Source organism: Cricetulus griseus (assembly GCF_003668045.3).
Source record: "Cricetulus griseus strain 17A/GY chromosome 1 unlocalized genomic scaffold, alternate assembly CriGri-PICRH-1.0 chr1_1, whole genome shotgun sequence".
NCBI lineage: Eukaryota > Metazoa > Chordata > Mammalia > Rodentia > Cricetidae > Cricetulus > Cricetulus griseus.
Genome location: NW_023276807.1, coordinates 56,650,887 through 56,772,782, shown reverse-complemented (window position 1 = coordinate 56,772,782; position 121,896 = coordinate 56,650,887). Strand labels below are relative to the sequence as shown.

The window sequence follows — 121,896 nt, the reverse complement described above, 5'->3', positions numbered from 1 at the left end:
TGATGAGCCTCACATACCCAAGCTTTAGTCCCATTCTGCTCTCTCATCGTTTTGTTTTATTTATTTATTTACTACTATCGCGTGTAAATGTGTGCAAGTGTGTGGTGTGTGTGAGTGTGCTATGGAACACATATGGAGGTCAGAAAATAACCTCCCCAGTCTCTGCTTCCTCTGTGGGTTCCAAGGAGGGAACTCACATGTCAAGCTTATACAGCAAGCACTTTTACCCACTGAGCCATTTTGCCAGCCCCTTCACGTCTTTTCATGTTTTTTAAAACTTGATACTATTTATGAGAGAAAGCATGCTATGTTTGTCTTTCTAAGCCAGACTTACTTTGCGTTATATGACATCCTCTAATCCCTTCTATTTTTCTGATTCTTTATGATTAAATATGTATATGTGTACCACGTTTTCTTTTAGTTTTTAAATTTTTGAGATTATAATATAATCACAACATTTCCCCTTTCCTCTCTCCAAGCCCTTCCATATGTCACCATCCCTTGTTCTCTTTCAAATTCAGTGTCCTCTTTCTTTAATTGTTGTTAGATGAATGTGTGTGTGTGTGTGTGTGTGCGTGAATGTGTGCACACATGTGTGTTTCTAAATACATGAATAAACTTGCTCCGTATGTATAATAGTACACACATGTGTGTTTTCAAGTCTGACCATGAGGTGTTAGATAACCTGTTGCTGTGCTCTTCCCTGAGGAAGACCATTTTGACTGTTTCTCCTTCTCTCAGCATTCCTTAGCTGCCTGCAATCTTTGTCTAGTGTTGAGACTTCATGGGCTTCCTCCTTCCATGTTAGCATGTCTACTGGTGTTAACCTTGTTCGGGTCAAGTTCAAGCAGCCATGTTGGTGAGATTTCATGGGTGTAGCTTCTGACTTTTCTACGAGACACAGTCTCACATCGAACTCCCTGTTCCTCTGGCTCTTACAATCTTTTTACCTTCTACCACGTTTTCTTTATCCACTGTTCTATTGGTACTCACCTAGCCTGGTCCATGGCATGGTTATTGTGACTAGTGCTGCTATAAGCCTAGGTGGACAGATAGTGTTAGTCTTGCTGCCTTGAATTGGTTTGCTGTGTATCCAGAGTGGCTTAGCTGTACTAATGCTGGTTCTGGTTTTACTTTTTTTTTTTTTGAAACTCCATACTGACTTGCACCAGTCTAATTCTCATAAATGGTGCTTGGGTTTCCCTGCCCTATCCTCACCTACACCCTCTCTCCCTGAATCTCCCTCTCTCCCTTCCCTCCTCCTTCCCTCCCTCCCTCTCTCCTCTCTCCATCCCTTCCTCCCTCCCCCACATTCCCTCTTCTTTTTCTCTCTCTGCAGGGTCTTACTATGTACCTCTAGCTGGCCTGGAACTCATATAGACAGGTCTGGTCTCACATTCATAGAGATCCACTTGCCTCTGCCTCTCTAGTGCTACAGGCAATAGCATGCACCACTCCTCTCTCTCTTTCCTTTATAAAACAAGGTAGTCCAGACACCTGCAAATTCTCTGTGTAGCCAAGGATGACTTTGAACTCTTGATCCCTAATCCTCCTACCTCAGCTTCCAGAGTACTGGGACTGCAGGTGTATACCACCATGCTTGCATTATGGGGTGCTAGGAATTGAGCACAGGGTCTCATGCATGCTAGGCTAGCAGTCTATCAACTGGGCTACATCCCTTGGCCTGCTGATGGTACAATCTTTTCACCTCTTTCTTGATCATAGTCATTCTGACTGAAGTGGGGATGGGGCGATCTCAATATAATGGGTTTTTCTTCTTGTTTTTGTTTTTGAAATGCAGTCTTTAAAAAAACTAGATTACTTAATTTTATTTTATGTACATTAGTGTGAACGTGTCAGATCTCTTGGAACTAGAGTTACAGATAATTGTGAGCTGTCATGTGGGTGCTGGGAATTGAATCCGGGTCCTCTGGAAGAGCAGCCAGTGAGAGCAGCAGCTCTCAACCAATGAGCCATCTCTCCAGCCCCTCAAAATGCAGTCTTTACTATATAGCCCAGGCTGGTCTCAGGCAACCCAGGATGCCTCAACTTCCCAAATTGCAATGGAGAAGTGTTCCCCTTTCTCCACATCCTCTCCAGCACACACTGTCATTGGTGTTTTTTGTTTGTTTGTTTGTGCTTGTTTTTGTTCTTTCGAGACATGGTTTCTCTGTGGCTTTGGAGGCTGTCCTGGAACTAGCTCTTGTAGACCAGGCTGGTCTCGAACTCACAGAGATCCGCCTGCCTCTGCCTCCCAAGTGCTGGGATTAAAGTTGTGCGCCACCACTGCCCAGCATCATTGGTGTTTTTGATTGTAGCCATTCTGGCCAGCGTAAGATAGTATCTCAGAGTTGTTTTGATTTGCATTTCCCTGATGGCTAAAGGAAATGTTGAACACTTTAAGTGTTTTTCAGCCATTTTAGATTCCTCTATTGAGATTTCTCTATTTAGTTCTGAACTCCACTTTTTAATTGAATTGTTTGGTGTTTTGGTGACTAGCTTCTTGAGTTCTTTGTATATTTTGGAAATCAGCCTTCTGTCAGATGTGGGATTGGTGAAGATCTTTTCCCATTCTGTGGGCTGCTGTTTTGTCTTGTTGACTATGTCCTTTGCCTTACAGAAACTTCTCAGTTTCAGGACATCCCATTTATTAATTCTCGATCTTAGTATCTGTGCTACTGGAGTTATATTAATGAAGTGATCTCCTGTACCAATTTGTTCAAGGGTACCTCCTACTTTTTCTTCTAAGAGGTTTTCTTCTAAGTGTAGCTGGATTTATGTTGAGGTCTTTGATCCATTTGCCCTTAAAGTTTTGTGCATGATGATAGCTATGGACCTATCTGCAATCTTCTACATGTCCGCATGCAGTTATGCCAGCACCATTTGTTGAATATGCTTTCTTTTTTCCATTGTATAGTTTTCTTTGTCAAAAATCAGGCATTCATATATGTGTGGGTTAATATCAGGATCTTCAATTCCATTCCATTGGTCTACCCGTCTGTTTTTGTGCCAATAACAAGCTGTTTTCATTACCATAACTCTATAGTAGAGTTTGAAGTCAGGGATGGTGATGCCTCCAGAAGTTCATTTATTGTACAGGGTTATTTTGGGTATCCTGGGTTTTTGTTTTTCCATATAAAGTTGAGTGTTGTTCTTTCAAGGTCTGTGAAGAATTGTGCCTGTATTCTGGTGGGGATTACATTGAATATGTAAGTTGCTTTTGGCAAGATTGCCATTTTTACTATGTTGATCCTACCTATCCAAAAGCATGGGAGATTCTGGTATCTTCTTTAATTTCATTCTTTAAAGACTCAAAGTTCTCGCTATACAGGTCTTTCACTTGTTTGTTTAGTATTACCCCAAGATATTTATGTTGTTTGTGGCTATTGTAAAGGGTGATGTTTCTAAATGGGAAAAAAATCCATGACAGACTGCTATGGTAGGATAGGCACTTGATCAACAAGCATCTCTTGCTGTTTATTTTTCTTTGAACTCCCATGCAAACTTTCATTTTAGAGCCAAAGACATGGAAAAACAACAACAAATGAAGACCTGGTTAGAATTTTTGTTGTTGTTGTTTTTCTTTTTGTTTTTTGAGACAGGGTTTCCCTGTGTACCTTTGGAGGCTGTCCTGGAACTAGCTCTTGTAGACTAGGGTGGTCTCAAACTCACAGAGATCCGCCTGCCTCTGCCTCCCAAGTGCTGGGATTAAAGGGTGCGCCACCACTGCCCAGCTAGAATATTTTTCTGATTAACTAGAAAATGTATTTCAAGGCAAAGTATAAACTAATTCTTAGAGTACTTTTGACATTAATTTCTCAGGTAATGTATTTATTTTCTTCTTTGCCTGACATTATTTTCCATTTAGGGAAAGTAGAATAAATGGTTTTTTCTTTTCTTCTCTGTATGTCTGATTTTATCCCAGATCACAGATCCTAATCCTAGAAAGGAGATATCATAATAGAGGGAGACATTTTTGGTTTACAGAGAAACCAAGCAGTAGAGAAATGTCTGGAGATCTACAAAGATGACACCAGCTAACTATCTCAGCAACAGAGGAGAGGCTACCTTAAATGACCTCCCCTGACTATGAGATTGATGACTGACTTATATACCTTCAGCTAGTAGAAGTAGAAGCAGACACCCATAACTAATCACCGATCTGAACAACCCAGATGTAGAGAAGGAAGAGTGAAGAGCACAGAGGTCCAGACCAGGCTGGTGAAACCCACAGAAACAACTGACCTGAACATCGAGGAACTCTTGCTCCCCAGACTGATAGCTGGAATACCAGCATGGGACTGATCCAGACCCCAGGAACATGGGTTTCTGTGAGGAAACCTCAGAAATCTATGGGACTTCCAGTATTTATCACTAGCATAGGTGTGGACTTTGGGAGCCCATTCCACATAGAGGAATATTCCCTGAGCCAAGACACACGGCGGGGTGGGCCTAGGCCCTATCCCAAAGGACACGAAAGACTCTGATGACACCCTATGGAAGGCCTCACCATCCAGGGGGAGCATAAAAGATATGTGACAGATAAGGTCTTAGTTGGGGGGGTTAGGGGAGGACGGGTGGGAGAAGGGAACTAGGATTGTCATGTAAAACAATCCTGTTTCTAATTCAAATAAAAAAAAGAAAGGAATCTATGACCAAAAAAAGGGTGATGCTTCTCTGATTTCTTTCTCAGTCCATTTATCATCTGTATATAGTAGGGCTACTGATTTTTTTTGAGTTAATCTTGTATCCTGCCACTTAGCTGAAGGTGTTTATCAGCTGTAGGAGTTCCCTGGTACACTTATGTAAACTATCTTATCATCTGCAAATAGTGAAGTTTTGACTTCTTCCTTTCCAATTTGTATCCCCTTGATCTCATTTTGTTGTTTTATTGCTCTAGCTAGAACTTCAAGTACAATGTTGAGATATAGAGAGAGTGGACAGCCTTGTCTTGTTCCTGGTTTTAGAGGAATCGTGTTGAGTTTCTCTCCATTTATTTTCATGTTGGCTGTTGGTTTGCTATATATTGCTTTTATCATATTTATATATGTTCCTGTTATCCCTGATCTCTCCAGGACCTTTATCATGAAAGGGTGTTGGATTTTGTCAAAGGCTTTTTCAGCATCTACTGAGATGGTCATGTGATTTTTCTTTTGCATTTTGTTTATATGGTGGATTACATTGATGGATTTTCATATGTTGAACCATCCCTGAATCCCTGGGATGAAGCCTACTTGATCATGGTGGATGATTTTTCTGATGTGTTCTTGGATTTGATTTGCCAGTACTTTTTTTTCAGATTTTTTATTTGAATTAGAAACAAGATTGTTTTACATGACAATCCCAGTTCCCTTCTCCCTCCCGTCCTCCACTACCACCACCACCCCAATTAAAACCCTACCTATCACATAGCCTTTCTACTCCCCCGGATGGTGAGGCCTTCCATACGGTGTCATCAGAGTCTATCATAACCTTTGTGATAGGGCCTAGGCCCACCCTGCCGTGTGTCTTGGCTCAGGGAGTATTCCTCTATGTGGAATGGGCTCCCAAAGTCCACACCTATGCTAGGGATAAGTACTGAACTACTACAGGAGGTCCTGTAGATTTCTGAGGTTTCCTCAATGAAATCCATGTTCCTGGGGTCTGTATCAGTCCCATGCTGGTGTCCCAGCTATCAGTCTGGGGAGCAAGAGTTCCTCGATGTTCAGGTCAGTTGTTTCTGTGGGTTTCACCAGCCTGGTCTGGACCCCTTTGCTCTTCACTCGTCCTTCTCTGCATCTGGATTCCAGTTCATTTCAGTGATAAGTTGTGGGTGTCGGCTTCTACTTCCACCAGCTACTGGATGAGGGCTATCAGGTGGCATATAAGTCAGTCATCAATCTCATTATCAGGGGAGGGCATTTAAGGTAGCCTCTCCTCTGTTGCTTAGATTGTTAGCTGGTGTCATCTTTGTAGATCTCCAGACATTTCCCTAGTGCCTGATTTCTCTGTAAACCTAAAATGTCTCCCTCTATTATGGTATCTCCATTCTTGCTATCTTCTATTCTTCCCCTGACTCAACCTTTCTGCTCCCTAATGTCCTCTGCATCCCTCCTCTTCTTCCCTTCTCATTCTCGTAGCTCCCTCCTCCCTTTTCCCGTGCTCTCAATTTGCTCAGTGGATCTTGACCGTTTCCCCTTCTCCAGGGGACCATGTATGTCTCTATTAGGGTCCTCCTTCTCTGGTCCTAGCTTCTCTGGCAGTGTGGATTGTAGGCTAGTAATACTTTACTCTATGTCTAAAATCCACAAAAAAGTGAGTACATATCATGTTTGTCTTTTTGTGATTGGGTTACCTCAGTCAGAATGGTTTCTTCTAGTTCCATTCATTTTCCTGCAAATTTCATGATTCCATTGTTTTTTTTTTTCCCCCACTGAGTAGTACTCCATTGTGTAAATGTACCACATTTTCTCTGTCCATTCTTCGGTTGAGGGACATCTAGGCTGCTTCCAGTTTCTGGCTATTACAAATAGTGCTGCTATGAACATCGTTGAACAGATGTCCTTGTTGTAGGAATGTGCTTCTTTTGGGTATATGCCTAAGAGTGGAATTGCTGGATCTTGTGGTAGACTGATTCCCATTTTCTTGAGGAGTCACCATATTGATTTCCAAAGTGGCTGTACAAGAGTTGGCACTCCCACCAGCAGTGGAGAAGTGTTCCCCTTTCTCCACATCCTGTCCAGCATAAACTGTCATTGGTGTTTTTGATTTTGTCGATTTGCCAGTATTTTATTGAGTATTTTTGCATCAATGTTCATGAGGGATATTGGTCTGTAGTTCTCTTTCTTAGTTGTGTCTTTGTGTGGCTTACGTACCAAGGTGATTGTAGCCTTTTAAAAAGAGTTTGGCAATAAACCTTCTGCTTCTATTGAGGAGTATTGATATTAGCTCTTCTTTGAATTTCTGGTAGAATTCTGCACTGAAACCATCTGGCCCTAGCTTTTTGGTTGGGAGACTTTTGATGACTGCTCCTATTTCATTAGGGTCTATTTAAATTGCTTATCTGCTCTTGATTTAATTTTGGTAAGTGATATCTATCCATAAAATTGTCCATTTCCTTTAGATTTTCAAATTTTGTGGAATACATGTTTTCAAAGTATGGCATGAAGAGTCTCTGGATTTCGTCAGTATCCATTATTATGTCCCCTTTTCATTTCTGATTTTGTTAATTTGCATGTTTTCTCTTTGCCTTTTGGTTAGTTTGGATAAAGGTTTGTCTATATTGTTGATTTGCTGGAAGAACCAACTGTTTGTTACATTGATTCTTTGTATTGTTTTCTTTGTTTCTACTTTATTGATTTCAGCCCTCAATTTGATTATTTCTTGACATCTACTCTGGGGTGAGTTTGCTTCTTTTTGTTCTAGAGCTTTCAGTTGTGCTGTTAATTCTCTAATGTGACTATTCTCCAGTTTCTTCATATGAGCACTTAGTGCTATGAACTGTCCTCTTAGCACTGCTTTCAAAGTGTCCCATAACTCTGGGTATGTTGTGTCTTTATTCTCATTGGATTCTAGGAAGTTTTTAATTTCTTTTTTTATTTCTTCCTCAAACCAGGAATGGTGCAATTGCGCATTGTTCAATTTCCATGAGTTTGTAGGGTTTCTGCAATCTGTGTTGTTGTTGAATTTTAAAGCAAGGTGGTCTGATAAGATACAGGGGATTATTCCTATTTTTTGTGTCTGTTGAGGTTTGCTATGTTTCCAAGTATGTGGTTGATTTTAGACAAGGTTCCATGTGGCGCTGAGAAGAAGGTATATTATTTTGTGTTTGGGGATAGAATGTTCTATAAATGTCTGTTAAATCCAATTGGGCCATAACTTCTGTTAGATCCTTTGTTTCTTTGTTAAGTTTCTGTCTGGTGGTCCTGTTTAGTGGTGAGAGTGGGGTGTTGAAGTGTGTGGGGTTTTATGTGTGATGTAAGTTTTAGTAATGTTTCTTTTACCTTTGTATTTGGGGCATAGATGTTCAGAATTGAGACTTCATTTTGATGGACTTTTCCTGTGATGTATATGAAATGACTTTTTCATCTCTTTTGATTGATTTTAGTTTGAAGTTTAATTTATTAGATATTAGGATTGCTACACCAGCTTGTTTCTTGGGTCCATTTGATTGGAAAATCTTTTCCCAACACTTTACTCTGAGGTAACATCTGTCTTTGAATTTGAGGTGTTTCTTGTATGCAGCAGAAGGATGGATTCTGTCTTCATATCCATTTTGTTAGCCTGTGTCTTTTTTATAGGCAAGTTAAGACCATTGGTATTGAGGATATTAATGACCATTGATTGTTGATTCTTGTTTGTTTTGGATTTGTTGTTGGTGGTGGTATTGTGTGTGGATTCCCTGCCCCCACCTTTTTTTCTTTTGGTGTTTGGTAAAGAGAGATTATCTACTGCCTATGTTTTTGTGAGTGTATTCAGCTTCCTGGGGTTGGAGTTTCCTTCAAGTACTTTCTGTAGGACTGGATTCGTGGATATGTATTGTTTAAATCTGGTTTTGTCATGGAATATCTTGTTTTCTCCATCTATAGTGATTAAAAGCTTTATTGGGTATTGTAGTCAGAGCTGGCATCTGTGCTCTCTTAGTATTGGTAGAATATCTATCCAGGACCTTCTGGCTTTCAGAGTTTCCATGGAGAAGTCAGGTGTAATTCTGATAGGTCTGCCTTTATATGTTACTTGGCCTTTTTCCTTTGCTGCTCTTATATTTTTTCTTTATTCTGTAAGTTTGGTGTTTTGATTATTACATGGTAGGGGGACGTTTTTTGTAGTCCACTCTATTTGGTGTTCTGTAAGCTTCTTGTACTTTCATAGGCAGGTCCTTCATTAGGTTGGGAAAGTTTTCTTCTATGATTTTGTTGAATATGTTTTCTGTACATTTGAGCTGTATTTCATTGCCTTCCTCTATACCTATTATTCTTAGGTGTGGCCTTTTCACGGTGTCCCATATTTCCTGGATTTTTTTGTGTTAGGGATTTGTTGGACTTAAGATTTTCTTTAAGTCCAACTAGAAGACTTACTTCTTCTAGTAAGTCTTCAACATCTGAGATTCACTCTTCCATCTCTTGTATTCATTAGTTATACTTACATCTGTAGTTCTTGATTGTTTACCCAGCTTTTCTATTTCCAGCATTCCCTCATTCTGTGTTTTCTTTATTGTTTCTATTTCAGCTTTCAAGCCTTGAACTATTTGAATTGTTTCCTTCACTTATTTGGTTGTTGTTTTTTTGTTTGTTTGTTTTTTCTTGGCTTCTCTTGCTTTCTTTAAAAGATTTGCTTATTTCTTGAATTTTTGGGTTTGTCTTTTCCTCCATTTCCTGTATTTTTTTGTTTGTTTTTTTTCATTTCTTTAAGGGATTTTTCTCATTTCCTCTTTGAGGGTCTCTAATATCTTCATAAAGTTGTTTTTAAGGTCCTTCTCTTCTGCTTCATCTGCGTTGGGATGTCCGTGTCTTGCTGGTGTGGAGTCCTAGATTCTGGTGGTGTTATATTGGTCTTTCTGTTGCTGAGTGTGTTCTTATACTGTTGTCTTCCCATCCCTTCTTCCTGTGGGTGCAGGTGGGGTCTCTCCCTCTCCTTTTGTCTCCCGGTGAGTGTAGGTGGGCCAAGACTTTGGTGTCAGCAACTCTGGATGGTCCCTCCTCTCCTGGTGTTCTCCTCATGCAGAGGGCGTAAGGGGGCTGAGACTCAAGCTCAAGCTTAAGCAGAGAGTGTAGGGGGCGTCCAAGACTCCGGATCACCATTTGCACTTTTTAAGATCACTGCCCATTTCTTTGACTCTTTGTTAATTGGATTATTTGATCTTTTGATATGTGTGTTTAAATTTGTTGAGTTCTTCATATATACTGGATATTTATCCCTTATCAGATAGAGAGCAGAGATTTCCCTCCAGTCTGTATGCTGTCTCTTCATTCTGTTAATTGTGTCCTTTGCTGTGCAGAGCTTTATATCTTTCTTATTGTTTAGAGTTGGGATTAGAAGGAGGTGTTCAAGTTAGGCACCCTTTCCACATGACTTTAGGGCTTAGCTGGAATAGACATAGTTAGGATATGCAATAGCAGATTATTGTATCTTCTTGTATTTCACCTTTATGATTGTTAATTTTGGATGTTTTACACTATTAAATTTTAATCCTCTTTTAGACTAAAAGGGGAATTGTAGAGAGACACTGTAGCCCCGCCTCCTAGTAGCCCCTACAGGTATGCCTGGCCACGCCCGCCCGTGAGGTCGAAGATGATTCAGGGACAATTCTTAAGAGGCAGCAAACACTTGGCAGCAAACAGCTCCTTCTCTCTGGTCACGCCAGCTTGCGGCCTCTGGGCACACTCTGGCTTGCATTTGGGCTGGTGTTTATCTGAATAAAGAAATCTTAGCATTATGGCCTACGGATCATCATTGAGTGCACGCAATACTATGATGCAGTTCTATCCGTCAATTTTTATGATCTCCTGACTTAGAGTCTCACTCAGAAATCCCTTACTCATGCTTAGAACTTTTTAAAAAGAGTTATTGTTAGCCAGACAGTGGTGGTACACACCTTTAATCCCAAAACTCAGGTGGCAGAAGCAGATGATCTCTATGAGTTCTGTGAGGCCAGCCTGGTCTACAGAATGAGTTCCGGGACAGCCAGGGCTACAGAGAGAAACCCTGTATCGAAAAACCAGAAGAAAAAAAGATTTATTGTTATAAGGTGTGTGTGTGTGTGTGTGTGTTTATGAGTGTGTGCGTGTGTGCACACCATAGAAAGCCAGAAAAGGATGTCACTTTCCTTGGAGTGGGCATTGCAGGTGGTTATGAGCTGCCCAGCATGAGTGCTGAGAACCAACCTCTAATTCTGCAAGAGTCAGTAAGACCCCTGAGCCATCTTTCTAGATCGTCATGCTTATCTCTTGAAGTGTTTCCTCCTAAAAGTGTCAAAGTTTTGCATCTTCTATTTGGGTCTTTGTATCAGAACGTCCTTTGCTCCATTTTGACTTTATTTTTGTATAGGGTGAGAGACAGAATCTAGTTCCATTTCTCTGCACACAGTATCCAGTTTTCCTAGTACCATTCTTAAAGCTTTGTCTTTCTCCCAATGTTTATACTTGGCTCCTTTGGCTCAACTCAAACGAGTGTTGGTACACCGATTTGTTTCTGGGTTTTGTTGTTTTGTTCTAATTGATTAGTCTATATGTTCGTTTTGTGTCAAGAAAAATAACTTTGAAACCACCAATCACTTCTCTTTCCTGCTTCTGCTTCCCTCAGTTCTTTTTTTTTTTTTTTTTTTTTTTTTTTTTGGTTTGTAAAATCAGACCTCTACTTGGCTCTCTGGCACACTCATTTTACAGAATGAAGTATTGCCTGGTTCAAGCACAATAAACACACATTAAAGAGAACAGAAATAAAAAAAAAATAGAAGGACAAACAAAAGTCAAATCAGCTCCTTAAATTAAATGTGTTGTAATCATGTTTCTTTTTTCAACTGTTTGTTTTGAGACAGCATATACCAGGATGACCATCTATCCAAGGGTGACCTTGAACTCCTGATCCTCTGGCCTCTGCCTCTGCCGTATTGGAATTAGAGTTTACAAAGTGTTTTTGAAGATCCACCCCCAAGGCTTTGTGCATGCTACGCAAGCACTCTACCATCTAATCTGCAGCCCCAGTCTTTTGACATTTTATCTTCATTCACAGAGGAGAAAGTACAACAAAGAAGCAAGACTAGAATCCAGCTTCAATGTCAGCTTGTGTGTGTGGCGGGGGGAGTGTGTGTGTGGGGGGAGGTGTGTCCATCCTTTCCTTCTACTCGTGCTACTTTGCTACTTTCGAGTGAGTTCGACTTGAGTAGAGGCAGAGAGTAAGCTTTCCCTGGTAAAGGTGTGAATTACAAGTGGGTGTTTCTTGTGTGGCAGAATTTGAATGTCAATGAGAAGCACTCACTGGCCGGTAACTACCTGGGTAGCTCCCAACAGTCTGGGTTCAGATCTTCTAGTGAAGTTATAAGCCATAATACAAACTCTCAATATGAGTGTTCTAACAAGACAGGCAGGTACAGAGCAGTGTAGTGGGCTCAGACAATTGCCCTCTCGAGCAGCGGTTCTCAATAAACCATGGGTCATGCATGACCCCTTTGGGGGTCAAAATGACCGTTTCACAGGGTTGCCTAAGACCATCTGCATATCAGATATTTACACTACAATCATCACAGTAGCAAAATTACAATTATGAAGTAGCAATGCAACTTAATTTTATGGTTGGGGTCACCATAACATGAGGAATTGTATTAAGGGGTCACAGCCTTAGGAAACTTAAGAGCCAATGCTCTAAAGCCTTCTGGAAATAGGTCTGGGCAGCATCAGCCCTGTGCCTCACAGTGACTCAGGGGCTAATGGGAAGCAATGGTCCAATGCCACATTACAAACCAAGTCAATGACCTGTCATTAACTCCCCTTTGGTGTTGCTAGGATCCTGCCTCTGAAAGATGACAAAACATTGAAGGGGTCTTGAAAACCCTACAGAGAAAATGTGATAAAGGTATTCTCTCTCTCTCTCTCTCTCTCTCTCTCTCTCTCTCTCTCTCTCTCCCTCCTCCCTCCCTCCCTCCTCCCTCCCTCCCTCCCTCCCCCTAGCTGTCCTGGAACTTGCTCTGTAGGCCAAGCTGATCTTAAATTCAAGAGATCCTCCTGCCTCTGTCTCTAAGTGCTGGGATTAAAGGCATGTGCCACTTTGCCTGGCTGAAGGTGTTTTCTCAATTGAAGTTTCTCTTCCCAGACGAGTCTAGTTTGTGTCAAGTTGACAAACTAACCAGGACAATGTACAACACCCTCTTCTGGGCCCTACAGGCATACACACACACACACACACACACACACACACACACACACACAGAGACAGACAGACAGACAGACAGACAGACAGACAGACAGACCGACCTCTGCTGTGAGAACTAAAGAACCAAATCTTATTTTCCTCTTCTTCCTTCAAGACAAGATCCCATGGTCCTCCTGCCTGGGTCGTCTAAGTGCTGGGGTTGCAGTCATGTTCCACAATACTACACTCAGAACTTTTTAGATACAGTGTTTGTACATGGGTATGCAGAACAGTGCAACAATGTAGTTTATATATTCAATATGTAATTGTCATATTAGTATAATAAGCAGTTCCCAAGCTGGGTATGATGCATGTCTATAATCTCAGCACATAGAGGATGGAGGCAGGAGGATCGGGCATTTGAGGTTATTTGAGGCCAGCCTGAGCTACATAGGATCCTGTTTCAGAAAACTAAAAGTACTTCTGTATACATTAATATTAATTATTCCTATGTACTGGTACTTTTACAGCTATTCTGAAATATGTCATAGAGTCTGAGCATGTAGCTCAATGGAAGTGTTCTGGCCCACCATATACAGGCCTTGGGTTTGATCCCAAGCACCTCAAAGAAAGAAAAGATAGAACTATACCATAAATTATTATAAACTGCAGTTATTCTGCTGAGCTACAGAAAACCAGAACCAAGGTGCCTATCAATGGATAAATGTGATATATATACATATATATATATATGCATATGAATATTAATTGGTCCTAAAAAAACCAAAATTATACCACTTGCAGCAGCATGGTCATTATGTTAGTGAAGCAAGCCAGTGATGGAAGTTAGTTAGGTGCCACCAACTTCTTTTAAGAGTAAGACATGGGGGCTGGAGAGATGGCTCAGAGGTTAAGAGCACTGGCTGCTCTTTCAGAGGACCTGAGTTTAATTCCCAGCAACCACATGGTTCACAACCATCTATAACGAGATCTGGTGCCCTCTTCTGCCCTGCAGATACCATGCAGACAGAACACTGTATACATAATAAATAAATAAACCTTTTTTTAAAAAAAAAGAGTAAGACTGAAGGTGAGGCATGGTGACACACGCCTGTAATACAAGCCCTCAAGATATGGAGATGGAAGGATTTTGAGTTTCAAGGCCAGCCTAGGCTACATATAGAGTATACCTGTCTAGCTGGGGCTACACAACAAGAGACTATCAAAAAGAATGAAGAGGAGGAAGAAGAACTAGATGGGGAGGAGCGAGATAGTGTTTGTGAACTCCCAGACATTTGTGGAATTCACTTCTGCTCTTGGTAATCCTCTCTACTCTATTATCTTGTACTTAATCCTAACTTTCTCTTCTTCTTCTTCTTCTTCTTCTTCTTCTTCTTCTTCTTCTTCTTCCTCTCTCTCTCTCTCTCTCTCTCTCTCTCTCTCTCTCTCGTTTTTCGAGACAGGATTTCTCTGTGGCTTTGGAGGCTGTCCTGGAACTCACTCTGTAGACCAGGCTGGCCTCAAACTCACAGAGATCTGCCTGCCTCTGCCACCCGAGTGCTGGGATTAAAGGCATGCACCACCAACGCCCGGCCATTAATCCTAACTTTCACTGAAAGGTCTGTTAAGTATAGTTAAGGAGCGATGTATGATTCTGTGGTAGAGCACTTGTATAGCATCTGTGAGGCCCTGGGTTCAACCGTAGTGTGTGTGTGTGTGTGTGTGTGTGTGTGTGTGTGTGTGTGTAAATGCAGACGAAGTTTGTGGAGGAGGAAGTCCACAAAACATCTGAGGCTGACTAGAATATAAATAGTATTGGCACGTTGTTGAGAGGAAATGCACCATGGTTGGCATTTAGCATATATATATATATATATATAAAATTACATACACTGAATACATACATACATGCATACATACATACATACACATAGATATATACCGATTATATATATTTAATTTTATTATATATAATTATATATGTGTAATTTTTATTTATTTATTTATTTTATTTCCATTCCTTGAGACCGGAGTTCATGTATCCCAGGCTGGTCTCAAACTTGATTTGTAGCTAAGGACAGTCAAGGCTAAGTCTCGATCTTCCTGTCAATAACATATATTTAATAGGTCAAGCTCCTTAACTAGATTGCCTGAGAATGGGAATAAAATTTGAGTTTCCCTTCTCTCTCAAGAAAGATGGCTCAGCGATTAATAGCAGTGGCTGTTTTTCCAGAGAACCTGGGTTCAAGTACCAGCATCCATATGGTGACTTACAATTATGTGTATATCCAGTTCCAGGGGATCTGACACCTTCATACCAATGCACATAAAATGAAGTTAAATAATTTTTTAAAAGCCTCAAAACAATACTTTTGAGGGTGTGTATGACTCAGTTGATACAGTGCTTGCTTGCCTCATATGCACAAAGCTCTGGGTACTGTCTATCCCTAGAACTGCATAACTGGGCAAGGAAGCATCCTTCTGTGATCCTAGCACCTGGGAGACATTGCTAGGAAGACCAGGAGTTCAAAATCGTCCTTGGCTATGTAGTGAGTTACAGGCCAGCCTCGGATGCATGAGCCCCTGGTTGTGTTGTGTTGTTTTCCTTTTAAGACACAGTCCCATCATGTTGGCCATCAACTCCTGGGTTCAAGTGAATATCATGCCTCAGCCTCCCAAGTAGTGGGGACTACAGGTGAGTATCAGGTAGCAGCCCTCTAACACACACACACACACACACACACACACACACACACACACACACCATACCTGTACCTGAGTACAGGCAGGAGAGTGCAACCTGTGTGGGAAAGCATTGAGTGGGCATTTAGAAAGAATTTCAAAAGGAAGTGCCCATCCCTGCTCTTCAAGACTTGGGTGTACTCCACACTCTGCACGTTGTGCAGAGGTCAAAATGATTGGGAGTGCTGTATAAATGTCCCCACGAGGCACCTCATGTCTACCGAGGTGTACCTCCCCTCCTTATCCTGCCAATGTCATCTGTAATTTGTGAGTCTTGGAGGGTTCATGGGACAAGAGGCTTCCTCCTGAGACTTTGTCTTTTAGCAAAGAGAAGTCACTGACAAGCTGTGACGTGGTCAGAGGCTCTTCTCCGTGTTTCTCTGACTGGCGTGGGTTAGACAGGCAGCTTGGTCTACGTGCCTGGTCTCTGTCCATCTCTGGCCAGTTTCCTCAAGAATGCAGTCTCCATTAGGCCTGCCTGAGGCTCCTGCTGGGATGTCCATTCCCCTTCTCATTTCCTCCATTTGCAATCACTATTTATTTATCTTTGGAAGTTTAAGGAAACAGAGCCTGCCACAGGGGTTGACCAGGGAATCTAGTGAGGGAATGCTGGGAAAGAAAACTAGTGTCTGCTGCCATCAGGCCAAGGAGAAAGCTGCTTCCCAGCAATGGAGATAGGAGACTTAGCTCACGTACCACAGTGGCAGAAAAGGCACTGGGCACCCCAGCAGGTCCAAAGTGGGGTCACTACCCTGGTGGGGAGCAGTTCTGCCCCAGCCCTGAAGCTGGCCTGCTACCTAACAGTGGGGGCTCTGTTAAGAGACAAAAAGGTCATCTTTTGTGGGGAAACTGGGAAGGTGGCACCAGGTCCTCTGACGACAGCTGGCGTCACAGTACGTCTGTCACCAGCTGTTGATTGATTGATGTTACCGTTGCTTTTTGATGTGGTGTCCACAGGCTCTTTCATTCTCCTCCCCAGTTGTCAACGTCAGATCCTACCCACGACTGGATTGTCTTCTTCCTTCTCATGCCACAGTGTGTATTCATATACAACGGGACAAGCAGGACCCAATACATTATGCATCCTTAGGTGTCACGTGCTGTGTCCAAAGTCAAACAGCTAATAAAAGGCATCAATCGCATCGCTGGGCCTGGAAACCTACACTGGGATGTCCTGACTTGTGGCACAGGGCTCTGCTCACACCCTGTTATAGATCCCTGAGCCTTCTCTTACTTACCCTCTTTTCATTTAGTGTTTCCCACCCCCCAAATACACACACACACACACACACACACACACACACACACACACACACACCACAAACGTGCGTGCACGTTAACAGGAGGCTAACTCTGGCAGTGTCTGCCTTAGCCTTTGACCTCTCCTTGGTCTAATGACATGCACCTCCCGCTGGGCAAGGTCACTGCTCACAGGGTAAGGTCTATGGCCTCCTTGTCTCAGGCTTGTGTCCTCCTGCTGTGGCCTCAATCGAAATTTGGGGGTGGGAATAGTACTGTGAAAGTCAACTTTAGATGGGCCCATTGTATCAGGGGCCAAGAAAAACCTTAGATCCTGAGCAAAGCTCAACCCTTAACATGGAGGACCAGACATCCCAGGTCAAGCCTGAACTTCAACAAACGTCCTAGCAACAAGGGAGTAGGCTGATGAGAGGGTTTTGTGAAAAGTGATGGTTGGCTTAGAGATCTGAGCTGGGTTGTGGAGAGAAAGGGCCCTAACCAGTAGAAAGAGTAGAGATGGAAACATAGTCTTGGTGCAGGGAGAATGGGAGTGGGTGGCTGTTCAAGTTGGCTTCTAGACTTGGACTTGGAGGAGGGCAGCCGCCTAGCTGCGCATCTGGCGGCGCTAGGGCCTCGCAGAGTGACGAGGCGGTAAGGGAGCGGGCGGGGGCTGGTGGCTGGAGCGGCTCGGCGCCGAGCTGCCCCCATCCATGGCACGGAGCTGCGGCGGCGGCGGCGGCGGCGGCATCAGCAGCAGCAGAAGCCCGGCGCGATCCGCTAGGTCTCAGCGCGCGCAGAGCGAGCCGGCGACGCTCAGGGGCCAGGCTCCTATCAACTCGGAGCGCTGCGCTGAGACTCGGGCCGCGCCGCCGGGGGCCACCCGCGCTGCGCTGTCAGTGGCGCCCGCGTCCCGCCGGGCCCCGGTGCTCGCAAGCCATGCCCCCGGGGCGCCGCAGCGGGGACCCCGAGGCTTGCCTCCGCCCAGGGCCCCCCGCCCCGCCCTCGGGAGCCCGGGGCTCCCGCTGAGCACGCCTCCCTCACGCCCGGGTCCCTCCGGCCGGCGCGCCGTCTGGCCCCTGCGCTGTAGGTCCCCGCGGGGCGATGGGTTGATGGGCGCCGGGGGACGCAGGATGCCGGTGCCGCCCGTGCGCCTGCTGCTGCTGCTGCCGCTGCTGCTGTGTCTTCTGCTCCTGGCTCCCGGAACTCGGGGTGCGCCTGGCTGCCCGGTCCCCATCCGCGGCTGCAAGTGCTCTGGGGAGCGGCCCAAGGGACTAAGTGGCGGCACCCACAACTCGGCTCGAAGGAGGGTGGTGTGCGGCGGCGGGGACCTCCCCGAACCTCCGGATCCCGGCCTTCTGCCAAACGGCACCATCACCTTGTGAGTACCCTACCCTGTGGCGGGCCAGGACAGCGAGTGGGACCTAAAAGTAGGAGGGCGAGCTTGCCACTTGAGAGACTGGAGAAAGTCTGAGTCCAGGCATCAGCCGGGAAACTTGGAAGTAGGAGAAGGGGAGAAGGGGAGAAGGATAGGAGCTTCGGGAGCCAGGGTGTGCCCTAGAGAGACACCGCGGAAGTCCGCTCACCTGCACAGGTGAGGGAGGTGTAAGTGGACGCTGAAGGGACATCCGTGTTCCTTGTGGGCTAGCATTGCAGTCTTAAGTGTCCTTAAGTGTCCTAGGCTGACTGGGGCCAGGGGTCCTGTAGATGGCTGTCGTTCTTACTGAGGCTTTGGAACTCGCATTAAGGAGGATCCTCCTGAACTCAGCTGGTGAGCCTGGACTCTAACTAGGATAACTGAGTCTGTGGTGCCCCGCCCCGGGCCTGCAGAGCTCTGCTCCCGGCGGGGCTTCCTTGGGCAGGAGGAGAGTGAGCTCCCCTAACTAAGCCTGTCTTTGGAATTCGGGCGCTTCTGGTCAGAATGAACAACACCCCCACACCCGGCGTCCCAATTCCCTCTTGGGCTCTCTCCCCTGTGCACATTTGGGAAGTGAACTTGGGTTGAGTAACGGGTCCCGGCCTATTCCTTTATTGCCCCTGGAAATAATACAGGGCTTGACTCTTTTAATATCGGTTGACTCAATTGCTCAAAGATTTGGTACAAAAACCTAGCTGAAGGGAGACACGTGCCTCCCGGCCTCCTTCCATGGCTCTCCTTTCATCTGGGGCCGATTCAGCCCTTGCTTTACTGGCCACGAGCGCCTGTGCTCCTTAACTCGAGTCTCAAGTTCCGGCAACCGCACGAGGACAGCCTCCCGCACCCCAGCGGTTTCCTGTGCCGGCCATGTGCTCCAAGCTCCACGCACGACGTGGAGCTGAGGGTCGCGCCCTAGCGGTGGCTCCTTGCTTTCCTGTTCAGGCTCCCGCCTAAAACCCGCCTCCCCTTCCCTGTGATCCCGATCCCGGAGGCAACTGTTTCTCCAACCACCCCTCGCCCAGAGCTGAGGCTGGCTTCATCTATTCGATTGTCCCCAGAACAATACAGTAAGTCCTCTGGTGGGTTCAGAGGCTGCCGGCTTCCTGACAGGACACAACTGGTCAGCCTGTGATGTTAGCCAGCTGGCCTGCATTTTCTCCAGCTGGGGTGTGTGCATGCACACGCCTGTGTGCCTTGTAGCGGAGGCGGCGTTTCTCCTCTCTCTGCTCCATGCAAGCTGGCAGGGAGGGAGTGGGGGGCGAGGGGGTGGCAGTGGCTGCTAAGGTTTTCCCTAGTGGGTCTGAGTGTCCAATAACGCTTAAGAGTACTAGAAGGCTTGGGTATTCCCAGCCTACTTAGTTCTGGAGGAGAAAAAGGTTTTGCTGTAAGGAATAGCTGGTTCGACGTTTGTGTCACACAGCTGCACAGCGATGGTTCAGCTGGGGGTGGAGATGATTTGTGTAATCGCACATGCTCCCGAGTCTCTGCACACTCACGTGTGTGGGAGCTGTCTCTTGTATGTCTGCTGGTGGGGATTAGGGAATCCTAACATGGTCAAGGCAGAAGGAAGGTGGTGGTGGGGGGTTAAGAAAAGTGGTTTTGCAGTACATCTTAGAATGATTTGGCAACTAATGCTTTCCAGCCATGGCTAATTCCCATCGACGCCACTCAAAGGAGTGAGACCAGTTCTTGGTGAGAATATATTATGACAAAGTAGCAGCAGACTCAACTTACTCTCCTGCCCCAGCCTCAAGCCCTCCCTTAAGAAAAGGCTCCCCTCTCTTCTCAGGTCATTCACCTAGCTGGCTTACAATACCTTCCAAAGAGACTGGTCCCCACCCGACCGAACAATGCTAAGGACAGATCAGGGAAGCCCACTCATCCATCAGTCTGGAGTGGGATGGAATCTGAATCTCCCTCCAGATGTTTTTCTTAGCTTTCCACATTTATGATCTTGATGATCCCTCACTCCAGGCCAGCAGCCTCTGAAGGGAAAAGACCCAGAGCCTTCTCTGTAGAAGGTAGGCAAGCATTCCTTGAGAGTCAGTCCAAGCATACTGTCACACCCCAAAATGCATTTTGAGATGAGATATAAGGGCTGGCAATGGGTGCTGCTTCCCCCTTTCCAAGAGTGTGGAAACCCCCTTGTAAGTGGGGAGTCATGCTAGGTGGGGGGCGATGATTGTGATCCCAGAGGATGGTAAGTTCCAAGCCATCCTGGGCTACATAGGGAGACCCCGTCTCAAACAATACAGTGTTCATTTCACCCTAACTTCTCTGTTCTTCCCCCCTTCCCCCGCACAGATTTTCCGTGTTTTATTTATTTATTTTTTAGCTTGCACTGGGTTGAGCAGCAGGACTTGAGCCAGCTGTTTTCGCATTGTGGCTGTGTCCTCCCTCCCAGACATTTTGCTACATTCCCACTGAGGACCTTCTCCCCTCCAGAATGGGTCCCCAGCTTCCAGTCACAGGAACCTTCGAGATAGAAGCCTGGTAGACACTTAAGGTTAGGACTCCAAGTGCCAGATAAGGTCCCTGTCTGCTGGGGGTGGGGGGGCTCCCTTGAACAGTCCTGTTACCTCATTGAAAAACCCTTCCTCCACCCTGTTATCGCAACTCCTGCCTTCTGTTTTTGTAGACTGCAGGTCCCCTCTCCCCCTCCCTTTGCTTTGTTTCCCCCATGGTGGACTTTCATTTGCAGTTTTCCAGGAAAGCAGAGCTCTTGGCTTCCTTCCTGATCCATTTCTCACCCCACCCCCAGCCTCACAGCCCAGTCTGCTGGGCAGCTGTGGGCACAAATGCCCAGAGCAGGCGGGGGGGGGGGTTGGGGGGCCTTTCTGAACCCTCTCTCTGAGGGGAGAGGTCCTAGGGTAGGTGCTTGTAGTGGGGAGGATTTTGCTGTGAGTGGGAACCTTTTCAACCTGGGCAGTGGCTAAAGGCCTGCTTTCTGGTCCTTAGCTCTGAGAGTTAGAGGGGGAGGAGGCTTGAGAATAAGGGATTCCAGGAAGGACTGATAAAAGATAACTGCAAAAGGAAATCTTCCCCAGGAGGACCTCAGAGGACACAAGCCAGTGCCATAAATTCCTACTTCATCTGCACTGAAAAGGGTCTTAGAGATCAGCAAGCCAGGGCTTACATCTTAAGGCTTTGTAGCTGATGCTGGAGAGATTAGAGGGATCGCTAGGTGGATCATTGTGGGATTAACTAGTAGAGTCTCAATGTTTCTACCAGATGAGGGTCTTGGTATTTGGGATCCAGTAGACACAGACTCTACATTTAAAAATCCATTTTTTTTTCCTCCAGCAGGACCAAAGCCCCTTTAACCTGGAAACATTTCAGGCTGAGTGAGGAGGGAACAGGCATGGGTTATGTCACTGCTCATTCCCTCAGAATAGCAACCTGCTCAGCCTACCACAGATGCTCCTGTGCAGGGCAGAAGGGATTGTCTGCACAGATGTGCCCAGCACTAGCTGGGTGATCATGCCCGGAGTCTGCTGGTCCAAGGGGTAGGGGGAGGAAGGGGGAGCCCCTTAAGGATAGACCCTGTCAATGCTCCTGCTTCAGGGAGGTGGCTCTTGTGCAAACACCGCCCTTGGGACTCTCAGCTCTGGCCCAGGATTCAGGCAGTGCAAGCACCAGGACCTAGTTAGGAGAGTGTGGGGCAAAGTGTGCCAACCACCAAGCACACAGCCTGAGGGCAGTGGAAAGATGCTGGCTAGAGGGGCGGGCCCAGCCTGCCTCCCCACCCCCTTCTCTTCTACCCTCTTTCCCCCATATGGTTCTCATAAGGTCTGGGCTCTGAGACAGCGGCCAGAGGAAGTGGCTGTGTACAGAGAGCTTTTGTGAGCAGGGGAGGGGGAGGGGGAGAGTGGAGAGAAAGAAGGAAAGAAAGGAGGGAAGAGGCCAGAGATGATGAGATGAAGGAGGTTTGAGTCTAACACACTCCCAAGACCTCCAGGGTGAAGGTCTTATTCTCACCTCATAAGCCCCTGGACCCTTTGCCCATCCCAAGTGAGGAGCCAGGAGGAATCCCAGGGCCTCCCCTGACTCCTCCCATCCATAATCATGAGGGGCTGTAGGTGGCCAGCCCAGGTGCTAGAGATTTTGACTGCTGCTCTCTGTGGCCTTGAGAACCCCTATTTTTCAGACTCCTGGTTCCAGGTATTAGGGTGCAATGCATGGACCTGTTTCAGGGGAGCCCTGTGAAGAGAGCAGAACCCCCAGGATTTGGATTGCATTATTTACTGCATTGAAGCGATTGGGACCCCTTAGGCTGGGTCCCAAAGACATGCATATACTTCAGGCCCAAATGGTATCAGGACATGTTTAGGGGAGTCACTAGAATAGGTCATTTGCCTGGATTAATCAAGACATGTGTATGGACTCTCTCTGAGCTCTTGTGGAATTGGTGAAGGGTGTGACAACCTAGTCCTTGAGGTCGAGTCTGAGAATCTCCCCCCAAAGTGCAGGCAAACTATTTTTAAAAGTGTCTCTAAGTGTATCCCACACTTGTGTCATTGGGATAAGACCCTCTTCTGCTTTTAAGCTGATCCAGGTCTTTCCACCCAATTTAGCCTCTGTCTGCTTCCTCACCAAAGCCCAGAGAGGGTAGGGGAGCTCCCCATTGTCACACAGCTTGCCCAGAAGCAGTAAGTCTCCCATCACCCCTTAGGGTGAGGCCGCATAGGGAGGAGAAGGGAAAAAAGAGAAGGGAAATGGCTGAGCTGAGAGACCATCAGGAAGGGCCTCTGAGAGGGGCTGTTTATTTTCATTCCCCTAGCCTGGCTGCTCTGTTCTATTTAGGGCTCAGACACTGACAGGACCGAGTTGCCTCCTCCCCTTCCTCCCTCCTCTGAGGGGCCCCCATCCTTCCCAAACTCCAGAACATTCCTTTGCTTTCAGGACTGGACCATGGAGGGGGAGGGCAAAGTGGGGAGAGAAACTGGAGTGAGCTGACACTGAGGTCCTACTCCCCCAGCCCTGCCCTCCATCTTCCTCTGGGAGTCAAGGAAGACAGGATGGGGGCACGACGGGGTATGCAAGATGGATGGGCCCAGGTGAGGGCAAGCTATAGAGTGACCTGAGGAGGGAGTTGTAGCCCAGCCCAGTAGAGAAGCCAGACATCTCCCAGCTGGAAAAGAAAGGGGAGGAATGGGCGCCCTTCTTCCTCCAGCCCCCACAGCTGCCAGGATCCTGCCTTGCTGGGAACTGTATGGGGAGGTCCAATCGTACACTTCAGACTGGGGGAAACTCCAGCCCCAGGGTGGGAAAGGCTGATAAGGGCTAGGGTCCCCTGTACAGAACTCTGCCCCTCCCCAGCTCACAAAGTGCTCCTCCCTAGAGCTCCCTGTCATCTCTGTAGGTGACTTCAGAGCAATCACGACAGAGAGACTGGGAACTGTGAAGCTTCCCAAGCCTCTGAGAGACTTCCTGCTCTCTAGGGTCCCAGGTAGCATGAAGAAGCATGGAACACTACAGTTTGAATGATTGAAGATGCTCCAAAACATAGCTCTCCCTTTCTGCACTTGAGTTGGCTTGTTGAGATAGAAAAAGTTAGTAGACAGAAGGAAATTTAAAAAACAACTTTTGTTTTGTTTTGTTTTGTTTTTTGAGACAGGGGCTCACTATGTAGCACTGGCTAGCATAGCCTGGTCTGGCCTAAACTGGCTATGTAGATCGGGCTGGCCTCAAACTCACAGAAATCCACTTGCCTCTGCTTCTGCTTCTACCTCTCCAGTATTGAGATTAAATCTGTGAGCCACCACACCCAGTGGAAATGTCTTATCACTGCCAAAAGCTATGGTAGTATCTGGATGCGGTGTGCCACACTTGAACTCCCAGCACCCCAGAGGCTGAGGTAGGAAGATTGCCAGTTCAAGGCCAGCCTGAACTATAGCTACAGAGTGAGACCTTATCTCAAAAAAAAAAAAAAAAAATCAAAGCAAAGAGATGGGGACCTGGCTGGAGGTAAAGAGCGCTTGCTGCTTTGGCAAGCTGCCCAGTGCTGGGCAGATGTGGGCTCCAAATTAACAGTAGGGAGGAGAGATTGAGGGACTAACTTCCATGTAAGTATGAGCGACCTATCAGCCAGTGTGGTGCTGCTCCCTCTGAGACAGGAGGACTGAGTTTGGTTTCCAGCACCCACATCTTGCAGCTTACAAAGGCCTGTAACTCCCACTCCAGGGGACAGCACTCTCTTCTGGCTTCCAAGGGTATCAGGTCTGGTGCATAGACCAACTTGGCTTCGAACTCCCTCTGTCTCTAGAGTGCTGGAATTAAAGGTGTATGCCTTTAAAAACAAAAACAAAAACAAACAACAACAAAAAACAACAATGAAAAATCTCAAACCAAACTAGAACAAGTGCAAGTGCAAGTGAGTTAGGGGACCACTGTGTAAAATACCCCACAGAACACTTGAAGACACCCTGGTCCAGGAAGTGTAAAACCTTTGGTCTGTAAATCAACTCTCCAGGTCTTCTGTCACCTTTCCTGAACCATCTACCAACAGCCTGCTGCACTTATGGGTAGGGGAGCAGAGGCTCCATGTACCTGAGGGATGGATGCTCTATCCTGGAGATAGGGCGGGGTAGCATAGTAGGATAGGAATGGGAGGGAGAAGGAATTTGCTCCTGACTTGGGACAACTGGCTTTATGTTGAGCTCCTTCCCGGAGAGTCCCCTTCCTACTGAGAGTCCCCTTCCTGGGAGCTCCTCTTGTCCCCTATTCACTCAGCCAGTGTCTATTCCCAGCTAGTCCCCTGAAGGAGGTGAGAGACATGCTCTTTTTCCCAGGGTCCTTACATCCTTGGATACTGAGAGGTTTCAGCTGCCCAGTGCTGGGCAGATGTGGGCTCCAAATTAACAGTAGGGAGGAGAGATTGAGGGACTAACTTCCATGTAAGTATGAGCGACCTATCAGCCAGTGTGGTGCTGCTCCCTCTGAGACAGGAGGATCAAATACAGCCTGGGCTGCACAGTGAAACCCTGTCTCAGAAATCAATGAAAAGGTAATGGCAAATTAACCCTTTGGGATTTATGTATGTGTTGACTGTTTGAGTATCAAATCCAAGACCCTTTATATCCCCAGATCTGTTTACGTTTTGGAAGGAGGAGAACTTTCTACCTCCACAAGCTTGGATCTCACTGATAGGATTTTATATCATGGTGGTAGTTCATAGTCCTTAAAGTAGATTAAAAGTCCCTCCCAAACCAGGTGATGGTGGAGCACGCTTTTGATCCCAGCACTGCAGAAGCAGGTGGATCTCAGTGAGAAACAGAGAAACCCTGTCTTGAAAAAAGGAAGGAAGGAAGGAAGGAAGGAAGGAAGGAAGGAAGGAAGGAAGGAAGGAGGGAAGGAAGGAAGGAAGGAAGCCCTTCCCTTCTTCTCTCCCTCCCTTCACCACCACCTCTCCATCCCCACCTCTTCCCCTGTAGAATGCTTCTCTGAAAGTCTAGGTGTGGATAGTTATAACAGACACCGTTTCTTGTGTTCCAGCAAGAGTTCTGGAACCACAAAATCCCCACCAAGTCCCCCTTATCACCTTCCACTAACACCTGTAGAACTTTTTCTGAGGTTTCTGCCTGTAGATTCCGTTTTAAAGTTCAAATCCATTCCTTTCCTTTCTAAGCCCAAACACCTTGGTTTTGCCCACTCCTTACCAAGTCGTGTGTCTTGAAGAGATAATTAGAGGAAGGAGTCAAGACCTACAAGAAAAGTTTACTTAGAGGAAAGCCAATAGGCAGGAGTCAGGATGAGACAGTGTCTCTTTGGCCTTGACCCATGGCTGTCTTTGGCTTGCTCTGTGTCTAGGTTGGGGTTAAGGGCAGTGTCTCAACAGGGCTGGAAAAAGAGGATCCACCTGGCTCTTCTGTGGCCTGAGGTCATTTAGGAAGCCTGAACAGGCTTCCAGCCAAGCATAGCAGTGGTAAAGCAGCTCAGGAACAGGCAGGGCACCTTGCCTGTCTTAGAGAAAGACAGAGGAAGCCGTGGAAGGGCAGGCATTGGCCTATAGCCTTAATTAAAAAAATTTTGTTGTTGTTGTTGTTGTTGTTTTTGATACAGGGTTTCCCTGTGGCTTTGGAGGCTGTCCTGGAACTAGCTCTTGTAGACCAGGCTGGTCTCAAACTCACAGAGATCCACCTGCCTCTGCCTCCCGAGTACTGGGACTAAAGGCATGCGCCACCACCGCCCGGCTAAATAAATAATTTATTTAACTTTATTTTATGTGCTTTGGTGTGAAGGTGTCAGATCCCCTGGAACTGGAGTTACACACAGTTGTGAGCTGCCATGTGGGTCCTGGGAATTGAACCTTCGGCCTCTGGCAGAGCAGCCAGTGCGCCCAACTGCTAAGCCATCTCTCCAGTCCCTTGTCTATATCCTTCTGTAAACACAATACTTATTACTCATTAATAAAGTATGATATTTGGTAGTCATGCAAATTAAGCATTTGTTAATGTCCAATCCATAGCATTTACTTATTTATTGATTTATGCTGGGGAATCAAATGCAGGACTGCGCACATACTAGACAGCTGCTTTATCACCCAGTTACACACACACCCAGCATAGCATTTGTGTCCTAGAGGCGCTGGTTATAATTTAGGTTTCAGGTACTTTATTAGGTCCCTGAGCTCCATCCTATAGGACAATCTGGGCGCTCAGGTTTGGCCCAGATGGTGCAGCATAGTTTATTGGCAGGAAAACAAACTCCTAGCTAACCTACCACACATCAGCAGCAGGTGTTGGTGCCAGGGTTTTCCCACACTCTACAAAGCCAGTGGAGGTCTAAACCACTGAGTCTCTGGACCCTAGGGAGCATGGGTCATCACTATCCAGTTTGTTGGACCTGAGAAGGGAGGCTGACACAAACATTGACTTTCTTGGGCACGTGAGAACCTTTTGGTGCCCGTACATGTTGGTTCCACGCCCCATAGAGCAGGGCCCACATGAGTCCTTTAGGGTCACTTTTGATGTGGGAGTGGTATCTGGTGAGTTCCTGTGGCTACCCAGAGGCCACAAGGGCTCTCTGGGACGCCAGCCACTTGCTCCATTGGTCTCCTCATTGGCAGTTCCTCTGTTCACTGCCTCCCTAAAATAGGACCCCAACCCAGAGAGATTTCTGAAATGGCCTTGGTGTACCCTATATTTGGCCAGATTTCAAACCCTGGAGTAGAGAAGAGGGGACCCCAGAGACTGGTGGTCTTTCCTGTTGAAAGTATGAGCTGAGGGCAGGAGGGGTGGGTGGGGCCAGAAGTTAAAGATGCTTAGCCAGGTCTCTGTGGGGCCTGTAGGGTTAGTGCGGTTGGAAGGGATTCGCCAGGCTGGCTCCCTGCAAGGCAGTAGTGTGAGAGAAGTCTAGCCTGAGGAGCGATCTGACTGGAGAGTTTAAAGAAAGCCAAGGCTGGCACTGTATCTAGAACAGCTGGATGGAGCTATGGGGGACATAGCTCCCTCCTCCACCGGGGCTGCCTCCCGGTTTTCTTCCCACGACACAATCAACAATGGTGGGAACATTTTTCTTCCCACTGGATGGAGCTGTGTGTGTGTCTGTGTTAATTCACCCACTATCAGCTTTGTGACTTCCAGTTTTTCACCTGCCTATAATATCCCCAGACTTGAGAGTATAGTATACACAAGACCCTAGGTTCCATCCCCTGCACCAGCAAAAAAATAAATTCCTAGATCCACACACTTGAGAGAGAAAAAACAAAACAAACCCACAAATACTCTCTGGATGATGCAGGTTTAAACTAAAATTCCTTGGCCTGCTCAGGGGAGTTAAAGCAAAAAGTCCAATTCTGGGTATTTGAGGGCTCAAACCTTATAGGCATCTGCTGGAGTCTGTCAAAAGTGGGTACTGCCACGGAGGTGGTGGGGCATTGGAAAGGATAAAGAGCTGTTTGCCTGATGCCTGCCTTTGTGTGCCTGGAGATCGGGATCATGCTGTCTGCATCAAAAAAAAAAAAAAAAAAAAAGAAAGAAAGAAAGAAAATGTGAGTTTTACAACTTTAGGGGAGGACATTTGTGCTGGTCAAGCCAGAATCTGGATCACAGCTGTCCCCAGCACAGAGGCATATAGAGGAGCGGCCAACTGCAGGAAGTCTCTGCAGAATAGGTGGGATGAGGTCGGGAGCTGGCCAGGCTAAGAGATGTGCTATTTTGGTCCTGAGTTTTACCCTGGACGGTTTCACTGGCTGGTCCCCATCTTTTGCAATGCTCCTGAACCCCAAAATGTTAGTCACATACATTTGGAGTGTGGTTGGTCTGAATTGAGATACACTGGTGGAGTAAAATACACTCCAGATTATCCAGATTACAAAGCTTTGTTACACACAAAGAAATAAAATACCTCATTAATTATTGAAATGGAAAAGGTCTGGGTATGTTGGAGTAAATCAGATTCTATTAAAGTTAGCTTTAAGCTTTAAAAATGTGACTGATAGAAAATTTAAATTTACACATGTGGTTCACATTGTATTTCTATGGGCCGGCTCTAAGTTAAAGGTTTGGGATATATGAGAGAGGTTAGGAATGATGGCTGAAGGGCCTGGAAATGTGAGAACCCCATTATCACTAATGAGCCCCTCTGAACAGGACTCTTTCCTTGGGAACTCAGGTGCTCATTTTGAAAATTTGGGAGTATGAATATATATCTGGGAGTATGTAAAATAATTATTTATTGTAAAGTATTTTTAGCCTGGTAAGGTGTCTCATGCCCATAATCCTAACACGGGTGTGACAGAGTCACAAAGATCATGAGTTCCAGGACAGCTTAGACTATGAAGCAAGACCCTGCCTGTCTCAAAAGAGAAGAAAACACAGAGACTGGAGGGATTCTCCACAGTTTAAGAGCATGCACTGCTCTTCCAGAGGACCAGAGTTCAATTCCTGGCATCCATACCAGGTGGCTTACAATTCCTGTAAGTAATTCCTGTAATTCCCAAGTCCAGGAGATAGATCTCACTCCTCTGGCCTGCACACACCTGTGCACACCCACACAACAGATATACATACATATAATTAAGAATAATAAAATAAGAAAAGAGCAGGAAACAAGGCTGGCAAGATGGCCCAAAGGGTAAGGGCACTTACCACCATGCCTGGTCCCAGAACCCACGTGGTAGAAGGAGAAAACCAACTTCTGCAAGTTGACCTCTGACATGAGCACTGTGATGTGTTCCTTGTGCACACACAATACTTTTTTTTTAGAGGAGAATACAAGGAGAGGAGGGAAGAAGAGGGAGAGAGAGGAAAAGGAGGAAAAACAGGAAAAGGGAGAGAGAGACCATTTTGTTTGTCCAGGACTTCCCCCTACATTTATTTATGTGGGTGTGGTGTACATGTGAGGTCAGAGGACAACTTGCAGGAGTCGTCCTCTCCCCGACCTAGGTTCATACTGGGGATCAAAATCAGGTCATCTGGCTTGGCAGCAAGTGCCTCTAGCTACTGAACAATCTTATTGGTCCCAGGTGAGGGCTAAGAAAATCAATTTGTTTTTCAGATTTATTTATTTACTTACTTATTTTGAGGTAGTCTTAGTAGTAACCCTGGATGGCTTGGAATTCTGAGATTCACCTGACTCTGCCTCCCAAGTGCCTCCAAGATCTACTTCTACTCATCTGTTCGTCTGTCTATATATCATATCATATCATATCATATCATATCATATCATATCATATCATATCATATCATATCTATCATCTATCAATCTATCTATCTACCTATCATCTATCTGTCATCTGTTTATCAATCTATCCTTTATCAATCAATCATCTACCTATCTATCTATCTATCTATCTATCTATCTATCTATCTATCTATCTATCTTGAGAGAGTACCCCACTATGTATGCCTTCAGTGGCCCAAGGCCTGGAATTCACAGAGATCTGCCTGCCTTTGCCTCTGCCTAAGTGCTGGGATTAAAGGCATAAGCCACCATGCTGCCTAGTGTAGGATTTTTAATGTCAGTGTTTTTCCAACTGGAATCCTCAATCCTCAGACATTCTCCAGAACTCAAACCTGTTTCCCACTCCAAAATAACATCCATTTTCCAAGCTTGAACCTTGCTGTTCTCTGTGAATAGGAGTCCTGTGCTGGCATCCTTATCCATAGAATAAAGAAAGGGAGTTTGCTAAGAAGCTCTGAATTTTTCCTGTTTGAGGTGCCTTTTAGGTTTTTGTTTTGTTTTTGCTGTGTATGTTAGGATGTGCTCGAGCATATTGAATACATGCTTTCTCTATGTTCTTCCTCAGAGCTGCTGCTGAGTTCTTGAGCCTCCTGTCTCAGCTTCCTAGATGCTAGTTACAACTCTGCAGCACACTGATGGTATCTGTGATGTGCTTTCTGAAATGTAAAGTTGGAGTGTGTGTATGTGTGTAGCATGTTGGAAACTCAGTAATTTCACCTAAGTCATTCCTCTGCTGGAAAACATCTCCTTGTTACCTTTGGAAGGACTATTAGACTGTACTGGAAGCTGGGAGCACTCCATCTGGAGGGAGAAGAAAGAGATGAGGTGTCTACCCTTTTCCATTGATCTGGAGATGCCCCTCCCACTCTTGTCTCTATCCTCACCAGTGTAAGGTCTGCACTGTAGCCCAGTGGTGGAATACTTACCTAGAATTCCAAAGGCTCTGGACAGTCAAGACCTGGGGGTCCTTCACTGCTTTGCTGAGTTATTCACTCTCTCCCTCTCTCCCTCCCTCACTCCTATGAGGCTTGTGGGGTGGCAGGTCTCCTTGACAACTCTTCTACATTTGGTTCCTGGCCTCTTTCCTCTGTATACCATAGAGCTCCCCAGACATCTTAAGGTTTGTACTTGGGCCTTCCAGTGAGTTTTCCATTAGTAAGAGTAGAGCAAAGAAGGGGAAACCCTTTGCTTCAGCCGAGCGATGCCAGGAGTTCAGGTTGAGAGGCCTCATTAAAACTTTCTAATAAGCAATTAACTGGAGGGTTGAGACTTTTAGCCGGTCTGGAACTCCCTCCCCTAATAAGAAGTCTGGGAGAGAGAGGCTGAGTGGGTGGGCAAAGATGAGACTGGGGCCTCCCCCAGAACAGAAACTAAACAAAAAGTCAGAGCAGGCACTACAAAGGGGAGGCCTAACCTTCTGTCTGACCCAGGGCTCCGTCAGTCTTTCTACAGGTTGGGGAGGCAAGGACACAGTGACAGTACACACCTCTGAACTGGAGACCTTGATGGCCCAGAATGGTCACCTTCTTGTAGACCTTGACCCCAAGAAGAGTGTTGGAAAGTTCTCTTCCACCAGGGCCTTCTCCTCCTCCCCTTCCTCCTCTTCTGTGTTTTTTTTTTTTTTTTTTTTTTTTTTGTTTTTCAAGACAGGGTTTCTCTGTAGCTTTGGAGCCTGTCTTGGAATTCACTCTGTAGACCAGGCTGACCTTGAACTCACAGAGATCTGCCCATCTCTGCCTCCTAAGTGCTGGGATTAAAAGTGTGCTCCACCACCACTCAACCTCTTCTGTGTTTTGTTTTTGAGACCGTGTCCCAGGTAGCCCAGGCTGGCCTCAAACTCATTATGTAGCCGAGGATGACCTTAAGCTCTTGCTGTTTTTGCCTCTACTTCCCAAGCATTGGGATTAAAGGAGTGTGTCTCCAGGCAGGGCTTCAGGGCTCCTCTTCCATACCTGACCCAGATGAGGCCAGTCTTCTCCATCACTCTCTCTGGATTTTGAACTGAGGGAGGGCCTCTGCAAGGACAGAGCTGTGGTGGGCACGGCACTGAGGCTCCAGAGTAGAAAGAGGCCATCACAAGTTGACATCTACCCAGCCCCATCTCGCATCAGATCCAGTCTGTGTCCTTCACTGCGTCTTTGGTTGAAACACAGGCCTCGAGGCTTTCTCTATGGCTGGACTGTTCATCAGCTTCTCCCTACCACCTCCTAGAGTGGCAGGTGGGATGCCTGCTGTGTAACTGCAGATGGTGGCATTTACACAGTGCAGCATGACTATCTTGGGAACCTGGAGCCTACTCCATCAGCCCTTTAAATAGTCTACCTTCTAACATCATGTATCTGTGTTCTTCCTGTCTCTTCAGGCTCTTGAGCAACAACAAGATTACTGGGCTCCGAAATGGATCCTTCTTGGGACTCTACCTGCTGGAGAAGTTGTAAGTACCCAGAAGTGTGTGGGCATGGTTGGGTGGTGGTGCCACATGACAGCAAAGGGTGGGAGTGTCACTCTGGGAAGGACCAGGCACTCTGAGGCTAGAACCTGCAGAGCCAGGTCTAGTGTAGAACCTGGTAGAAGATGGAGCCTGCTGGTCTACTAGAGCCTGCTGGTCTGGGAGAGGGAGCATCTGGCTTTTCAGTAGGGACTGCCTGGTGAACTAGGCAAAGTAAAGACTCTTCACTGTTCTAGGCAGAGGTGGGGCAAAGGGAAGCTCATTAATGCTCTTTAATGAGCAATTAGCTGAGAGAGCCCTTTAGCCAGCCTCCTCCTCCCAGCTGGGGGCCCAGCGTGAAATGACTGAGGGAGACTTAATGTGATTGAGCCCTCTTTCCTTCTTCCAGAAAAACAAATCAACAAACAAAGCCTGGAGGGGTCAGAGTCCTGGACTGAGGACAGGAGCTCAGTCATTTCTGACTCTTCTTCCCAACCCCTGCCAGTTTAAAGCTATGTTTGGGGCAGTGTCCTTACTCTCTCCATGCCGATGACCCTGGGGGCAATTTGCTGAGCAGGAGCTAGGGGCCACAGGCATTAGGAAAGTGAGAATACAGAAGGGTGAGGGCTCAGCTATGTTAGAGGGGAGTGGAGGAGAGAAGGCCTGGATAGGACACCTGACTCAGGGACTCACTAAGTCACTTAACTTGCCAGATGAGGGCTTGCATCAACCTACTGGCATGCTTCCAGAACCCAGCCTGTGCCATCAACTTGGGTTCTTGCCCTGGGCTGTCTTCTCTTCTGGGGACTGATTCTTGCTTTCTTTTCCACCCACACCCACCCCCACAACATCTAGTCTCCCCCTCCGGGGCAACCCTAATTCATACAATAGGACTCTTGCCCCCTCTTGCACCATTGTGTTCCCAAGCCTTGGTTCAGTGTGATGGAAAATATAAACGAAGGAGGTGTGACTTCAGTGTAATGGAGACCACAGATGCCTTTGTACATGTGACCATAAAGGAGTTTGGGGACTTCTTTCAGACATGTGCAAAAGGAGGCGTCATCAAGACTAGAGGTCAAGGGCAGCAGAGATGAAATGGCCACTTAACGGTGTTCAGCTTTCTTATAAGGCATCCTCCCTCCACCCCCTTCACAGTGGAAGTGAAAGAGTTTGTCAAATCCACCAAGGTGAAGAGGGAGATGTAGTGGCCTTGGTGGGAGACAAAGGTGGCCAAGTCTTCATGGGGTCCAAAAACTCTAGTCTGGGGCAAGCTGGGGACAGGAGAGGGTCCTGGGAGGAAGATGAGGGCGGTGGGTCCTCTGACTCTGCAGGTCATCCTTGTGAACATGACAAAGGCCGTCAGCAAGCACATGCCTGAGGCTCAAATTCTCTCCCGACATGTTGCATTTATATAGAACACACAGTGTCCTAGAGGGAACCCGGGTCCTCCTTCCATCTGCAGCCTACACATTTGGGCTTCTAATAGCATCTTCTATAGGGATTTCTTCTTCCTTCCTCCCTTCTTTCTTTCTTTCTTTCCTTCCTTCCTTCCTTTCTTTTCTTTTCTTTTTTTTAAAGAGAGTCTTATGACCAGGTATAGTGGGACACACCTTTAGTCCCAGCACTTGGGAGGCAGAGGCAGGCAGATCTCTAGTTTGAGGCCAGCCTGGTCTACAGAGTGAGTTCCGATACATCCGGGTCTATACTGAGAAACTTTGTCTCAAAAAAATCAAACAGAGAGGTGTGTGTGTGTGTGTGTGTGTGTGTGTGTGTGTGTGTGTGTTGTTATGTAGCCCAGGCTGGCCTCAGGATGTCATGTCTCCAGTTTCACTAAGTGATGGGATTTCAAGTGAAGAAACATGTTCATTCTTCCACAAGTGATTGAGCATTTGGGAATAGAATTTTTTTAAAAAGATTTATTTTATTTTTTAAGTGCATTGGTGTTTTGCCTGCATGTTAGTCTATGTGAGGGTGTCAGGTCTCCTGAAACTGGAGTTAACAGGCAGTTGTGAGTTGCCATGTGGGTGTTGGGAATTGAACCCGGGAGCTATTGTGTCTTGATTTTTGTTTGTTTTTTGAGACAGGGTTTTGATTTTGTTTTTGTTTTGTTTTTCGAGACAGGGTTTCTCTATGTAGCTTTGAGCATATCCTGCCACTCGTTCTGGAGACCAGGCTGGCCTTGATCTCACAGAGATCTGCCTGCCTCTGCCTCCCAAGTGCTGGGATTAAAGGCCTGTGCCACTACTACCTGGCTTTATGTCTTGATCTTAAGAGGACAGGAAACCAAACATTTCTTTAGGAGTCTTTTGGGAGAAAGGCAAACCTGCATGTTTTCCTTCCTGGCACCCGTAGTTGAGCACTTCTCTGAATCTCAAGTGGCCCTTCTGGCATCTTCTATCTGTCTTCTTGCTTCATTTTGCTTCCTTTTCCTTCAGAGGTACAAGAACTACTCTTCCTCTTACCCATACAAAGTACCAAACGGGGCTCCTCTCCCCAGCACCACAGACAGGGAACTTGCATAGTGGGTCTTTCAAAGCCTGGGGAAGGACGTCTTCATTGCCAACCTGTTGGGGATTGGAGGAGTGTGCCATGAGAAAGGATCTAAAAGTGAGAATTCCCAGCTCTGAAGCCTCAAATAGGGCCAGTTGGTCGAGAAGAATACACACAGCTGGGCATTGGTGGCGCACACCTTTAGTCCTAGCACTGCCTCCTCAGGAGGCAGAGGCAGGCAGACTTCTGTGAGTTCGAGGCCAGCCTGGTTTACAAGAGCTAATTCCAGGACAGCCTCCAAAGCCACAGAGAAACCCTGTCTGGAAAAAACCAAAAAACCCATAAACCCTTAAAACCTAAATTCAGTCCTCAGCACCTGTGAACTGGGTGTGGTGATAAATGCCTATAAGTGAATTTGAGGCCATTCTGGATTGTATGGATTATATGAAAACTTATCTTTAAAAAAATGCTGTGCCTGGTGGCACATGCCTTTAATTCTCAGGAGAACTAAATCTCTGTGAGTTCAAGGCCAGCCTGGTGTACATAGTGAACTCTGGGCCAGGGAGGACAAATAGTGAAGCCCTGTTTAAAAACTAATAAAAATAAAAAATTAAATAAAATTCCAAGTCCGAGCTGGGACCTCTGCTGGTATGAATCACTCTATTCATGTGACAGTTATTTATAGAGCCCCTCCATATGTTGGGCCCTGATCCAAGTGATGGGATTATAACCAGCAGACCTAGTGCCTGCCTTCATGTCATTTACCTTCTCTATCCTGACTGGACCCAGGAAATAGCAAATGGATGTGTTATGTATTGGGAGACATGTATGCAAAGAAATTCTTGGAGGGCAGAAGTTCCAGGCCAGGATGAGCAACTCAGTAAGCCCTCATTTCATGACACACACACACACACACACACACACACACACACACACACACACACACACACACGTGTGCGCGCGCACGTAGTTGGTAGGTTGCTTGCCTAGCCCAGCATGCAGGAAACACTGGGATCTCCAGTGCCTCATAAAACTGGCATGATAGTGTATACAACAATATCTCACCCTGGGGAGGTGGGAGCAGGAGGATCAGAAGTTCTGGCTTTCTGGGGATATATACTGCCTTCATGGCCAGTCTAGGATATACTCAACTCTGTCTCAAAAAAGGAAGTAAAAAAAAATGCCACTAGAACAGTGGTTCTCAGCTTTTGGGTTGAGACCTTATGGGGATTAAATAACCTTTTCAAGGGTCACCTAAGCAAAGCACAGATATTTACATTACAATTTCTAATGATATCAAAATTACAGTTATGAAGTAGCAATGAAACAATTTTATAGTTGGGGTCACCACAAGATGAAGAGCTGTGTTAAAGGGTTGTAGCTTTAGGAAGGTTGAGAACCACTGCCCTAGAAGGTTGTGATGCTTGGTTGCATCACTTCAAATGAAAAGAGGCAAATGACTACAGAGTAGTTAGAGAACAGGGGGTGTAATTGTGTGTGTGTGTGTGTGTGTGTGTGTGTGTGTGTGTGTGTGTGTGTGTGTGTGTAGGTGTGTAGACTGAAGTGACTAATAATGGCCGCCAAGTGTGGGGTGGTACCCATTGTAAAACTAGGGAGGGGATAGAGTGAGGCAAGTCATGGATTTAACATCCTGTTCTCCTGGGATCTGTGAAGTGCCTGCAGTGTTGGCCAGAGATATCAGAACTTCAATGAAGTGGAGGAAGGGCCTTGGGGGCAAAGGGCTGTACTATGCACAGCAGGGTAGGGAGGGCACCTCGCAGGGCTGGGGACTTCAGGCTTTCTGGCCTGCTGATCACTACTTGCTGGTAGATGAGTACATATTCTAAGAAATCAGGTTTACATGATCATGGGGACTGTCAAGTCCAAACTCCCAGGCAGACTGGGAAGTCAGACAGGAAAAGATGCTGCTATCTTGAGACAGAATTTCCTCTCCACAATTTGTTTTTCCTCCTGAGCCTTCAGCTGGTAACAGGATATCCAACTGCATTGTTGAAGATATCTCCTTAAGGTCAGCTGATTATATTATCACATACTCAGAATGCCTCCACATCTGCAGAACACCTCCACATCTGCAGAACACCTCCACATCTGCAGAGCACCTCCATCCACATCTGCAGAGCACCTCCCCCCACATCTGCAGAACACCTCCACATCTGCAGAGCACCTCCACATCTGCAGAACACCTCCATCCACATCTGCAGAACACCTCCATCCACATCTGCAGAGCACCTCCATCCACATCTGCAGAACACCTCCACATCTGCAGAACACCTCCATCCACATCTGCAGAACACCTCCACATCTGCAGAACACCTCCACATCTGCAGAACACCTCCCCATCTGCAGAGCACCTCCATCCACATCTGCAGAGCACCTCCACATCTGCAGAACACCTCCCCATCTGCAGAACACCTCCCCATCTGCAGAGCACCTCCACATCTGCAGAACACCTCCACATCTGCAGAACACCTCCACATCTGCAGAACACCTCCCCATCTGCAGAGCACCTCCCCATCTGCAGAGCACCTCCACATCTGCAGAGCACCTCCACAGAAGACTCTAACATGAGTGGTTTGCTTGTTGTTCTGATATGGGTGTCTTGGTGTGTGGCCCAGGATGGCCTTGAAATGCCAAGCTCAAATGAGTCTCACTGTAAGTAGATAGGCCTGGAAGTGCATGCCATGACATCCAGCTGAATGAAGGGATGACTAACCATTGTGCTAGGGCAGAGAGAGGGCTCAAAAGGAATGTAAGCCCTGTGTCCCATTCCTGGAGATGGTAAGTCATTGGGTCAGATAGAGCCTGGGAATTGTACCCAGTAGGAAGGCAATTCTCATGCTCATCTGAGGTTGGGAGCCCACATACCAGATGACCCCTAGACTGTGGGCCTATTCATCACAACTGTGACATTGTAGCCTGGTGTGTAGCTGGTGCCCAGGAAACACTAGTCTCTCTGTCCAGTGGGACTGGGATGTCTAGGCATGGGCAGCTGAGGCCATGTCAGTTCCATATCCCACAGTCTGTAGTCAGCAAGTCCTATGGGATCTGGTCTAGTAACTGCAGTGGTAAGGCAGGGCCCCCGGTGCTGAGAGCAGTAGATATGCATGCCATCTGCTTTGGAATTCAGGGCCCTGACTGAGTGGAGCTGGCATGGGTACAAGCAGGTGGACAGGGATGTCTGTGTGAATGTGAGGGGGAGGGGCAGAGGAAAGGAAGCAGAATGGATGGAGAAGCACTAGTGTTACAGAGGACCTTAGTGGTGGACCTAGGATCTAGGGGGACCCGTCTCTATCAGCTGGGTATGATGAACCAGAAATCCAGTCTACCACAGGTAGTTCATGGCCAGCCCAGGGAGTGTACAGAAAGCCCAGACATGCCTAAAAGTGCTCTTTCCCTAAGGCCCCCCAGCCTTACCAAGCCTGTTTGTGACCCAAAGGAGAAAGAAAGTCATTTGAGGCGGGGTAGGTGAGTGAGAGAAACTGACAATAGTGTAAGCCAGGGCCAGGTGTGGTATCAAGACGTGGTGGAACCCTTGTAATCCCAGCATTGGGGAGGCAAAGGCAGGAGTACTGTTGCAAGTTCAAGACAGGACTAGAGTTCACCATGTGGACCTGGCTAACTGGGGCTACCGAGCTCTACACCAGACCCTCTCGAAACAAACAGAAACAAAGCATGACCTTACTGTGGTATAAAGAGGCCTAGGATCGAATCCTCTATCTTTCATTTGTTTCTGGTGCTTCCACAGGTCTTGCATGTGAAGAATGGGCTTAGGAATATCTTCTCTGAGAAGTTGTTATGGGGATAGTCGTGATCATCTATAGATGACTATAGAGCATAGGCCTTCTGGCAAAGACAGCGCCGTGCCCTTCCCTTCTGGAGATTCTATATAAGGTGTTAGCGTGGCCTCCTGTTATTTGTAGCTGTCCAGACTTTACAGCCTTACTCAGTCCATTATGTACTTGAAGTGTATGATGTGTCTTTTTTGTCTTAATTTTTTTACATTTATGTCATTGTACATGTATAAAGATCAGAGGCCATCTTACTAGCGTCTACCCTTTCTTTCCATCACACAAGTTTTGAGAGTAAAATGCAAGTTGGCAAGCTTAATGGTGGCGAGTACCTTCACCTGCAGAGCCATTCTGCTGGCCTGGTTTGGTTTTGTTTGTTTTATGAGAGCCTAGAACTCCATGTGTGCCTTGCTTTGTCCTCAGGAGGGCTGAGATTACAGACACAATCAGCTGCATGTCACTAGGCCCAGCTCTTGTTGTTTGTGGTGCCAGTGATGATACCTAGGGCCCAGTGCATGTGAGACAAGCCGTGCACCACAGAGCTACCCCCACCCCTGGGTGGGGGACTCATTCCTCGGGTGCCTTGTTTGTTTGCCCAGATCCCCTACCAATCACATGCCATGAGGAACAAGCTGGTAGAAAATTCTTCAGGGCTCTATGAGATGCCTCCATGCCCACCCATGAGAGCACGGGACAGACGTCCCCCAGAAGAGGTCAAGGGAGAGGGACTTAGTAGGCATGGGGGTGTGAGGCTCCATGTGGATGTGGGCCCTCCATGGCTTGTGTGAAGCTGGAGCAGAGGGCCCAAGGAGGGGAGCTTGCTCGGCCTGGGATGATTTGTCATTGCCTAATGAGATTAATGAGCCCTGGGGCTGGTATGCAGCGGGTGTGGAGCACTCATTAGAAGCAGATGCTCATGGGAATGGGCTGTTTGCTGGCCAGGTGGTTTCTATTCATCTGTGGGCGGGGCCAAGGGTGAGTGGAGGGGGGCTCTGTATCTCCTCTCCAATTCTTGTTCCCACTAACACTGGGGAGGAATGACACTTAAAAGCTGTCCTGGACTCCAAACAGCTGAAGCCCTGGGGGGTGGCTTACAAGCCCTCTGTTTGCCTTGGTTAGCATAAGTGCCTGGCACAGTGTATGTGCTCAATAAATATCTGCAGAATGGTGTCAGGGACAGAAGGCCTAGGAGGTGGGAAGGTGAGATTCTGGGACCATGATGGATTTCCTTGGCCACAGGACCCCTTTTACCCTTCCCCCAGCAGCTTCTATACCTGCAGGGGTGTTCTGGCCAGTTTTGCAGCCAGCCTGCACTTTCTAGGTGAACTCTGGAGACCTTGCAGGGCTGAGGGCAAGTTGCTGTGTGGCCAGCAAACCTATAATTTGGTGTTCAAACCTACAAGCAGGGAGGTCTGTGGGGGCTAGGAGGAGCCAATTCTGTGCAACCCTACCCTGCCTGAATGTGTGTGAGCACTTGCACACACAGTCATGTCAACTCATACTCTTAACAACTCTAGCATGATGTAATTTATGTCACCCATTTGAAGGGCCGTGATACATTTCAGAAAGTTGTGTAGTCATCACTTTAATTTTAGAACATTTTCATGGCCCACAAAAGAAACCTTGAATCATTAGCTGTCACTCCCCATTCCTCTACCGGTCCTAAGCAACCACTAATCTGCTCCCTGACTTTATGGATTTGCCTGTTATGAACATTTCATATAAGTAGAATATCATATGTAATCTTTTATAACTAGATTCTTTCAGCCAGCATAACATTTTTCCAGGTTCATGCATGTTTTCACATGTATTAGCACTTCATTCCTCTTTGTAGGCAAATAGTAAATAGCTCAATGACACACCATATTTTAAGTCTTTTATTTATGTGTACATAGATGGATATTTAGATACTTTTTTTCTCTTTTAAACTACTGTGATTGGATTCTTTTGGGAAGCTTCATCTAGTGGGTTTTTTGTTTTGTTTTGCTTTGGCTTCTGCTTGTTTCTTTGAGATGGGTTCTGGATCTATAACCTAGGCTGGCTTCAAACTCCAATCCCCCTGCTTCAGCCTCCTCAGTGCATCACTGCCACAGCCAGTTTAGTCTTTTCTTCCTGCCACACTCATGCCCTCAGTTCTGTGTTCCCCAGAAGGGCGTGGGGTGTGACTGCCCTAGGAAGTCTCCTCTACTTCGACCCTCAGGCATCCCTTCCTGCATTCTGACACCCATAATGGGAGAGGAGAGTGCCTAGAGTCAAGGGAATTGGAGTAGGAGCAAGGTTGGGCAAAAGGCAATGTGTAGATACTCCATCAACATAGGACCTCTTTTCCAGGTTCCATACACAGAAAAGCTTTGTGGAAGCAAAGGGAGTCAGAGAACCCATATTCTAGAAATAGCTTTGTGACCTCTGCTAATTAATGGAGAACCATTTTAGATTAATTTGGAACAAGAGTCTTTTCCTTTTTTTTTTTTTTTTTTGTTTGTTTTTTGAGACAGTATTTCTCTGTAGCTCTGGACCCTGCCCTGGAACTTGCTCTGTAGACTAGACCAGGCTGGTGGAACTCACAGAGATCCACCTGTCTCTGCCTCTGGAGTTCTGGGATTCCTTCCTTCCTTCCTTTCTTCCTTCCTTCTTTTCTTTTTTAAACAGGGTCTCCCTATGTAGACCAGGCTAGCCTTGAACTCACTTGTCTCTACCTCCTCAGTGCTGGGATTAAAGGTATGCACCACCATACCTAGAGTGGTCCATCTGTGTCCCATTCTCCTCCTCCCCATTGTGGAATGGAACTCTGGGCTTGTACACATGAGGCAAGTGCTCTCCCACTAAAGCTCCAGCCCCAACTCTTTGGAGCAAGAGTTCTCAGCTTGGATTACACAGCCCACCAAGACTGTGTGCCCAATGTTAGGTGTCAAACAATCTTCTAGGGTGGGAGTCCAGGCTTCGTCAGTTTTTCCCAGGAATATGCTAAACAAGAAGGGTTCAAAACAGTTAATTGACAAAAACCTTGGATTTCTAAAATATGCAGGTCCTAGGGTGGCATTTCCTCTTGTCCCTGAGGAGGTCCAGCCCTGAGCCACTTCCCTTACTCAGGGACCAGGGGACATGCGCTGTCCACAGGCACACTGGGCTGTCAGGGTTCAGCCCTGAGAGCAGCCCTTGACCTGTGCCCCCAAGACCTGGTATCCCAGGGCTGGCCAACCCCCTAGAAAACTTACTCCACGAGACCATCTTGGTCACCCCTGAGCCATACTCGAGGAAAGGGGGAAGAACGCCCTTCCCCGTGGAAGCTGCCCTGTAGAGAAGACCTCAGTGGCTCAGCTACAGGAAACAGGGCAGAGAGAGGGACTGGGCCCCAGGGCTGCCTTGCTCCCATCTGCAGAGCATCAGTGGGGCAGGCGGGTGGGGTTCGAGGAGGGGGGGTGGGGAGGAAATGAGAATAAACACAAGTGAGCAGAGAGGGAGGGGTGGGGGGCTGCTGCCTCAGCCCCTTGGCAGCCCATGAAGGGAAATGACACAATGAGGAATGTGTTTCCCTCTGCCCGCCCCAGTGCATGGGGGTGGGAGGCAGAGCCCTGAGAATGGCCAGACCCCAGCAGAGGCCAGGGGGCACATGCTGGATCAACAGAGGAGGGTGGGATGAAAAGGGGATGCACAGGAAGGGCAGTCCTGGGCAGGGGGCTTACTCTGTCTTCTTGACTTGGCATGCAGGGAATCCAGGGCTAGGCTAGGCCCGTCCACATTCTCTGCATGTGCCCAGCATTGGGGCACCTTCCCAGGACTCTAGCTTTCTCTAAGAAGCTGAGCGCTGATGCTGACTTTCCTCTCTTCCTCAAAGGACTCACCATCATCCGAGTCTGGTGTGAGATACAGCCTGGCTAAAGAAGTTTCATCTCTGCCTCTTGTCTCTGTTTCTGTCCCCAACAGGGACTGCACAAACAGGCCCCCTGGTGGGATAGGACAGCACCTCCCCATCCTGGACACCCATTTCCTCTTAACCAGCACAGTTAACCCTCTACTGTCCATAATTCAGAGCTATCTCCAAGGCTTTTAGTGACAGTAGAGCATTGGAAACCAGTTTGACCCCAGAGACCTTTGTTAGAGTTCTGCCTTCTTCCCCAGGGGTGGTTCTCCTTCACTCCCTGCTTCCTCCTCAGAGCTCTTTTAAGTAGGACCAGACAAGATGACTCAGGGTTTGACAAAACCTTGGTTCTAATCTGTGTTGATTTATAAAAGACAGGGTTTGATGGAGCCTTGGGTAGGTGGGTCAGGATCTGTAGCCCTCCCTAGCCATGCACAGCATAGAGGATAATGCCGAAAATGAGTGGGCCAGTATCCAGTTTGGCCCTTAGAGCAGAGGCCTATATGGTTGGTATTGGGCTTTGCAAATAGATAAGCACCAGCATATCCCCTTGGTTGGGGGTGGAAGACACCTGCAGTCTCTGGGGAGAAGAGGGAGGGCCAAGAATTGAACTCCTGCCTCAGTGGTGTTTGAGCTACTGAGGGGGGCGGGGTCAGACGCTGCTGTGAGACTCACCAGTGGCGTGCTCCTCCATGTGGAGTAGGATGGCCCCCAGGAGCCATCGTCTATCCTGCTGTCACCTGTTCAGCCTGGAGGCAGCTTCCTTGCCACCTCCTGACAGCAATGGGTAGATCAGATATCCTCTTGGGGAGGCAGGGCTAAATATGTTGCACAGGTTTTATTGGCCCTGGGCCTCATCTGTACCCATGATTGGCACCTTAACTTGGAGCTGTATAACACCACAGTGCATGTTCTCCCACTAGCTTCCCTGCCGGTTTTCTCACAGGCTCCAGAGAGAGAGACCTGTAGGACGATGATAACAGTAAAATTCCCTCTGATGGCTAGGTACAGCTACTTTCAAGGCCTCCCTGAACAGTCCTGTAAGGTCCTAGAGTGGCTCCGGTGAAGGAATGTGGGGAACCAAGTCTCCTAACTCCTAATGGGAAACTTTCTCCACTTCTTGTCCCTGTTTCAACATCCAAAGCCCATCCTATCACATGTCTTGCTTCCTGTACCATCTTAGATAAGTTGACATAAAACACAACTCTTGTCCCAAAGGGGAGGTAGTTCATTCTGAACCACAGATGAGTGACTATGATCTAGGAATAGATTCAGCTTGTACCGAATTACATGTTCCACCATGGAAGAGGCGGCATAAACTTTATAGTCTCAGAACAAAGAAATCCACAAATCAGTGCATTTGCCAAATTAGTGAAAAGAGTAGGTAGGTATTACAGCAATGTGGAGAAATCAGCTGTTCTGTCTCTGAGGCTATCTGATGACATCCTTAGTGTTGGGTTTGGGGAAGCTGGTTATCTGCTAAGTTACAAAGGTCTTAGCTGATAATCAAGAGGATGTTAGGCTAGATACAAAGGTAGGGGCCAAGTGGCTAAACTAAAGATAGCCCAAGATAATTGTGGCTTTTCATTTGGAACACAACAACTCTCCATTGTCATTAGCCAAGTGAATCATGAGTTAGTCCACAGGCTCTTCAATCCCAGATTTGTTCTTTTTCACGGGACTTTACACATATTTCTCCAACCAGGACTCCTTCCTAGTGGCCAGAGAAGCTAAAGAGACCTGTTGGGTGGGTGTGTAGGAAAGCTGACTTAGGGGAAAAATCAAGCTCCACAGAAAGCCAGCACCTGTGGTGACAGGATGCCCCACCCAAAGAGCGGGGTGGCCCTCAGACTGGAGTGTGAAGGTCTTCCCACTGCTTCCCACAGGGACCTGAGGAACAATGTCATCAGCACTGTGCAGCCTGGAGCCTTCCTGGGTCTGGGAGAGTTGAAACGCTTGTGAGTGGCATGTCCTGCCCACCCCATCCCCAGCCCTCTCTTTATCCACCCCCCAAATTTCCTAGATACCGTGAACAACTACCTCTAGAACCCATCCTGCCCTGTCCCTTCTCAGACACCAAGTCTCTACCCAGTATGCCGGCTGGGGACAATTATGGGGGTGTTTCCAGCCTGCTGTGGCATTGGGCCCAAGCCTACTGCCCACATAATCTCCAGCTGAATGTCTCTCTTGGAAGTGAATCTTCCTCCTGTTCTATAGTGGAGTTGCTGAGTGTGTCTCTCTCTCTAGAGATCTCTCCAACAACCGGATTGGCTGTCTCACCTCTGAGACATTTCAAGGTCTCCCCAGACTTCTGAGACTGTGAGTGATAGGTCTCTGAGAGAGAAAGAGAAGTGGGAAGGGGGCAGGGAGGGCTTGGGAGGAAGATGGCTGGGCCAGACCCTTTCAGTACCTGCATTTTCTCCTTCCAGGGCTCTCCTGTCCTGGCCCTGGGAGACCCTAAGATCTCATCTCACTCTTCCTTCCTTGCCCTCTGCAGAAATATATCTGGGAATATCTTCTCCAGTCTGCAACCTGGGGTCTTTGATGAGCTGCCAGCCCTTAAGGTTGTGTGAGTATCTTCCCAGCACAGGAGCAGTCCCCTGGTCCCTTCCTCTGCGCAGGAGAGAGACATCTGGACCGGGGCGGGGGGGGGGGAGGGGGGAGACTCTGAAGCTCAAACCTCAGTCCTCCCCTCACCCCTAAAGCAACTCCCAGATCCTATGAGCCACCACCTTACCTACCTGCCAGCCCACCCTGTCCCTGCTCAAACTCCTATTCTCCACTCAGTGCATTGACTGGGGCCAAATGTGTGGCCATTTCTAGAGCTGAGGGCATTCATCACGCCTGCTGAGTAGGCAGACTATCAGAAATGCCCCCAAATTAGTCATGTCCCGAGTAGCAGGGCACACATGTACCTGAGGTTGTCTTATCCACCCCCTTTCCTACTTAGTTTCACCCCACCCCATGAGCCCACACTGTTCCTTGTACCTACCCTGCAGGGACTTTGGCACCGAGTTTCTGACCTGTGACTGTCACCTGCGCTGGCTGCTGCCCTGGGCCCGGAACCACTCCCTGCAGCTATCAGAACGCACACTCTGTGCCTACCCCAGTGCCCTGCACGCCCAGGCCCTTAGCAGCCTCCAGGAACCCCAGCTCCGCTGTGGTGAGAAACCTGTCCCAGGTCCCAGTGAGCCAGCCCCTCACCCACACTTGCCAAGTCAAATCTCTCTGGGCCCCATGTGTTGTATGATGACATGTTTTCCAAGCCCACCTCTTTCCCCGAGTTCTGTGGGATAGCCCTCCACCAGCATGCTTAAACCTCTTGTAGGACTGCTTGCTTGTTTATATTTTCATCTGATCTCCCCTTGTGTATATTCCTCTGTTTTCTTCTTATCTGGGAGGATTCTTTCTGACCCCTTTCATTCCCAAGCTGAGATCACTGGAGACAAGAGGGCCTGGACCTACCTTGTGGGATTCCACTCTCATCACATGCTACCCTTTAAGTACAACGAGCTAAGGGATTACACTACTGGCATCACTCTCAGACACAGGCTCACACGTGCATGCACTCAGGTCTCACCACTCATGTCTTATCCACAGAAGGGGCTCTGGAACTTCATACGCACTACCTCATCCCATCCCTGCGCCAAGTGGTGTTCCAGGGTGACCGTCTGCCCTTCCAGTGCTCTGCCAGCTACTTGGGCAATGATACCCGCATCCACTGGTACCACAATGGGGCCCCAATGGAGAGTGATGAGCAAGCAGGCATCGTCCTTGCAGAAAACCTCATCCATGACTGCACCTTCATCACCAGGTACAGGCTCTGATGTCCCTTTATAATCTGGGGCATGGAGCGGGGTAGCTATGGTTCTCATTCCCCTCCAGACATGATCCTGGGAGATGGGAGGGTGGGGAGTGGAGAGAGAGAGAGAGATTATAGAGAGCTAAGATACAATCATAAATGGCTTGAATAGAGGTTAGAATTAATGCCCCCCAAAAAAGATAGTAAATGCTTGTTAAAATGAGGCTAGGTAGTTTGACATTTGTTAGTGCTTCTACAATGCCTGCAGTGCCTCTCCAATCAGAAGGAAAAGAGTACATATGCTCATGTGTCTCTTACCAGAACAGGGCATAGGTAGATGGGCTAAAGGGAAGGGGCATGGAGAAGAGGCGGGGCCTGAGAGCTCACTGCTTAGTTTGCTTCCTATTGCTGTGATAAACACCATGTCCAAAAGCAACTTGGGCGTGGGGAAGGAAGGGAAGTCAGGGCAGGACTCAAGAAGGGTAGAAACCTGGAGGCAGGAACTGAAGCAGAGAGGACCACGGTTTCCTGATGAGCATCCCCTGGGACCACTTGCCCCGCCCACAGTGGGCCGGTCTCTCTCACACCAAACGTAAATCAAGACAATGCTCCCACAGACTTGTCTACAGGCCACTGTGATGGAGGGATTTTCTCAGTTGACCCTAGCTTGTGTCAAGGTGACCAGAAAACTAACCAACCAGCTCACCAAGCCAGTTCCCCCACCCCCCTCCCCTGCAGTGAGCTGACCCTGTCTCACATCGGCGTGTGGGCCTCAGGTGAGTGGGAGTGCTCCGTGTCCACGGTCCAAGGCAACACCAGCAAGAAGGTGGAGATAGTAGTGCTGGAGACCTCTGCATCCTACTGCCCTGCTGAGCGTGTGACCAACAACCGCGGGGACTTCAGGTTGGCTGCTTATAAATGGCTGTCCCCGCCCCCACCCGGGCATCTGCACCCTCTCAAGCGACTAGGCCCTCCCATTTGCCTTCTTCCTCCAGTCCCAAGGACTTCCTTTGTCATTTAGCCCACAATCTTGCTATCACACCTCTTTTAATTGCCTCCTCCCACTTTAGTATGCAGAAGCTTTCTACAAACAGTGCCACATATTATTGTTCCAGAGACCCTCTCTGTATGAAGAGCAGGTATTATTCCCCATACTGGAGAGCTGAGAATACCAAAGCCCAGAAAAGAGCAGCAACTCTTCCAATAAATGGCAGAGCTTGTGAACCCAGATCCCTGCATAGCACTCCCATATATTGCCTGCAATAGCTTTGTCAGAACAAGCAGAGAAAGCAGAATTTGGGAACCCTTGATGGCTGCCAGGACAGTCTTTACTGAACCCTTCACCAAGCCCCAGGGGTCTGGCGTCATAGTCCTGGGTTGGGGTTGGGAGGGAAGGGCATTTGTCTCAGGGAGTCTTGGTCATGGCAGATTCGTACATCTACCTCTAGGTGGCCACGAACCCTGGCTGGCATCACGGCTTACCAGTCCTGCTTACAGTACCCCTTCACCTCTGTGCCCTTGAGTGGGGGAGCCCCAGGCACCCGAGCCTCACGCCGGTGTGACCGAGCTGGCCGCTGGGAGCCAGGGGACTACTCCCACTGTCTGTACACCAATGACATCACTCGGGTGCTCTACACCTTTGTGCTGGTGAGGCTGGGGCACCCCCCAACTTTGATTCATGCAATTGGCTGGGATGGAGCCTAACGGCTCATGGGGGAGGCTGCACCTCGGTGTGACCGAGCTGGCCGCTGGGAGCCAGGGGACTACTCCCACTGTCTGTGCATTGAAAGTGGGTACAGCTTCCAGGCATGGTGCTGCATGCCTTTAATGCCAGTCCTCAGGAAGCAGAGGCAGGTGGGTCTCTGTGAGTTCAAGGCCAGTCTGGTCTATGTAGTGAGTTCCAGGACAGCCAGAGCTACACAATGAGACCCCGCCTCAAAAAAAAAAACAAAAACAAAAACTAAAACAAAAAACAACAACAAAATGGGGCCGGGCGTTGGTGGCACACACCTTTAATCCCAACACTGGGGAGGCAGAGGCAGGCAGATCTCTGTGAGTTCAAGGCCAGCCTGGTCTACAGATCGAGAGCCAGGATAGGCTCCAAAGCTACACAGAAACCCTGTCTCGAAAAACCAAAAAGAAAAAAAAAAAATGGGTACAGCAAGAGCCATGGGCTGACAGCCTTTCCACTGGCGCTGTAATCCAGTTTATCTTTTCCAGGAGCCAGGCCTGTACCATACTCTTATCTGCTGTATCCACCATCACCATCAGTGATTGAAACCTTCATTATCCTTAGGATAGTGATGCTTAGCTTGAGTAGCCTGGAGCTGTGGTGATAGGGACTGATGTGCACTTCTGATCATGATGGTCCCAGTAGGTGGTCTTGGCTCCTCTCCTGGCCTGTGGCCCTAGGTTCTGGGACAGAAAGAAGAAGCCATCCTGACCTTCTTTCCTCCCAATATCCCCAGATGCCCATCAATGCCTCCAATGCATTGACCTTGGCCCACCAGCTTCGAGTGTACACTGCTGAGGCTGCCAGCTTTTCAGACATGATGGACGTAGTCTATGTGGCTCAGATGATCCAGAAATTTTTGGGTTATGTTGACCAGATCAAAGAGGTGAGATTCAACGTATCTTCTGGGCCCCCTGGAAGCCATCCTCCCATCATCTCAGGCCTCACACACACCAGCTCTGGGTCCCAAATATCACTCCTGCCCTCAGTGACTGTCCTGCCTCCCTTCCTCAGCTGGTGGAGGTAATGGTGGACATGGCCAGCAACCTGATGCTAGTGGATGAGCACCTTTTGTGGCTGGCACAGCGAGAAGACAAAGCCTGCAGCGGCATTGTGGGTGCCCTGGAGCGCATTGCAGGAGCTGCCCTCAGCCCCCATGCCCAGCACATCTCTGTGGTACTGTAGCTTGGTGTGGGAGGGACTTTTCAGGGGCTAATGCTGGGGGTTGGGACGGCTGAGTGTGGACTGGGGCCGGTTTTGTGAGTCTTAGACAGGGAATGTTTACCTCTCTCCTGGACACATATCAGGCTCTGGTAACATGGTGGCAAGCACAGCTCCACTATGAACTGTCAGGGAGGTGCAAAGGCTGCTGTGATGGTAACACTGTGGTGTGAGCCTTTCTAGTTGGGAACAGAGTTGGGGGTTTAGCAGGTAGAAGTAAATGGGGGCATGCTGGGAATGGGTGCAGGGAAAAGGGAGTCTTTGTCTCAGGGTGGACAGCACTTCCAGTGGAATGGGGAGTGCTGGAAAGTTCAACGAGAGGATGGTGACATTTTTAAACTGGTAGAATGTACAACCACAGTATAATTGTGCTAGATAATCAGGGACATATGGTGGGGGGAAGGCATGGATCCTGCTTGACAGCTGGGGTGGGGCAACAGAATCAGCCGGTGGAAGATGGGGGTGTATGAGGACACCCCTAAGGGCAGGGGAAGGCCTGTGTCTGGGAGGTGTGTTGGGGGTGGGGGTCCATGTGGGTGATTCCATGGCATATGTAAGACTGTCCACGCTTTGAAAAGACAGTGAGCAGTCAAGGGTAAGGGGCGTGGCTGAAGCATATCTGAAAGAGGACATGTGTGGTCTTGGGCAGAGGACCACTATATCTCAAATATTGGGTGACAAGGTCTCTGTCCCCAGAATTCAAGGAATGTGGCATTGGAGGCCTACCTCATCAAGCCTCACAGCTATGTGGGCCTGACCTGCACAGCCTTCCAGAGGAGGGAGGTAGGAGCGTTGGCTGCACAGCCAGGTGGCCCTGGCCAGAATGTCCCACTCGAGCTGGAGCCCCTTGCTGATCAGCAGCTCCGCTTCCGCTGCACCACTGGGAGGCCCAACGTTTCTCTGTCATCATTCCACATCAAGGTGGGCACCAGGGGAAGCCAGGGTGTAGGGGTAGGGACCATAAGCTGAGGAGGGTGGTGCCGAGAAACAAGTGTCTCGTGGTGGAGGTGGGTGTGGGTGTGGGTGTGGGAGGAAGTAAAAGGTGGGAGGAAGGACACGGCAGGAAGACAGGAAGGGGCTGGGAGACATCAAAGGCCAGAGATGCTGAGTATCTCTGAGGACCTCCTATGTCCCCTCAGAATAGCGTGGCCCTGGCCTCCATCCAGCTGCCCCCCAGCCTGTTCTCAACCCTTCCGGCTGCCCTGGCTCCCCCAGTCCCTCCAGATTGCACCCTGCAACTGCTGGTCTTCAGAAATGGCCGTCTTTTCCGCAGCCACGGCAACACTTCCCGTCCTGGAGCAGCTGGGCCTGGCAAGAGGCGTGGTGTGGCCACCCCAGTCATATTTGCAGGAACCAGTAAGGGACTAACTTCCTGCATGTCGGTCTTGCCCCTTGCACATTCATGGCTCCCTACTGCCCTGGCACAGTTGGCAGAGGATAGCAGAAACCTTAGAGTTTCTCAACGAGGGTGGGAGTGGAGATGGTCTGTAAAGGAAGGGATTGGTGCTGAAAAGGATTAGGGGGACTGTGGTTTTATATCCCAGACATAGGACAATTTTATATCCTAAGTATATGACTTATCAGAAAGTTGTAAGCAAAGCGTCAGTTCCTTCCCTCCACACCAAATCCCAGACTTCTTGCACTGCCACTCATGAGCCCCAGGCAGGTGGGGCTCATGAACACATCCTGGCAGCTTAGCACTGTCTTTAGTGTTATAAGGAGAAAAACACAAGAGCCATGGGTTGCCCCACAATGGCTACTGCCTCCCAAGTAGTGGAATACTTGACTAACACCCCAGTGCTATGCCTACCAGAGGCTCCTCAGACTTCTAGACCAGCAGCCCTGGTGTGTCCTAAAAGGCAAGACAGTTGTGACCTTGTGGTTAGAGGTGGGACTGATGCAGTAAATCCCAAGAGGTAGTCAGAACTTCCAGGCACAGCATATAAGGTAGAGACCAGAGCAGGAGGGATAACTGGTGGGGAAGAATACACTGCTTTGTTTTTGGTCTGGTTCCCAGGAACTGTGTGGATTATTGTAACCCGTCCTTACATCAGGAGCAGTTCTTCCCCCACCACCTGCCTACATGTGTCCTTCTAAGTCCCTCTTTCCTTCCACTTTCCAAACTCTTGGCTTGCTCACCCAGCAATCTCCATCTACAATGGGACCCACACTGTGTATGCCAGACTCGGGGCATCAGTTTTGCCTTCTGCAAACACCACTTGCACATCAGAGCACCTTCAAGCATCATTGGCTTATCTACCTTCTTTTACATGCCATGCAGGGTCCTGTGTGCCATGAAGGTGTTGCTGTTACTACCCTGGCATCCCTTCCTGTTCCTAAAACAGGCTCTTTCCAGGCTGGGTGGGAACGCTTGTTAGGTACCTAGCATGTGCCAACTTCTGCTGGGCTGAGAGATGCTTGAGCACAGACAGTTGGGTCCTTACCCTTAAGTGTGCACACTGTGGCCGGCAGGCCCTGAATGAGTCATTAGAAGTGAGTGGCAATGCAAGGTGCCTGGACTATGGAGTTACGATGTTCATCTGAACCTAGCTAGGGGCCAGGGAGGCCTTCTTGAAAACTCAAGTTTCTCTGAGACCTGAATGATAGGTCATCAGAGGAAGGGTCACTCAATGTTGTCAACCACATGAGTTAATAGCTGTATTAGTGGAGAGCTGTGGAGGTAGGGTGGGGGCTGTATGCTCCACGTCACAGGTACTGTCTCCCATATAGCTCTGCTTAATTCCTTTCTCAGGTTTCTCTCCTGTCCCACCCATCTCTCTTTTCAGATGCCAACTGTTCCTTCCAGGGATTCCTCCACACTTGGCTTGTCCCTCCCTCTGAGTTAGCACAGCAACCAATGTCACTTTTTACTGGACACCTTGGGTGGGGAGGCCTTCCATGGTTTCACCTGTCTCTTCCCCACTCCCTGGCTGAGTCTCCCCCGGTAGACTGACACTTGCAGGTGGGCAGGACCCCTGCATGCTCTGACCACTGCAACAGTCGCTCTGCTTTGCCACTCAGCAGTCTTCCTCATAGCCTTGAGTGTCTATATGGACTTCCCTGTCCCTGCAGGTGGCTGCGGTGTGGGAAACTTGACTGAGCCAGTGGCTGTTTCACTGCGGCACTGGGCGGAAGGAGCAGATCCCATGGCAGCTTGGTGGAACCAGGAGGGGCCCGGGGGCTGGAGTTCCGAAGGCTGCAAGCTCCGTTTCAGCCAGCCCAATGTCAGCTCCCTGTACTGTCAGCACTTGGGCAATGTGGCTGTGCTCATGGTGTGTATAGTGTGTGTGGGGGTGTGTGTGTGCAGAGATGCAAGGAGGCGAGGGAACATGTGGGAGATAGGGACTGTAGTACTTTGATCACTTGGAACCAGAAGAAAACACAGAAAGGACAGCAGCCTTGTGCTTTGTTGATGTCAAAGTTCATGGGAAATGACCCTCTAGTCTCTTCCACGCCTCTCCATCTTTCATCTTTCAAGATGGATCTGGAATCATCTAGCATGGCCTTCAGGTCCTATGTTTTTGTTTGGATGGTTGGTTTGGCTTTTGAAATAAAATTTCTTGTAGCCCAGCCCATTATATAGTCGAGAATGACCTTGAATTGCTTATCTTCTTGCTTCCACCATGCAAGTGTTGGGATAATAGGCATGTATCACCATGCCTATTTTGACCTGAATTCTTCTAATTAAAAAGCAACCTGGGGCCCAGAGATAATGACACATGCCTTTAATCTCAGCACTCAGGAGGCAGAGGCAAGCAGATTTCTGTGAGTTTGAGGCCAGCCTGGTCTACAAATTGAGTTTCAGGACAGCCAGGGCTATACAGAGAAACCTTGTCTTTAAAACACCCTCCAAAAAATAAAAGCAACCTGGGAATATGTGTAGTAATTCATTCCCTATCCCATTCCTCACCCAGCTTCTGCTGATACAGACAGACACACAGCCCATCACAGACAGCCTTCTTCCTTGCAGCTCACCTGAATTTTTAAAAAGTGATTTTTTAAAAAGTGATTTTTCTTTTTATTTTATGTGCATTGGTGTGAGGGTGTCATATCCTCTGGAACTGTAGTTACAGGCAGTTGTGAGCTGCCATGTGGATGCTAGGAACCTGGGTCTTCTGGAAGAGCAGCCAGAGTTAACATTTTTTTTTTTTTTTTGAGATAAGGTTTCTCTGTGTAGCTTTGGAGTCTGTCCTGGAACTTGCTCTGTAGACCAGGCTGGCCTCGAACTCACAGAAATCTGCCTGCCTCAGCCTCCCGAGTGCTGGGATTAAAGGTGTGAGTCACCACCACCCAGCACAGCCAGTGTTCTTAACCACTGAGCCATCTCTTCACCCCTATCTCTGAGTTTTCAACTGGCCATCTAAGAAGTCAGTCCCCTGAAAAGCAGAACACTAGAAGGGGTGAGGCAGGTGAGAAGCTATCAGTGTTTTCTGAGGCCAGCCTCTTGAGTGGCTGGCCTCACACTTGCATTTTACCTAGCAAATAAGCTAAAGCATAAAGGTGTTCAGCTCCAAGGCTGCATGGGTCAAGACAAGGGAAAGTGGCTTAGGGAAAGACAGGGTCTGCTCAGTCCTCTCACCTGTCCCTCCTTCACAGGAGCTGAGTGCATTCCCTCGGGAGGTAGGAGGTCCTGGAGCTGGTTTGCATCCTGTTGTGTACCCCTGCACAGCTCTGCTGCTACTCTGTCTTTTCTCCACCATCATCACCTACATCCTCAACCACAGGTGAGCAGTGCTCCAGGGAGGAGGGAGTGGGGGGTGGCTCATCACAGGCTGGTAGATGCTGCTTCTTGAGTGGGGTTGGAGAACACATTGTGAAGGTTGGGGTAGGGAGATTATGGACTTCTTTCCTGTCGCATGGAGCACATTTATACACAGATAGGTTGTCTTCCTCTTTTTGGCTCTCCCAGTGGCCTTGAGACCCTGCAGAGCAGTGGTTCTCAACCTCCCTAAAGCTGCCACTCTTTACTACAGTTCCTCATGTTGTGGTGATTCCCCCCACCACCATAAAATTATTTCATTGCTACTTCATAACTGTAATTTTACAACTGTTATGAATCGTAATGTAAAATACCTGATATGCCAGGTATCTGATAGGTGACCCTGTGACAGTGTCATTCAATCCCCCAAGGGGGTCTTGACCCACAAGTTGAGAACCACTGCTGTAGTGGGTTGGACAGCTCATTAATAAAAGACTCTTTCTCTTTCTCATTAATAAAAGCTCCATCCATGTGTCCCGGAAGGGTTGGCACATGCTGTTGAACCTGTGTTTCCACATGGCCATGACCTCTGCTGTCTTTGTGGGGGGCATCACTCTAACCAACTACCAGATGGTTTGCCAAGCGGTAAGAAGGGGATGGGGGCTCTAAAACCAGTGACTTCAGGGTTAGAGGGGGCATAGCAAGAAAGAGAAGGTTTTTGGAAATAGCCCTCAGTTCCTCTGTTGTCTGTGCTAGCCTTGTAGGGTTGGGAAGGGGCGATGTGTAGAGTAACAGGGATGGTCAGACTAGCTCCAAGATCACTGGAGATAGGGCTTCAAAGTGGAGAGGGGGATCACAGTGGAGGAGAGGTCATGTATCAGCCAAACTGCTGTGCCTGGGTCCTGGAGACTCCCCGGGGTGAAAGAAGGGGGGGAGAAAGGGAGGGAGGGAGGGAGACAGAGAGACAGAGACAGAGAGAGCGCTTGAGCATGAGCATGAGCTCTGGCTGGAAGCAGAGAGGACACCGGTGAGGACCAATATTAATGAGTACCTGGGTGGGATGCTGGAAACATGGGAATAGTGGGAACATACACGGCCATTGACGTTCCAGGGTATAGCCCAGTCAGCAGCTCAGGTCCCAAGCCTCAGTGCCTTGACCTTGTAGGTGGGCATCACTCTGCACTACTCTTCCTTGTCCACGCTGCTCTGGATGGGGGTAAAGGCTCGAGTCCTCCACAAGGAGCTCACTTGGAGGGCGCCCCCTCCAGAAGAAGGGGATGCAACACCACCTGGTCCTCGCCCCATGCTCCGGTAAGTGCTTTCTGCTCTCAGCTATGGGAAGCCTCAAGACCCAAGACAGGTGTAGCAAAGCTGGGGTGGATGGGGGTGAGTACAAGATCCCTCTCCAAAGGCAAGAGGCAGGGGATAGGGAAGGAGGTGACATCAAAGGACATTGGGTAGGGACCCTAAAAACCTTCATAACATCCCTCACTCAGATTGCTTAGGGCTGGAGAGAACAATTTTGGCCCTTGCCCCTTAGAACAGTTCTTGGCCAAGTTCTAGACCCTTAGGGGGCCTTACATCCCTGCCCTCCCCTATCTCCCCAAATCACACAGATTTTAAGGAGACAGAGGAAAAGACAGAGATATCAGTTTGAGGGTTCCAAGCACCTGGTTCCCTTCGAGTGCTCCATCTCTCTGACCTTCAAACCCTGTCCCCCAGGTTCTATTTGATTGCTGGAGGGATCCCCCTCATAATCTGCGGCATCACCGCTGCGGTCAACATCCACAACTACCGGGACCACAGTCCCTAGTGAGCACCACTCCCTCCTGCCTCATCATCACCATCTGTCTACCCCAACCTTCACACCAGCCCCATGCCTGCCGTTCCACCCAGCCAGAGAGCCCCTGCATGCTGACTAAGCCAGGTCCTGCCTCACCTCTCTACTTCCCACATCCTACCTCATCAACCACCCAACCTGTGCCCCAGCACCGGGGTTCTCCAAACTCTTCTTCATCCACTACCTCTGTCTCCCCCTAGTTGCTGGCTGGTGTGGCGTCCAAGCCTTGGCGCCTTCTACATACCGGTGGCGTTGATTCTGCCCATCACCTGGATCTACTTCTTGTGTGCGGGCCTGCACTTACGGGGTCATGTGGCCCAGAATTCAAAGCAGGGTAACAGCAGGCTCTCTCTGGAACCAGGGGAAGACCTGAGGGGTTCCGCCAGGCTCAGGAGTAGTGGCGTCCTCCTGAGTGACTCTGGTTCCCTTTTGGCTACCGTTAGCGCAGGGGTAGGGACACCTGCGCCCCCAGAGGATGGTGATGGCGTATATTCTCCGGGAGTCCAGCTGGGGGCATTGATGACCACACATTTCCTGTACCTGGCTATGTGGGCCTGTGGCGCCTTGGCGGTGTCTCAGCGCTGGCTGCCGGGAGTGGTGTGTAGCTGTCTCTATGGTGTGGCAGCTTCAGCCCTGGGCCTCTTTGTCTTCACACACCACTGTGCCAGGCGTAGGGATGTTCGGGCTTCCTGGCGCGCCTGCTGTCCTCCTGCTTCATCATCGGCCTCCCACGCCCCACCCCGGGCCCTGCCTGCTGTTGCGGAGGATGGGTCCCCAGTGTTGGGGGAGGGGCCAGCCTCCCTCAAGTCCTCCCCAAGTGGCAGCAGTGGCCGCGCGCCGCCGCCTCCTTGCAAACTCACCAATCTGCAGGTGGCCCAGAGTCAGGTGTGCGAGGCTGGCGTGGCTGCCCGCGGGGATGGAGAGCCAGAGCCCACGGGCTCCCGTGGCAGCCTAGCTCCCCGGCACCATAACAACCTCCATCACGGGCGCCGAGTACACAAGAGTCGAGCCAAGGGGCACCGAGCCGGAGAGACTAGCGGCAAGAGCCGGCTCAAGGCGCTGCGCTCGAGCGCGTCCCCAGGAGCTCCTGAGCTGCTATCTAGTGAGAGCGGCAGCTTGCACAACAGCCCTACCGACAGCTACCCCGGCAGCAGCCGCAATAGCCCCGGAGACGGCCTTCCACTCGAGGGCGAGCCCATGCTCACGCCGTCGGAGGGCAGTGACACTAGCGTAGCGCAGATCCCTGAGACGGGGCGCCCCGGGCAGCGCCGCTGCGCCAGCCGTGACAACCTCAAGGGCAGCGGCAGTGCACTGGAGAGGGAGAGCAAGCGCCGCTCATACCCGCTCAACACCAGTCTTAACGGCGCCCCCAAAGGGGGCAAGTATGAGGATGCCAGTGTGACTGGTGCAGAGGCCATAGCAGGAGGCTGCATGAAGACCGGCCTCTGGAAAAGCGAGACCACTGTCTAGGGCAGAGGTGGGCCAGATTTAGGATGGGCTGGCCATACCGGCTTGTTACTTCTAGATCTTCCTGGGCTGTCCAAGCTGTCTACCGATATGTAGGTTTGAGGTGGCTGTCCCTGGGCTCACCACCTTTAGTTACCCAGGCTGGGGAAGGGAGAGGCAGAAGCTTGCCATTTGTCTGGTGGATTAGCCCTCAGCAGTAGCCACAGACAATCACAGGCATCAGTTTAGACCAGTTTTGATGGTCAAGTTCTTGGCTTGCCTTTCCAGGTAGGGGGTAAAAGTTCCGTCGGCCTATGGGGTGACCCATAAACCGAGTGGAAGAGCCCAGCCCAGGTAGGCTCAGGAAACCTGGGAACTGCCTTTTCCTCACAAGGCACCACCGAGGCCCATTGCTTGGGAAACTATCCTAGCAGGTGAGCCAGGTGCCCTGCCAGGGGAGTAACAGGTGCTGCCTTTTCAGATAACTATGCAAAGGGGGGAGGGGGCAGTGTGTAGGCAACTCGAGCTCAGCTAGTCCCACGGGAGAGGGACAGGTGGGGGAGGGGCACAATTAGGGGGACATAATCCCTAGGGAGTGGTACACTATTCTTCCAGCAGAGTTCAGAGCAAAACCTGAACCCTGCTCACCTGAGAGAGAGATGCTGCCAGGTGCCTAAAGACTCAAGGGGAGGGAGCTGATGTTTGGATCTGGGCACCACCTGTACAATGGTCTAAAGAGCGGGCGCTTAGCTGCTCAGTTACAATACCTACTGCCTGCTCTCAGCTGTCCACCTCCAAGGGACTGAGGGAAAATGCCTCCATGAGGCTTCTGTGGCAAAGCCATAGCAGTAATCCAATTCCTAACTCCAGTTAGAAACCTAAAATGCCAAACCATCTCCCACCTCTGAAACCCAACTAGACTCTGAGGCCATACCTGGGTCCAGGGTGCTCAAGAGTCTGTGCTTTCACGACTTGCTAAAATCTCCAGCCACCGTTTTTCTGAACTTAAAATGCCTTTTACTCCCGAACCACATGGAAGTGTCGGAATCCCTGGGTCTTGTGAAGCAGCAGGGAACCCAGGTCTGGTCAGCTGAGAGAATAGAGTGGGGAGAATCCATACTCCTTAAGATGGGTCCTGTTATTTATGCTTGCTGCACAGTCGATATTAGAGGAAAAAGCTTTGTATTACTCTTCCACATATGCTGGCTGCTGTTTACATACCCTGCCAACGCCTTAGCACTGGAGAGCTTTTTGCAATATGCCGGGGAAAGGGGAGGGAGGGAATGAAGTGCCAAAGAAAACATGTCTCAAAGTTCTGGTTTTATACAATAGAATGTTTTCTAGCAGATGCCTCTTTGTTTTAATATATTAAAATCTTGCAAAGCCCTTTGAGCAACAACGGTAGTTCACCTCTGGTCTGTTTGTTGGTGATGTAAAGAAGCTTATGAAAGTGTAAGACTCCTAGAGCTTAGACCAAACACAAGCCAGGGACTCTGCTCCTGCTCATGTAATGGTCGACACCATGAGGAATGCATTTACTTCACATCAGTGCAGAAGAGAGCTGGGTGGATCTTCAGCAGTCTTAGGAGGACTCCATCCCACACTCTAGACAGCCAACTTGCTGACCTGCACCAAGGGACAGGACTTTGCAACTCACAGACATTCCACACACCCCCAAACATCTCTAGGACACTGGGTTCAATTAACCGCAACTCATGGTTCCTTTAAATAAGAAAGGAATATCCAAGGGTCCTATACATCTACTTCTTGCAACACGACAGGAGCCTATGAACAAACTGTAGTTAGAATTACTGAATATACTTTGAAGAATGTGCATCAGGGAGGGTTAGGGACACTCATGGCTGCCTGGCTAGCAGCTTGGGCTCTCTGAAAGTCCCTAACTTCCTGAGGGGTGCGCAAATATTGCTCAATTTCACTATCAGAAATGTCCTCATCCCCAGTCACTGTAGAAATGGAGGGTGTGGGATGGGTTCGTTTGGAAGGCTTCAACATGCAGGGTGGGAGGAGAGGTGCAGGACTAGAAGGGCGTTTCCTCTTGGACAAATTGAAGGTCCTGTCCTCCGCCTCCTCTTGCTGTCCTTGCTCTCCCTGCTCTTGCTCCTGGGTCTCCGCTTCTGCTGTTCCATCTCGAAAAGCCATGCGGACCAGCATGTGGCGGTGCTGGAGGAGGTCACCAATGTGTTTCACCACAGTCCGCTTATCAAGCTTTAGGACTCGTAGCCAGGCCAGCTGGCTGGCCATCTGAAGCAGCACAGCCAGGAGCTCCTGCAGACGAGAGGCAGCCGGGTAGGGCAGGTCCACATTGGCCAATTTACAAAACTGGGCAAGAGAGCATGTCAGTCGGGCTGAAGGCCGCAGAGACTGCCATGCCAGGAAGGTGGCTGCAGTGATGACAGGCAAGGGATGCCTCCCAGTCACTAGCCATGTCTCATTTGCCAGCTCCACAAGCAGCAATGTTCGGGACAGCATCTTGTCTTTGTCTTCCACATATTTGGCTGGTATGGGTGAGGAAGCTTGGAACAGTCTGAAGCTGAAACAACCCAAATGAAGGTCAAGTGAATGATGATAAAAAGAGTGTTCTTCCAGGGTGAGAAGGTAGTCTACCCAAGATGGATGGGGAAGCTGTTTTGTCCGAGAGACACTCAAGATCATTGGGAAGCAAGGTGCTGAGAAAAGGGGGCAGGCACGTGCCAGGTGAAGGCACTAACATAGTTGAGCACCTTCCTATTGACACAATTCCAATGTCCTCATTTACTCTACAGAGAGTGTACCATTATGTGTGTTTACTTAGGATATGACCAAGTTTCTTTTCTCAAAGATTTATTTATTTATTAATTATGTGTATAGTATTCTGCCTCTATGTATCCCCGCACACCAGAAGAGGACACCAGATCTCATTATAGATGGCTGGGAGCCACCATGTGGTTGCTGGGACTTGAACTCAGGACCTCTGGAAGAGCAGGCAGTGCTCTTAACCTCTGAGCCACCTCTCCAGCCCAGGATACTACCAAGTTTCAACATTACTGTTTGGGTTTTTGGGTTTTGTTTTCTTTTTTTGCTTCTTTTATCATAGGGTCTCATCATGAAGTCCAGGCTAGTCTAGAACTCCAGATGCTTTTGCTTCAGCCTCCCAGGTGCTGGGATTAAAGGTGTGTGCTACCAAACCTAATCAGCCATTTTGTGGTCTGGTTTTGTTTTAAAGTATACTTGTCAGAAAAAAAAAAAAAAAAAAAAAAAAAAAAAAAAAAAAAAAAAAAGGAAGCAAGCCAAGGACACCTGTAATTCTGGCAGTAAGAAGATGGAGGTAAGATGATCAGAAGTGCAAACACAGCCTGGGCTGTATGAGACTGTCTAAGACCAAACAACTAAAAAATCTCACTAAAACCTTAGCTTCGAACCTAGTTCTACTACTAACTAGTTATCTTTGGACTCCATAGAGAGGTGATCCTGCTGGAGCAGGGCCACTGAATACAGTGACCCATGGCCCCTGCCACATAATCCAATGATCGACATTCATAAAGCAGGAGTGGGGCAACTCAGTAGCCTTATGCCAAGGCTGGCTAGGGATTTTTTTTTTTTTTTTTTTTTTTTTTTTTTGTAAACATTATCGCAGTCCTGTGATGGAAAGGGGATTTGAAGATTACAGTGCTCTGGAAATGGTATCAACCTCAGTGGTAAACACGGGATGGGAAGGAAAAACCCTCACACCCTTTGAGACAGGCTCTGGTAACAGCATGCATCTGCCAGGACACCTCCCCACCCTGGGCTTCCTCCTACACAAGTACCTGCTGCAGTAAGACTTCACCAGTTCTTCCAGGCACAGAGCTGGCACATCCAGCCCCAGAAGCTTCACTAGCTGCATGTAGGTGCCTGAAAACACATCCAGATCGGCATACAACAGGGTGCAGATGGTTCCCATGGTCAGGGGCCAGTTGTGCTGCCGGCAGGTGATTAGAACACAGCATCCAACTAACACCTCCTTCTTCTGTAGCCTAGCATCTCGGATGCCAGGCAGCTGATAGGCCCTTTGATAGTAGGAGATTGCTGTATCCTCGAACGTGGGGGGCAACTTCAGAATTCGACACAGGTCTCTCACTCGACGGAGATCTAGGGAAACACATCACAAGCAGAGAGGTCAAAGGAAGTTATGTATACCTACTAGCAAGTTCGTCTAGGGCTTAGTTTAGTTCTGTTAAACTTGCCATATATAGCATATGTGCAAATAATATGCCCTTCTGTCCTAATGGGACACTTGATGTGTTTTGTAGTGCTGCAGCTAGACCCCAGATCCTCAAGCATGCTGGGCAAACTCTTTATCGATGAGTTGTAGTCTTAGCCCCTTAGAACTGTAGTCCTTCCAAAGGTACAGAAAATTTGTGGGAAGGTCACATTCAATCCACTACCTTTATATGAGCTATTGCAACTTATAGCCAGGGCAAAGTTTATTTATTTTTTGGTACGAGGGATTGAACCCGAAGCCTTACACATGATAGGTGCATACTCTGTCACTAACCTACCCCCTAGCTCCAAAACCAAGCTTTTACTCAGGTTTCTTGAGGCTACTTTAAGCCCCGTGCAGACCCAAACCTTCACCTACCTCTATTCCTTTTGGTTTTAAGACACACACACTGTGAAAACTGGGTTGACCTCAAAGTCTATCATCCTGCTTCACCTCCTGAGTTCTGGGACTGTAGGCATGCACCCCATCAGTAACTGTTTTCTTCTAGCCTATATCTTTTATTGGTGATGCTGACAACAAGGACACACACAGATAGACTAGGATATCAAGACAATTTTCTTTAAAGCCACTGTATCATAAAAAGTTGATTCTCGGAGCTGGAGAGATGGCTCAGAGGTTAAGAGCACTGACTGCTCTTCCCGAGGTCCTGAGTTCAATTCCCAGCAACCACATGGTGGCTCACAACCATCCGTTATGAGATCTGGTGCCCTCTTCTGGTGTGCAGATATACATGGAAGCAGAATGTTGTATACATAATAAATAAATAAAATCTTTAAAAAAAAAAAAGTTGATTCTCTGGGCTGGAGGGATGGCTCAGCAGTTAAAAGCTCTTGCTGCTCTAGCAGGGGACCTGAGGTTCAGTTCCCAGCACCCAATGGCAGCTCACAACCACCTATAACTCCAGTTCCACTGGTGCACATACATACATACATACATACATACATACATACATACATGCATGCAATTCCAACACGCATACAAATATTAAAACAAAACATTAAAGAGTCACATAAATAAAGCAAAGCTGAAATTTCAGGGCAAGAGGTTGATTCTCACCTCGTTGCTGGCTGCGACTAACTTGTTCATTTTCCCCGGTGCTTCGAGAATAGGTCACTTCTGTAAAATAATAAACAACAAATAGCACATTTAGCCTCTGTTCATTAATCATCTCCTTGCCCCCTGACCACATAAGACCAGGGAGATTGCAAATTATTGTTTGTCTACTTCCCATCTCAGAGAAGATACCCATCCATGCAAAAGTAAAGGTTCACCAGGCCTTTTTTTTTTTTTTTTTTAAGACAGGGTTTCTATGTGGCTTTGGAGGCTGTCCTAGAACTCACTCTGTAGACCAGGCTGTCCTCGAACTCAGAGATCCACCTGCCTCAGCGTCCCGAGTGCTGGGATTAAAGGCGTGCGCCACCAACGCCCAGCCTCACCAGGCTTTTTAAGTAGTCAAATGGCACTGAAGACAGATAGTATAGAACTATATGAAGCAGCGCTGGTGATTCCACTTTTCCAGTTAGTTCTCTGTTACATTCCATTTTGAGGGCTGCACTAGTCAAGGACTAGCACAGAGATTCTCAATCTTCTAATGCTGTAAAACCCCCCCCAGCCATAAAAATTAGTTCCGCTGCTACCTCATAACTGTAATTTTGCTAGTGTTATGAATTAGAATGTAAATAGCTGATATGCAGGATAGTCTTAGGCGACTCTGGCGAAAGGGTTACTCGATCTCCCAAAAGGGCCAAAGAGAACCGGTGGACTAAACAACAGAGTGGAAGGAGGGGAGGAGCATTTTGCCAATTAATGCTAAAAACTACTATGGGATAATGGTTCGTGCTGTATTCCCAAATAATTTAGCGACAAGCCTTCGACACTGACCAGGTCTAACGCGATGGGTGAAACCTTTTCCGTTTCATTCATTCACCATTCAGTATACCCACTAAATGCCAGACACCATATGAGGTATTGGAGAAAATAGATGACTAGCACCCTCCTCCAGCTAATTTACTTTAAACGAGCTTCTCCCACATTTAACTGTGCGCATGACCAAGAAAAGGGGGGAGCTAGGAATCTGGGTTTAAGCATCCCACCGCCCCAGGCTATCCCCAGGGCCCGAGGACAGGTCCCAGTACCTCTGAGGTTGCCCTCGTCGTTGAAGGTGGTAGTAAGGACCCCTTCTGTGACCACACAGCCGCAGTCGGAGCACACCAGCTGGCTCTGAGAATAATGCGAATCTTCTACGAGCTCAGAGGAGCCGCAGTCCGGGCAGCGGCTTCCGCTCGGCATCTCACCATTTGTCAGTGCTGCAGTACCATCGGGACAACCCCTACTACGAGCGTATAGCAACTGTCCGGCGGCAGTGAAGTGGAGGGGACCTTATTCTGGCTGCACCTTTCTCTTCCGGTCGACTGGACAACGGGCTACTGGTTTGCTCCGCCCCGTAGCCGCTTTCTGCTTCCGATCTCGTCTATGGACTCGGGTGGAAACATGAGCTAGAAAGAAAGGTTCCTGGGCTTAATTGTGTAGCAGGTTCTTTGGTGTCTTGAAATTGGGATACGTTGGGAATTGACACATGGCAGAGATAAGGAATTGTTGTCTACGGAACACTATTTAAAATTATTTATGTATTATTTGTTTATTTATTATGTATACAGTGTTCTGTCTGCATGTATCCCTGCAGACAAGGAAGGGGCACCGGATCTCATTACAAATGGTTGTGAGCCATCATGTGGTTGCTGGGATTGAACTCAGGATCTCTGTAAGTCCAGCTAGTGTTCTTAAGCTCTGTGCCATCTCTCCAGCCCCCCAAAACACTGTTTTTTAAATATCATATAATATATTATTTGTTTTAAGACTGTCTTGCTTATGTAGGCCAGGCTGACCTAGAATACTAGGACTTCTGCCTGATTCCCCCAACCACCCCATTATTGTGTGTTTTTCGAGACAGGGTTTGTCTGTGTAGCTTTGGAGCCTGTCCTGGAACTCAGTAGACCAGGATGGTCTTGAACTCACAGAGATCCTGCCTCCCAAAGGTTGCGATTAAAGGCCTGCGCTGCCACCAACACCGGGCCAACCTGATTCCTTTTTGAAAGTCAAATGGAATCAGTTTGTCCCTTCCTCTATAGTAAGGAATGTTAAATTTGACCATAGTAGAAAACACATTACTCTGCACCGAGGAAGCAATAATTGTGCTCTGTTTTAAGGAACTGCCTCCCCAAATGACTTGCTTTCCCTCACTCAAAGTCTATTTTGTTTTTGTTTGTTTTCAACTATAAAATAAGGGAATCGAACCTGACAGGATGGTACACACCTATAATCCTTGGGAGATGGAAGCAAGAGGATCAGAAATTCAAGGTCATTTTCTTCTATATAACTAGTTGGAGGCCAGATGGGGCTACATCAGATCTTGTCACAAATAAATCAAAATAACTGGGTATGATGGCATACTCCTTTAATCCTACCCTTTGAGAGACAAAGAGTTTGAGGCCAGCTTGGTCTACTTGTCAGTTCAGGCCCAGCCAGAGCAACACAGTGAGAACCTGTCTCTAACTAACCAACTAACTAACTAACTAACTAACTAAATAAATAAATAAAACTGTTGAATTAACATCTTGAGTGGTAGACTTAGCTGTCTTCAGAGAGTAACATCCCCCCCCAAAAAAATACCCCATAGTTCTTACCTCAAAGAAGTAAGCTAGAGCCAAAAAGGACTAGCACTCAGGAACAGATTCAAGTTTCTCCAACAACAGTATACCATTAAAGTGCTTGAATGAGACTGTATTAGTTATAGGCCAAAAAAGCTATATATCAAAATATTCAGCAAATACAACGGTGGGGACCACAGGCAGGCATGCTAAATGCTAGACAATAGTGGGTAGACCTTTCCTGTGGGTTTCAGATGCTGTCTGATGACATTTTAGCTTCTGGATTGGTAGGCGCTAGCAGTTGGCTAAGAATACGTCTCAAGTTACTGGTTTTTTTGTTTTTGTTTGGGTTATTTTTGTTTGTTGAGACAGAGCTCACTATTTATCTCTGGCTTTCCTGGAACTTACTATATAGGCTAGGGTGGCCTCAAACCCACAGAAATCTGCTTACCTTTCTCTACCTCCTGAGTGTTAGGATTGAAGGCATGTGCCATACATTTGTTCTACATTTTTTTTTTTTTAAAGAAAATACATTCTCTGCTAGGCATGTTTTCTCTCTTCCTCTCCCCTGATCCCCTCTTCTTTCAACTTCAATGCACATCAGGCATTTTTGTATGAGGTTATATGGAGTAGTGAGGCTTTTGGCAAACTGGAGGATACAGGCAGGTTTAGAGCTGTTTAAACCCTTGAACTTTGGGGGCTGTAGAGATGACTCAGTGGTTGAGATACTAGTTGGTACTCCCGAGGCCCTGAGTTCAATTCCCAGCTACCACACGATGGCTCACAACCATCTGTATTGAGATCTGGTGCCCTCTTCTGGCCTGCAGGCATACATGCAGACAGAACACTGTACATAATAAATAAGTAAATATTAAAACCAACCAAACAAACAAACAGAAAACCTTGAACTTTGAGCTGTCCTGGTGGCACACAGCTTCAATCTAGCATCCAGGAGTCAAAGGCAGGCAGACCTCTGTAAGTTCAAGAGCAACTTGATTTGATGTACATAGTGAGTTCCAGGCCAGCTATTACATATACCCTCTCTAAATTTTTTTTAAAGAAAGAAAAACAATCTTGCATTTTAAGCTAAGAGAGGCACATGCCTGTATTCTCAGCACTTAGGAAATAGAGACAGGAGGATCCAGGGTTAAAAACAAGCCTGGCCTACATGAAAACTTGTCTTAAAAAAAAATAAACAAGTAAAAATATAAACAAAATGAAACCTTGAGCTTTAAGATCCCCTAAGATTCTGACTCCAGACTTCTTAGTTTCATATAGATCAAAGAATTCTGAGTAAGATATTGCTTCCAGTGATACCGTTATAGAAACTGAATTACAAATTAGATGTACTTAATGTGTTGGTGCCATTGTTCCAAACACCTTGTTGTAATATAAAAAGCAATTCCATGCGACAGTTCAAGTGGAGGGTTTTGTTTTGTTTTGTTTTGTTTTTAATGGGAAAGGGATTGTAAAAAAGCAGGGTGGGGGTGGGGGGTAGACAGGCCTCTGGGGACAGGAGCAACAGGAGAGACAGAGGGGGAGGGGAAGGGGGAGGGGAGGGGTAAGGAAAGAGGGAGAGGGAGAGAAAAAGGGAGGGAGGGAGGGAGAGAGAGGGGGGAGTGAGTGAGTTAGGAGGTGGGCAGGGTCCTTTTTGAAAGGGAACATCATACATATGCACAGGTGGTGCTCTTAGTGGCTGCAGCTGAGGGCAGATCATGTCAGAACTCCAAGGACAGGCCATTACAAATGCCTAAATCCTGGGAACTTAGTCCCCATTGAAACAGTATTGGGGGGTTGTTTTTTTTTTTAAGACAGAGTTTCTCTGTGTAACCCTGGCTGTCCTGGAACTCACTCTGTAGACCAGGCTGGCCTCAAATTCAGAGATCCACCTGCCTCCTCCTCCTCCTGAGTGCTGGGATTAAAGGTGTGTGCCACCACCACCTGGCAAAAGAATGGTTTCCAGATTTTTAATGATTTACTTATTTTTTATCTCATGTACATTGGTTTGCCTGTATGAGGGTGTTGGATCCCTTGGAACTGGAGTTATAGACAGTTGTGAGCTGCCATGTGGGTGCTGGGAATTGAACCTGGGTCCTCTGGAAGAGTATCCAGGGCTCTTAACCACTGAGCCATCTCTTCATCCCCCAGTTTTAAAATTCTGAGACAGGGCCTTATTGTGTAGCCCAGGTTGACTTCCAACTCTTAATCCTCCTGCCTCAGTTTCCAGAGTGCTGGGTTATAGGCTTGTACCACCGCTTCTGCTAAGATGTCGTTCTTCCATTCCTGTACAGAACCCTATCAGATTGCTGTGTCCTTTAGTGTATGCAGTTCAGTGCACTTAAAGAGAAAAGAGAGCTTTACCGCACCAGGATGTTCCAATTTGGATGTTCCACTTTCTCCACCATGCAAAGAGGAAGAAGCACAGTGTTATATTGAAGCCTCTCACCTACAACTGTAGAGTCAAAAGAATGGACACAGATAAAGGACACCTATGTGACAGGACAGACTTCTCAGATAGACCAAGGTCATATTCTGCCGAGTGGAGTATGCCTAGTGGTTCTCCATAATGTATTTGGAATATTTGCATCCTAAGAGCTCAGGGCACACCATTCCCAACCCTTTCTCTCACATCCTCTCCTGAGAGCTTCTTGGTCCCCCACTGCCATGACTGTTTTATCTGAGGCACTCCTGAGACAAATGCTAGAATGCCTGGTTTAGCGCTACAGAGGAGGGAGATGCTGAGAGGCAGCTGCACACACAGCCCAGAGACAGCACTGAAAAGACAGTCCAGGCATGGTCCACGTGTGCAATGCCAATTTTGATGTTGGGCTTTTTCTAGAACAGAGATGGAAATGGAAACTGCTCAAGGAGAGGCTGGTCTGGAGACAAGGAATCCCCTGCAACCCACCCCACGCCACGCCCACCCCCACCTCAGGCTAGACACATCCATTCTTGCACATTGTTAGTCTTGCTGACCTCTCCTTGGTGGCAAATTTCCGAGACTCAATCATCTAGGGAAAGGCTAACACTGGGTATGAAGGGTCAGGTGCTGTGAATAGCTGTCCTGGGTGGGCCTGGGAGAAGCACTAAATAGATGGAATTCCTCAGATTATATCATTTTTAGACCCTTCTAAGCTAATGTGAGTCACCGGAGAGGTTTGTTAGTCAACCCCAGGCGGGCTCCTCTTAGCTCTCTTGACTGCAACTTGGTGACTGGGCCACTTTCACTCTGAGGACTCTCATTGTCACCCCAAGCCTGGCTGCTCCATCAGGTCTTGGAGCCATTCTGACTGGATTTCTTTTTGGTCACTTGAGCTGTTTAATGAACATTCACTTCCCAATTCTCACTGAGAAGGCACACACACACACACACACACACACACACACACACACACACACCCCTTTGGCTGAAGAATATGCCCACCTTCTTGAACATCCAAGACCAAAAGACATGTTAACTTTTTTTTTAAATTGGGGGTGGGGGTTCAAGACAGGGTTTTTCTGTGGCTTTGGAGGCTGTCCTGGAACTAGCTTTTGTAGACCAGGTTGGTCTCAAACTCACAGAGATCTGCCTGCCTCTGCCTCCCAACTGCTGGGACTAAAGGCATGCACCACCACTGCCCAGCTTTTTTTTGTTTGTTTTTTAATTTTTATTTTGAGAGGAACTCTTATAGCCCAGCATACATCGAACTCACCATCCTTCTGGATGGATTTATCCAGGTTGGAATTAATCAGTGTGCCACCACTCCCAGCTGACATGTGATAGATAAGAAGTGGTCATGGGACTCACTTTGCTGCTCTCAGTAGGAATACTAGTTATGCCTCAGGATCTTCACTTCTAAGAAACTATAGATTATCTGCTTTTATGCAATCTCTAGGGGACTGAATTATATGGACTCCATCCCCAGTCTGAGCTATTTTCATAATTCTACTAGAATCAAAGAACATTATCTCCTTGCCCCATAGTGATTCTAGAGTGAGGGTGACAAACGTTTTCTGTAAAAGGCCAGGGAGCACTTATTTTGGTTTTCAAAGACAATCTGGACTGTGCTCAAACTACCAGATCCCTGCTATTGCGTCGAAAATACCAAAAGAGGTAGGTGCCTGTATACTTAGATAAATTTGGCTCTGCCTAATGAATCTCCATCTATAAAGACTAAAGTTTCAATTTCATGTAACTTCTGTATTGTATAATACTATCATTTTGATTTTTCTTTAATTCATCATTTAAATGTACAAGTCTCTCTTGGCTTAAAAGCTGTATAAACATGGGTAACAAGCCATAGTTTGCTGACTCCCTTTTGAATCCACAAAGTCAGATAGTTTAGGAGGTCTCAGAACAGAATTCCTGGACTCATCCTGAGTAGCTGCGATTACAGGTACATGCCACCCCACCCAGCTGACACGCCGATGTGACTCAGGCAGCTAAAGGTCTAAGTTTGTCTCATATGTCTAGTAGAGTTAGTTTCTCTGCCTTACCAAAATTAGTAGTAGTACCTCAGCACCACACTTTTGCAGTGAAGGTGCAGCCTGAACCAAACACTCATTCACATGCAAGAACAAATGCAGCTTTCTCTCCTGAGCTCTGTGGAGGCCGCAACTCTGTCACCAACGTGACCCTATCCAGGGCTCAGGATACATATTTCTTGGTGAAAAGAACAGAGAATTAAAATGCTGAGAACATTTGCCCTTGAGTTTTTGGTTGTGGGAGATGCTGGGCCAACTAAGCCAGTTTCAGGTCAGAGCTGGATAGTCAAGATGCACCACGAGGTGAGATGGCAGGAACCCAGAAGATAACGCCAAAAAGGAAGCCCCAAACAAGATCCATTTGTCTGGTTATTCAGCTCAAGGCTGTGGAAGGCTGTGTGCTGACACTTTGGGTTTGGTGAAGGATGGGCATCATACCGCTAATGTCATTTTCCATGAGTAGGCTGAGGCCAGGGGCTCCTCATCCAGCATGTCCCCTTTTGGCCCATAGGTGGCAGTCATAAGCTGTATCAGAAAGGACCTGGCTCTTGGTGAGTGGTTGTTAGCTGGGGGTCAATGGGGTGTGTCTCTAAATCCTTATCAGTCCATGTTGCAAAGTGTAGATTGTTGCAAATTACGGTCACAGAACAGGTACTGTGTGGTTGTGTTAGCTTCTCACCATATGAGCAAAGAACCTGGGGTGACCAACAAAAGGCAGGTTTATTTGGGTTTTCCATTTCAGGTTTTCTTGCAAAGCTGGTTGGCTCTTCTGTTCTGGGTTGTGTCACAGCAGCATAACATGGCTGAGACACATGTTAGAGCCTTGCTGAATCTTCATGGTGGCCAGGAAAGAGACATGAGAGGCAGAGTTCCCGACATCCCCAGTGACCTACATTATTTTCACTACATCTCCCTCCTGGCACTTCAACCACCTCCCAATAATAGTGCCATTTGTTTACAAATTATTTCTTAGTGTCTGTACATACAGGCAGGCATGAGCCATAGTAGTACATATTCGGAGACCAGAGAACAATGTACAGGGGCTAGTTCTCTTCTTCCGAGGTGGGTTCCTAGGATCCAACTCAGGTCCCCAGGCTTGTGTGGCAAGCACCTCTAGTACAAAGCCATCATGCTGGTCACCCAGCATATTAATGAGGCACTGGAAAAGAGTTGAGACTGGAAACAAAACAGTGATCTTTCTGCTAAAAGGCATCTGCTGTGTAAAAGGAACAACCCTGGCACAGGTCACAGTAACAGCACAGGGGACTTCTCAAGGCTACCTTGCTGTCATAGCAGACACTTGCTGAGCCCTTGGGCCCTGGGGGTCAACTTCTTCCAGCTCAGAAGTCCAGAATTGGGAGTTTCCTTTTTATGCTCTTCATCTACTCTATTGTCATTTCCTTCGTTTTAGATCTATCTATCTATCTATCTATCTATCTATCTATCTATCTATCTATCTATCCATTTATCTATCTGTCAATAACAAGCTTTCTGTTAATAACAGTCAAGTTAAGGACAAACGTCCTTCCCTGAAGTGGAATTTGAAAACACTAGGCTGACTGACTGTAAGCACTGAGCTGGGTAGCAGTAGCAGGAACCAAACTGAAAGAATCCCAAATGAAGGGTCCAGAGAATCAAATCTCACAACGCTAGTCATTTATGAAAACTTTAGAAAAATAAACAAAACTTTCTAGTACCATAAAAAAAAAACCAAAATGAGAATACAAATGAATATGAATCTGTTTTCAAATTCCTTAATGCAGATACTCAGTGTCCTATGGAAGCCCCTGGCCCCAACCTAGAATATCATGGGCTCTGCAATGTGATCTCATCTCTGAGAGGAACAGTATCTGCTCCTCTCCACGGGAGAGGCCTATTAACCACTTTCCACACCTGAGGCCAGCAGAGGCTCTCCTTGCTAACAGACAGACTTAGCCTGGATGGAAAGGCAAGCTGAGGAAGTTAAGTCTGGGAGGAGACACCTTCATCTGCCCTAACAGCTTCTATCGGGTCATCCAAGCTGACTAACCACAGATGGGCCTCTCAGATACTTCTGAAACCCAAGCAAAGATTTGACATTCTCGGGGTGTCAAAGCCATGGTCCCTCAGGATAAGATGAGGACTACGAAAAGTCAGGATGGAGATGTTTGACCTCTCCATAAGGGGCTCAGGCACCCTTTGGCATGATTGTGGTGGTGGCTGCAGGGGCTTCACATGAGAGACCATCATGGGAGACAACCACCCTAAGTTTTCCAACACGACAGAAGGAACTTCTATCACACCCCAAGTGAAATACAGACACACGTCTTCAAAAGGTAGTATCATTTTATTTAGTGTTAAGGAAATTTTACTTTTTTTTTTTTTTTTTTTTGAGACAAGGTCTTATGTATCCCAGTCGGACTTAAACCTCCCTGCACTGCTGAGGATGAAGTTGAACTTTTGGTCACCTTGCTTCTGCCCTCAAGTGCTGGCTGGGATTACAGTTGTGCATCGTGACGCTCAGTTTATATAGTACTGAGGTGGGGGGCTGGGAGGATCACACCTAGTGCTTTGTGACTGAGTTACACGCCTAATCCCTTAGGTATTTCTTAAAAGCAATACCAAGCAAGTTCAAAAGTCCCAAAGCAACATGCAGGGAACAGTAATTCTGTAATTAAAACAAACAAACACCATTGAGCCTTCAGGTGGAGGGAATTTTGTAGTTCACAAAGTAGGTGGAAGAATCCAGACTTGGGGCTGGTGTGGGTTCACGTTTCCAATCTAGGGCAACTGATTGATTTTCAGTCTTTTGGGATCCTTAATCAGGACCCCATCCCACCACCCCCCACCTCTGCCAAAAAACAAAACAACCCCCCCCCAAAAAAACCTGGGAGTGGTAGCATGCTGATATTCTCAGCATTTGGAAGATAGAGGCAGGAGGATCAGGAGTTAAAGGTCAGCAGTAGCCATAAAGCCAGTGCAAGGTTAACCTGGGCTACATGAGAACCTGACTTAAAAAACAAAGACAAAAACATCACAAAGCGGGGTGAGGGTCTGGCTGAGGGTGTAACTCAGTGGTAGAGCATGGGATTCCCATGAAGAAGACACCGGGTTTAATCCCCACCGCCAATAAACCAAAGGGAGAGGAACCCAGGGATGAAGAACTCTGGCCTCAATAGAGCGCATAGCAAAGCCTCTCTGATGCCTGTGAACTGGGAAGCTGGAGGCACACAGCTCATCTATCATGCATGTGCACTGCTGTTGAGCATGGCACAGAGCAGGGCTGCTCGCTCCTTCCTTCTGGTGTGGAAGGAAGGAGAACTAACGTACTGGAATAAAACAGGGAGGCCAGGCCATGAGGCAAAGCCAAGCATAAGATGATAGGAAGCAACTGGACAGAGGGCTGACTGTTTTTTAGGAAGCTGACCTCCAATCGGAGTCTGCTGGATTTATTCCAATGCCCCCTCAAATCCTGGCTGGGCTTTCTGGAGGCAGCCAGGCAAGGGCAAGGAAAAAAGCCCTTTTTTTTTTCCTGGAGTGCAGGCCCCTCCAGTGGCCAGCCTCAGTAGCTCCCAGAGCTCTCCAAGTCACAAACCTCTCTCTCACTGCAAGCTTGGTTTCCCTTGGTGTCTTCCTTCAGCCCCCAACTGCATATTCAAGACCAGTTATTAAGTAGGTGTGGCCTCTATGTATTCTGTGAGTGACAGCAGTTAGAAATGCAATGTTTTCCAGTGAAGCCCTTGAGGTAAATTATCCTTCATTCTCCAGAGTTCCCAAGTGGCATTTCAGAGCACAGGAATTCACTCCACCTAAATGGTCCTCTCTAGTACTAAGTCAGTGACATGCCAAAGGTCCCAATCGCAGCAGAGACCTCCAGTCTGGCCATTAACAAGGCAGTTAGTTCTCCAGGACAACTCTTTGGAGAACCAGTGCTTGCCCCCATGCACTTAGGTTATCACAGTACAAATGCATTTTTATCAAGTAAAAAAACATGATCCAGAACAGACATATACATGTACATTTTCAGAGTTCAAGTGAGTATGTTTTTTTTATAGGCATATTAATGAATTTTACAACACTAAAAAAAGAAAAATTACAAATCATCTCAGAAATCTGCAGTGGTCCCTAGTATTGTAGGAGAGATTAAATAAAAATAGGTGTGGATCATTAACAGCTAATTAGATAAATCAAGTTATAGTCCCACCCTTCAGCTTAAAGTGCTCCAGTGTAACCAATGGTCCTCATCTTCCGGATGACGAGGACATACACAGAGAGATTCTTCATTCATAACTACCACCACCTCCACCCTGTCCATTCCACTGGCCTGTGATTGCCCCTAGCAGAGATGTTAAGATCATTACAACCAGGAAGAAAAAAAAAAAGAGCAACCTGAAACACTTTAATTCTAGTATGAGGTGTCCAGCAATGAAATGGGGCTGATATATATATATTAAAAAATACAGCAATCTACCAGGCATGACGACACATACCCATGATCCCAGTATTTGGAAAGATAAGGCAAGAGGGATGAAAGTTTGAAGCCAGTGAGATCCTGTCTCAAAATAGCAGCAACAACAAAACTCCCCCCAAATCAGGAAGTAGCAATCAAAAAGCAAGTGTGGGGTGGGGATGGCAGTGCTCGATACCACTGAGCACTTGCCCAGCCCTAGCCCAAGGATCCTTCATCTTGAGGAATTGGTGGACTCTGGCTACTCCCTTCCATGAACATTGTCAGGAAAGCCAATAAGACAAGCAAATGGCACATGGCCAAGGGACCCTTCCTAAAGTCATTTTCTACCTCACAGAAAGGCTGAAGTATCTGCATTGCTTAGTCCTCTCGCCAACAACAGAACCCTGTTAGCTTGAGAGGCGGGACTCTGACCATTTTTCCCTACTTAAAAGAAAAGTGACTTTTTTTAAAAAAAAAAAATGTGCCATTGGTGTTTTGCCTGCATGTACGTTTGTGAGGGTGTTGGATCCCCTGGAACTGGAGTTACAGAAAGTTGTGAGTTACCATTCAGGTGCTGGGAATTGAACCTGGGTCCCTCTAAAAAAGCAGCCAGTGCTCTTAACTGATGAGCCAGTCTGAAAAGTGCCTCTTTAATTCCTTCATGTCTTCAGGAGATGGCCCTATGGATCTAAAAAGCAGTGTGGATATGTGCCTGTGGGTGTGGTGGCATGTCTTCGTATGTGTGCATATGTACATATGTGGGGTGTATTCACCTATGTGGGATCATATGAAGGGCAGAGGCTTAAGGTAGGCAGAGGCTTATTAAGACAGGGTCCCTCACTGAATCCAGAGTTCCCTGTTTCAGCTAGAACGGCTGGCCAGTGAGCCGCTGGGCTTTGCCAGTCTCTGCCCGCCTTCATCCCTCTGAGCCCACTCACCACCCCCACCCAGGCACCTGCCACTACTGTTGGCTCTTTTGCATGGGTGCCGAGAATGCAAATACAGATTCTCATGTTTGCAGTGCAAGCCCTTTACCCTCTAAGCTGTATCTCCCCACCCACAAATCATATTTTTAAAGCTAAAAGGCAGAAGGACCTGAAAGAGACAATTTGTTCCAAGTCTAAGAAGCATGCTCAGAGGTTTTCGTAAACAGTTGTGCTCCAGGCAAGAGGCATCAACACAGCAGTAATCCCAACACTTGGGAAGTGGGGGCAGGAAAATCAGAAGAAGGCTAGTCTCAGCTATACAGTGAGTTCAAGAGCAGCCTAGGCTATACAACAGCCTATCTGGAAAACAGACCAATGCCCCCTAAACAAAAACCCTACCAAAACAATCCTTGAGTCTGAGAAGTTCACAAGACAAAAATATTTAGAATCTGCCACACCTGAGCTGCTTGAAGGCCAAGAAAGGAGGTGAAACAGTATCCATAGTATAGTCCCTTTCTGATCTCACCCTAAGCCTGGCTTCATGGAGGATACACACTTGATGATCTCCGTATCAAAGGGCGAAAACCCCAGTGTTAAAATACATTAGTTCCGATGGTGCCTCCTGAATTGATGGCTCAGAGTCAAATCTTACATTTACAACTTAGTTAAAGGCACAGTGGCATTTAAAATTAAAATGCTAGGAATGTATAGAAAAGATTCATTGTAATAATTAACCTGGTTTCAACTAGGAGAATAAACTCTTGATAGACAATGCACACACCCAGTGATGAGAGCCTGTGTGCTGGTTACTATGAAGACCATGCCTTTGACCTTGAGAGTTGGTGGAAACAAGCTCACAAAATATCTCCATTTCCTTCCTGCGGTTCACATCTTTCCAGCCTTTTTGCCAAGCTGAGTCGGCACTCGGAGGATATTGGGGGTCTCCTCCATGACTCTGACTAGCAGGTTGTCTATGTAGTCTTCCAGCTCCCGCACCTGAAACTCCTTCTTGCTGATGGTTTCCTTCTGTTTGAGGACCAACTGGATCAGCTCATCATGGGTCAGCTGTGCATAGGCAAAGGCAGGATCCGAGGGCTGGTATTTCTGTGGGGAGGGGAGGAAGAGGGAAACAGTTACAAGTCAGCAGAGAAAGCAGACTTCTGAAAGGAATGCAAAGAAATTTCAGCAGCCATTGGAGTCTCTCTAACACTCATTTTGTTATTCTTCAGAGTCTCTCTATGTAGCCCTGGCTGACCTGAAACTCACTGTGTACACAGAACAGGCTGGCCATGAACTCATGGAGATCCGCCTGTCTCTGCCTTCCAGGTATTGGGATTAAAGGTTCATGCAATCACAGCTGGCTTGGAAATCCACTTTCAACATGGGCTGAAAACAGGTTGCTGACTAAAAAAAGTACCACAGACTTTGTAGACTGCGTAAAGGTTGCTTACATGCATTTTTACTTACTTTTTATTTTCTTTTTGCTTTATGATCCTTTGAAAAATGTAAAAACCAGGGGCCTGGGTGTAGCTCAGCAGTCGAACACTTGCTAGCATGTGTAAAGGCCCTGGGTTTGATCACCAGCATTTAAAAACCAGGAACTATCCTTGGTTTTTAATTCCTAGACCTCTGGTCTTGACCTGGGCACATGTTTTCAAGAAATTTAATAAGGGGGCTGGAGAGATGGCTCAGTGGTTAAGAGCACTGGCTGCTCTTTCAGAAAACCCAGGGTTCAATTCCTAGCATCCATATGGTAGCTCCTAACCATCTGAAACTCCAGTTCCCAAAAACCTAGCACTGTCTTTTTAGCTTCCTCTGGCACTGCACGCACATGCACACACACACACACACACACACACACACACACACACACACACACACACACACACAGATATACATGCAAGCAAAACAACCACAAACATTTAAAAAAAGGAAAAAAGAAGGAATATAATGAGAGCTTGGTGGGGAGGAGGGAAAGGAGGAAGAAAGCAACGTCAGATGGCAGTAGTAGTCACATAATCAGCAAGCCTCAGGCATAGTGTGCACACACTGGAGCCCAGCCACTTGGGGGGCTGAGGTAGATGAACCACTTGATCTCTCAAGTTCCTGGAGTTATACAACATGCAGAGCTGGAACAAGCCCCAAGTCAGAGTGGAAAGAAGATGTGGGGAGCACCCTCCTGCCTACACTGTAGGGTACCAGCTAATGAAGTCAGTCTGCTACCTTGAGGCACCCCAATTTGAGACTCTACCAAAACTTACTCCACACTCTCAAAACATGTATAGCTAAAGCCAAGTGCCACCAGGCCATGGACCTCACAGGTCACCTGAGTACACACACTCTGGGTACATAGTGGCCTGACCCAAGGACTGACTGTTTCTGTTTCTGAAGGGAGCACGTATCCGGAACAGTTGCTTTTAATGAGCATATATCATCTGGGCCAAGGAGACTCTAACTGCAAGCCTGAGAGTTCTGGGCCAAAAGGAAGCGAGAGACAAAAGACTCAGTAAGAAGTAACAAGTCACATCAAGGCCTTAGGAGGGAGTAAAAGGAAGGGCCTGGCAATCTGCACCTCAGATATACAAATTCAAGGAAACAAGACTCCAGAACAACTCAAGGTGATTTCTGCCCCCAGAACTCCAGGGCAGTAACAGGTTTTGTCACTTTTATCTTCTACCAGGAAGACCAATAAGTCAAGAACCTACCATCTCCAAGCAGAGCCAGGAGCCTGAACTAACAGTAATAGTCCAACAATAGCACAGAAGCCCCTCCCTGCCCCATCCAGAGAGCAAAGTGCCCAAGGAGAAGAATCCAGAGGAATTCTCCTTTCATTGGCTGGCTTAGAAACAAGAAAAACAAGCACTGTTTTCACATACACAGTAAGCATGAATCCAAATTAGGGGGCACATGAATAATGCAGATGCCAGGCTATTTCTCCCTTCCTCACCCCTGCTTTCGTCCTTTGAATTTGTTGAGGACATCTATATGGGGGGGGGGGGTTTGACCTTTTTTGGTCACGATACATAAGTGCTCTACCCCTGCACTCTGTGTGTGGCTTCCAAAACTAGATTCGAATTGGGCAAGATGGCACACACCTGTAATCCCAGCACTTAGAAAAGAGGTTAGCCTGAATCACGAAGCCAGCTTGGCTACAGTGAGACACTATCTCCCAAACAAAGCAAAACAAAAAACAAAAGAAGCTAAAAATCAGATTCAATGAAAAAGTTTTATGTCTAAGAAGTGTTCTGGACTTGGATACACAACAATGTGGATGCATTTAACACTACTAAATTATGTTTAAAATGAGGCTGGGCTATGGAGGCACACATCTTTAATCTGCACTCAGGACACAAAAGTAGACACAGGTCTCAGGAAGTTTGAGGCCAGCCTGGTATACATCAAGAGTTCTAGGCCAGTCAGGGCTACAGAGTAAGACCCTGTCTCAAAAAAAAGTATGATGGAAGCCTTCATATCATGAGTTTTGTCATAATAAAAAAGATATCCAGCCGAGCAGTGATGGTGCACGCCTTTAATCCCAGCCCTTTGGAGGCAGAAGCAAGTGGATCTCTGTGAGTTCAAGGCCAGCCAGGTCTACAGAACAGCTAGGGCTGCTTGTTTCACAGAGGACACCCAAAAAAGGTGTCTATTGATGTTTCACATAAAGAAACATACCCTTGAGGTTTTTAGATTACACCTCTACAATATAAATGTTTTGTCAAGAAGTACTAATTAGTGGTTGAGTGTACAGCTTGGTTGACGATGTATATGTTTAGCAAGAGTGAGGCCCGGTGTTATTAAATCCATAACTCAGTCCCTCTCCATCTCTTCTCTTCGACACGGGGTCTCATGCAGCCCATGCTGGCCTGCAGTTCCTGGTCCTCTGCCCCCACCACTCAATTCTGGGGAATATGAGTGTGCGCCACCACACCCGGCTTTCCCTTTTCTTTCCTCTTTGCTGTCTTCCTCTTCTTTCTGAGACAAGGTCTCATGTAGCTCAGACTGACCTCAAACAAGGAAGGTCTTGAACTGCTGATCTTGTGGTGGGATTACAAGCACGTGGTACTACAACACCCAGTTTATGTGGTATTGAGGATCAACCCCAGGGCTTCATGCAAGATAGATTTAATAGAAAAATTTAATTCCAGTACATTTTAACCATTGCTGTACTACTAGATATTTATGTTATTTTCAGCTTTACAATCATATACAACATTTCTTTAAAAAGATTTGCTTGAATTTTAAATATGTATCTGGGCATTATCTGTGTACACAAGTGTATGTGCCCAGAGGCCAGTCTGGAAGAGATAGAGGATGGAAAAGGAGCCTTGTGAAAATGTCTTCTGGACAGGAGGGCCTTGCACTCATGAATACACAGCAGCAGCAGTTTATAGGAAGACAGGACAAAAGGTAGGAGAAGTATTAGTCAGGAAGAAAAAGGGCACCCGCAGAAGCCAGGTTGGGGCTGGAGTACCAGGAGGTGAACATAATCACAATACATTATATTGTCCTGTGATACTGTCAAACACACAAAAATGACTTTTTGATGGAGGCCCTAAAACAGCAGCCAAGGGGGGGAAAAAACAAACAGAAAACATTGTTGCAATGACCCTACTAGCTTTTTCATTTACTTTAGCTGTGTGATTTTCCCTTCACAACCTCTCTTATTTTGAAGTTATTTTTACAAATGCTGCTGTATGCTTAGTACAAATCTGCTATTCTCCAGTAAGCCAACAGCAGTCTCTCAAGTGTTTTCTATATTTACCTAGAATATTTACCTGGGAGGGTTCAAGACCAAGAGATTTATGGCAGGTCAAGGGCAGCAGTGGGCACACGAGTCATGAAGCAAACTGAGAAAGGGTGCCTCTCTTTGGTCTTACTCAGTCCCAGGAGATAAACCCTTGATTAAATGAACGTTGAAGGGGAAATAAATCAAGGGCCTTGCTTACTTTCTGAAAAAGAGGCATTTGCTTCTCTATGGGCTCAATGCCTAATACATCAGTAAAGTCAATCAGCCAACCAATCACAAATAAATAGATAGACAGATACAGATAGACAGACAGACAGGCAGACAAGGGGCTGGAGCATCAGCTCAGGCTCAGCAGTTTAAGAGAATCTGCTCTTACAGGGTTTGGCTTCCAACACCCACAGGGTGGCTCACAACCATCTTTAACTCTAGTTCCAGGAGACCTAGTGCCCTTGACTGTCCTCCATGGGTACCAGGCCCACCTTTATGTGCCTATACATACATGCAGGCAAAACACTCATATACATGAAATAAAAACAAATACAATCAGAGAGTCAGAAAGCATCCTGCACTAACAGGAAGTGGGAAGGGGAAACTGCTAGATGGCTACACGTCATTATGTCATCTTTATGTTGTCCTGTAGCTCAACTTCCTAGTAAATATCAGGAAAATAAACAAACAAACAAACAAAAACCCTTTCTGGCAGAAAAACTAACAAATGAACAAACAAACCTCCTGGGAGATATTGTTGCTGTTTCTACTGACAACTATCACACCAGCAAACCAAGTAGGTAAATGGAGTTACACCAGGTACAAAGTGTCGGGGCTAAACCATTGTAGGTACATGGTTTGGTCACTGGTGATTGTTAGTATTCGTGCATCTGTATGGTATGCCCTTGGGGTTCTGACAGGGTACACTATGTGCATATTCACTGTGTTCCTTTTTAAAAGGGCCCCCGTCCACCTCCCATCGCCCTCCCTCCTTCTCCTTCTCTCTCTCTGCTTTCGTCCCCTTTTCTCTCCTGCTGCTCATATCCTCAGAGATGGTCTTCCCCCTCCCCTTCTTCCCTTTCCCATTCTCCACCCCCCAAAACAACAACAACAACAACAATCCCTCCATGTGAGCTGCTGCAGGGCGACTTTCTCTGGAGCCATTTTTGTCGTTGTTGTTGTTTTGTTGGTTTTTTAAAATTTCAACAGTGGCATCTCTGAAAGCAATGTTGCCTTGTTGGCCCACTTTACAAGGAAAGAGGTCAAGGACGGAGCTAGGCGATGCTAAGTTGTTTTCAGCAATAATTATCACTGCTGAACCACTTTTACTCAAGACTCCGATCCAAAATCCAATGAATGCTTAACCCAGCTCCTGGTGACAGAGGTACAAGGACAGCAACAATCATCAAGCATATAAAAACGTTTGCAAGGGCTGGAGAGATGGTTCAGTGAAGAGCATGAACTGCTCTTCCGCAGGATTTGAGTTTGGTTCCCAGCAACCACTTGAGGTGGCTCACAAACACCTATAACTCTAGCCATGGTTATGGCTTCTGAGGGTACCTATACCCACATAGACTCGAATATCTTAACAATAATAAAAATACAATCTTTAAAAAAAAATGCCTTTGAGTGCTGGGATTGTGTGGCCTAGCATGTCCAAAGATGGTATCACACATACCTACAAGAAAATCTTTCAGAAGGGAGAGGATATAAGTAGAACATCTGATTTTGATTTTTTTTTTTTTAAGACAGGCTTTCTCTGTATAGTCCTGGCTGTTCTCAAATTCAGAGATCCTCATACCCCTTTCTCCATGCCTGGCAAAACCCTTTTATTAAAAAAACAATAGCAGGGCATGGTGGCATGCCTTTAATCCTAGTACCAGGAGGCAGGGGTAAGGAGATCTTTGAGTTTGAGGCCAGTCTGGTCTACCAGGGCTACATGCTGAGACTCTATCTCAAAAAACAAAACAAAATAACCCTTAAGAAACTGTATATATATATAATTTGTTTTATAAAGGTGTTTGTTGGTACATGCCTTTAATGCCAGCACTTAGGCAGATCTCTGTGAATTCAAGGCCACCGTGCTCTTTCAGGATATCCAGGGCTACACACCCTGCATCAAAAACCAAAAAGTGCAGTTCTCAGCAGTAGTCTGAAACTCCCTCTCCAAATATTTGGGAGAGAACACATCTCTGGCCATTACAAGGCGAGTTAAAGGCCTGGGCTTTGCAACAAGGCAATATTCTAAATCTTATTTTAAGACCATAAAGGGATTGGGACTCAGATCATTAATAGAATGTATGCTTAGTAAGTAAACAGTCTTTGATTTTACCCCCAGCACCCACCCCCCTCCAAAAAAAAAAAAAAGTGAGTATTTGAAGCCAAGAAGTCATCCCAAAATGAAAAGGATGCATAGACAGGGGCTGGAGAGATGGCTCAGAGGTTAAGAGCACTGGCTGCTCTTCCAGAGGTCCTGAGTTCAATTCCCAGAAACAACATGATGGCTCACAACCATCTATACTGAGATCTGTGCCCTCTTCGGGTGGGCAGGCATACTTGCAGACAGAACACTGCATACATAATAAATAAATAAATCAAAAACAAAAAAACAGATGCACAGACAATATATAAGGGGCAGGACTGGTGCCTGGATTGTGGCACAAACAACTGAACAAGGTTGTCCCTTTGTTGGGACAACCCATGAAATACATGCCAGAGGATGAGAAAGCAGTTAATTCAACAGTAAGCTTCTGGAATTTGAAGAATTCCTTTGTTCTTAGGAGTTATACACTCAAGAATTTAGGAGGGACTGGGGAGCTAGGTCAGTCAGTAAAATGCTTGCCCTGAGGACTTGAGCTTGGATTCCTGGTTCACATAAAAAGCCAGGGGTGCTTGCATGTGCCTGTGATCCCAGGGCTGGAGGGTTAGACAGAGGAGGGTCCCTGGGGTTTGATGGCCGCTGGCTTCAGTTGGATCGGTGAGCTCTAGGTTTAGTAAAATGCCATATCCAAAAATACAAGGTTTTAAAAACAAAAAGTAGCCTACACACACACACACACACACACACACACACACACACACACACACACACACAAAATGACAGACTGAGAAAGAACTCAAAAAATATATCGTGGGGTAACTCTAATCAAGACTTATGTAATAGAAACTTCAAGACACCGAAGAAAAAAATCAAAGAAGGCATCAGAGGATGGAAAGATCTCCCATGCTCATGGATTAGTAGGGATTGGTAGGATTAACAGTAAAAAGGTTCATCCTACCAAAAATAATCTATAGATTCAGTGCAATTCCCATCAAAATCCCAACACAATCCTTCACAAAAATTGAAAGAAAGGGTAATATCAGTTTCATATGGTAACACACACAAAAAAATTCCAGGATATCTAAAACAATCCTGAATAATAAAAGAACTGCTGGAGGTTTCACCAATCTTCACCTGAAATTATACTATAGAGCTACAATAATAGAAACAGCATGGTATTGGCATAAAAACAGAAATGTTCATCAATGGAATCAAATTCAAGACCCAAATCTAATATCCACACACCTAAACTGATTTTTGACAAAGAAGCCAGAAATGCACACCAGAAAACAAACAAACAAACAAACAGCAAAACCCAGCATCATCAACAAATGGTGCTGGTCAAACTGGATGTCTGCATGTAGAAGTCTATAGATTCATACTTATCATCACTTTGCACAAAACTCAGCTACAAATGAATCAAGAACCTCAACATAAAGCCAGACACCCTGAATCTGAATAAAAGAGAAAGTGGCAACTAGTCTTGAACTCACTGGCACAGGAAAAGATGTTCTGAACACAACACAGATAGCATAGGGACTAAGAACTACAATAAATAAATGGGACCTCAAGCCGGGCAGTGGTGGCACACGCCTTTAATCCCAGCACTCAAAAGGCAGAGGCAGGCAGATCTCTGTGAGTTCAAGACCAGCCTGGTCTACAAGAGCTAGTTCCAGGACAGCTTCCAAAGCTACAGAGAAACCCTGTCTCGAAACCTGCCCCCCTTGCAAAAAATAAGTAAATGGGACTTCATGAAACTGAAAAACTTCTGTATGACAAAGGAAATCACCATTCCGACAAAGTGAGAGGTCACATAATGGGAAAAGATCTTTAACAGTTACATATCCAACAGAGGGTTAATAACTAAAACACTAAAGAACAATACAAACAAACGACAACAAAAAACTAGACAACAAGAAAACAACTAAATTTAAAAATGGGTTCAGAACTAAACATTTCACAAAAGATGAAATACAAATGGCTGAGAAACACTTAAATGGTCAGCATCATTAGTTATCAGGAAAATGCAAATAAAATGACTTTGAGACTTCATCTTAGACCAGTCAGAATGGCCTCGATCGATAAAACAAATGACAGCTCATGCTTTTGAGCTTGCGGAGTAAGGGGAACACTCCTTCACTGCTGGTGGAAGTGCAAACTTGTACAGTCACTATGGAAATCAGTATAGCGGTTCCTCAGGAAGCTGGGAATAGATCTCAAGATCCAGCTATTTCACTCTTGGGCATATCCACGAAGGACTCATCACCCTATCACAGAGACACTTGCTCATTCCTTACTGTTCTATTCACAGCAGCCAGAAATTGGAAACAGCCTAGATGCCCATCATTGGATGAAAAGAACATATGGCACATTTATACAATGGAATATTATTCAGCTGTTTAAAAAACTGAAGTCATGAAATTCATAAGCAAATGATGGACTAGGAAAAAATTATCCTGAGTGAGGCAACCCAGACTTAAAAAGACAAATTTGATATATATATATATATATATATATATATATATATATATATATATATATATATATATAGGAAGCTGGGGGGGGGGGAGGATCTCCCAAGGAAGGTGCAATAGAATGTCTAGTTATGGAGAGATGGGGGATGGGGTGATTGGAACAGGAAGGTTAAATGGATAGGGGAAGGAAAGAGGAGAGAATACAGGAGAGACAACTACCACTAAAGGCCACTTGAGTCATGTGGAAACCTACTACAGCATAAGTTTCTTAAAATATATACATACATGAAGGAGATATAAATGGAGTCACCAAATAACAAGGGAGACAAAGCCTCAGCTAGACATCTCTCGTCACCAAGTGAGATCTCTCATGCCAGAAATGAGTTATATCTAATTAAGTTATTGGGCAAAGGGTACCCATGAACACCCCCAAACCCAGGCTATTGCAGAGGTTATTGGTTACTCCCCACAAACTGATGTGAAGCGCCATTGCTGAAGACAACACCTACATAACTCACTGAACACAGAGAAGTTGCACTGGTGCCTAACTAGAGCCTTCCCCCCTACAGACTAGAGTTCATGGTACTGGAAGTACTTACATGCTACCAGAGGAGAAAGGAAAATAACAACCCAGCCACAAACCCTCCAATCTACAACGATAGTCTGCCTGCCTAGCTATCCTGGTGTAATACAGGCATAAAAACCAGGAGTGGTGGCACACATCTTTAATCCCAGCACTTGGGAGTTTGAGGCTAGCCTGCTCTACATAGTGAATTCCAGGCCAATCAGAGCTAATGTAAAGAGACCCATCTTAAAAAAAAAAAAAAATGGCACAGAAGTTGTGGGAATAACCAACCCCTTATCTGATTGGATTAAAAAAACATTTCAGGAGATGGAACAAGGGCCAAGAACCTTAGTCTAGATAGGCCACGGACCTAGGAGAAAACCAAATACTGCTAAAGGAGCATAGCAACACAATGACTCCTAACCACATTCTACTATACCCATTGATAACTTTGTCACTCCACAATCATCAGAGAAGCTTCCTCCTGCAGGATATGGGAACTAATAAAGAGACCTGCAACTGGACAATACACAAAAGACTGAGAGATCTTAGAACACTCAGTCCAAAGTGGAATGTTTCTATCAAATCTCTCCCCTCAGGGCTCAGGGAACTCTGGAAGAGGAGGCAGAAAGAGGGAATGGAGACCACCACGGAAACAAGTCCTTCTAGATGCAATAGGACTGATGCACATAGTAAACTCAAGAGACTGTGGCAGTATACACAGGGCCTGCATAGGTTCAAGCCAGATGGCTCCCAGTGCCGAGATAGGAAAGTGGACACAAATCCCCATTCCTAATCAATAGCTATTTCCAATTGATAACCACTTGCAAAGGAAAAATTAGTTTCTGCAAGGGAGTCTCACTGGGTATACAAACCACACTTAAGGGCAAGCCCCATGCCCAGCAGTAGATGGCCAACACAAAAAGAACTCAATGGTATTTTTGTAGATTTTTTTTTTTTTTTTAGTCTCATATTGCTTTGTTTGGGGATTTTCTTTTTAACCTTACTCAACTTTTGCTTGCATACTGTTTCCAATTTTGTGTTTTTATAGGTTCAATTTTGTGTATCTTGTGTTTCTCTCTGTGTGTATGCTTTTTCTTCTTATTCTGGGTTTAGTTTTGTTTTTACTGGCCTGTATGTTTTCTATATATAGAGAGAAAGAAAACATCGATTTGAATAGGTGGGGAGGATGTGGGAGGAGAGGAGGGAGGGAAAACCATGATATATTATATTAAATATATCAGAATATATTATATGAAGAAATGATTTAAAAGAAAAAAGGTGAAAAGCTATAGAGGAAGACGGCAGACTTCAGCGAACTTAAACTTCTGGCCTCTACACACACATGCACGCACTCACACAAACACCTGGAGACGCACATATAATTCACACCCAAGAAAACTAGAAGTAAAAAAAGGACATGACGAATACAACTTACTTTTCCATGGTTCAGATTAAAAAACAAAGCAAAAACGATACACGCAGTGGTACACAGAGAAAGAGCAGGAGGGAGAGGACGGAACGGGAGGAGACAAAGCAAACCGGGTCAAATGTGAATCCAGATGATGGTCTATAGGAGTTCTTTGTACCGTTTCTGCAACTTTTTAAATATTGGAAACTATGTTGAAATACAGTGATAAAACCCGGTACATCTGTATCAAGAATTTTATACTCTTGCCTAAAGATAGAAAAGAAGCCGGTCAGGGGTGGGGTGCACGCCTTTAATGCCAGCACTCAGGAAGCAGGAGCAGGTGGATCTCTGTGACTTCCAGAACAGCTTGGTCTACAGAGTGAGTTCCGGGATAGCTAAGGCTACACAGAGAAACCCTGTCTCGAAGAAACAAAAACCAAAAACATGGTGGTGGCACCTGTCCATAACCCCAGCACTCGGGAGGCTGAGTCATGAGGACTGCCATAAGTTAAGGGCAGCCTGGGCTACACAGTGAGTTCTAGGCTAGCCTGAGCTACAGAAACCTTGTCTTTAAGAAAAACAAAATAAAACAAAAAAATAAGCAAAAATAGTACCACCATACTCAACAGTGCCAGTGACAATGATGCTGTTAGAGACAAGAAAGAATTCAGTGAGAAATAAATAACTATAAGGAAATGTAATTATCCATTTAAAGAAAAGTCTGGGGGCCCTCAGAGTTTATACAGACACATCAGAGGTCTGCATATGTAATTCCCAGAACTGCCTGCCCAAGGTCTTTAACTTTTGCTGTTGCTTATTCTGAGACAGCATCTTGCTATGTTGCCCAGGCTGGTCTCCAAACTAAATGAGCTCAAGTCCTCTTCCCATCAGCCCCCTGTGTAGTTGCAATGACTGAGGCCAGCTGTCATGGTGACTCTATACATGCAAGCTCTGCCAAATCCTCAGATCACGCACCTTTATAATGGCTTCGTTGATCAGGTTCTCACTGATGATAGCAGCAGTTCCCAAGCCAGGGTTTGCAATCTTCATGGCTGTTGTGCTCATCGGCTTCACAGGATGAAGCCTAGAAAGACAAGAAATGGATCCTTACACTTTCAGTAACCACAAAGCTGAGAACTACCCATCTCAAAGATGGCTGCAGGCAAGATGAGCAATGGGAGGGGGATCATCTCTGGCCCAACATCCATCTTATGCCTTAGCTCCTGTGGAATTCAAAGCAAAATGGATCAGAGAGCCACACACAGCCAGCAAAACTCATCCCTGGCTTGGGGGTGGGAAGGGTTCCAACCGATGCTAAGTCTCTCAGTCTGCTTATGGAACACAAGAACAGACAGTGTCTCAGGATGGACATAGCTCTGTGACATAGTACTTGCCCAGGATGCAAAAGGCCTCCGTTTCCATCCCCAGCACTGCAAAAAAATGGTTTCCAATTAATTAAAATAAATAAAGAATGTTAACAATAAAGAAGAAAGAAAGAAAGAAAGTTTCTCATCTGTGTGGGTTAGTACAGACTAGGATTCCACTAAGGGGCTCTGCACAACCTTCTGGCTTCTACAGTAAGGGAGAGTGCACATCATGGGAGCTGCTCTTTGAGCAGTTCTCAGAGGAAGTTTTCAGTATTGCTTTGCTCTATCACTTGGTCTCAGCTGGCTTCTGAGACCCTGGAGAAACAAGCGCCCCATACTTGCACAGCTACAGAGCTTTGTCACACTGCAGAAGCATCCTAAGCTATCTTTGAAGACTACTATGTCCTTACTACGGACACGGCTGGATCTTGAGTTCCTGACTAGCCTTGCCAGCGAAGTAGGTCAATTCTGACACAGGGACATCCATTCAGTTTGAAGGCTTGGTCTCTGCAGGTGAAAGCAAAGAGAGGGCATCTTTCCCATGAACAAAGACAAGTTCCCCCATCATCTCTCACCTGTGCTTGGCTGCCTCAGCTCCAGCATTTGGCTGAGCTGAGACCGGATGTATCTCTGAGGGTGTGACCCAGGCTTGTAGAAGTGGCTTCTTCTTGCCAAAATTTTCAACTTTGGCAACGGAGCCTTCTGTTGCTTTTTTTGGAGGTTCTGCTACACTGGTGTGGTGACTGTCGGAATATGGAGAGCTAGGCAAAGAGTGTGCAGCAGGAAAGGTTGCAGAGGGTGAGGGGCTGGGCATGGGGGAACCCTGGGATATGTGGAGAGGCGAACCTGGCCTCTCACTTCCCTTCGGTTCCTCTTCCTCGACAGTACCAGGGCCTGGTGACTGTTTATTCACACTTGAGCTCTTGCCAAGGTGTGACTTAGGAATTCCTGATGCTGCTGTCTGCTCGGAAGGAGCCACTCTGGGAGCTTCTGACCTGAAGTCATGAAGATTCTCCAGGAGCACTGACCCATGTGCCCTGCCACTCAGCCCCTCTGCCTTCTCCAAACTGGAAGGTGACACATTCCCGGGGGAAACTCCTGCTTCTAACTTTGCTGCCTTCCCTCCATCTCCAGCTTCATCTACTCTTTCATCATCTGACGCCACTTCGGGAATGGAAGGAAGAGAAAAGCTCAGATCAGACATGACAGGAGATTTCACATCGGAGGCAGAAGGAAGGTCACTTAGGGGGTCAGACAGCAGGCCTTCATGATCGCTGGCCTTGCTCTGATATTGAGTCATGAGGCCATCATTCTCCTCAACCCTCCAGAATTGGGCACTACCTCTTCCTGGGCTGGCTTCACTTGTGGGGTCTTCTGAGAAACTGTCACTTTCAGAAGGAATGGACTGAGCTGCTGTGGTCACAGGGTCCTCTCCTGTGCCTTCTGTGTGGGGACACTCTGGAGACTCTTCATCGGGCATGCTTCCAGTAACAGGCCCTTCCTGTGTCAGCTGCTGTGGATGGATTTCGTCCTCTTCCTCAAGCCTAGTGAGTTTTTCTGTTTCTTCTTCCACAAAGAGCTGTTCAGAAAAGGACACATGCTTCTTGACTCTCTTTTGACCTCCCCTGGCATTTGGATGCATCTCTTCGTGTTTCTGGGCTATGCTGTCAAATGGGGAGGCTGCCTCTTCCTCTCGAACAGGGGGCGTTGCTTCTCTGACTGTAGAAGTCACTCCACCATTGTGGTCATTCTCCACAAAAGACCTAGACTGATGCTCGGAGTCTGTGTTTCCTCCTGTGGGGGACTTTTCAGCATGGTTTGCAATTCTGCCACTGCTGAGGGAAAGCACAGGGGGTACTTCCTGGGCCTCTTCAGGTGAGGGGACATGGTGTTGCTGTGGGAAGGGAACTGTCACAAGTTCTTCAGGCTTCCCCATGGGGTTCTTTCCTGACTCATCACTGTGGGCTTCCTTCCCTGCCCCTGTCTCGCTCCCTGAAGACTCTTCGGTCCCTTTCAGCACTGGGATGGGAAGTTGTTTGTAAGGTGAACCCAACACAGAAGAACCAGTATTCAGAGCAGGTGTTAAGCTCTCCCTTTGAGAGACCGCTTTGAGGAGCAGAGGCGGTTCTTTAGGATCAGCCTCCCCCTTGCCTGTGGGGGGCCAGTGTTCAATTGGAGTGGATGTGGAGATAGGAGCTGCCAGGGGAGAGGAGAAAGAGGAGGAGGCAGAAGGACTTTCAGAGGATTGTGTCTCTGAGTCACCCCTCATGTCAGAAAAGATAGGTGCTTGAGGAGAGCTAAGAGGAAGAGTAGGAAAGACAGCAGAGTCAGAGGAAGGAAGCCTGGCTTTGGGCTGGGCCTTTGGAGGTACTTCCAGTCTGCAAAAAGGACAAAATAAAGTCTGCAGGTCAGTTGCAGATGAATTACAAAAAACATAAAAATTGTCATTAAGGAGAGACAGGTTTTTTACATTTGGGGACAGGATCTACAAAGTCAAGGGAACAGCAATTCTTGACATACAAATGGATCACTTTGTTTCTCTTCAGCGATGGGGACTCAAAGCCAGGGCCTCATACATGCTAAGAAAACACTGCACAGCTGATGTGTGCTCTCCCCACAGATGGACACACTGTTAGGCACCAAGCATACCTGTCATACATTTGTTGCAATGTAAATGGAAAGATTCAGTGGGAGCAAGAGACAGCCTACAGTTCCTTTTAGTGATATACTCAGTTCCGAGTACTGACTGACAGGGCCAAAAGCTTCTAAAAAGTTCAGAATGGAAAATTTTAAAAAAGGCTTAACACAAGGCAACAAGTATGGATTTTGAAGACAGAGAGAGAGAGAGAGAGAGAGAGAGAGAGAGAGAGAGAGAGAGAAAACCTGTGTGTACAATCTCCAAAAGTTTGTCTCTCCACCCCCATACCAGAGAAATGTCAACATGGAAGTCACTCAGAAAACAGATTGTTCAGGTTGAGGCAGGCTCTCATGATCAGGCACAGAGGAAACAGAATGGTCACAGGTACACTAAAGGATGGACCAGGGGTGTCGAACACTAGCAAACTGATGCCAAGTGCCAGGAGAGGCAGCCATCTCCAATGGCAGTGCACTGAAAACTTAAACATGGGTTCAACCTGTGTACTCAATGCAACCAGGTCATATGCTCAGAATCGACCACAGAGTGTCTCTTTTCACTGGAGTCTGGTTAGCTCACTGAGAAAAACAACCCCCACCCATGCATGGCTGAGCTTTAGGCTGGGAAACACTTTTGTCCTCTGCATTGGGCAGGCCAGGCCAGGCCAGCAGAGGTGACTGGTTCAAATGACTTAAGACTAGCAGACCTTTGCACACACATCCTGAAACTGACCAGATTTGCTCTAGTGGAAACTGCTAAATACCAGGTAGTGGCAGAGAAAGGTCCCACATGTAAAAAACTAGGACTTACCTAGGTTTTACAGCTTTGGTCTGGGGAGCCCTTGGAGCGGGAACTGGTGGCTTCGGTTCAGACTTAGACTCCAGGCTGGCTTCTGGGTTTGAGATCTGCACATCTTCAAAGGGATTCAGGGAGTTGCCCCACTGGGAGGCAACAGGTACAACATCTCTCTCAGACTTTCGTCCAAGGTCTTCCTCCCTCAGCTGGGCTTCCGTGCTCGTGCCTTGCCTTTCCTTCTCTTTCTCTGAGACAATGGGAAGAGGTTCGCCTTCACTGCCTTTTGCCACATCTTTCTTTCCTGTCACCAGAGAAAGCAAAGAGGATTTCTTGTTCTCCTGCTTCTTGCTCTCTTTTGTTTCTTTTGTAGCCTCCGTATTTGCTGGAGACATACTCTCTCTACTGTCCCCACTGGTCAGAGGTCGGTAGGATGGCAAAGACATAGACTTCACAGAATCCTTGCTGGAAGAGTCGGACAGTCGCCTGTCAGAGGTCACGCCACCTCCTTCCCCTGGTTCCTTAGGAGATCTGGCAGCCAGGTTCTCGGTGGAAGAGAACAAATGCTTCTTCCTGAAGCCCTGTGGGGATGGGGAATTCGAAGGGCTGCTGTCCTTGATCTCACTCTTGGCCTCTGGCTGCTCCATGTAAACGTGGTTCCCATTGATACACAAGTTAGATCTGGAAAGGGAGTCATTCTTGGACCGGAGGCCTCCGAGGAAGGAGAGCCCCTCTTTCTTGGTCTGGTTCAGTTGTGTATGGTCTGCACTGGGTGTTCTCTTGTGGGACATGACTGGGAAGAAAATAACACAAAGGGTAAGTTCTGGAGAGATGGTTCACAGAGTGAAGGTATTTACTGCAAAGCTGGTGACCTGAATTAAATCCCCAGGACCCACATAGTCAAAAGAGAACCACCCCCACGAGCTAGCCTCTGACCTTCAGACACACTAAATAAAAAATGAAGCTGAGGATACAGCTCCAAGTTACAGCGTTTGTCTTTCATGCTCCAGGCACTGAGGTTCAATCTCTAGAGGAATAAAACAAACAAACAAAAAGGGAAATTATATGAGTGAGGGATCTGAGGCAAAGTTCAGTGACAGAGTTCTTGATTAACATGTATGATGCCATCATTTTCATCCTAGCGTGCAGACCGGAAGAGAGGAGCATGGGAGTGGTAAAACAAGTAGTTGCAATGGGCAGGGGCATCTGTCAATCCATCAGCATCCGCACACATCTTCAATCGAGGTAACTGATTGGAAGGTACTAGTGTTACCTAAGCATCCTCCTATGCACAAGATGGTTCCCCACAAGAAGAAATTATCAACCCAAACAATCAGTGATGCCAAAGTTAAGAAATTCCATGTTAAGCCAGTGGAAAAGGCTACGTTCTCAATAGAGTAACAAAATCTGGCCATAAAAAGGGATTCAGTAATTGAAGCTGAAGTTCAAAAAACACAGTTTGAGTCAAGGAGACTGGACTACTTAGCTTCCACCAGGGATGTACCACATGGGAGTTAGGCACGTGATAGAAGCTCAGCTGACATCTGAAGATTTAATGAAGAGTCAGACATACACACAGCCTGTCACAACACAGTCCTATAGTTTTATTCTATTATATACAACAGGTGCTAGGGATGTGTGTCAGGGTTAGAGCATTTGCCCAGCATACTAGGGCCCTGAGCCAGATTCCAGGACTGTGAAAAAACAAACAGCAGCAAAATCCCCTCAAATCTACTTATTTTGTGAGCTCCAAAGCCTTGGAGAAGACTATTGTATTCTCCTAAGGAACAAAGCCTTAATGAATATCATCACCATCATCACTGTGGTAACTAAAACCCAAAGACCTGCCTCTTCCTTCTCAGAACAAAGGCTGGGGAAGCAGATGAGTGAGCAAAGACAGAAACTCACCATCCGAGGCAGAGGAGGACTCATCCTCATTGTCATCATCATCCCACCGGGACTTCAAGTCACCGGGATGAAGCAGCACTTTGTCTAGCTTGGAAGTAGGCAGGACAGACATGGACTGGGAGAGCGGCGTCTTCTGCAAATTTGACTTGGAAAACAAAGTCTTGATCTTTGATTTCTTTTTCTTGTCTTTTGAGAAAGACTCCTCATCGCTGTCCACTGAGGGTGTTGTGCTGGGGATTATGGCTGAAGCGGTGTCCGAAGCGCTATCCTTATTCTTCCCTTTGATCTTGTCTTTCAGTTTTCCAAATGGATTTCGAGACTTATCTTTCATGGAGAGGTCAAACATGCTGGCAGTCATGTTGTTTCTCATAAACTGGATATCGACCTCAATCTCTCCTCGCTCTTTGTCCTTCTTTCCTGGTTTGGACTTCAGGGTGTACCATCTAGGGGAAGAAAAGATGAGAGGTTACCTTTGGATGGAAGCAGCTCCAACGGGGCTCCTGATGCCATCTGTGAATTCCTCTCTGCTGCTCTCAGCTCTCATACCAATGCTCTTCTACACTGCCTCAATGAAGAGTAAGCAGGTGGGGGACAATACAGAACTTTGCTTTTATTTATCCATTCATTTTTGTAGTGCAAGTGACCGAACAAAACAGGCAAGTGTTCTGCCCTCAAGTTATATCCCTAGCCCTGTACTTTTCTTTCTTTCTTTCTTTCTTTCTTTCTTTTTTTTTTTTTTTTTTTTTTGGTCTACATGCTAGACAAGGGTAGTCCAATGCATCTATCTTACTTGGGCTTTTGAGTGTTATTACACAGTACTCTAGCAACAGAGCTCTACCCTCAACCCTTATAACCATCTAGAATAATAATCCAATAATGAGTTATTTCTAAAAATAAAGAACTTGGCACAGTGATGTAGGCCTAAAGTCGCAGATATTGGGGAAGTGGGAGCATATATGACTTTAAGGCCAGTTTAGAAAATACAAGACCCTACCTTAGTTGGGTGTGGTGGCACATGCCTTTAATCCCAGAAGCTGGGAGGCAAAAGAAGGCAGATCTCTGTGAGTTTGAGGCTAGCCATGTTTACATATCTAATTCCAGGACAACCAGGGCTACATAATGAGACCTTATCTCAGAAAATGAAAAAGACAGGAACTAACAGAGACCCAGAACTGGACAATATGCAGAGAGCGAGAGACCTTGGAACATTACGTCTTAAGTGGGATATTGCCATCAAACCCCACTCCCCAGGGCTCAGGGAATTCTGTGAAAGAGGAAGTGGAAAGACTGCAGGAGCCAGAGGGAATAGAGGACACCGAGGACAGAAGACCTTCTGGACACAACAGGACTGCTGCACATATGACCCACAGGGACTGTAGCAGCATGCACAGGGCACACACACAGTTTCAAGCCGGACAGCTTCCAGGGATGAAAGGGAGAAATGGACATAAGCCCCCACCCCAACCCAAAAGCTATCTCCAACCAACAACCACTGGCAAATGAAAATTAATTTTCTGCAATGGAGTTTCCATGGGTATATAAACCACACTTAAGGGCAGGCTCCATGCCCAGCAGTAGATGGCCAAATCAAATGAATTTAATATTTGTAGACTTTTTTTTTTGTCTCATATTGCTTTGTTTGGACATTTTAAACCTTTTTGATCTTTTACTTATATATTATGATCTCGGATTTTGTGTGTTTATGGGTTTTGCTTTCTGTGTTTCTTTTTCTTTTCTTTTTAAAAGTTCTGATATGTTAAGCCTGGCAGTGGTGGTACACTGCTTTAATCCCAGCATTTGGGAGGCAGAGGCAGGTGGATCTCTGAGTTCAAAGCCAGCCTTATCTACAAAGAAAGACTCTGTTTTGAAAAAAAAAAAAAGAGAGAAAGAAAAGACACAAAACAAAAAATTCTGGTATGTTTGTTTTATTTGCCTGTTTGTTTTCTAAAGAGAGAAAGAAGGCAAGGAGTTGGGTGGGTGGGAAGATCTGGGAGAAGTTGGGGGAAGGGAAACCTTGATCAGAATACATTGTATGAAAAAATTATTTGCAATAAGAAAAAGGCAGAATAACACTCAAATCTCTCCTTGAAAAAAGCAAGACCCTGCCTCAAAACAAAGAATTCTATCAAATTAGTTCCAATGTCATATATTCCTTCAGTAAGGACAGTTAAGTTATTGTACAAATTCATATATAAATATCAGACAGCTCAGCAGTTAAAAGCACTGGCTGCTCTTCCAGAGTACCCTGGTTCAATTCCCAGCACCCATATGGTGGCTCCCAACCATCTATCTAACTCCAGTTCCAGGAGATCCAACACCTTCTTCTGCCGCCACAGGAATTGCATGCATATGGTACACAGACATATACATTCAGGCAAAACACCAATAAACATATTTTTTTAAAAAATTAAGCTTATAGAAAGGAATAAAGCAGGGAGAAAGTGAACATACAAAATTCAGTTTCAAAAAGAAAAAGAGGACTACAAAAAAGCTACAAATGACAAATATTATATTATGACTAATATATACAATATAATATATACCACTCCCATGAGGTATGCAGAGCTGTGAAATTCATTGAGACAGAGAGCAGAATGAAAGGTGGCTGAGGGGACTGGGGGACAGGGAAGGAATGTCTGAGGAGTACTAAACTCCAGTTCAACCTGAAAAAAAGGGAAAGATTCTGGAGACAGATGGTGGTGTCGGTTACACAATGCGAACGGATACACAACTGTACACTTGAGGTGGTTAAAATGGTAAAGTTTAGGCTGGGAATGTAGGTCAATGGTGGCATTAACCTGGCATTTGACACTTGCCTTGCATTATGAGATGCCTTGGGTTCAATGCCCTGGTTCATTAAGAAATAAAATGCTAAATTCTGCATTTTACCACAATTTGAAATAATGAAAACCTGACCAGGAAGCATTTATATCTAACTTAGCTATCAGCACAGAATATTTCAAACATCTTTCAAGTGTTTTACATGGCCCTTTGCAAGCTACTTCAAGATGTGGCAAATGACAGGGTACCAGACCCACTCAGACTGCAAACTTCAGAAAGGGGGAGCATTGGCATTCATTTTCCATCTGGAAACCTGATCTCTGGTCAACTGGGAGCCCAATTCATTGCAGGTGCATTATGGGACAACCAATTCCAAATACCTAGCCTCCAGAGAGCCACCCACAGGCCATCTCACAAATGAAGAACTTTCTTTTCTTTTCTTTTCTTTTTTTTTTTTTTTTCAGTGACCTACTTAAAAGCCCAGAGCCTGGACTTTAAGGAAATGATGGTTTTATCCAAATGAATACAACTTCCTCTCTCACCTCTAACTGCAGCTCAGCAAAGGTCAATCTCCTCCCTCAGCAAAGGCACCCCCCCACACACACACACACTCTTTTTGGCTCACTCTGTATACACAGGAAAGTTGAACCCTACCCCTCAAACTGCACTTGCAGCATGCCCTGCGTCATGTGCACTTGAGCCTCACTTGAGCTGCACAGGAGGGCATGGAGTGGCACTTTACAGGTGAGGGAAATGACGCTTAGAAAGATTCCAATGCCGTTCTAGACCATAGCAAGGATTCCCCGTTTTTCGAGTTCCTCTCCCTGAGGCTCACTTTAAACTTATTCTTGTAATTCCCTTTCAAATTCTTTCCGAGGAGGGTTTAAGACATTTTATATTCTCTCTCTCTGTGTGTGTGTGTGTGTGTGTGTGTGTGTGTGTGTGGTGCTAGGGACCAAATGCAAGACCTCATTGTGATAGGCAACTGCTCTACTGCAGCGCTAAGCCCAGTCCATATACTTCCAACTTAAATATCCTAAAATAAAAGGAGAGGGGGAAAACTCCAACATGATTTGCCATCTGTCAGAACCTGTAAGATGACCACCGAAGATCCAACACACAGAACTGCAGGAAGGACTTGAACTGCATCAAGAAACACAGCCAAGAACCAGGAAAATGATGCCAGATGCCAGCCAGGACTGGCAAAGAGAAATCTTTCATGGTTTTAGAGGCACAAATGTGAAGCAGTGGGGTGGGGGTGGGGGATGGGGGGGTAGGGGGGGTGGAGAGGTGGGGGTGGGGCAGCCATAGCTGGAAGATAGGGTCTAACTTGCTTCTCCCAACAAGCCTCCTATCTTTCCAGCACATTGTTCTAGGGCAGGGCCTGGCCTGGAATACTTTGCATATTTGTCAAGAGGTTGAGAGGATTATTTGTGTTTTTCTTCCCTGATAGTCACATGGTAAGCGTGGTTGCCTTGGTGATGAAAGGTGTCTGGCTTTTGTAATATTACTTGTAGGTACCTGAAAAGGAGAAGTGGCTGAAAGTTGATCATAAATGCAGCAGGGGCTGTAGGCATCAGGGCCACTCCGGGAGAAAGGGTTGGGGCTATATAGTGCTTCTCCACCAGCCTTCTGAGGCAGGCAAACACATTCAAGACCCTCAGAGCATGCCACCTGACCATTCCTGGCAGCGGGCTTGCCTTCCGAAAGGTTACCTGGGCCAAAGTGCTTATTTTAAGCAAATTTGCAGCCAATCCCAGAATGCTCCCTACCTATTATTACCTGCTGCCCAAGCACTGGAGTGGGACTGGCTTTGGAAACTTTCTGCCCTGTGTGTGATCGGAAACCTCACCAACTGTTCTTGCTGCTTTATTTTCATAAGCAAACCTGAAGTCAAGAAGTCGGCAGCTGAGGGAGTTCCAGGGCTCCTTTGGGAGCACAAAAAAGCAGAGTCAGAATCACAGGCAGAACAAGCATACCAACAAATGCCATCTAGAATGTTCCAACTACAGCAGGGAAAGAAACGGAATGCTTCTGCCAATACAATCTGGAGAGATGCTTGACATCAGCAAGCAGAAGCCACAGTGAAACTGCCCAGCAGCAGACAAGACATTCTTTTTTCCCCCTTGTCTAGTTCTTTTTATTGTTTTTTAAAAAATTCTTTATATACATTACATCCTGACCACAGTTTTGCTTTTTCCATTCCTCCCAGTCCCCCTCCCCATAACCTTTCAGCTCCTCTAGATCCACTCCTCCTCTTCCCTTTAAAGACAGGGGTAGGGGGAGAAGGAGGGAGAGAGACTACAGGCATCACAGGGACACTAACTAAACACGGCATAATAAATTACAATAAGCTAGGCACAAACCCTCATATCAAAGTTGGACAAGGCAACCCAATAGAGAAAACGGGTCCTAAGGGGCAGGCAAAAGAGTGAGCAACACGGCCCCCACCCACCAACACACTGTTAGGAGTCTCACAAGACCACCAAGCTACGCAACCAGAAACCATAACCCACATGTAGAGGACTTAGGTCAGAGGCATGCAGGCTCCCTGATTGTTCAATCTCTGTGAGCCCCTACGGGCCCTGCTTAGTTGACTCTGCGGGCTGCATTCTTGAGGTCAGACAAGAAATTCTAAAGAGATACTGTGTCCCAAATACTAAAATTTCCTAGGGAGTATCACACTGAGGAAAGGAAAAAGATGAAGCCTGGCGCTGGCTAGAGGAGGAAACTGTCTCCCAGGAAGAGATTTCACACAGTTCTGGCAACTTATCATATGACTATTTAACAGGGTACACTGGAGCCAGGTAATGCTGTTGGATGGCGTGTGTGTGTGTGTGTGTGTGTGTGTGTGTGTGTGTGTGTGTGTGTGTGTGTGTGTGGTCGTACCATGATATGACTACCTAGTTATGCTTACCGTTTGCCCTGTATTTAAACCCACCTCCAGTGGGACTCAGGGCTGCTAGACCTCTTCCCACTGTGGCAGGCCGGTTGAATAACCGCCCTTTTCCCAGTATTACTTGTCTCTTTAGTGGCACACTGGGGCCAGTGGGCAAGCCTTTGATCTACCAGAGCCCAGGCTTTGAGCCTGAAAACTCCATTAACAAAGCTCACAAATGACTCACCCTCTGGAATCCCAAATCGGATTATGGCTGTGGGTTTCAACATTACTATCAACACCATTTTTCAGTGGTTTTGTCTGGTGTGTGTGTGTGTGTGTGTGTGTGTGTGTGTGTGTGTGTTTTCTTTAATTCACTTAATTTCTGCCCGCCCTACGGGAGGAGGGAGGAGCAGTTAATAAATAATCTCTGATCCAGCATGGCCACACAGCATACAGTTGCAGTGTAGGTGTTCAGCATTACCTTTCACATAGAGCCAGGAAGTTTCCGTTATCTTTTGATCAGGGTTGGGCTCATTTTATTTTTTTCTGTCCAAAGGGCAGAGTGCAGCAGGAGAGCCATAATCCCATGCAACGAGTTTTATTTTTAAGCCCAGGATATGACAAGTTCTTTCATCTATCAAAAACTGAAACCCTAAGGTCTTGTGTATATGAGGCAAGGGCTCCACCACTGGGCTATGTGCCTAGCCCTTCCAGGTACTATTTTAAGTAACAACAGGTATAGTATAGTATAATAGTATAGTATAGTATAGTGTAGTGTAGTGTAGCCATTCTGATCACATAAGACACCAGAGAACAAGAAACTTCGTCCCTTACTTGTGTCACCCCTTCCCCATATTCTCCTAGAAACAATGACCAGCTCTGTATTCTCCCAAGTGAAAAAAAATTTAAGCTATCCAAATAATCTACCTTGTGGTGTTTAAGTAGGGGTTCTTTTCTGGGCTTGGGGTGGAGTGGGTAAGGGCTTCAAGATAATGTAACAGCTAAAAATCTATCAAATATCATTTATGTTTCCTAGATATATACAGTGGTGGCTTAAGGAGATAATCATATTTATTATCCTAGCACTTGGGAGATGGAGGCAGGAGGATCATGAGAGACTGGTCTTGGGTACACAGTGAGACAAACCCTGCTCTTGTTGGGGGATGGGGAGGAGGAAGAAGGGAGGATGAATTAGGGAATGCTGAGGAAGACAGGATCTTCCTTCACAGATGAGGGAAAATACGTCTTCTCCCATCGAAGCCCTACGGCTTCCACTGGTGGGTAAAGAACTGCCAGGAACGCCTCAGAAGCGAACATGCTTTTCACATTCCAGAAGATGGCCACATGGAAAGAAATCACACTCTTCAGGGTCCCATGCAAACACATTTATAGGCTTTGCACTGCAGTCACAGTGGTGAAAGGGCCCATGGCTTGCCTCTGTCAGGGAGGAAGAGTGGACCCCACACATCACAAAGCATCAGTTACTGGGACAGGGACTGCCTGCTTTCTATTTCTTGAAAAAAAAAAATCTGCTACTTGATTCGGCAGTGCACATGCTAAAATTGGAATGATACAGAGAAGATTAGCATGGCCCCTGAGCAAGGATGACACACAAATTCGTGAAGCGTTCCATATTAAAAAAAAATCTGAAAGTCACATTTGTTTATTTATTTGTATGTGTGTACACACTGTATGTATGGGAGCAAGCATGCCATGGTGAGCACACCTAGTAGGAGTTGGTTAGGAGTAGCTCCTGAGTATGGGAAGGGTTTGATACTAAGTCCCTTTACTCACTGAACCTTGCCACTGGTCCTGCTGCCAATTTCTAACTTTAAACATGGGGACAACGGCTGGAAACTTCCTCACTGTGAAGCATGCAAAAATATTCCACATAAAAAGACACTCCTACTAAAATTCAAATTCATTACAAACAAGTCTCTCAACTTAAGACCCCATCGGCTACAAAGCCACCTGTCTTGGAAAATAATAAATACAGCATCTACTTTTTACCCTAGAAGGGTCCAGAAGAGAGAAGACCAACACTACCAGCCCTACCACTTTAGATGTCAGAGTTCATTTCCAGGTCTCTGGGTCTAGGTTAGACTTCGGGGTCAGCACAACTACATATTTCTCTTTCCAGGCTAAATCTCAATTACAGGCTGTAGCACAAATCATCACCATCCCCATGGAAACCCACCATCAAAACCCTAAGGATTATGGCTCTTCCAGGAGGAGGGAGGACCAGAACAGCACCCTAAGGGTGTTTGGAAGCAGGACAGTCTTTACCTAGAAGGAGGCTGCTTATGATGCAACTCAGGAATTGTCTTCCCTGGGTCCTAGAAATAGGGCAGAACATAATGTGGGCTGCTGAGATTCAAAACACTTCTGCCCTGGAGAACATGGCATCAGTGAGAAGCAACAGGGACAGAGATGACCTGTATCACATCACGATGGCGGTGTGTACTCTACAGCAGCTATGCAGTTTAGCAAGTTCTGTTGTGGAATGAGGTGGGTAGGTGGCAACAGGGCCTAACTTTGATTACAGAAGTACCCATTGGCCAACCTTCCACTCCCGAACCCTTCCTTCTGCCCACTGCCAGTGGCTGGAAGAACCAGTGCATCCTGAGAGAGGAGGGTGGTTCCTGCTATTGTTGTAACTCCTACCTCTTTATTAGGAGCCACCAAACTTAGACCTAAGAGCTGGTAAGAGACACGAAGAAAAAAACACATGAAAGGCAGGGGAAGAACAATTTGGATGGAGATGGCTTAGCAGATAAGGAACTCGTGGCTGGCCCTGATGACCAGAGTTAGGTCCCTGGGACTTGTGTGGTAGAAGGAGAGAAGCAAACTGACTTAAGTTGTCCTCTGAACTTTATATGAGCACAGCAACACACACATACACACACACACACACACACACACACACACACACACACACACACACACACACACACACACACACTCCCCACAGAAAATAATAAATATAAAAAATGTCTTCAGTACTTTCTTATATTGTCTGGTCTTTAGAAATTCTTAAAGAAAGTGATCAAGACAACCAGATATAGTGGAGTTCACTTGGAATCCAGCACTTAGGCTTGAGGCAGGAGGATTTGAGTTTTAGGTCAGCCTGTGCTACATAGTAGCAAGATCCTGTCTCAAAAAGCCAAACAAAAGCAAAAGCAAAATCACCATCATACAAAAGTAAGACATGTTACAAGAAAAAGAAAAATCAAGTATGCTTTTAAAGGTGCACCCAATCCCATGCTGACCCAATTACTACAGTTTCATACAGCCCCTTTATGTTTTTTTCCTGTTCAGGTAACAGCTCCAAACTCAGAGATTTGGGGCAACTTGCCTAACTCTTCTCTGACTCCACCTCCCCCTCTGAGACAAGGCTGAGGGTACCTGTCTCAGAAGGATGTCATAAACTTTAGATAATTTAAAACATGTGTCTAGAACAAGGCCTGCTGTACGTTGTAGCTATAATTACTACTTAATCAGAATGCATGCACAGGCCATTTGTAGCATAAAGCACACGCCTTATAATCATCATACCACCAGTTCTGATGGCTACCTGACATCCCACCACCTGAGTACCCAGCTGAGTACTACAGCTGACCCAGTCACAAGGTTCCTGACACAGAAATGTAGATGACAAACAGTTCTCACTATGCTACCAAATACTCAAACATGCCCATCTAACCTAAGTATCAATGGACTTGCATTTTAAGATGTAGGAAAACATTCACCTACACAATTGATATTATATAATTCCCCAAGAGTTTTTTTTTTTTTCAATGGATGAACTTACAAATGTCATGATCGAAGTATATGTTCTGGAACTTGTTGGGGAAATGTAAAGACCATCACGGAGGGCTTTATGGCTTTTACACCAGAGGGTGGATGGGAATCAGACAGAGGCTCCTGAGGTTAGCAATGCCACTGAGCACCACAGTCAGTTTCAGCATATGGATCATGGGGTATCTAATCAGACAACAGGAATCAAGCACCCTTATTAAAATATTTTCTAACAGCCAGGTGGTGGTGGTGCACACCTTTAATCCCAGCACTTGGGAGGCAAAAGCAGGTGGATCTCCTAGTTTGAGGCCAGTCTTGTCTACAGAGCCAGTTCAAGGACAGCCAGAGTGACACAGAGAAACCCTGTCTTGAAAAAAAATTAATTTTTCAACATGTAAGCCTAAGTTACCTACTTATAAAGTTGATCCTATTTACGAACGCCACAAATGGTACTACTATACGATGAGACCTGGGGTCTCAGCTCTTGCCTAGATTTAACTGCCACCAATATATCACACTTGGCCTACCAAAGGAATTTATTACAATAGTGAGTGACATCCCTCACAAAAAGTGTTTAAGGATGGAAAAGAAAGTGCATAGTCTGATGCTCCCCCCATGCCTTGGTCAAGACAAAAGAAAACAAACTTCAGTGACTAACATCAAAGAGCATTCTGTCCACTGCTCACCCTGTACACAGATGAATGTACACCCCTCTATGAACTCCTAGCACGGGAGCAGAGAATCTGTGATTTACCTTGTAATCACCGTCAGTTCAAAGCAGGAAGAAAACATACCCAAAGAATTTTATTCCAAAGTCGAATCTTAATAACAAATTATTATTAAAAGTGAAAAGTTCTGTGTTGGTGAACTGCAGGTCACATTCACTGACCATGAGAGACCGGTTCTCTGCACAGTCACAGCCATGAACAAATACCCTACGACTCAACCTGCTGTGGCTGTCCTTCACATCAGACGTTCTTGGTGATAACACGAGGACATTTTAGAACAGGCTTTCTGGAAGCTCTGAGTCTTCTGGAGGTTAGCTATGCCCTTGATCACAGAAAGGAACTGAAAAAAATGAGTGTGTGGTAGCCACTCCAGCAACACTTCTCTGGTGTCGCTTGTAAATGCCTTTCCTTTGGGTAGCTCAAAGGCCGGCATTCAGGGAAGAACATTACAGCTGCCTTTCTTCTTCCTAGGGCGCATTCCTCATGTCCCCCAGGGATACACTGGACACTCAGACCCTCGGTTTTTCTTTACCACATCATCAACATATCCCTTCAGAAAAAGAGGCTCCCTTGGCCCAGTGTAAAGGTTCACTCTGGTAATTCTAGTACTCAGGAGGTACAGGCTGGAGGATGGAGGGCTGGAGGCCAGACTTGACTGTGTGTTTCAAATAAACCAACCAACGAGCTAAACAAAATCTACCTTGAATGCCAACTACCAGTACAATGCAGGAATCTCAGCTATTCACTCAGTGAGCCACTCACTGACTCTCAACAATGACCAAGTCCCTGGTCACACAATAAACAAGACAGGAGTGGTCAGGTCAAAGCAGGCACCTCAGGCATACTTTCTTACGCCCTCTCCTACCCCTCTGACTCAGGGCACCTTGTGAGGACAAAGACCCATTTGCCAATACAAGGCTTGGGTGTTAGTTTTGCTGGAGTTCAAAGGCCCTGGAGTTTTAGAGGCCTGCACTAGACCCAGAACCAAAGGTCTCTCTGGGAATTTCTCTGAGATGTAAAGATCAAATGACTCCTCTCTTCTACCTCAGTCCTGAGCACCCTAATCCCTCTGGAGCTAACAACCCAGAGCTAGCTGTCCCTCCTAGAGGACGAGAAAGGGAGAAGCAGTATTTCCCAGGACAGAGTGTTTTAATGGATAGCTGAGCAGCTACATGTTGGAGTCGACAGCATTTTAACAAGAATACATACTGCTTATAGTATAATTATTGCATTTCAAAGTAATAGCTGCAATTCAAGTGACCTATCAAATACTACTTATAAAACTCTTCCATGGATGGTAGCTACAGAGACACTGTAAAGGTCTTTGGATAGAAGGGAATTTAGCAAAATGGAAAGGCCCAAGGCTTTTCAACACTCGATCTCTCAGATATGAAATAGATGGTTGACTTACTGAGTCTTAGTTTTTGTACAGGGCTGCTCTCTGCTTTCCTTAAAATTGTGACATCATCAACTTCACAGAGCACACCAATGAGGTTACACCAGCCACAATTACCAGCAGAGGACTCCGCCTGCACTGAAACAGTCAGCATTTGTAGACATATGCAGACATATGTAGACATCCACACCCCGCTTTCAGTGGCATGCCGGAGTCATTCATTTCAACTCACAAGTGGCACTGCCCAAAGTTGTCTTTGTCATGGTGACCTCACTCTGGTATCAGGGTGACTGCGGGGTAAGAAAGCAGAACTACTTCCTGGTTTACTTTCAATACGTAGATCCCTTTATTTTACTTGTTCAATCTTATCACTTCTTCCCCCACAGCCCCTACCATGGGCAGAGCAATTATACCTATAATATATTTCTCAAAGGACCCACTATTTCCTGTCTCCATAACGATCACTATCACACTGATTCAATTATTGCAACAGCCTCCCATTTTATCGGTGGGATTTCAGACTAGGCCATGTTCAAATTGGATCACACCATCCTGCATTTAACACTTGGTGGCTTCCTACTCAAATTAAGCTACTGCTTTCGCTTTCAGTCTTACCCTACAAAACCAATCCTCCAGTTTCCTAGGTACTCCTGCCTCAGGGCCTTTGCATAGCCCTCCTTGAATTTCTCTTTATTCTTTAGATACCTGTCTCAGAGGCCATCTTACTCATTAATATGTATAGCTGGGGATATAGCTCAGTAGTACAGCACAAACCCAGCGTGCATAAAGCCCTGGGTTTAATCCCCAGCACCATATGCATAAAACAAAAGCTTACTTATTATTATTTTATGAGATAGGCTCTTGCCATACAGCCCAGGCTAGCCTTGAATTTTCAGGCTCAAGCAATATTCCTGGCTCGCCCTCCCTAGGAACTGAGACTATGGGTGCCATCATGTCCTACCTTTCCAATCTCCTTTACAGCATACTGTCTCTTTTTTTGGTTTTTCGAGACAGGGTTTCTCTGTGGCTTTTGGAGGCTGTCCTGGAACTATCTCTTATAGACCAGGCTAGTCTCAAACTCACAGAGACCCACCTGCCTCTACCTCCTGGATGCTGGGATTAAAGGTGTACACCACCACTGCCCATACAGCATACTCTTATTGATCATTTTTTAAAAGATAATTTCCTCTTAATTTATTTTATGTGTATGAGTGTTTTGCCTGTGTGTATGTACATGTGCTATGTCCATGCAGTATCCTCGGAAGACAGAGAGCATCCCATGAATGCTGGAATTACAGAAGCTGTGAGCTGCCACTTGGGTGCTGGGAATGGAACTCAGATCCTGCCGAATCATCTCTCTAGCCCTGGTCATTTTTTTTTTTTAATAAATCTTTTTTCTAAGATCTATTTTTTTATTTTGATTTTATGTGTGTGGGGTTTTGTTTTGTTTTTGGCTTGCACATATACCTGGTCATCACAGGCAGGCAGTGTCCTTAGAGGCTGGAAGAGGGCGTCGAAAACCCTGGAACTGGAGTTACTGACAGCTGTGAGCCACCATGTGCATGCAGGGAATCAAACCCAAGTCCTCTGAAAGAACACCCAATGCTCTTAACTGCCAGGCATCTCTCCAGAGCCAATCTCTTGTTTCTGACAGCTTGTTCTCTCCTTCTCCACTACTGAACACAGTATGTTATTTCTTTCTTGTGGTCCTTTGTTTACGATCTACTGCCCAACAAGGCTCCGAACTTCCAGAAAGCAAGCGCCCTGTCGCTCTAACACTTTATACTCAGCATCCAGCACACAGCAGTCATAAAAAGTACTTATAGCTCAGTTGGTAAGGCACCTTCAGGCAAGCATAAGGGCCCAAGTTTGGATCCCTATACAATATAAAAGCCAGGCACAGCAGCTAGTGTCTACAACCCTAGTATTGGGGCAAGTAAAGAAAGGTAGAGGCCGGGAGCTGATGGCGCACGCCTGTAATCCCAACACTTGGGAGGCAGAGGCAGGCGGATCTCTGTGAGTTTGAGGCCAGCCTGGTCTCCAGAGCGAGTGCCAGGATAGGCTCCAAAGCTACACAGAGAAACCCTGTCTTGAAAAAAACAAAAAAAACAAAAAAAAAAAAAAAAGAAGAAGAAAGAAAGGTAGAACCTCGCTGCTTATTGGCTAGCCAGCTCAGGCAAATCAGTGAGATCCTGAATCCTTGCCTCAGGATAATAAGTGGAGGGGGATGGGGAGATGGCTTAACAGGTAAAAAAAAAAAAAAAAAAAAAAAAAAAAAACGCTTGCCTCACGACCCTGAGGATCCAAGTTAAATGTCCACATTAATGTTAGGTAGGTGTGGGGGCCCACCTGCAATCTCAGATGGGCACAGGTGATCCCCAGAGCAAGCTGGCTAGCTAGACACTCTGTGTTCAAGTGGGAGACTCTGCCTGATACATGAGGTAGAGAGCAATGTTGAGGAGATCACCTGATGTCAGTCTCTGGCCTCTACATGGACCCTTACACAGACATGCACATGCAAACTCACATGCATGTGCTGGGCACACAAGCACAACACATATACACACAAAGTATTTTCGAGGGTTGGGAATAGAGTTCAGTGGCTAGAGCACCTGCCCGCCTGCCCGCCTGGCATACACATACTTTATAGAGATGAGAAAGGGGGTAGAACAGGTAGAACGTCCTCCATTCTTACTGAACGTCTGACAAGTGAAATCATAAGTAATACCATCATCACTTAGTGACACCTTTGATGTACTCCCCTCCTGAGGTCATTTCATCCCAAAGCCAAGATGAGGGAGGGGTGTTTATCACAAGATGTACAGAGAACCAGGAGCTCGGGTTTCTACACTGGAGTGGGAGGGGCCCCCACGCTGCCTGAGAGATGAATGATTCCAGGAAGGCCCAACCTTATCTGTAAGGGAAATTACAAGAAAGAAGGGGGGGGGGTGGTAGCCAGTAACAATATTGCTTAAATTTTCCACCCTGCTATATAAGGCAATTTAAATGTGCACAAGAAGCCTAAAGCACACCACCAACTGTTTACTTGTGACTTCAAGACCCCCCATGCTCAGTTAAGCCATTTCTCTACACTTAAGTCTCTCAGAAAAACAACTCCTCAACTCTTTATTTTTAATAATACAAAATTTTCCACGGGTAACTTATTTTACCATCTTAATACCTTTTAAAACTTTTCAAACCATGTAACCTCTACAATATCCAAACGCTTTCATAGGCAGCCATTGGTCTCAACTGATACAGGAAGTGGATTCTCCACCATTCCCTCCCTGGTTTAACATCTTGAAGATTACTACAATACTAAATTTTATGGTGTTTACTTGCATAATGGCCCTCCTACTTGTATATCCAGCTCCCAGGCTGAATAAATCTACTCTAAGAGATAATTTCCCAAATTTTTGTTGCTTTTAGCACCTTAGGAAGGTTTGTCTGTTTGTTTTTGTTTTAAACCAATCAACCACAGGAGACTAGGAAGTTGGGCTGAAGGTCCTATATGCTTTTTGCCTGGATGTTCTTCTGACTGATATCTGCTGTTGTCACAGTACTTAACTAGCTCCTCAGGTCCTTAACAGATACAAGAATAAAATCAATTCCCTTCTACTTTTCCCAACTGAAGACCACACATTCCTTACTACTAAATGCATCCTACCTTTATATATCCTGCCTGCAGTTAGGCTGCCCTATATAGTAGACTACTTGGTACTTTAAATGTGTGTGCTATCATATTAAATTTAAGGGCAGCACATTAAGAATCATAAGCTGGAAGGTGTGACTCATGCCTTTAATCCCACAACTCAGGTGGCAGAATCAGGCGGATCTCTGTGAGTTTGAGGCCAGTCTGGTCTACAGAGTGAGCTCCCAGGCAGACTCCAAAGCTACAGAAAAACCCTGTCTTGGGGGGAAAAGAGCATATTCTCTTGACTGCAAAATTGATATATAGGGGTTAATCAAGAGAACAATTAGTAAGTTGGCTCTTAGCATAATGGACCTCAAATCTCAGTGTCTGAAACCAAATAAAACACCCTCTGTTTTGCTACACACACACACACACACACACACACACACACACACACACACACCAGAGAGCGAGCAGACCAAGATTTTAGTTTTTTGTTTTGTTTCTGATTTTTAACATAGAAGGTGTAATCAAACCATTAATAACTAGTTCAAATAGATTTTCTAGCCAAACCTCTTTCTGTTAAAACCGACACCTCTCAGGCTATATCTTAATCTTCAATTCTCCGATACCTGGGGCACCTTGGAGTTACATCAGGGCATCATCAGACAGTCTTAGGTTAACTGGGTTCCCCCAGAAGCTAGGAAAGCCCCAGAAAGAGGTAGATGGAAACTTTGCAATACCACCTACTTGTTGAAAAACCAAAGACAGTCTATGGCAGTTATAAAACCCACTAAGTAAGCACAATTTCCCTGCCAGTCAATATTATGACTAAGTGGTAACCCGCTCATGTGACAGAAACAGGAACAACCATGTAGGTTTAGGATTACCTTCGAGAAAATGAGGAAAACCTGATACAGAGATGAAAGGGAGCTTAAGGAGGTTGCCATCTCTCACACAGCAGTGCAGGACCTTTTGAACCTCTCTCACTGGCTTCCTTCATCCAGGAAGCAGAACCCTTTGCAAACATCAATTAAGGGTAGCAGCAAGCTCCATTTGTAAATAGCGAAACTGAGCTACAGCAACCCAACTGTGAGTCAGGACCAAGTAGACATCAGACCCAGGACTCTGGAAGCCCCATCTCTGGCAGGGGATGCAATCTATCTTGCAAGGGGATGAGATAAAACAGATAGTGAACAGAGATGTGAACATTCATCTTGGAATGGGACAATATGAAGAAGAAAGATCCAACAGCCAACAACCCAAGCCCCTCAAGTGCCATTTAATAAAGATGGAAAAAAGGCCGGCTTCAGTTTCTGCTCCATATATACAGCATGGCTTGTAAGTGGCTGTTTCAGGCTACCCATCCAACCTCATGTCAAGGCTCTCCTTTTTTTTTGAGTTCAGAAATGCCTATTCATCTGTGGCCACAAAAACGAATCAAGTGTTTCAATTGAACACATGCAGGCTGAAACTGAACCACCCTAGCCTGGAAACTACAGTTGCTCTGGCTCCTCCTGCCCCACCCCAAGGAAAAGTTAAAACACTGTATATCTAAAGTACAGGGACTGAACGGGTGTGTTTCATAAACTGGGGTTTACATGGTAACATGACTGGCATCTCTAAGGTCAAGCAAAGTAACCAGCTAGGCAAGTCTAAGCTTTCTTTGGTACATGAGATGAATGCAATCAAATGCTCCATTGGTTAAGCGGCCCTTTCCAAAAACCAGTGAACAAGAACAAATAAATCTGTAAGACTTTAAGATGAACTGGGGTTTGCACAGCTTTTCTTGCAGAATTAGGGCGCCCTGTCAGAAACTTCGACTGAGAAATAACTGGTGAGGGCAAGTGAGTAGCTGCCTACTAGGAATTAAGACCAGAGAGAATTTACCAAATTCCAAAGAACCATAAGGCTCACATCATCACCTACCACTAATTCTGAGCAAAACACCAAACTGTTCTAGAGTCCATGCTGAGGGGCGGCTTCAGGTGGGAATTTGAATCAGCAATCACCAGGTTGGTGTCTTTTTCCGCCCAGCAGTCCTCCAGCTCTGGGGCGTTGAGGCTTTCACTCCAATTAGTTTTCTCTGCTCCCTGCCCCCAAGGGTTCTCACCTCAAAGCGTCAAGCTTAACAAAATACCCAGGGGGCCTTCCACCCAAGTTAAAGCGCACATCAGGCACACAATACCCAACCTAATAGGAATTCTCCTACCCGCATATTATCTCAATTCATCAAATATTCATCTAGTGCTTACTGTGTGCGGCGCGTTCCGAGGAGCCCAGAGGACTCAAAACCTCTCCTGCCTTCCGAAAGCCCCTACACTGTGAGAGCCGGACGGGAAGCTGGGTTAGGAGAGCGAAGCCATCGCGCGGTGGCTGTTACGCTCGCCCCTCAGGAACAGCGCTGCCCCGAGCGCCCTTCCTCCCCTAGACGCCCCGCGCCCACTCACTGCTTCTTCCTGCGGTTCTGGTCCCGGTGCAGCTCCTGCAGGTCCACCTCGGCGCGGCCCAGGAACTTATCGAGACCGAGCAGCGCGCGGTGCAGGACGGTGAGCTGCAAGGTGGCGGCGGCGGCGGGCGCGGCCCCCGAGGACAGCAGCGGCGGCAGCTCGAAGGTGGCCTCCTCGCGCCACACGGGCGCGCCCAGGCTGCGCTCCGACACCGACGTGGCGTACTTCTCCTTGCCCACCTGGATCACCGCGTACGCGTCGCTTGTACCCCCGGGACCCTTGGCCCGCAGGCCCCGCGCCTGTAGCACCGTCACCTGCACATGTGTAGGGGACCACATGGTCCCCAGGCCCCGACCCGCTGAGGCCGCCAGGGACATGGTGGCCGACGCCGTACCGGGCAGGGTGAGAATCCACTGGGTAGCCGCTGCCCTCGATCTGCACCGCCCACCCGGCTCCCGGGCCGCTTTAAGGCTTCCGGCCACGCCCCCGTCACGCCCCCAAGCCCGCGCGCCACCTGCCTGTGGGGCGGGCCTCTCGGAGACAGAGAGTCGGGCGGGGCTAGGAGAAGGCGGGGACCTAAAGATCACGTGGGCTGGCGCTTACTGAAGGGTTTGGACCAGGGAGTTAGTGATGCAACGTGAGGTCCTCAGCTACCTGAGTCCCTAGGAGGCGACAGGAGCTAGGCGGAAGCCCTGGCTTGGAAATCATGCATAATTTCTAGACCTGTACCTGCAAACCGCAGATGTGTGGCCTTGTGTAGATTACTTAAAACTTTGCCTCAGTTTCCTCCTGTGTGAAACAAGGCAACAGTCATCCCTTGGACTGCTGTAAAGAAAGTGATAAATTTGAGTTTTCAGCACTACACGTGGAGAGGGTTCCGAAAGTGGTAACTGCTCAGGATAAGCAAGACAACCGACCCCAAGCATTGCTCCTCTTACTCTGGTCCGCTGGGTACTACTCTGAGGGAAGGCAGGCACCAGGGACGGTATAAGGTTGTTATTTGGACCTGCGAAGTGGAACAGAGAACGGGAGGGTGATGGGCCGGCCTGTGGTACCTGCCCTCACCAAATAAGGTGAGGCTGGGCTAGGAAGAGCAAGAAGGGGGAACTGGAAATGGGATTGTGAAACCAATCCCTTTGGTTCCCCATTTCTTCCCACTTAGCTTCTTGCATTGTCCCCGGGCTCCATCTCTGACCTCCAACCCGTCTACTTTCTTGTTCCCAGTGTCTAGTAGATTGGCGACTTCCCTGTGTGTTTCAGGGCATCATCCTTCAAAGGCCGAGGTCTCCTGTGGCAAGTCTTCAGACTGGAGGGCTTTTAGGTCTTACGATTAAGGAAAGGTTCAGGAAAAGGATGTGGCACAACAATGCATTAAAGCTGAGAATAGAACCCTGGTGTCTTGGATCCCATGCTAGAATATACTGCACCACAGCTTTACCACATTCTCAGAATACCAGGTTTCTGTCTCCTGCTCTGGATTCCCTCCTATCACCTGTCAACTGCTTCCCTAACATCTGGAAGCCCTGCAGTGTTGCATCACCACCAGCTCATTGCTTTCTTACTTAGAGACTTGAAGGCATTCCTCTTTGGGTCCCACCCCCGTGTTTTCCTTGACTTCTGGACAAACAAACCTACAGCCCAGAAAGTTTCTCTCCCTCCAGGCCTGGGCTGCTTCCATAGTCTTTTTGACTGTTGCTGCCCCCCTATCAATCTAAATACTCCCCACTGCTTCACAAAGATTTCTCCAAGGTTTGACTTGATGCAAATGAATTGTTCAAATCCCCGGTTCCTCAGTCTTTAGGCGTGGCAGGGGTGTATGGGGGTGGGGGGGAGATGGTGGTGGTGTCGTAGAAAATAAGACTGACAAGGTGGCCAGGACATGCAGATTATCAACACCAGCGTAAGACCTGGGGAGCCAGCCTGGGGAGGGTTGTGAGCAACTGTGCCCAGTTGCCAGACAGCTGTGATAGAGAAGAACATGCAGGTGACAACTATTTACCTTCATTCATTTCCCCCTGGAGACCCTCTTTCCCCTGTGTCATCTGCTTGCATCTTGCCCTCTTTAGGATTTGCTGTCTTTACTCAGTTGGCTGTCCTGCTTCTTCAGCGTCCTCCAGCTGGACAGAGTCTAGATCTGCCATCCAAATTGGCTCTGGGAGGAAGTTTTCAGCTCTGATTTCCTCTGAAATTATTGGGGCTAGAGAGATAGCTCAACAGTTAGGAGCATTTCTTGCTCTTCCAGATGACCCAGGTTTGATTCCCAGCACCTACATGGCGGCTCAAAACTGTCTATAGTTCAAGAGGATCTGATAAGCTCTTCTGGCCTCTACAGGGACCAGGCATGTATTTGGTACGCAGACATACATGCAAGCAAAATACCCACACACATAAAATAAAAATAATTTTAAATACTTATTTTTGCTATATTATTTATTTTTTTTAAAAGAAAAACAAGGTATCTGCATGTACTGCAGACCGACCTCAAACTTTTCTTTGTCCTGTCTGCCCTCTGAGAGCTGAGATTTCAGACATGGGTCATGTTGCTCAGCTCCCAGTCACGTGTGGTGTGTGTGGTGTGTGTGTGTGTGTGTGTGTGTGTGTGTGTGTGCTCCTTCCACAAGGAAGAGAGTAAGGATTAAGCCAGAGCTGGGCAGTCTCTCAGGGTGAGCAGGAGACAGCATGTCTTCACTCATGGAAGGGATAAAGAGAGGGAGGTGGAGTGGGAAAGTTGACATCATGAGTATTTGTGACCTTGTGTGTTTGGGTTTCTGTCACACAGAGATTGACTAAGCAGGGATGGCAGGATGGGGGAGGGCAGTACCACCACATCACCAGCACCCAATAAGTGAGGCCCATCTTCTCTGAGAGTGGACTCCCAGCAGGGACCAAGTGAATTGCCTGGGACTAGCCTTAGACAGGGAGGGAATTGGAGATTTGTCAATAAAGAGGGAATAGGGTGTTTCTTAGCCAGTTGTGGACCTATAAGGTGGTTGTTTTCTTCTCGTTCTTGGGGCCTCAGAACACTGTCCTGAGTGACTCAGGACTGAGTGAGAATATGTCTGCTTCCATTTTGACAATACTGTAACCTGACGAGGAACACACAGGCACAGTGACAAGGGCTAAGACAAGGTTGACAGACTAGGGGCTCTGGCTGCCCATCAACTGCACCACCACTCCTTGGCAGCTGGTTATCCTAAAGGCAGGCCAGCAACCTTACTGGGCCATTGGGAGTGTTTGTAAATACCTCCTGTGGCTGGGGTGGAGAGAGAAAAAGAACTGTTCTTCCTCCCACTCTACCCCGAAAGAGGAAGAGAGATTCAGTCAACCCTGAGCACACAGACAAGGTGCCGGGCAGGTTAGACAGGACAGGCAGGGCAGCAGCTGTCCTCCTGCAGTAAATAGCAGCAACGCACAGCCAGCAGGACGAAGGCTCCCAGGCTTCTCCATAGGCAGTGACCAGGATGGGCAGGTAGTTCTGATCAGGAATGCAGATTTGTAGTGGCCAGCCCGCAGCTTCCTCATCCATGCTGGGGGAGGAGAGAAGAGCTATTCAAGCAAAGGGACACTGTCACTGCCCTCCCAATTGGGAGTCACTGCCATAAAATGGCTTAACAAAAAAAAAAAAAAAAAGATCCCTGGGAAGTTTAGGCGGCTGATGAGGCAGTCCAGAGGAGGGGCTGGAAGAGTCTGGTAATAATGGCTGCCTGTTCTCACTCTTTGCCAAAGATTCCAGGGTGTGGTGGAGACAAATGTCCACACACAGTGATTCATTCACCCAACTGTTGGTAAATAGCTGTCTAGCCTCTTGTGTCCAGCTGCCTTGGCTCCTGCCCACTAGGTTGGCTGTGACTGCTGTCTTCTATTGTGAAGGTTTGAGGAATGTGCAGGTTGGTTTTTTTTTTTTGTTTGTTTGTTTGTTTTGGTTTTTGAGACAGGGTTTCACTGTGTAGCCCTGGCTGCCTGGCTGTCCTGGATCTCTCTCTGTAGACCAGGCTGGCCTCAAACTCACAAGGATATGCCTGCCTCTGCCTCCTGAGTTCTGGGAAGGTTTGAGCCACTACCACCCAGAGCTCAGGGTGGTTGGTTTTTTGTTGGTTTTTTGTCAACTTGACAAAAACATAGATATATTTGGGAAGAAGGACAAGCAAGCTGAGTAAGCCACGGGGAACAAGACAGTAAGTAGAATTCCTCCTCATCCTCTGCTTCAGTGACTGCCTTGAATTCCTGCCTTGAATATCTGTCCTGCCTTTCCTTACTGATTGTAAGTTGTAAAATGGAAATCAACCCTTCTGCCCCCCAGTTGCTTTTAGGCATGGTGTTTATCACAGCAATTGAAAGCAAACTATGACAAGGAAGGAACAAGTGTCTCTGGCTGACTCATTGAGGGATGAGGAAGTGTAAGTCTCCAATATCAGGGTCTTTTTCCATTGCCCTGAGTAGCTTAGTGGTAGAGCCCTTGTCTGATATCCATGAAGTATCGCACAGTACTGCCAAGCAGAAACAAACAAACCTCCCAAAAAACTGAAATGAAAAACTGGCAGAAGTAGATAGAGATAGTGCCCATAGATCTTTGTTTTTTCTTTCAAACTTGATGCCATTGCCTTTGTTTAACAAGACTGTGACATGGATAACACGAAGGTGCTGTCAAGACCTCTCAGAGAAAGTTCTAGATCCCACTATAACTCCTAGGCTATAGGACAAATGTGCCCCCACTTATACCTATTTTGACAAAGACTTCCCTGCATCTCCTATTTCCTAGTTTGTCTCTTGGCACTTTGACTGAACACCGTTTTATTCTTTTGTGCACAGGAAATAGGAATCTCACGTCTGCATCACCATTTCTAGCTAGCTAGGCCTTCCAATTTCTTTCTTTCTTTTCTTTTGAGACAGGGTTTCTCTGTGGCTTTGGAGGCAGTCGTGGAACTAGCTCTTGTAGACCAGGCTGGTCTCAAATTCACAGAGATCGGCCTGCCTCTACCTCCTGGGTGCTGGGATTAAAGGCGAGCGCCACCACTGCCCGGCACCTTCCAATTTCTTGTGAGTAGAAGACAGCTAAGTAGAAAAGATATAAATGCCCAGATCTGTCACTTCCTGTGTGTCTGTACATACCTCCAGATCCCTATGGTTAGCCAGCAGCAAGCTTCATTCTCTGACTCCCAGACAGCTTTATTTATGCAAGAAAGATGTCACCACACTCGAATGCTTCCAAATAAAGCTGTTAAATCTCAGCAACTGCCACAGCATTACCCTGTACAAACACTTTTTTAAATACAATCTTTATTTATTTGTTCTTATTATAAAATTAAAATGGGATATATACCAGGAGTTAAACATTGGATTGCAGATGAGAAAGTATTCTGTATTTCTAGCTGCAAGCCCCATTTGACTTTTCTAGGACCATTTGTGGCATACAGGGAAGGCAGAATATTTTCAGACCAAACCCCTTGAGTTGTCCCATTAAAAGCCACTTCTCAGGGGCTTGCTCCCTTTCCGACTTTTCCTACATCAGCCACTAGCATTTATTCTTCCAACTTCCAGGACCCCTGGGCACAGTCCTGTACAAGGCAGAGCTGGCCAAGGGTCAGGTGTGGATTGTTTTACCTCCTGTTGACTCCTCTTCCATTTCGATACCACTATACATGGTACAAGTATGTTAACTTTTTTTCCAAGACAGGGTTTCTCTGTGTAGCCTTGGGAGTTCTGAACTCACTCTTGTAGACTAGGTTGACCTCTGAACTCACAGAGATCCACCTCCTGAGTGCTGGACAAGTATGTTAACTTTAAACCTGAGGATAACTCTCAGCCTAATAGTCCTTCATATGAATGCACTTTGGGGAAATCCTACCCCCTTACCCATGCTGGGATGTATGTATACTATTCCTGGAATGGCATTCTCTCAAGCATCCCACCCCACCCCCACTTCAAGTGGCAGCAAGCCCTTATCAGTTAAAGTCAGCAACATTAAAGTCTTCTAGAACAATCAAGATCTCTGGAGAAGAATTTCTCCTTACACTGGGGAGAAGGGTGTAGATCAGGGAAGGGACTGTAATGCAACAGTAGAGGCTTGCCTAGAATGTGTAAAATCCTCCTTCCCCAGTATGTAGGGTGGAGGGTGGAGCATGGGAGTGAAGCAAAGGGGAACTACTCAGACAGAAAGGGAGAGGCCAGGAGAAAGAGGCTGAGATGCAAGCGATGGATTGCTGAGGTTTGGATCTGGAAGGTCTCCTGTTGTGTATTTTATTTTCTCCTAACTGAAGCACTCTCTCCTGGAGGAAAGCTTTTGAGAGGCAGCAAGGCTTATGAGGCTCAAGAAACTCAGAAAGCTACAAGATCCACAAGGCCCATTGCCAAGGTCATTAAAGCAGTAACTAGGTGCTGGGGGAGAGGAGAGAGTCCCGTGGAGCTCCTGGGATGCAGCTGTCTTGAGCAGAGTGGACTTTTTGTGATCCAGTTGCCTTTGAGTCATTCTTACTCCTCTAAGTAACCTGTGGCTATGCTCCCATAGTTAACACCAATCAGCTTACTACTTCACCAAAGCTAGGTTTGGCAGAGGCCTTTCTTTGGTGTTCCATCTAGGACTTATTCACATAGCATCCCCCCCAAAGTTTATGTGTTAGCATCTTAGTCCCCAGCCCAGTAGCTAGTGTGAGGTAGTATTACCTCTAAGAGGTAAGGTTTAATGGGAGATGGTATGAGTGCAGACCCTGGAGGGACCGCCAGGACCTCAGCCTCGTCTGCTTTCTCTCTTTTGCATCTATCTTGAGAAGAGAGCTTCCTTTGCCTCACATTCCTATCATGTTGAGCTACTTTACTACTGGTCCCAAAGCAATGGACTAACCAATTAAGAAACATCTAAAACTGTGAGCCAAAATAAGCCTGTCCTCCTTTTAAAGCAATTATGTCAGGAAATTTGTAACAGTAATGGAAAACTGGCATATGTATCTACAAACTGGAAGCTAAACCTTGTCTAGAGTCCCTAGAATGAGTTCAGCACTACTGATACTCTGCCTGGCTTTAGAGTGCTAACCCCTAGAACACCAGGGAGAGAACACATTTCTTTGTTTTTTAAGTTACCAAGCTTATAGTATATTTTTACAGTAGCCCAAGGAAATTCATACAGGAATTTTTAGGAATAAAATTTCTATACATCCTCGATTCCGCCGCCGCAGACTGACCTGGAACTAGGTGAGTGAGCTCCTGCCCGCTCCCGACCCCAGACCAGAACACCCCACCACCCCCATCCCACCACCCCCTCCTGAGCCTGCCGGCTTGGGCCAGACACGCCCAGAGAGGGAGGAGCCCTCTGCCCCACCAATCTGCTAGCACTCCATTCTTACATTCCGCCGCCGAAGACTGACCTGGAACTAGGTGAGTGAGCTCCTGCCCGCTCCCGACCCCAGACCAGAACACCCCACCACCCCCATCCCACCACCCCCTCCTGAGCCTGCCGGCTTGGGCCAGACACGCCCAGAGAGGGAGGAGCCCTCTGCCCCACCAATCTGCTAGCACTCCATTCTTACATTCCGCCGCCGCAGACTGACCTGGAACTAGGTGAGTGAGCTCCTGCCCGCTCCCGACCCCAGACCAGAACACCCCACCACCCCCATCCCACCACCCCCTCCTGAGCCTGCCGGCTTGGGCCAGACACGCCCAGAGAGGGAGGAGCCCTCTGCCCCACCAATCTGCTAGCACTCCATTCTTACATTCCGCCGCCGCAGACTGGCCTGGAACTAGGTGAGTGAGCTCCTGCCCGCTCCCGACCCCAGACCAGAACACCCCACCACCCCCATCCCACCACCCCCTCCTGAGCCTGCCGGCTTGGGCCAGACACGCCCAGAGAGGGAGGAGCCCTCTGCCCCACCAATCTGCTAGCACTCCATTCTTACATTCCGCCGCCGCAGACTGGCCTGGAACTAGGTGAGTGAGCTCCTGCCCGCTCCCGACCCCAGACCAGAACACCCCACCACCCCCATCCCACCACCCCCTCCTGAGCCTGCCGGCTTGGGCCAGACACGCCCAGAGAGGGAGGAGCCCTCTGCCCCACCAATCTGCTAGCACCCCATTCTTACATTCCGCCGCCGCAGACTGGCCTGGAACTAGGTGAGTGAGCTCCTGCCCGCTCCCGACCCCAGACCAGAACACCCCACCACCCCCATCCCACCACCCCCTCCTGAGCCTGCCGGCTTGGGCCAGACACGCCCAGAGAGGGAGGAGCCCTCTGCCCCACCAATCTGCTAGCACTCCATTCTTACATTCCGCCGCCGCAGACTGGCCTGGAACTAGGTGAGTGAGCTCCTGCCCGCTCCCGACCCCAGACCAGAACACCCCACCACCCCCATCCCACCACCCCCTCCTGAGCCTGCCGGCTTGGGCCAGACACGCCCAGAGAGGGAGGAGCCCTCTGCCCCACCAATCTGCTAGCACCCCATTCTTACATTCCGCCGCCGAAGACTGACCTGGAACTAGGTGAGTGAGCTCCTGCCCGCTCCCGACCCCAGACCAGAACACCCCACCACCCCCATCCCACCACCCCCTCCTGAGCCTGCCGGCTTGGGCCAGACACGCCCAGAGAGGGAGGAGCCCTCTGCCCCACCAATCTGCTAGCACCCCATTCTTACATTCCGCCGCCGCAGACTGACCTGGAACTAGGTGAGTGAGCTCCTGCCCGCTCCCGACTCCAGGCCAGAACACCCCACCACCCCCATCCCACCACCCCCTCCTGAGCCTGCCGGCTTGGGCCAGACACGCCCAGAGAGGGAGGAGCCCTCTGCCCCACCAATCTGCTAGCACTCCATTCTTACATTCCGCCGCCGCAGACTGGCCTGGAACTAGGTGAGTGAGCTCCTGCCCGCTCCCGACCCCAGACCAGAACACCCCACCACCCCCATCCCACCACCCCCTCCTGAGCCTGCCGGCTTGGGCCAGACAAGCCCAGGCAGGGAGGAGCTCCCTGTGCCCCAAATCTGGTAGCACCCCACTCTTCCATTCCGCCGAACGACCAAGAAACTAGGAACTAGCGAGGAGACCACCAGGAGCGTCGAGATCATCTAGAGTTGTGGACATCGAATTCCTAGCCCCCACACACCACTGGGCCACAAGAGGAGATAGAGAGAACCCACCCGCACCCACTAAAAGGATATGGGGAGAAGACAGAATAAGATTTCACTCAACAACACAAAGACCAACATGACACCACCAGAACCTAGGGACTCCACTCCGGCAAGAGCTGAAAAGCCCAACACAGAGCATGAAGATGAGATGGACCTCAAAAATTATCTCAGCAAGTTGATAGAGACCTTTAAAGAGGAAACAAGAAAATCCCTTAAAGAAATAGAAGAGAAAACAAACAAAAAATTAAATGAATTGGAGGAAAAGACAAACCAAAAAATTCAAGAAATAAATAAATCTCTTAAAGAATCCAAAGAAAGCCAAGAAAAAACATCCAAGCAAGTGAAGGAAGCTCTTGAAATAGTTCAAAACATGAAAGCTGAAATACACACAATAAAGAAAACACAGAATGAGACCATGTTGGAAATGGAAAGGTTGGATAAACGATCAGGAACTAAAGATGTAAGTGTATCCAACAGGATTCAAGAGATGGAAGAGAGAATCTCAGCCACTGAAGACTCGCTAGAGGATATACATTCATCCACCAAAGAGAACCTCAAGTCCAACAAAACCCTAACACAAAATATCCAGGAAATATGGGACACCGTAAAAAGGCCAAACCTAAGAATAATAGGTGTAGAAGAAGGTGAAGAAATACTGCTCAAAGGTACAGAAAACATATTCAACAAAATCATAGAAGAAAACTTCCCCAACCTACAGAAGGATATGCCTATGAAAGTACAAGAAGCTTACAGGACACCAAACAGACTGGACCACAAAAAGAAGTCCCCCGACACATAATAATCAAAACACCAAATCTACAGAATAAAGAGAAAATATTAAGAGCAGCAAAGGAAAAAGGCCAAGTAACATATAAAGGCAAACCAATCAGAATCACACCCGACTTCTCAATGGAAACTCTGAAAGCCAGAAGGTCTTGGATAGATACCCTACAAGCACTAAGGGAGCATGGATGTCAACCCAGACTACTGTACCCAGCAAAACTTTCAATCACTATAGATGGAGAAAACAAGATATTCCACGACAAAAACAGATTTAAACAATACATATCAACAAATCCAGCACTACAGAAGGCTCTGGAAGGAAAACTCCAACCCAACGAACATAACTACACTCACAAAAACACTGTCAGTAGTTAATCGAATTTCACCAAACACAAAAAGAAACAGAAGGGCAAAATCCACACGCAATGATACCACCAACAATAAATCCAAAACTAAGAAGAACCAATGAACAATGGACGTTAATATCCCTGAATGTCAATGGTCTTAACTTACCCATAAAAAGATACAGGCTAACAGAATGGATACGAAGACAGAATCCATCCTTCTGCTGTTTACAAGAAACACACCTCAAATTCAAAGACAGGCGATACCTCAGAGTAAAAGGATGGGAAAAGATTTTCCAATCAAATGGGCTCAAGAAACAAGCTGGGGTAGCAATACTAATATCTAACAAATTAGACTTTAAACTGAAAGCAATCAAAAGAGATAAAGAAGGGCATTTCATACTCATCACAGGAAAAGTCCATCAAGACGAAGTCTCAATCCTGAACATCTATGCCCCTAATACAAAAGCATCCACTTTTGTAAAAGAAACATTACTAAAGCTCAAACCACACATAAAACCACACACACTTATAGTAGGAGACTTCAACACCCCCCTTATACCACTGGACAGAACTACTAGACAGAAACTTAACAAAGAAACAAAGGATCTGAAAGAAGTTATGACACAACTGGGTTTAACAGATATCTATAGAACATTCCATCCAAACACAAAAGAATATACCTTCTTCTCAGCGCCACATGGAACCTTCTCAAAAATTGACCACATAGTTGGCAGCAAAGCAAACCTCCACAGGTACAAAAGTATTGAAATAACCCCCTGTATCTTATCAGACCACCATGCATTAAAGCTAGAATTCAACA

At 46.9% G+C, this 121,896-nt stretch overlaps 3 protein-coding genes and 1 non-coding gene across 8 annotated transcripts; 2 read left to right on the top strand and 2 right to left on the bottom strand.

The window, feature by feature from the left end:
- The first annotated feature begins 17,518 nt into the window (after positions 1-17,518).
- Positions 17,519-58,630, top strand: Adgra2 (adhesion G protein-coupled receptor A2). 3 transcript variants are annotated; one of them, XM_027395384.2, is made up of 20 exons: positions 17,519-18,184; positions 32,268-32,339; positions 44,378-44,449; positions 44,739-44,810; positions 44,989-45,060; positions 45,491-45,654; positions 46,092-46,305; positions 47,032-47,196; positions 47,364-47,432; positions 47,742-47,940; positions 48,762-48,911; positions 49,040-49,201; positions 49,943-50,167; positions 50,386-50,602; positions 52,319-52,518; positions 53,843-53,970; positions 54,467-54,590; positions 55,111-55,256; positions 55,668-55,757; positions 55,986-58,630. In XM_027395384.2, the coding sequence occupies exons 1-20, from the start codon at positions 17,916-17,918 to the stop codon at positions 57,253-57,255; spliced, it is 4,080 nt and encodes a 1,359-aa protein (XP_027251185.2). In that variant the 5' UTR covers positions 17,519-17,915; the 3' UTR covers positions 57,256-58,630. The 3 variants fall into 3 exon arrangements, with proteins under 3 accessions (XP_027251185.2, XP_035309395.1, XP_027251186.2); XM_027395385.2 differs by lacking the exon at positions 47,364-47,432 and having other exon boundaries at positions 17,521-18,184; XM_035453504.1 differs by lacking the exons at positions 47,032-47,196; positions 47,364-47,432 and having other exon boundaries at positions 17,520-18,184.
- Positions 58,539-63,889, bottom strand: Brf2 (BRF2 RNA polymerase III transcription initiation factor subunit). Its single transcript, XM_027395386.2, has 4 exons — positions 63,628-63,889; positions 62,549-62,608; positions 61,038-61,359; positions 58,539-59,782 (listed from the first exon to the last, which is right to left on the bottom strand). The coding sequence occupies exons 1-4, from the start codon at positions 63,779-63,781 to the stop codon at positions 59,068-59,070; spliced, it is 1,251 nt and encodes a 416-aa protein (XP_027251187.1). The 5' UTR covers positions 63,782-63,889; the 3' UTR covers positions 58,539-59,067.
- Positions 63,890-75,845: 11,956 nt separating this feature from the next.
- Rab11fip1 (RAB11 family interacting protein 1) lies at positions 75,846-111,213 on the bottom strand. Of its 3 annotated transcripts, XM_035453505.1 has the most exons (8): positions 110,837-111,213; positions 93,169-93,611; positions 91,279-92,053; positions 89,743-90,211; positions 88,810-89,583; positions 88,409-88,755; positions 87,442-87,550; positions 75,846-76,065 (listed from the first exon to the last, which is right to left on the bottom strand). In XM_035453505.1, exons 1-8 carry the CDS (start codon positions 111,211-111,213, stop codon positions 75,847-75,849), a joined length of 3,513 nt encoding a protein of 1,170 aa, XP_035309396.1. In that variant the 3' UTR covers position 75,846. The 3 variants fall into 3 exon arrangements, with proteins under 3 accessions (XP_035309396.1, XP_027251188.1, XP_027251189.1); XM_027395387.2 differs by having other exon boundaries at positions 88,409-90,211; XM_027395388.2 differs by lacking the exons at positions 88,409-88,755; positions 88,810-89,583; positions 89,743-90,211.
- LOC113833470 lies at positions 100,365-100,469 on the top strand. The gene has a single exon (XR_003481161.1). It is a non-coding gene; the product is annotated as a U6 spliceosomal RNA (small nuclear RNA).
- Positions 111,214-121,896: the final 10,683 nt, after the last annotated feature.

Excerpts from the sequence above, each read along its gene's own strand:
- Adgra2 (XM_027395384.2), top strand. The coding sequence starts at position 17,916 with ATGGGCGCCGGGGGACGCAGGATGCCGGTGCCGCCCGTGCGCCTGCTG. Across the intron at positions 50,168-50,385 it reads TGTCATCATTCCACATCAAG|AATAGCGTGGCCCTGGCCTC; the intron begins GTGGGCACCAGG and ends ATGTCCCCTCAG. Across the intron at positions 52,519-53,842 it reads GCAATGTGGCTGTGCTCATG|GAGCTGAGTGCATTCCCTCG; the intron begins GTGTGTATAGTG and ends CCTCCTTCACAG.
- Rab11fip1 (XM_027395387.2), bottom strand. The coding sequence starts at position 111,213 with ATGTCCCTGGCGGCCTCAGCGGGTCGGGGCCTGGGGACCATGTGGTCC. Across the intron at positions 92,054-93,168 it reads GTCCTCCTCTGCCTCGGATG|TCATGTCCCACAAGAGAACA; the intron begins GTGAGTTTCTGT and ends TTTTCTTCCCAG. Across the intron at positions 76,066-87,441 it reads TCAACGAAGCCATTATAAAG|AAATACCAGCCCTCGGATCC; the intron begins GTGCGTGATCTG and ends CCCTCCCCACAG.
- Brf2 (XM_027395386.2), bottom strand. The coding sequence starts at position 63,781 with ATGCCGAGCGGAAGCCGCTGCCCGGACTGCGGCTCCTCTGAGCTCGTA. Across the intron at positions 61,360-62,548 it reads TAGTCGCAGCCAGCAACGAG|ATCTCCGTCGAGTGAGAGAC; the intron begins GTGAGAATCAAC and ends GTGTTTCCCTAG. Across the intron at positions 59,783-61,037 it reads GTGAAGTCTTACTGCAGCAG|CTTCAGACTGTTCCAAGCTT; the intron begins GTACTTGTGTAG and ends GGGTTGTTTCAG.